Source organism: Felis catus, chromosome A3 (genome assembly GCF_018350175.1).
Source record: "Felis catus isolate Fca126 chromosome A3, F.catus_Fca126_mat1.0, whole genome shotgun sequence".
Lineage (NCBI taxonomy): Eukaryota > Metazoa > Chordata > Mammalia > Carnivora > Felidae > Felis > Felis catus.
Window position 1 is genome coordinate 27,637,443 of NC_058370.1, and position 142,713 is coordinate 27,780,155.

The 142,713-nt window shown below is 47.1% G+C and overlaps 3 protein-coding genes and 2 long non-coding RNA genes across 14 annotated transcripts; 2 read left to right on the forward strand and 3 right to left on the reverse strand.

Moving 5' to 3' along the window:
* Positions 1-936: 936 nt before the first annotated feature.
* RBCK1 (RANBP2-type and C3HC4-type zinc finger containing 1) lies at positions 937-17,981 on the forward strand. 8 transcript variants are annotated; one of them, XR_002741013.2, is made up of 14 exons: positions 937-990; positions 1,608-1,697; positions 2,781-2,925; positions 7,721-7,814; positions 7,960-8,158; positions 9,290-9,411; positions 9,534-9,707; positions 10,863-11,023; positions 12,168-12,279; positions 15,026-15,205; positions 15,701-15,799; positions 16,148-16,291; positions 16,469-16,686; positions 17,278-17,981. XR_002741013.2 is itself a non-coding variant. In XM_045053780.1 (13 exons), the coding sequence occupies exons 2-13, from the start codon at positions 1,676-1,678 to the stop codon at positions 17,356-17,358; spliced, it is 1,494 nt and encodes a 497-aa protein (XP_044909715.1). In that variant the 5' UTR covers positions 1,201-1,388; positions 1,608-1,675; the 3' UTR covers positions 17,359-17,981. The 8 variants fall into 8 exon arrangements, 3 of the variants coding, with proteins under 3 accessions (XP_044909715.1, XP_044909714.1, XP_019682263.1); XR_002741010.2 differs by having other exon boundaries at positions 968-1,105; XR_002741012.2 differs by having other exon boundaries at positions 973-1,109.
* A 3,022-nt stretch (positions 17,982-21,003) lies between these two features.
* Positions 21,004-39,941, reverse strand: TBC1D20 (TBC1 domain family member 20). 3 transcript variants are annotated; one of them, XM_006929875.5, is made up of 9 exons: positions 39,735-39,877; positions 39,270-39,493; positions 31,649-31,834; positions 29,902-29,982; positions 26,224-26,410; positions 25,929-26,030; positions 24,621-24,762; positions 23,622-23,809; positions 21,004-23,346 (listed from the first exon to the last, which is right to left on the reverse strand). In XM_006929875.5, exons 3-9 carry the CDS (start codon positions 31,746-31,748, stop codon positions 23,091-23,093), a joined length of 1,056 nt encoding a protein of 351 aa, XP_006929937.1. In that variant the 5' UTR covers positions 31,749-31,834; positions 39,270-39,493; positions 39,735-39,877; the 3' UTR covers positions 21,004-23,090. The 3 variants fall into 3 exon arrangements, with proteins under 3 accessions (XP_006929937.1, XP_003983722.1, XP_019682264.1); XM_003983673.6 differs by lacking the exon at positions 39,270-39,493 and having other exon boundaries at positions 39,735-39,941; XM_019826705.3 differs by lacking the exons at positions 39,270-39,493; positions 39,735-39,877 and adding an exon at positions 38,118-38,233.
* A 3,495-nt stretch (positions 39,942-43,436) lies between these two features.
* On the reverse strand, positions 43,437-45,658 carry LOC123384338. The gene is made up of 2 exons (XR_006595271.1): positions 45,004-45,658; positions 43,437-44,518 (listed from the first exon to the last, which is right to left on the reverse strand). It is a non-coding gene; the product is annotated as an uncharacterized LOC123384338 (long non-coding RNA).
* Positions 45,659-46,161: 503 nt separating this feature from the next.
* On the forward strand, positions 46,162-49,451 carry LOC123384337. Its single transcript, XR_006595270.1, has 2 exons — positions 46,162-47,702; positions 48,476-49,451. It is a non-coding gene; the product is annotated as an uncharacterized LOC123384337 (long non-coding RNA).
* A 1,267-nt stretch (positions 49,452-50,718) lies between these two features.
* CSNK2A1 (casein kinase 2 alpha 1) lies at positions 50,719-104,481 on the reverse strand. Its single transcript, XM_003983674.6, has 13 exons — positions 104,330-104,481; positions 75,070-75,279; positions 72,955-73,066; positions 66,837-66,938; positions 66,273-66,323; positions 64,861-64,920; positions 63,297-63,380; positions 58,962-59,072; positions 57,937-58,038; positions 56,204-56,304; positions 55,288-55,436; positions 54,112-54,198; positions 50,719-52,108 (listed from the first exon to the last, which is right to left on the reverse strand). Exons 2-13 carry the CDS (start codon positions 75,168-75,170, stop codon positions 51,993-51,995), a joined length of 1,176 nt encoding a protein of 391 aa, XP_003983723.1. The 5' UTR covers positions 75,171-75,279; positions 104,330-104,481; the 3' UTR covers positions 50,719-51,992.
* Between the last annotated feature and the right edge of the window lie 38,232 nt (positions 104,482-142,713).

The following is a 142,713-nucleotide window of genomic DNA, read 5'->3' on the forward strand; positions in this document are numbered from 1 at the left end:
TATGAAATTTCAGATAGAGTGAACAGGGAAGAGTTTTGGGTAACGACTAAACTAAAGGGAGAGAGCAAGCCATGACGATACTGGGGTTATGGCACATGCAAAGATCCCGAGGTGGAGTGTGACTGCCTTATTCCAGGACCTAGGAGGCCAGTGGGTTTGAGTGGAGTGAGCCATGCGTTGAACATTCCTCCCGGAAATGGAGTGGGGAATCCAGGAAGGGGAGCTCTGACAGGTACCACTGCGGAGGTCTATTACGGGAAGAATTGTCAATTACATACCCCAACAGAGTCCTCAACAGGAAAGACTCAACCACAAGCCCAACAGGGAAAAGATGTGCATTGGATCTCCCACAAGAAATTCACTACCTCTGTAACTCAGCCAATGAGAAAGTGTCATCACCCTGAACTCTTGCTTTTCTCCAATGGACTTTGGCTCAAAACATGCCTCCCAATTCCCTCCATCTCAGTAATGTTTCTATGCGTTGTTAGATTTGCCCATGGTTTTTCACAGCTTGAATGTCCCAAACTGCAACTCTTGGCTATTCCTGAATACCCCCCCCCCTTTTTTTTTTTTTTGGAAAATAACTGGCTGTTTTATTTTTTAGGCTTAAAGTAGTAAGAGGAGGGGAGGCAGTTTGCAGCTGTGGAGAGGATCTCGGTTTTTACTTTGCTATGAGAGTGTTGGGAAGAACCGGGAGTGTTTTGAGGAGTGACGCGGTTTGATTTACACTCTAGGGACTGTCTGGCAGCAGGCTGGGGCCCTGTTGGGGCCAAAAGGAGAAGCAAGGAGCCTAATGCGGATAGAGCCTCGGTTTGTGTTTCGCAAACGGAGCTGAGGATGGGGCTGACCCTCCTGGGTGCCGGTGAGTATACAGGGCTGAGCCCCGCCCCCATACCGTCCAATCCCCGCCCCCGGCGGCCACTGCCCCGCCCCTCCCCTCCAGACCCGCCCCCCGCCCCTTCCCGTGGCGGCGCGGGCGCGGCCTGCCGGGTGAGTGAAGGTCGGGGAGTCCCGGATCAGCCCAACAGGGGTCACCCCGGTCAAGGTCCTTGAGCACCACGGACCACCGCGACCCCGGCGCAGGACGGGCGCCGCCGGGGACTGCGTAGGTGCCAGTCGCCGCCGGGTGTGCCGGGCGGTTGAGGGGGAGGGTGTCCGGATGTCCCGACAGTCTGCTGCCCCACTTCCGGGGCCTCCACTTTCACTTTCCCTTTCGCTGTAGCTGCTCCCCTCCCCTCCCGACTGTCTGGGGCCGCCCCGCAGGGGAGGGAGTGTGGCTGCAATCCCCGGCGCCAGGGGTGTTCCCAGAAGCGAGAAGTTGGGGGGAGGGCCCTCCCCAGGGACTAACAGCGCCCGGCTGTGCGGCATCACCCTCATCCCTGCACCAGGTCTGTCCCGCTTCCTCTGTCGCCCATTGTGGGCTTGGCTCGGTGCCCTTTGCCCTTTCACCTCCCACGCAGGGTCCCAGCCCGTTCCCATACCCGGTCTCCGGTGCTTGTGATGTTACCCGATTCCATCCGGGGACACCAAGGCATAAAGAGGGTTCGGGCCGGGCCGGAGGCCAGCGGCCGGGACTGAGTTACTTGTGGTCATCCGCCCTCTCCCAGGTGACCCAGGGATAGCATTTCTCCGGAGCTGCTGCCCCCGCCTGGGGGCATGGGCGCAACCACGCCAGATGGACGAGAAGACCAAGAAAGGTGGGCACAGCCTGGAAGCGGCTGGGAAACTTCCTTTAGGCGGTGGGCCCCGGCAGGACCTGGCCTCCCCTGCCCTGAAGGGTGGGAGAGGTGGCTTTAACCGCACCCTCCCTCTATCCACCTGCCCCTCAGTTTCCTTCTTTGGCGCCTGGTTGCTTCTAGGGGCTGGTCCTTCAACTATGGCGTGTCCCTGAGGCCACCACGAGCCAGCACTGTGTTGTGATGGGGGTGGAGAGCTCCCAGAGAACACAGGAGATCTCTCAGGCTGGTGCAGGAGACAGATCTCAGTTGACCTAAATACCAGGGGTCCTTGCGCCCCCTCTTGCCCCCTCCCCCCAGCATTGTAGAACATGTCAGGTCATGTCATCACCCTGCTCAAAACCTACCCCGTGTCCCTCTGTGTTCTTAGGCCAGAGCCCTCGGTTAGCCCACAGTTCCCTTCTGGCTTCACTGACCTCACAGTCTTACCCCACTCACCCCCTTGGTCATTCTGATGGAGCCCCACTGGCTTCTTTCTGTTCCCATCCAATCATTTCTGGCTCAAGACCTTTGCCCTGACCTTTCTCTCCACCTGGAATACTCTTCCCTAACTGGGTTTGGACACAGCTAGCTTTTCCTGGTCTCAGCTTCAGTGTCCCCTCCTCCTAGAGGCCTTCCCTGATCTCCTTATGCTGTTTATTTCCTTGCCAGCGTGGATCACAACCTGAATTTTTTTCTGTTGTCTATCTCCTTGCTGGGCCGGGAGGTCCCGTCAGCACAGGGACCCATTTATCTTATTCACTGCCGAATCCCAGTTTCTGGGACAGCGGCTGGTACACAGTAGGAGCTCAGTAAATCCTTGCCACATAAATGAATGGAAGTTTGGGGGCCTGGGAGTCTGAAGGACAAATAGAACTAAATGAACAGGGAGGGGGAATGGGGAGTATCAGAGAAAGGGATTTTTAAGCTGGGTGCTGAAGGATATGTAGGAGTTCACCAGGGAGACAGAGGAAGCAGTAGGTGCAAGGGACCACCGCCTCCCTCTCCCCCAGCTCCTGGAAGATAAACCGTGTGCTAACCTGCTTCCATTGTACTGGATTTCAGCCGAGGAGATGGCCCTGAGACTCACCCGAGCAGTGGCAGGCGGAGATGAACACGTGGCAGTGCAGTGTGCCATCTGGCTGGCAGAGCAACGGGTGCCCCTGAGTGTGCAACTGAAGCCTGAGGTCTCCCCAACACAGGACATCAGGTGAGGAGGGCACGACTGGCCTAAGTCTTAGGGCTTCCTGAAACCCAGTGGGCCGCAGTATATTCTTGCCGGTTATTCTCCTTTTAAAAAATTTTTTAATGTTTATTCATCTTTGAGAGACAGAGCATGAGCGGGGGAGGGGCAGAGAGAGACGGAGACACGGTATCCGAAGCAGGCTCCAGGCTCCGAGCTGTCACCACAGAGCCCAGCGCGGGGCTTGAACTCACGGACCGCGAGATCATGACCTGAGCCGAAGTCGGAGGCTCAACCGACTGAGCCACCCAGGCGCCCCTCTCGCCAGTTATTCTTAATGGCAGGTTCTGGTGTCAGGAGACCTAGCTTCAAACCCGAGCTCTGTCTGTCATCCACTGTGAGATCTATAGCAAGTCACTTCACCTCTCAGAATTTTCAGAGGTTTTTTGATTTTAAAAATGAGGCAATAATAGTAAGCCATCTCATAGGATTGTTAGAAGGTGTATTAGAATGTTAGTCCTCGGGGCGCCCGGGTGGCTCAGTTGGTTAAGTGTCTGACTTCGGCTCAGGTCACGATCTCGTGGTTTGTGAGTTCAAGCCGCACATCGGGCTCTGTGCTGACAGCTCAGAGCCTGGAGCCTGCTGGGTATTCTGTGTCTCCCTCTCTCTCTGCCCTTCCCCTGCTTGTGCTCTGTCTCTCTCTCTTTTTCCAAAAATAAATAAACATTAAAAAAAAAACCCAACACATATAGAATGTTAGTCCTCATATAACAGAAAAAACATAGTAACGGTGGCATAAATAAATTTGATGGCAGGCAGTCTGTACGTGGGGGCTGTGCTTCCTGTAGGTCCCCGGAGACTCAGGCTTCTGTCTTGTTGCTCTGCCATTCATGGGCTCCATTCTGCGGTTCGCTTCATGGGCTCCATTCTGCGGTTCGCTTCATGGTCTAAAATGGCTGTTCCAGCTCCGGCCATCCCATCAGCATTCTTGCCGGTAGGGAGGAAGGTGTGGTGTCTCCCAGCCAGATGGGGGCCCCCAAATGTGGGGCGACCCAATTGGGTAGAAGCTGGCTGTGCAGGCGCAGAACAAAAGAGATAGAACTGTATTGAAGACACCACCAGGGAGCGGTGGGCAGGACAGCAAAGCAGGGACTGTCTGTGGGGGGCTAGAGCTACAGGGGAGAATGAGAGAATATGGGGACGTTTGGAGTTTCCCCTTTTTTGGCCACTGTGCCTGGTGTGAGTGGCCCCTTTGTCAGCGGGGGCTTAGGGATATTTCGAGGTGGGTCGCTTAATGAGCCTGTTTGCATTCAGTGCGGTGATGGTCGCTGTGGCCCCTTCTGTCTGTCTTAACTCAAGTTGCCGTTCAAGCCTGTTGGCCAAAAGCGGCCTCTGCAGAAGGGAAGAGGGACCCCCGCTCCCACCCTTGAGGGCACAGCTCAGAGAGTTGCACACACTTCTTCCACGCAGTTCCTGCGGACCGGAAGGTATTCTCACAGCCACGCTCGGCTTGAAGGGAGGCTGCGAAACACGACCAGGCATCCAACTAGAACTCAGGGTTTCTGTTAGCAAGTAGAGGCAAGGGAGAACGGAGGCTGGTCATCTTTCCCCAGGAGACCGAATTGCTCTCGGAATGCTTAGCACAATGCCTGGCACGTGTCACTCACTCAGTGAATCGTGGTGCTTATCTTCCCGCCGCCCCCCCCCCCCCCCCCCCCCCCCCCCCCCCCCGCTTTTTCATTGCTGCCTAGTAACTTTCTCTCGCCTTATAAAGGACCCCCCGGTCCGTGCTTTTATTTGTAGTCTCTGCTCATCTCCCTCCCTTTCCCCAACCCCAGCCTTATCTCCAGGGACTTGCCTCGTCTGGACATTTCGCAGAAATGGAATCATACCGCATGTGGCCTCTTGTGTCCGGCTCCTTTCTCTTAGCATCCTGTTTTCTCGATCCATCCGTGTGGTGGCGCGTATCAGAACTTTATTCCTTTCTGTTGCTCGATGATAATGTATGGTACGAATATACCACATTTTCTCTATTAATCATTTGCTGGACATTTGGGGTTTTCCCGCTTGGGGGCTAACGTGAATAATGATGCTGTGAACATTCGTGCCCAATCTTCTTTTTGAGTTTTACCGAGCTGTAATGGACACAGGACCTTGTATTAGTTTCAGGTGTTGTGATCTTGTGATTTAAAATAAGGAATATTTTCTTGGTCTTTGTCCTTTCCTGGCACAGAGCTCCTTGGAACTTCTCACGTTTTTTCGAGTGGTAAAGGTGCCTTTTGTTGTGCAAATGAGGTGACCTTTGGAACCTCCCTAGATCACCTAAGGATGGGGGCCGCTGCTCACCAGAGAAACCAGCCAGTGTGATTAGAGGGTTGGAGTGTTCAGTCCCATCCCCCTGACCTCCTGGGAGGGGACGGGGACTGGAGGTAGAATCGGTCCCCAGTGGCAGTGGTCTCATCAGTCACGCCTATGTAATGAGATTTTCATAAAAATTGAAAAGGGCGGGGTTCAGAGAGCTTCTGGGTTGGTGAACACGTGGAGATCTGGGGACGCTAGAGCACTCCAGAGGGCAGGGAAGCTACCACCGTTTCCCGGATGGTGTGCCTCGCACTGTGCATCTCTTCCAGATTCTTCCATCGGGCTGTCCCCGAATTATGTCCTTCCATAACAAACCAGTGGTCTCGTAAGCAAAATGTTTGGGTTCCGTGAACTGCTCTAGCAAATTAATGGAATCCCAGGAGTGGGCTGTTGGAACTCCCGATTCTGTATCCGATGACGCAGTACCGGCTTACGACTGCCATTTGAGAGGGGGCGGTCTCGTAGGACTGAGCCCTCAAGCTGCGGACACTGCTGCTGTTTCTGGGTAGATCGGGTCAGAATTGAGTTGAAATGGAGGACGCCCTGCTGGTGCCTGAGAATTGCAGGAGCCTCCCTCTTCCCATCCACACGTTGGAAATCGAGTCTCAGAACCAGTTTAGATGCACAACATAATGACTTGGTACATGTATGTAATTGTGCAGTGATGAACACAGCAATTTAACATCCATTGCCTCACATACTTACGTATTATTTTTTTAAGTATTCTCTATACCCCACATGGGGTTTGAACTCACCACCCTGGGATCGAGAGTCACATGCTCTACCAACTGAGCCAGCCAGCCGCCCTTATTATTATTATTTTTTTGCAATGAGAGCTTTTAGGATTTATTGCCTGCAGTATTCAGATACATGAGGCAGAAATGTTAACGATAGTCACCATGCCTGTACATTACCTCCCTATGACTTGCTTATTAACCTCAATACCATTATCACATCTAAAAAATTAAGAGTAATCCCTTAAACTCCCCTAATACAGTTTATAGTATAATTTCCCTGATTATCTCATTGACAGTTTTTATAGTTGGGTTATTCCAATTAGGAGCCAGAGAAGATCTACACGGATCCTTTCTTTCTTTCTTTCTTCTTTTTTTAAACATTTATTTATTTTTGAGAGACAGAGCATGAGCAGGGGAGGGGGAGAGAGAGAGGGAGACACAGAATCCGAAGCAGGCTCCAGGCTCTGAGCTGTTTGTTAGCACAGAGCCCGATGCGGGGCTTGAACTCATGAACTGCGAGACCATGACCTGAGCCGGAGTTGGACGCTCAACCGACTGAGCCACCCAGGAGCCCCGACATGTATCCTTTCTTAATCTTGTCTTTTTAATTCCTCCTCTTTATTTTTATGCCATTAATTTAAGAACCTTGGTCTTGGACCTCCAGAATTCCCCCACATGCTGGATTTATTAACTGCCACCTCGGGGTGTCATTTAAGTATCTCCAGTTTTTCTTGTGAACTTGTAGTTGGATCTAAAGGTTAGGTTAGTCCGGAGTCACTTTGTACATTTCCAGGAACTCGTCCTCATTTACTGATTATTTCTTGCTGTTCTTGTTCTGTGCTCTGATGTGTCTGTGTCCTTTGGGATCCAGTCCTGGTTTTTTTCATCGTAGCCCTTCCCTTTCATGCTTTTGATCTTCCAGAAATGTTGAAGGGTCCTTCCTTGAGAAAGCTGGTGTTTCTCTGGAATAACACTGGGTTGAAGTCCTGCCTCTCACAGTCTCAGCGTTACTTGGTAGCCTCAGCGTAACCTGTCCGTGACTCGTGTTTTTATCTGTAAAACAGCAGTGACAACAGTATCTGCCTCCTGGGTTTGTGGAGAGGATTAAACAGGCTAAAACATACTAAGTGCTGGGGCGCCTGGGTGGCTCAGTCGGTTAAGCGTCCGACTTCGACTCAGGTCACGATCTCGCGGTTTGTGCGTTCAAGCCCCGCATCGGGTTCTGTGCTGACAGCTCAGAGCCCGGAGCCTGCTTCGGATTCTGTGTCTCCCTCTCTCTCTGCCCCTCCCCTGCTCATGCTCTGTCTCTCAATAATAAATAAATGTTTAAAAAAATTTTTAAAAAGAAGCATATTTAGTGCTTTGAAGCATCGTGGCTTATAGTAAATAACAACGATTGGTGGTTTGGCTAAAGAGCAAAGGAGGGAATGACAGGAGGCTGGAGAGTAGGGAGGGGCCCGGATCACGGAGGCCCTCGTGTGCCGCAGTGAGTCCAGATTGGATTCTCAGAAGAGCGTGGAGCCACCGCAGGGGTTTAAGCAGCGGGTTCTGATTCAGGAGGAAGCACAGGGCTGCGGGAATCCAGGAAAGGCCCCCTAACCCAGACTGGGCGTCTGTGGGCGTGTGCGCGTGTATATGTACACGCGCAGCTGCGTGCACAAGCGTGCAGACAGGTACGTGCCAGCAGCTGGTGGCTGAGGTTCGACCTGTGACCTTCTCCGCAGGCTGTGGGTGAGTGTGGAGGATGCTCAGATGCACACAGTCACCATCTGGCTCACAGTGCGTCCGGACATGACAGTGGCTTCCCTCAAGGACATGGTGAGTTGGGAGGGGGGGGGGTGCAGGCGGAAGTGGAGGGGGTACACGAAAGGGAAACATCAGGGCAGACGCTTCCCATTTTACGTCCACTTCTCTTTACTCTGGTCCTCCCTTTCCCCTCTCCCTCTCTCCGTGTCCCCGCCAGGTATTCCTGGACTACGGCTTTCCACCCGTCCTACAGCAGTGGGTCATTGGGCAGCGGCTGGCCCGGGACCAGGAAACCCTGCACTCCCATGGGGTGCGGCGGAATGGGGACAGCGCCTACCTCTACCTGCTGTCAGCCTGCAACACCTCACTTAACCCCCAGGAGCTGCAGCGGGAGAGGCAGTTGCGGATGCTGGAAGGTGAGACTCTGCCTCTGAGTGGCACGGGACTCATCTGAGGTCACAGGGCAAGAGGGAGCAGAGTCCGTGGACTTTTGGTCAGGAACTCTCACCAGGAGGACCTTATCCATAGTGCACAAAGGACACCCCCTCGGAGGGAGCCATTTCTGGAGCCGGTGGTCTGGGGGAGAGGGGCTGAGTCCAACCCCCCGCCCCAGCATTTATCAGCTGTGTGACCTTGGGCCAGTCCCTTCCTGTCTCCACTCCTCAGTTTCTAAATCTGTAAATTGGATACCATGATAATAATAGCATTTATTCTCAATTTTTAAAATTTTTATCTGGAAATAGTTCAGACATACAGAAAAGGTGCAGAGTTGTACAAAGAATTGCATAACAAATTTCCAAGGACCTTTTGCGTGTATTCCCCCAAATATTAACATTTCACCACAACTGCTTTGCTTTATCATTCTCTATACACAACTGTTTTTATATGCATAAATACTTCTGTTTTCTGAACGGTTCTGAAGTGCAGACATGATGCATCCCTCTCCCCTAAAAATTTCAGTGTGCATTTTCTTTAAAATAGGGTCATTTTCTTACATTACCACATACAGCTACCAAATTTAGGAAACCAACAATGATAAAGTACTGTTATCTAATCCACACATGTTACCCAGATTTGACCAGTTGTCTCACTAATGTCCTTTATAGCAGGAGACCTGGCCATGGCGTCGTGTCTCCCAGGGTCTTTCAGTCTTTGGTGCCCTAGTCTTCCTGTGACTGTCCTGATACTTGAAGACTCCAGCCAGTTTTTTGGTGTTTTTGTTTTTTTTTTTCTTTTGGATTTGGCAGGAGCAGGACTGAAGTGTTTGTCCCTCTAGGTGCATAACTTGAGCATAGGAGGCCTGTCTTTAGGCGGCGGGGTTTTAAGCCGGGAGCACGCGGGAGCATTCACGGGTGGAGGAGGGACTCTGACTTTGTGGGAGCCCGACACTCAGCCAGGGCTGGGCTCACCTGACGAACCGAGCCGGAGACTCCCCCAGGGAGGAGGGAGAGGACCGAGGAGCGGAGCTGTGCGGGGCGCGCGGCCGCCACAGAATGTGCGCCAAGTGGGCTGCGTGGATCTGCCACGCCCTAAATCCTCCTCCCTAGATCTGGGCTTCAAGGACCTCACGCTTCAGCCCCGGGGCCCCCTGGAGCCAGCCCCCACCAAGTCCGGAGCCCCCCAGGAGCCGGGGCGGGGCCAGCCCGAAGCCGCTCCCGAACCCCCGCCGGTAAGCCGCCCCCCCCTCCGCGCGCGCCCTTGACCGCGCGCCCCGCCCCCGACTCCGCCTCCACGCTCCCGGACCCCTCCCCGCGCCGTGCTCAGCCCCACACCCTCCGACTCTGCCCCCAGGTGGGCTGGCAGTGCCCCGGCTGCACCTTCATTAACAAGCCCACGAGGCCTGGCTGCGAGATGTGCTGCCGGGCGCGGCCTGAGGCCTACCAGGTTCCCGCCTCGTACCAGCCGGACGAGGAGGAGAGAGCGCGCCTGGCGGGCGAGGAGGAGGCGCTGCGCCAGTACCAGCAGGTGGGCGCGGCGGCCTCGGACCAAACACCTGTGGACCGGGCGGGGAGGCGTACGGTGGGACGGGAGGCACCTCCGCATTGCCGCTCCAACCCCGTGGCTGCCTTGCCCCCTCCTGACCCCCCCGCTGCTGTTGACCCCGCACTTGACTGTGGCCCGCCCTCTCCTGGAGGTCTTAAGTGCTGAGACCCTGCTCCCAGGCTGTGATCACATGCCCCGCCCCCACTTCGGCTGTGGCTCCGCCCCTAGCTTTGACACACACCCACTGTGCACACGACTGCCCCAGGCTGTGACTCCCGCACCCTCTTTCCGACCACGCTCGTATCCACCTTCCCCTTATCCACCTGTGATAGTTACTGCTCCACTTAGACATGACCTCACCCTGGACCCTGCTACTCCCGACCCCCTCCCTCCCTGTTGGGGTTCACCCCTGACTTCCTAGGAGCCTGGACCGGGCCCTTCACTGCTCCCTGTAAGATTGGCCCCGCCCTCTGTCCTGCCCCTTCCGTAGTTATGCCCCCCGATCCTGACACAAGCCCTGATTACACAGATGCCAGACCCTGAGTGTCCCCCATTCTGATTGGATGCCCCCCACCTGCTTTCTCCTCGGACCCAGTGCTGCCCTTGCCCCACCCCAGCCATGACCTCATTCGTGGTCTTACCTACAGCCTTGGCCCAGACCCCGTCCTCTCTCCGGTCTTGCTTTGCTCTCTAGCTTTATCCCCACCCCCATACCCCTGACCCACTCTGTGACCTTGACGGGCTCCGACTCCACCACCCCCCGCCCTGCTTCTGGGCGGGGATGTGAACCCTCTTAAGACCCCCAGACTACCCCCTCAGACCCTAGCTCCTTCCCTTCACTATTGCCATCACTCCCTCGCGTGCCTTGACCCCTGGTTGCAGCTCCAACCTGCCTCTGCCTGGCCCGCCTCCTGTCATTGGCTTCCCCGCCTCCCCTCCTGCCCTGGCCCCATCCTTCCCATCATCTCGTCTCCCGCCCACTGCCAGGCCACCTCCACCCCCACCCAGGGATCCTGACTCTCCCCCAGCTTTGCCCCGCCTCCGGGGTCTGACCTGGCCCCCTGGTCCTGCCCCCTTCCTGGTCTGACCCTCCCCCGAGACCCTGACCCGCCCCGCGGCCCCGCCCCGTGTGCCCAGCGGAAGCAGCAGCAGCAGGAGGGAAACTACCTGCAACACGTCCAGCTGGATCAGAGGAGCCTGGTGCTGAACACCGAGCCCACCGAGTGCCCCGTGTGCTACTTGGTGCTGGCGCCCGGCGATGCCGTGGTGCTGCGTGAGTGTCTGCACGCCTTCTGCAGGTGCGGCCCCCAACCCCACCCCCAGCAACGCCGCGTTTGTTGCAGCCGCCGATTACCGGAGGGCTGAGAGTGGGTGGGGCCTGTGCGCTTACATCTCATTGGACGCTCACAAAAACCTGCGAGGTAGGCGCTGTCTCCCCATTTTGCAGAGGGGGAATGTGAGGTTCGGAGGCCAGCCGCTTGCTCAAGGCCACACTGCTCAGGCATTCTGGTTCCAGAGCCTGCGCCCTTTGCCGCTCTCTGCGGCAGGCCCAGCCAAGGGCCCTGAGGCCCTAGCGCCGGCAGACTGAGCCAGCCCCGCTCTCCGCCTGGCTGGTGGGCAGACCGTCCTTCTCTGAGGCTCCGCCAGGCCACCGGTCCTGGGCTGTGCAGACCATGTCCGCCTTCACCACAGCGGACATTCGCACGGCCCCTGGGTGCCAGGGACTGTGCCAGGCCTGGGGATCCAGGAGGGAACAAAGAAGCTCAGTTCCTGCCTCCTTGGAGCTTACCTTCCGGTGGAGAGAGTCTGATATTAATCGAATAATCGCTGATGGAATTGTAAATTGTGTCAAATGCTAAGCACCAGCGGATTGTGATTAGTGGATTCTGATCAAAGAACAGGGGCCCTGCTCCAGGAGCGGGTCAGGAGAGCCCCTAAGGGGATAGCATTTGAGCAGAGACCCGAGGGTCTGCTGCAGCGGTGTGCCTGGCCTGTCTGTGGCCAAGCAGGCGTCAGTGTGGCTGGAGCAGAGATGGACCGAGAGATTAGTTAGAGAGGGCAAGTCCTCAGGGCTCTTGTGAGCCATAGTGAGGCGAGCAGGTTTGTTCTGGGCGGATCCGGATGGGGGGCTGCTGGGGACTGTGAGGCCAGTGTGTTGGGAATGGTGTCGGAGGGCGAGGTGGGCCCAGGGATCCCGGGAAGGATGCTTCTGCTCTGCTCCAGGCAGGGAGTGATGGGGGCCTGGACCAGAACAGTGGGGGGTGGCTGTGGGGTGCACAGAAGTGGACGCTTTGGAGATGGGTTTATGGGAGGGATGTGAAGGAAGAGGGGAATTGAAGAGAAGCCCACCTGGGGTCAGGCCTCACTACGTGAGGGGTGGAATCCAGGTGGATGGGGTTCAGATGACCCTAACCTCCCCCTCCCGCCCTTCACCCCCTCCAGGGAGTGTCTGCAGGGCACCATCCGCAACAGCCAGGAGGCCGAGGTCTCCTGCCCCTTCATTGACAACACGTACTCGTGCTCGGGCAAGCTTCTGGAGAGGGAGATCCGGGCGGTAAGGCCAGGGGCGGAGGGCGCACCCTGAGCTGGCAGGTGGGGATGGGGTTGGGGGCACCGGTCTCAGCACACATTTACCCGGAGCCTTCTGTGTGGGCTGCCGAGGGCCAAGCAGTGAACAGGACGGGACTTGGGGGAAGTAGGCGGTAAAGAAAGCACTCTTGGGAAGGAAAGACAGCAGAGCCATTAAGAATGGGGAAATTCTGGGGCCATTGGCCTGGGTGACCTCCGGTCAGATCCTCACCCCGTGCCTTGGTTTTCTCATCTCAGCTAGGGTCGCAGTTAGCTTCTTCGAAGGTTGCGAAGAATAGAGTGTGTGTGTAAAAGACTTCAGAGTAATGGGTGAGCCCTCGCATCCGTTTGCTTTTGCCGCTTGACAAGTTATCCCAGACGTAGTGTCTTCAAACAACCACTGTTTATTTAGTTCACGAATCTGCAAGTGAGTCATCGCGGTTGGACTTAGCCAGATGATTCTTCTAGCTCCAGCTGGGCCTGGCTGGTCCCATGTGGGTTTAGCCGGTGGATCAGCTGTCACGGGCTGATTTATGATGGCCTTATTTGCAATGGCGGGGCGGCTGGGCCTGTTTCCGCTGTGCTCTGTCACCCACCGGCAGGCTGGCCAAGGCCTGCTCCCGGGCTGGTGGCCTCCAGGGTCCCGGAGCAGCCAGCAGGGAGCTCCAGTGCAAGAGTCCTTGCCACGCGTCTGCTCTTTTTACTTGCTGCCATCCCAGTGAGCATGCTCGAGCCCATAGTCCCCGCGAGGGCACCATCCAAGGGTGTGGAGTCAGGGAGACACGAATAAATCGGGGCCCTCTCTCCAGCAATCCATTCCGGTGTGGCACACGTCTGCACGAGTGTGTTCGCTGTTACTATTATGATTATCATCAAGATCCCACCCTTCTTGGAGTCTTCATTTCCCCACCTGGAAAATCGACTGCTGGGCCTGATTCGTGGTTTTTAAACTGCTCGGGACTGGCCTTCTCAGAATTGGGCATCTTGGGGTTCCCAGACCAAAACATGGAGGCAGGGTCAAAGTGGCTGAGGTCCAAATGGGAGACCCCCCCCCCCAAACAGGCCCATCCGCGAGACCTCTGTACCTCCTGGCTCTCCCTTAGGATCCTGCTTCCGAGAACGTCCCTGACTGCACCAAGTATTTCCTGGAGCCCAAGGGGTCTACCTCTGCTCCAAAAGGGGAGGCAGAAAGGGTAGAACTTGGGGAATTTCTCCCCACATCCAAGAACAGCCTCGTTTTTATCTGTTGTCTGTGGGGCACCGGGGAAGGGTGGCTCTGGGTGGTTGCTGAGGCCTTCTCGGGCCTGGAAAGGCCCCCAGACATAGAGTCCTTCCAGATGTCCCGGCACCCATCGTCGTCATCCAGGGGTTTTTCCCTTGAGGTCCACCCCTGCCAAGGGCATTGTGATGGGGCCAGAGCTCCTTCCAGGGGGCCGCAGGGCCCCGTGCTTCCCCAGAGGCCTTGGGAGTTGACCCAAGACTCAGAATGCTCAGGTGTGGCAAAGGGAGAAAGGGGCAGACATCAGCAGGGTGACGCAGTGGAGTTTATCTTTACAAAAAACATGCCTAAACCACGTAGAACCGGAACAGAAATCAAAGAGAAAAGTCACCCACAGCCCCCGCATCGCAGAAAATCCCCGGATACATTTTTTCCGTTTCCCTGGGTGTCTGTGGGCAGACATGATTTTATTCCTTTTCAAATCAGCTTTACTAAGGTGAACTTTGCAGGCAATAAAAAGCACCCATTGTAAGCACGCAGTTGGGTGAATTTTGACAGATGTAACTCTCGTAACCAGCCCGCAATCAACATGGGGAACGTAGGCATGATTTTTACTTGTGACCTGCATAGATACACCTTTTGCTATGTTGCTATAGAACTTTTCTGAGGATTATTATAAATCTCTATGGCATGTATCCTGCTTATATCTCTTCTCTTAATAATTCCAGTTTCTCAGTTTGTAATGAATGCTTCAAGAACTTTTTGAATGGTGTCTCTTCTTGTACATTATTTTCTTGGGATGAACCTGTAGATGGGGAGTGAGTCCTAAAGGGTCAGAGAAGTTTCGTTGAAACATAATTGCCACACGGCTGTCTCCCAGTGTCATATACCAGGATACTAGTTTAACCACATCTTCGCCAGCATTGCTGGTTATTATTTTTGTTCACTTTTCCTTTTTTTTTTTTAAATTGTAGAATATACATAACAGAATTTCCCATTTTTACCGTTTTTCTTTTCTTTTTTTCCCCCCATTTTTACCATGTTAAGTGTACAGGTCTGTGGCATTAAGTACACTCACATTGTGCACCTATCACCACTGTCCATCTCCAGAACTTCTAATCCACTTTTTGAGTGAGAGTTTTTATTTAAAAAAAAAATTTTTTTTTAATGCTTTTATTTTTGAGAGAGAGAAAGAGACAGAGTGCCAGCAGGGGAAGGGCAGAGAGAGAGAGAGGGAGACACAGAATCCGAAGCAGGCTCCAGGCTCTGAGCTGTTAGCACAGAGCCCGATGCAGGGCTCAAACCCACGAACCGTGAGATCATGACCCGAGCCAAAATTGGGTGTTTAACCAACTGAGCCACCCAGGTGCCCCTTGAATGGAGTTTTTAAACACTGAGCAGGGCTGGGTTGGACTTCATGGGTCGAGGGCTTCCTGGAGGATATTTGGTGGCTGGGAGGGCCCTCGTCAGCTGTTCTGAACCCCGAGCAAACAAGGTTGTGGCCTCTCGGCAGCTGCTGCCCCCCGAGGATTACCAGCGATTTCTGGACCTGGGCGTCTCCATCGCGGAAAACCGCAGTGCCTTCAGCTACCACTGCAAGACCCCGGACTGTAAGGGATGGTGCTTCTTTGAGGATGATGTCAACGAGTTTACCTGCCCAGTGTGCTTCCACGTCAACTGCCTGCTGTGTAAGGTGGGGACAGGGGCCCACGCTGTCCAGTCACCCTAGTCCTGCCAGGAGCTCACTGCACCTCGGTGCTTGTTCTCCTGGGAAGGGAGCTGTGACCCCAGCCTGGTCGTTTCACCACGGACAGCCGCATGTCGATGGCGGGGCCTGGTCCGGGCCCCAAACTGAGCCTAACCCTTGGACCGAGCCCTGGCTCTCGGTGGAACCTCCGCCTAGCCTGAGCCTCGGCCCGAAACTGAGCCCTGACCCTGGCCTCCTAGTCACACGCCAACCCGCCCCTGGCCCCAGACTGATGCTCAACCCCTGTCCTGAATTGAGCCCGGACCCCAAACCCAGACTGAGTCTTGCCGGACCCTGACCTCAGGCCGCTCCCCGCCCTCATCGTCTCAGTGGTTGACCCCTTAACGAGACTGGTCTCGAGACCAGACGAGACGATGCCCGTCTCTGGTCTCTCCAGACTGGTCTGGAGCCTTCTCACATCGAGCCCCTCGCCCGCCACAGGCCATCCACGAGCAGATGAACTGCAAGGAGTACCAGGACGACCTGGCCCTGCGGGCCCAGAACGATGTGGCCGCCAGGCAGACAACAGAGATGCTCAGGGTGAGGCAGGGTCAAGGCTGAGGCCTGGGGATTCGGGTTCTGGGAGGGTTCGGTCCGCGGGTTGGGGGCTTCTCAGTTCTCAGAAAGGGCTGTGGTTCATACAGCCCTGGACAGAGGCTCCGACCCCTTTCTGGCGTCACTGCCATCCAGAAGTGGGACTGGTTAGGACAAGCGGTCAGGGGGTGAGCAGCGGGGAGCACGTCTACAAAAGGCAGAAGAGCGTAGGAGAGTGACCCCACACCCCCAGAGGGCCAGCCGGTTTGTCCCTGCGGTGGGCCAGGGGTCAGGGAGGGCTCCGGCCGGCAGCCGCCCCAGCCCGGCTGAAGGCTGGCACCTGCCGTGCCCCAGTCCATGCTGCAGCAGGGCGAGGCCATGCACTGCCCACAGTGCCGCATCGTGGTGCAGAAGAAGGACGGCTGTGACTGGATCCGCTGCACCGTCTGCCACACCGAAATCTGCTGGGTCACCAAGGGCCCGCGCTGGGGGCCTGGGGTGAGTCTTGGGGGCGCGCAGGGGGGAAGCGGAGGCTGGGGAGCATGACGGGGAGGCGCCCGGGCGCCTCCCCCCCCAGAGTGGGGAACAGCCCCTGGGCCAAATCCAACTCCCTGCCTGGATCCGTCCAGTTTGTAAAGTGAGGACGGTTTTTACATTTTTTACACGGTTGAAAAGTATCGAGAAAAGAAGTTGTTTGGTGTGACACGTGAAAATGATGCGAGACGCGAGTTTCACGTCCACAAGCAGCGTGTTCTGGGAGCACAGCCACGTGCATTCGTTGTGTACCGTCCGTGGCCGCTTTTGCACTACAAAGGCCGAGACCCGATGGCCCCAGACACCTGATGGAAGCGGCACTTTGCAGAAAAAGTTTGCTGACCGCACCCTAGAGGGCAGTGAGTGAGGATTCAGTCTGGGCTCAGAGGCAGAGCGGGTCCCCGGCTCTGGTGCACGCCGGCTGTGTGGTTAGGCTGTTCTGAGCCTCGGTTTCTTCATCTGTGAAATGGAGATGATGGCAGGCGTCTTGCAGGCTTGTCCTCAAAACCAAGTGAAAGCATGCAAGGGAAGGGCTCCGCCAAAGGCAGCTGTGTTTATCAGGGCTGAGTTCCTGGGGTGGGGGGCTCGTAGTTGTATCCGGGTGGACCCCGGGACGGACGGAGGCAGAGGGAGCGTCTCTCAAGCTGCCAATGTGCCGACCCACCCAGGATTTGCAGACAGCCATCACGTCCCTTGCCTGCTCTGGGTCTAGGGGAGCACAGACTGGGACCCTGTAATTAGGGGTGCTGAGGGAGCCCAGAAAGATCTTAACTGACTGCCTCCGCCAGGTAGCTGAGGCCAAGAAAGCCATTGGTGGCAGGCGGCCCTGCCCGAGCGAAGGGCCGGAGTGGGGGTGTGCAGGGCTTTGAGGGTGTAATAGAGCAGCGGGGCGGGCCGGGGGCGGGGCACTGTTTTCACTGCCATGACCTTCTCTCCTCCCCATCCTCTAGGGCCCAGGAGACACCAGTGGGGGCTGCCGTTGCCGGGTGAATGGGATTCCTTGCCACCCCAGCTGTCAGAACTGCCACTAGCTGAGGATGGTCCGGTCCCCACGCTGACCCAGCCCCCCATCCATCCCCATGCTGCTGTGGGACAGGGCTGGTGCTTTGGCTCTCATTTGTGGCCTGGGAGATGCCCGTTGTGCTTGGCTGAGACGGAGGCCTTGTGGAGACCAAGGCCCCTGAGCTACGTGGATGGCTTTGTTTGCAAGGGATGTTGCAGCCTGACCTCCCAGTGCGTGTTGTCCCTGGCTGCATCTGCCCCAGTGCCTTTGCCCTCCCTCTGGGGCTTGCTGGCCAGACCTCTCAGCTCTTCTCTGTGGCTCTTCAGAACTCTGCCCGACCCAGACTTAAACACGGCCCTGGCCAGAGATCTTGCAGGATGGAATCTCTGAGAGCCTCGTGTGAGTCCACACTCGCTTCCACCACCCTCGTCTGCTGAACACGTGTAGCCCACTGCTTCGCCAGCGGCGTTGTGGGGCCGGCTTTTCCCTGCCTTTGCGGTCAGAGGCCTGGGGCCTCTTATAGAACTGCTGCTAGTCCTGTTCAGAGCCCAGAGAGAGACCTGGCGGTTTCTAAAGCACAGCCCATCGGGTTCATCGTCCACGGCTCCCTCTTTGCTGCTGTGTAAGCTAATTAAAATGGCTTTTCAGGAAGGGATGAGTATGATGTCGTGAGAGGGAGTGAAAGGGCGGTGGGCTGGGACCCTACACGCAGGCGGGATCCCCAGCCATCTGGGAATTGCAGCAGGAAATTGATAGGTTGGCCTCTGTCAGTGGTGGAGCGAAGGCGTGACGGAGCATTGGGGTCCTCGCTCCGTCCAGGCGCCCCTGTGCCCACCTTGAGGGGCAGGATGCTCTTGGGCCAATCGCAACTGGACAGGCAGTTTGCAGGGTGGCAAGGGTGCACAGAGCAGAGTCTGCAGCCAAGCAGAGAGGGTCAGGAGTACAAACGGAGGGGTGCGGGGCTGGCCCAGGTACCGGCCTCCAGCACCTTCCGTGCCAGCGGGTGAAGGATCCTAGACGGGCAGGCTGCAAGTGCTCCCTACTGTGGGTCAAGTGCAGATGCCTCTACTCCCAAGGGGACAGCCCATTTCCGGGGGCCCTGACCACAGACAGCCCCGTGCCAGCTCACCAGGGCGGACTTGCAACCAAACCCCATGGGCTTTGGACTCGAGCCACCTGCCCGAGGAAGCAGCAGGAGGCCCCGTGGACTTGTGGGACTTGCGGGACAGCCTGTCTCTCCCAGAGCAGGGGAAGACAAGAGGAAGCCCGCTGCTAAGAGCAGCTGCTGCTGGTATGGGCAGGAAGTGGAGGATGGGCTTCACAGCCCCTGCCGGAGGCGACACATCTTCCTTGAGGGTCTGGGGCGGGCATCAAAGCCACTTGCTTAAAAGGCAGGAAGCTGGAGGCAAGCCCACAGGCCTGCTGGCTCACAAAGGCTGCTTGCTGGGCAGATCCCAGCACGTGGAAGTGTGGAGAAAAGACTCTGAGCAACTGGAGGGCCTTTGTAAGGACAGGAATGAAGGCTGCAGGAGAAGGCGGGGCAGGGAAAGAAGATAAAGCCAGGCTGAGCCTCAGGCCCCATGGTCTCTTGGTCGGATTTGGCAAAAGCCTCCTCTGGCCTGTTCTTCCCTGCAGGCACCGCCCGCTCCCTGGGTGAACTTGGGGGTCCTAGCTCCGGGCTGGCTAAAGGCGTTTATGGATCAATAAACGTTCACCCCCACCGAATTAAAACCTTCCCAGCGCCTCACAGTTTGTACATTTCCACAAAGCTCGTCTCATTAAACCGCCCATGTGGGATGGGACTATCCCTATTTTACTGTTCTTGACATTGAGTCTCAGGGACGGTGCAACTCAGAGCAGCTCACACTGCCAGGAAGTGACACACCAGCCATCATGCCACCATTAGCTCTCTCCCACCCAGTCCCGGCTCCCTTCTCTAGGGCTCAGAGCTGTCCTTGGCCTGAACCCCAAGTCCCCTTCCACTGGCATGACCTACTTCATCTCTATAAAACCACCACACTTTTCCCCAGTAAGCTCCACACCCGATGTGGGGCTCCAACTCACGACCCCTGAGATCAAGAGACGCACGTCCTCCAGCGGAGTCAGCCAGGCACCCCCCACCCACACTTTAGTCGGCTGTTGTTTTTACGCTATTTCCCCCTCTACTCGCCTATCACGTGGCATTTTCTGACACCGCTTCTCCAGTTCCCCAACACCAACTGGCCCAACAATACAACTCAATTCTGACACTACCTGGAGACCTCACAGGTTAACTCGGTCCCACTTCAGATGCAGCCGCAAATGGGGTGCCCAGGCTGCCCACACTTCTCTCCGGTCAACCACAAATTCAAGGGTTTCTACAACACCCCCTCAGGTTCAATACTTTGCTAGAAGGGCTCACAGAACACTTTACTTACATTTACTGACTATAAAGGATACAACTCCCCAAACTAAAATGGAAGAGACGCAGGGGGCAAGGCTTAGGGGAGGGAGGTGCATCGCCTCCTGGCACTCTGAGGTGTTCATCCAGAAGTTTTCCGAATCTCTGAATCCGGAGCTGGTATAGCCATGGCTCCCCAGCTACCGCCCCCTCCTTCGCACCCCCCCCCCCCGGCCGCCAGTCCCCTCGCCTCCTTGGAAGTCAGTGGGAAGGGTAAAAGCCCCACCCTCCAAACCTGTCCATTCTGGAAACTCTAGTGATCCCACCTCATCACCTCATTAGCAGAAACTCGCAGGGAATCAAACGGAATCACTGTGAACAAAAGACGCTCCTATCGGGAAATTCCAAGGCTTTTAGGGGACAAAACGCAGTTATTTCTTCTTCCGCCACACATTCGCTTCCTTCAATGTTGGAAGGACCAAAATGAGAATTCTCCTCTTTATATTTAATCATCAACTCTGATGAAACGAACGCCAAATCTGCCTCTCAAAACAAGTTGCTTGTTCAATGTAGCGGTCTGGTGCATGAGCTCCCATGGGCGGGGCAGTTCCCAGCCAGCCCCATGCTCCGCATCGCGTCGGGTCAAGGGGCAGCTGGCCCGAGGTGGTGGGGCAAGGTCCAAGAGCTGAGCGGTGCCTGCTCCGTCTCGGGTGCCCTTCCCCTCTGGGCCAGGGAAACGCTAACGAGCATCCCAGACAACTCAGATGCTTCCTCCAGGATGGCCCCATCCTCAAGGTGGAGGCCACAGGCACCTGGCACTGCCCTGGGCCCCCACTACCCAACGGCTGGGAGTGTTGAGGATGTTGGAGGAGCTTGGCAAGAATAGCTCTCGATGGCTCCTCTGTGGCTGGAAATCACATGTGGAAATAAAGTTACATTCACATCAGACTCCGATGAAGGTCCCAAACCAAATGTCAGCCTTGCCTTTAGAGCCAAAGGCATCTCCAGAAACATGTGCAGAATAGGCAAGACGACCCCAGACTAATACCCCACGTGGCCTGCGCTGCTCAGCGGTGACCAGTGCCCCGAGGCAGCACCTGGTGTGCGGCTCAAAGAGAAACGGCTGCAGGTAATCCCCAAGCTCCCCAGGCAAGTCAAGGCCAACCAAGAGTCTGCAGACTACAGCGTAGTCCCAGGCCCGAGGTGGAAGAAGGGGGCGCCCCAAGGCCAGGTGCGTAAGGCCAGAGTCTACTCCCCACAAGTGGTATGCAGGACACCATGTCAGGAGACTGATTAGTAACCACGTATGGCTATTTATTTTATACAGGGCTCTGTACAAAATATTTACATGTATTCTTTACAGAACAGTAAACCATCTGAAGGTAAAGGATAATGCTTTCCTCTCATTGGCAGGGGGAACCCTGATGTCAGCAAAGCCACAAAACAAACGAACCCCCTCCTTAGGCCACGGCGGGAGCATATGACACTTGCTTCCTGGCATCTGAAGGCCGTGGCCCTGGGACCCTGATCACACGCCCTCCTTCCCTCTTCCCCATCAGTTCCTTCCAGGCCCCAGTGCCGGGGCAGGAGGCGCCCGTGCTGCCATCTGTCCGTAAAGATGACAGGGGACAAACTTGCTGGGGGGAGAAGACTGGGACTATCTGTCACATCACCACCTCAGGGTCCTGGAAGAATTTCCTTGGTCTTCACGAATCCCCCACTGTCTAGATTAACCCACCCACATTACACTCACCCCAAGTGGGGCTCCTGCTACAGAGAATGACCCATCACTTTGACCTTCTGTTTTAAAGTGCTTAGTCTCACTTCACGTGACTTGGCGTAGACACCACTCCCCACTGCTCTGGGCCCGCTGGCTGCCTGGCACACTAAATGCCCTCCACTCTGTGGTCTGGGTACGCCAAGGGAGAGGACTTCTGGCATGTTCACGCTAAGAAAACGCCTGCCAAGAGAACAGTGCCCCAGAGACCAGGGAAATGAAAGGACATTGCTGCTTCACACCATACGCCTCAACTCTTCGGAGCAGCAGAAGGCACTTTTGTTTTCAAGCCAGAGTTAATCTCAAAGAAACTTGGCTTCGCTTACGGGAAAAGCCGTCCAGGAAGGACCGAACGATCCATCTTGTCCCGTAAGTCCTGGAGGGTCCCCAAGAAGCTCAGGGCGGGAGCTGGCGGCTCTCGGGTTCCCCCAGCCTCTGCAGGCTGCAGTGTGTCCCTTTCTGGTTGCTGATGAGTTTCCAGTGACATCTCCAACCAGGAGGGAGAGACCAGCAGTCGAGGGCACAAACTGAACCCCCCCAAATGAAGCCAGCGTGGTGAGCGGGTGCCTACATGGGAGCCGGAAAGTGGTCTGAGGGAAACAGGAAGGAAGGAAAGCTGGGCACGTGGGCACTCCGGAGGAGCGGGGCTGTTAGCACACAGCAACTCGAGCTCAAGTGAGGTGTTAAATAACTGGGGAGAAAGGAAGTTCAGGGTCTTAGAAGCTCATCCTTCTGATGAGAACTATTTTTCCCATGAAGGAACTATCATTTTTAAAGTGAGGGCACTTTACACGTTGGGTATGTGTAATTCTAAAAACAGTAATAAAAATGTCCTTTAAAAGCAACATCATGTGGCGTGTGCAAGAGAACAGACAGGAAAAAAAGAAACAAGGCAGGCAAAACCAGTTTGTATCTGGGCCCTACAACTTGATGTCCCTTCCTGTTCCACTGGAGATGCCCAAGTGCCTTCTAGGTTGAAAACAGGCAGGATTTACCTAGGAACCTAGTTCACGCCTGTCTGATCTCTGACCAGCTCCGCCAGCTAGCAGAGCTGCTCTTGAGAGGGGCCGGTCTGGGTCCCGGCCGGCAGCCTCTGTCCTTGCCTTTGCTCCAAGGTCCGACTTCCTCAGCAGCGGCTCCCTCCGTGTCTGACCGGCCGCCGCAGACAGAACCGGAGGAGCCGCGAGGCGGGCGCTCGGTGGCCCAGCTTACTTACCACTGGGCAGCCGAGAGGGTCCCCAGGCACCAGGCCCAGCGGGTTCCCACAGCTGTGGGCAGCTCAAGAAACCCAGTTCCTCCCAACACGAGAGGTGGCAGCGGGGGGGGGGGGGGGCGGGGGGGGGGCGGACGCTGAGTAAGAGTAACCCCCCCCGGAAGGAGAGGAGTCTGCAGCCAGGCCTCCAAGTGCCGGCGCCAGATGCCAGGCGGGCCCCCCTCTCGGCCTCTGAAGCAAAGGCAAACCACAGGCAGGGAGGGAGGGCCGGCAGGAATAGAAAACCCTTGACAGAAACCCTTTTAATAAAGGAAATTCCACCCCCTCCCAATCCTTCCATGGAAGGGTGAGACCTTAATGTCACGGAAGAGGAAGCGTCCTCTCTGGCGTCTAGGGGAAGAGCTGCAGTTGAAACTTCGGGGCCCACTCCAGGGCGCTCTTCACCACGGCCAGGGCGGCCGCTCCGAGCGCCACCGTCAGCCCCATCACCGCCAGTTTCACAAAGTGGTTGGTCCTCGGTTTGGTCAGGACGTCTTTCGTTCGCTCCTCAGGCCGCAGAAGGCCCCGAAACCGCTGCCGCAGCACCGTGTCAGGCCTCTGCTGGGCCGACGCCAGCTCGAAGTCTTTGAAGGTAGAGGCTGCCGTCCTGCAGAGGGAAGGAGACGGAAAGAACGAGATGGCTCGAAAGAAGACAAGGAAAGAAAAACTGGATTATGAAAGAGGCTGAGGGCAGAGCCACCCACTGCTTCGAAGGCTCTTCTTGATAAATAAAGACTCACGAAGACCAAAGTGGGGGTCCTGCTGGCGTAAGCTTAGACCTCTAGAAACCCGGCTCAGCCCTGTCCCCGGCAGACATGGTCTTCACCGCTCCTGCTCACGTACGAACACCCCCGGTTCAACCGGAGCCTTGGCCTCACTCACTTCTCGGCCTGCTGCTGGGCAGCTGCATCCAGAGCCAGCTTGGACGGGGGAAACTGAACGAACAGGTCTCCGGCTCTACTGATCAGTGTCTCGTAGGGCAGGTCCTGAGGGATCTGGGACAACAGGTGGTGGACCGAGGCCATGTCGCAGTCGCAATCCAGGACCTCCTGCTCTCGATGCAACACGATCTGTGGGGAGCAAGGCCTTGCGTCAGAGACCAGAACATACGGGGCCTTCGCCACTGGCATGTCATTCTCCTTAGCGATGAATTTAAATTGGTGACAGACTGGGCTGGCCCTGCACCTTCAACAAAGTCTCGTGTCCATCTAGGAAGCAATAATGCACGTATCTGAGTGCTTTGCCCGGTGAGCTCGTCCTTCCTACAACCGGCAAACTCCCACCCCGGGATGTGGAAGGCTGACCAATAAAATGAGCGAGGTTCTTTCGGGGGGAAGAAGAGGAAAGGGGTATCGGGGAGATCCCTGGAGCTCCAACACGGAAGAAATGGATCAAAGCAGCAGAAAGAACAGGCTTGCTCCCCTCCCCAAAACAGCGAAGGGTTCCCGTGTGCTCCCACTTCCACTCTGACCTCCACGATCCAGGCCCTCCTAACTGGAGCCCCCACCAAGCCACGTCAGTGTCCTCTCGTCATACCACACCTCGCCTCTTCCCGAGTCGGGAGCTGCGGTCTATACCACTTCCGGAAGACGTCAACAGGAACACTGACCATCCCTAATGCACGCGAGCGTTTTAAAGGTTCAGAGGAGACATGCGGTCAACAGACTGGTTTCACTTGGTCCAACCAAGCATTTATCAAGCCAATTTTACACAGAACCTTCGTTTCCCATGACAGTCCCATTAACAATGCACGGAACGGTGTCCAGGGACGTCAGTCTGGGAAATGCTGTTTTTCCCATCTTTCCCTCGTCACCAGGTCTCCCTTGAGGGAAAATGATCATGGACGGTGAACCTAGTTGCCGGCTCACGGCCTGTACTTACCACGGCTGCAAAGTAAATGGGCATCAGCGGGTGGCAGGCGAGGAAGAAGTCGTATAACCGCACAACGTGCCTGAAGTCAGACAGGACATGCCCAAACCAGGTGATGAGCCAGCTGAGGGCAAAGATGGTTCCCACCTCGGCACTAGGGGCAAGGAAATCCAGATGTTAGGTTCCCTGCTGGGCTGTCCCTTCCCACTGTCGGGGGTGTCTTTGTCCTCCGCGCTTATGAGAAGAATTTGAGAAAGACACTCTCTGGAAAATTCAACCACCGAGGAATTCAGCGTCTTCTCACAAAATACAAAGTCCTTAAAACATACCCACCATCATGACGCTAATACTGATAGGGTCCTGGTTGCCTTATCTCACTGGCTGTTTTCTTAATGGCCAAAAAATGTCATATACAGGAAGAAGTAGCTGTTTTCACAATGTACCATCATTTTCCTTCTGAGAAAGTCATATATCCGTCTGGGGGCACAGGCAATATACATATTCTCAGGCTTAAAGACATAATTGTATTAACTGTTCAGTTAAGAGATCACTGAAACACCTTAAGACACAGATACTATTTAGGGCGCCTGGGTGGCGCAGTCGGTTAAGCGTCCGACTTCAGCCAGGTCACGATCTCGCGGTCCGTGAGTTCGAGCCCCGCGTCGGGCTCTGGGCTGATGGCTCAGAGCCTGGAGCCTGTTTCCGATTCTGTGTCTCCCTCTCTCTCTGCCCCCCCCCCCCCCCATTCATGCTCTGTCTCTCTCTGTCCCAAAAATAAATAAACGTTGAAAAAAAAAAAGACACAGATACTATTAAAAAAAAAAAAAAAAAAAAAAAAAAGGGTGAGGTGCCGGTCAAAGACACATTGCCAATTACACAGAAGAGAAAAAAGTCCCGTGAGATTTGCAAAGAAATATTTCTTCTCCTTGGTATCTGGTGAGTAAAACAACCCACAGCTGACTTTGTCTTTCACGCCTGGGCATCCCACAGTAGTTATGTACTTCTCTGGTGGCAGTAACCTCAGAGTCTACCTCAGCACGCGGACCTCACCGACCTCTCCTCACCAGATGTAAAGTCCTCAAGGGCCTGTGCTGTGACATCTCTTGTATCCCCACAGGAGCACGGTACCCCCCAAATGCTCCCAGAATGTACAGAACTGGATTATCCAGGTCGCTGGCAGACAGAAAGGACGACCTGGAAGAACTTAACGCTCATCAACATACGATGACGGGGACACCGAGCCAGACTCGCGGGGAAGACACACGGGCCAGGAGAAAGCCGAAGGGGTGCGTCTGTGCGTGCACAGAGGGGCGTATATACCTCTGCATGAAATCGTGGAGCTCTGGATTCACCTGGTCGATGATGGGCATCAGACAGTTTAATATGTGCTTGGTGTTGTCCATTGTGGGGTCCATGAAATCCCTAGAGGGAGACAACGCACTGAGCTCGGTCCGACCGGACACCCGGATCTGGGCTGAGGGGGCAGAACGGGGCTCCCACGCTGAAAACAATGAGCGGACACGGGGCCGAGGAGTTCTCCCGGGGGTGGGGCGGGGGGGGGGGGGGGGCGCTCGAGCAGCGATCGCCCTCCTCCTCTGTTCCTCTGCACCGGTACCTGAGGTGGTGGGTGGACAATTTTTCTACCAGAGATGTCGCCAGCCCCTCGCCGACCACCAGCAGAAACGTGACCACGATGTCATGGTAGCCCTGATAGTAGTGCAGCTGGGGGTTGCGCTCCAAGATGAGCAGGATGATGTCGATCAGCTCCTCCTGCAGCCCCTCCCTCTGTTCCTCTGGCATGCCTGCGGAGGGGGGAGGGGAGATGCACTTGAACACAGCAAGCAGCCTGGTAACCAGGAGGTTAGGACGGGCAGCAAAGGAGTTCCAAAGCGTTTAATTAAAAACAAAAACAAAAACAAAAAACCGAATTAGGAACAACTGGGCAACACTCTGGAATCCACACACCATCGATACCACCTGGCACACGGGAAAGAGCCAGAGCGGCCACCTCACGGCGGGCGAGCCCGCAGACGCCTTCCTAACCAGGTCCCCGCAGCGGACACTGCCAGGGGTGTGGCTACGTGACGGCATGAGCCCCCTGATGTGCGCGCTGAGAACACAGGATCGCTTCCGTGGAATTCCCATCGAGAGCGCATAAGCCTGGGGCGCCCGGGGGCTCAGTCGGCTGAGCGTCCGACCGGCTCGGGCCAGGATCTCAGGGCACGGGAGTTGGAGCCCCGCGTCGGGCTCTGCGCCGACAGCTCGGAGCCTGGAGCCGGCTTCGGATTCTGTGTCTCCCTCTCTGTCCACCCCTCCCTCGCTTGTGCTCTCTCTCAAAAATAAATAAACAACAACAAAAAAAGCACATAAACCTGAATCTAATCATAAGGAAATACTAGACAAGCCCAAACCAAGGGAAATTTTACAAAAACAACTGAGTCATAAAACACAAAGGAACTATTCCAGGTTAAAGAAGGCTAAAGAGAAACAATGACTAAATGGGAAATGAATGCATCTGTATCTCCTTTTCCTGTGAAGGACATTATTGCAGTAAACGGTGAGACCTGAATAAAAATACACGAGAAGCAGTATCTTTCAGTGTGTTACTGATTTTAATAAGTGCACTGTGATTATGTAAGGGCCTTGTTTTAGGAACCACACCTTGAAATATTTAGGGGTAAAGGGGCAGCAGGTCTGTAATTTATTCCTAAATAGTTCAGAAAAAAAAAGTGTGTGTGTGTGTGCGTGTGTGTGTGTGTGTAAGAAAGACACAAAGCAATATGAAAACAGATATAGTAAAATGCTAACATATAAGGAAATCTGGGTAAAAGTTATCTGAGGAATCATTTGTCTTATTTTTGCAACTTTTCTATAGATATGAAACTACATAAAAATAAAAAATTTAAGAATTGTGTGTTCCCCTTTAAGCCAACCTAAGCATCACAGGAATCTAACCTTTTTTCTTTAATTTTTTTTTAATGTTTATTTTTGAGACAGAGAGAGACAGAGCATGAATGGGGGAGGGGCAGAGAGAGAGAGGGAGACACAGAATCCCAAGCAGGCTCCAGGCTCCCAGCTGTCAGCACAGAGCCTGACACGGGGCTTGAACTCACAGACCATGAAATCATGACCTGAGCCGAAGTCAGACGCTCAACCGACTGAACCACCTAGGCGCCCCCCCCCCCACCTTTTTTTAAGTTTATTTTTGAGAGAGAGAGAGAGAGAGAGAGAGAGCGCGCGCAAACGCATGCATGTGAGGCAGGGAGAGTCAGAGAGAGAGGGAGAAAATCCCAAGCAGGCTCTGCACTGTCGGCACAGAGCCCGACACAGGGCTCGAACTCCTGAACCGTGAGATCATGACCTGAGCTGAAATCAAGAATCACGACACCTGACCAACTTAGCCACTCAGGCACTCCCCCAGGACTACATCTTGATCTAAGATATTCCAGAAACGGGGGCGCCTGCCTCAGGAGATGGTGCAGATAACACAGCTGGTTCTGGCAGTGGTCAGTATGGCTCCTCTGCCTCTGTGACTTTTATTTTTTTATTTTTTGGAAGTTTATTTATTTTGAGAGAGAGAGAGCTTGCATGAGTTGGGGAGGGGCAGAGAAGGAGGGGGGAGGAGAGAGAATCCCCAAGCAGGCTCCCTGCTGTTAGCTCAGAGTCTGAGTCGGGGCTCAAGAACCATGAGATTGTGACCACAGCCGAAACCAAGAGTCAGACCTTTAACCAACTGAGCCACCCAGGCGCCTCTCATGTGGCTTTTAGTATGAAAATGCCAAAAAAAAGCGTCTGGGTAGCAGGGTCGGTTAAGCCTCCAATTTCAGCTCAGGTCATGATCTCACGGTTCGTGATTTCGAGCCCTGCGTGGGGCTCTGTGCTAACAGCTCAGAGCCTGGAGCCTGCTTCTGGGTCTCCCTCTCTCTCTGCCCCTCCCCTGCTTGCTCTCTCTCTCTTGCTCTCTCTCTCAAAAATAAACATTAAAAAAAATTAAAAAAAATAAAAAAAAAGGAAAGAAAGAAAGAGAGAGAGAGAAAGGAAGAAAGAAGGAAACTGCCAAAACGTGGCCTTGTGAGCTGCTTCGGAGGAGTGGCCCCAGCACCGCTCTCCCACACCATTAGCCCTTCCAGTTATGACAGACATTGAGAGAAAACAGTTCATGGAAGCGCCCAAACGACCCCGAACAAAGGGTTTAAGGTAAAAGCAAATTCATCTGTTGCTCGTGTTTACACCACCTCTTCTCAAAAAGGCATACTGTAAAAGATAAGCCAAGAAGAAAATGGAGCAGACGAGCTACGATGGTTAGGGAAAGTAATCAAGGAGGAGAGACTAACCTAAACTCTGTGAAGTTTCAGAGTAAGAGAGGTCGGCTAAGCTCAGAACAACACGGACACGAGAAGAATATGAAAGCACGTGGAAAGGTCAGCCCATACAAAGAGCCTCACGCACCATCGGTCCATAAGCGGAAGAAGCAGAAAGGGTTCCAAGGAAAAGATTAGCTGGGGGGAAATGGGGCCTCGGCCCATGCGGTCTCACGTGGACCCGTAGCCCAGGGAAAGGGGACTGGGCCACGGGCACATGTTCTTAAAAGCTACCGGCCACGCAGGGATGGCGAGTGTCACCGCCTTGGAGCAAGGCTGCAAGCGGCGAAGGCGGTGCTTTAATGGGCAAAATCTGAGCCAGAGCACGGTTTTGGAAGAGGGGGGCAATGGGTCTAGAGGCTCTCGTCCCCTGCAGCAATTCTCCTTCCTCCCCGGACCTATGCAAAGGCGAGGCTGCCAGAGGGAGAGGACGGGATCAGAAGCACGAGGTCTGTCGCCCAGCTTCCTCTGTTGCGAAGACAGAGACCAGGGCCGGCCACTGTTCTCCTTCTCCCCAGCGTGGGAAGCAGTTTCTCAAACAGCCCCTTTAACCACGCAGGGAATGGCCTCCCTTCCAGTCCAGGGACCCAACAGAGGCATGTGGGAGAAATCCCTACTTAGGAATCCAATCGGATGAAGGTATGCCCGGCTCTTGTTAGCGCCCACTGGTCAGCCAAGCTGCTCTTTAAAGCCAGACAATGGCTACAGCGGTCCCTACGGAGTCTCTCCCGTGGCTCTGAAGGGGGAAAAACCCCTAGGGTTTTCATCCACCACCTCTAGGCCAAGAGAAAGGACTTCTGGCTCAGACTTTGGCAGTGCGGGGTCTGAAGGTGACCCAGTCGTGAGTACAAGGTCCCCGACCGGGTCCCGCTGGGTGCAGTTGGGGCGGGAGCTCCTGGGGCGGCAAGACCGAGGGAGCACTTGCTTCTCACCGGGCGGGAAGCGCCGTAAGGACCGGCGGACGTCCAGCAGCACTTGCTGGTAGTCCTTGCTCACCTGCCGCAGGTCCTTCCCTGTGGGAGGAAAAGGAACGCGTTACCGCAGCAAAGTCTGAGAAGCCGGAGCAGGGACAAGAACATTCTGCTATGGCACCAAAGGCCGGGAGGGCACACTTAAGCTTTTTCCTCAAGAGGACATATGACACAAGAGACAACATGGGGAGAGGAACCCCCAGGTTAGCTCCAAACCCGCCGTTTCATTCAAGCTAAAGTGACTGTAAGCGGAGGGACACGGACTGTCCAGGAGGCAACCCTGAGACAGAAGGAGCAGTGCACAAGGAGTCAGGAGGCCAGGGGCCTATTGGAGGCTGCTACCGTGTGTCACTGGGGGACGGCCCTGAACTTCAAGGTCCACGTCTGTAAAATGGGGATACTTCCTTCCATATGCACCTCTCAGGTCACTGCAAGGATCAGTTGAGGTCGTGGATGGGGAAACCACAGACTGCTGGAGAAACTCAAACATCTGTACAGCCTAGGGAGCACTGAGCTGCTCAGAAAGGAGTACTAAGATAAACGCGCACAAAGAAGTACCTCACCTCTCTTGACCCTGAAATTCTAGGACTGAGTGCAAACAGGAGCGGGTCCTTGTGTTCAGCTGCCAATCCAACACTGAAAATACCGCGGCAGCCTCTAGCTGCTGTATATACGCAGCAAGCGCACACTTTCCTCAACCGAACCGAGTGTTCTGTAACAAGTGCGCATTTCCATCACAACTACAACCGAAAGCTACCGAGGAGCAGGTGTAACACATCCCCACATACAGACTTCATCTTATAAAGATCTGGGAAGTTTGCGATCTGAGAGAAGGACATCATCTCAGGAGTTAAGAGTGTGAATACGGTGATGTCTCTTCCTTCCAACCCACAGCTGACTGCGCCGAGGCAGCCGGGTTCAAAGAGACTAACAAGAGGCGACTTAACACCCACTCGGCTGCAGTGTGCACCGTGACACTGCGAGCTTTTGATCAGCAGAGGCTGTTTTAATCATCTCTAGTACCTGGCGCACAACAGGGGCACAAGGACCACCTGCCAAATGAGTGGAAGAATCTCCAGCACCTGGACTTCTGCTCTACACGGCAGGAAAGCCACCAGTGTTGAGTGAATGAATGACAAAGCGGATTCTGTATTTCACAGTACTTTCTTCGTATGTTGTGCTATATTCCAAGAAACTCCTTCGACTGCATGGGCCTTGCAAACTAGTTAAGGAACAGCTTTTCACACAGTTACAGAATTTGAGCTTTCAAAAGAATCTTAGTATTTCCCAACAAAAAAGTTTCGTTTGGCCTTGTTTTTCTTAAGGACCGGAGAAATATTCTCTCTCCCCGTGGCCTAAAGTTTCTCAAAATGGAGTTCATTTGCACCAGAACCAGCTGGGGTGCTTGTTAAAATACAGATTCCTACAACCCACCTCTAAGTGAACACAGACCAGAATATAAACTCCCCCACTTAGCCGATAAAAGCTACCTATCGACCTCGTAAAAGCTCACTCCATTTTTGAAGAAAAGTCTTATCAGTTTGGCCTTATTTTCAGAGTGGGCCCAATTTTTAGAGTGGGCCCTAAAATGCTTCAGATTTACTCATCTACCACTGGTTTAAAATGAGCATTAAGAATGAAAGATCCTGAAATTCTTTTCTCCTCGCATCTTAGACAAGTTCCCCTCACAAACATTCCCCACCATTACCTGATATAGGAGGTGGGTCATTGGTATTGACATTGAGGAGCTTGGGCCACACTTTCTGCCTGATCTCGTCAGTCAGGAGCCCTCCTTCACTGATAGCCATGCGTCTAAGGGCGGCCACATCAGTGGGATCACTGTTCAGAGCCTGGTAAATCTCTGCCACTTTCTTTTTCCTTTTGGCGGTGAAGTCTGCAAAACAAAGGGGAAAAAGGCATTAGGCACGTATTCAGCATGTGTACATTTTCTGCGCAGGGCTCAATCTCCTTATTTGATTTGGGGTACAGGTAGATATTCTTAAAGTCCACCTACAAACATGTAATTAGCACATAATGTGCAAAACACTAAGGAGATATACCATGTAAGTAACAAGCAAGGAATTACAATTACAGTAAGTGCTCATTAAACTCAGGCACATCTAACATTTACTGTTAATGTTTTAGGATAAGATAGAATAGGATAGTATAGTATAAGATAGGATAGGATAGGACAGAATAGAATACAATGCTTGTTCTTTCTTAATCCCAAACTTCACAGAACATATATATCTCTTTATATAATAATTTTTCCTGTTTATATGCATATCGCCAAAATTCAATACTGCATTTTAAAATAAAACCACGAGACAAAAATTTTCCAGTTACATGCTAATACAACTGGTAACATTTCAGAATTACACAGAGACATTTTCTTTCTTTTTCTCCCCCAAGTTTATTTAAGAGACAGAGAGAGCGAGTAGGGAATGGGCAGAGACAGGGGAAAGAGAGTGCCCCCAAGCACGTTTCACCTGTCAGCACAGAGCCCGATGTAGGGCTCGAACTCACGAACCATGAGATCATGACCTGAGCTGAAACCAAGAGTCCAATGCTCAACCAATGGAGCCATGCAGGTACCCCTTTCTTTTTTTTTAAGCTCCACACTCAATATGGGGCTTGAACTCATGACCCCGAGATCAAGAGTTGCACAGTTTATTAACTGAGCCAGACAGGAGACCCTACATATTTTCAAAAACAGATCAAAGGGTATACTTGGGTCTCCAGCGTGGCTGGTGATAAGACAGGCATGATAGTTGCACACAAAGCAACTGTTTCCTGATGACCATATTAAGTAAGGGTGATGTTCTAAGCATCTTACATCCCTATGTGATAGTTTATTTATACACTGGCATTTTACTGTGTTTAAATTCCTTTTTAGGAAATTGGCTGAGATTTGTGGTCGATGTGTATCATATTATAATTTTTCTATTGAAAATTATGTGGAGGGACACCTGGGTGGCTTAGTGGAAGCATCCGACTTGGGCTCAGGTCATGATCTCATGGTTCAGGAGTTCAAGCCCCATGCTGGGCTCTCTGCTGTCAGCACAGAACCCACTTCATATCCTCTGTCTTTCTCTGCTCCTCCCCTGCTGGTATGTTCTATCTCAAAAATAAATACATCAACTTAAAAATAAATAAATAAATAAATAAATAAATAAATAAATAAGCCATCTCCTTAAAAGAAAAAAAAAAAAGGAAAAGAAAATAACGCAGAAAACATGCTTTCACAATTTAATGTGGAATGCCTAACTTTCGGAACTGCGAACTGCAAACGCAAGTTAAACAAGTCAATACCAAAGAGATGTTACAAAGCAGTGTACCATAATTGCCCCCAAAAAGGGATGTGCGGACACCAAGAGCTCAAAGAGACCGTTGTAGGTCAGGCTAACTTGAGAAGGCATTACCGGAGAGCGCAATTTCAAAAGGAAGGGGAGGATTTCAAGAGGCAGGGGGCAGGGTAGAGAGAAGAAAGGCCGAGAGATAAGAAACACAAGTCCCTTCCATCTAACGTAAATCGACTCCTTAAAAAATGTTTACGTAGCAAATACAAGGTGCAAGACACTACACTTAATGTAAGTGGAAGGTAACACTGGAAGGAAGTTTGGGCTTTAGAGAAGATGAACGCTGGAAGTCGGTTAGGCTTTAGAAGGGCCACAAAGCTGCTCTCTCTCAACTATAAACATTAAAATAAAAAAAAAAAGGGGGGGGGGATGCCTGGGTGGCTTAGTCGGTTAGGCATCCAACTTCGGCTCAGGTCATGATCTCACAGCTCATGAGTTCGAGCCCTGTGTCAGGCTCTGTGCTGACCGCAGGAGCCTGGAGTCTGCTTTGGATTCTGTCTCCCTTTCTCTCTAGCCCTCCTGGCTTGCGGCTTGCGTGCTCTCTCTAATATAAACATTTAAATAAAATAAAAATTAAAAACAAAAAAAGGAGAGCCACAAAGCAACTTTCCTGAGTAGTAGTTTATTCTGAGACAACAGTCCACAAACTGTTTCCAGGACAAAGACGCACATTATTAACACCAATGAAAGGCGGTCCCGGTTACCCACCTACCACAGTTGTGACACACTAACCACATAAACAGGTATCACTGCAGTGCGGTCACATGCAACCGGAGGTGCAGCTACAAATGCAACACAGGTGACTCTTCACCCGGGGAAACCTGTCCTCCTGGCTAGACTGTTATTTTCACCTAGTAGGATGACCATCTGCTCCTGTTTGTCTGAGACATTCCTGGTTTGCGCCTAGAGTCCCAGTATAATCATCCACGTAAATCCTTCCTGCCAGCTGCACTCTCAGAAACGTCCCAGTTTGGATGCTCAGTAAAATGGTTACTCTACCTAGAAATCATGAAAAAACAAGTCCCAATGCCCTCTGTTAGCAGAGCACCTAGCTAGTCAGACGTTTGTTTATAAGGTGCTTCAAGTTCTTGGCTTGAGTGTGTGTCCGTCTGTCCGTCGTCCTTCCCTCCTTCCTTCCTCCCTTCCGTCTCCCCAGCCACTCATTAGTCTATCCATCCATGTATCAGTCCATCACCTAATGAGCATCTACTGGTAGTTAAGCACCACACTGGGATAAAAAGATGAATATGACCCCTCAGCCTTTGAGAGGCTCACGTTGGGGAAGAACACAATTATTACTGAACAGAATCATGATGAATTATGAAAATCCAGAGGAAAGAATGCCTACTCCTGGGGCAATCAGGAAAGGCTTCAATGCAAATATATTCTGCCACCTTCTTAAAGCAAATTTTGCACATGGAAGACTGTGCTGGAGAGCATTCCAGGCAGAGGAAAGAGTACGTGCAAAGACCTTATCACATGAGAGAAACACCATGTCCAGAAAACACAGAGAGAGAGTCCGTGAGGCTCAAGTGTTAGGTAAAGAGAGAAAACAGAACCTGGGAGGACTGCAGGAAATGTGGGTCGTAAATTAGTCTGGGTTTTATCCTGCACTCAAGAGGAAGACAAGGAAGGAATTTTAAACTACGGGTCAAAGGGCCATCCTTTGGAGGAGAAGACATGTAGACATGTGGAAGAGAAGAAGACTTTTTTTTTTTTTTAAGTTTATGTATTTATTTTGAGAGAGAGAGGCTGAGCACACAAGCAGGGGAGGGGCAGAGAGAGGGGGAAGAGAGAGAATCCCAAGCAGGCTCTGCACCACCAGCACAGAGTCCAACTGGGGCTCAGACCCATGAACTGTGAGATCATGACCTGAGCCGAAGTCAAGAGCCAGACGCTTAACTGACTGAGCCACCCAGGAGCCCCAGGACTTTTTTTTTTAATGCTTATTTATTTAAAACATTGTTTTTAAATATTTATTTATTTATTTATTTATTTATTTATTTATTTTTAAATTTTTTTAACATTTATTTTTGAGACAGAGAGAGAGCATGAACAGGGGAGGGTCAGAGAAAGAGGGAGACACAGAATCTGAAACAGGCTCCAGGCTCTGAGCTGCCAGCACAGAGCCCGACGCGGGGCTCGAACCCACGGACCGTGAGATCATGACCTGAGCTGAAGTCAGCGCTTAACCGACTGAGCCACTCAGGCGCCCCTAAATATTTGTTTTTGAGAGAGAGACAGAGACAGAGTGTGAGCAGGAGAGGGGTAGAGGGAGAGAGAGAGACACACACACACAGAACTCTGAAGCAGGCTTCAGGTTCCCAGATGTCAGCACGGAGCCCGACATGGGGTTCGAACTCACGAACTGTGATCACGACCTGAGCCGAAACCAGATGCTTAACCGACTGAGACACCCAGGTGCCCCAAAAAGAAGACTTTTTATATAACAACATAGGCTGGGACGAAATATGGCAGGGATTGGATTAAGTTCTGGCAAAGAAAGAAAAAGCAGCAGATATTTTATATATATATACACACACACACACATATATTCCCCCCCACCCCAATTTAGAGTGCCCTTATACTTTCCACACATCACAAACTAAGAACACTTAGAATGGTAACACTGAATACTGCTTGAGGTAAGCTGACATTTAGAAATCTTGTTAACCTACTTGTTAAGAGTGTGGAAAGATTTCCTCAATTTGTTTAGATATCTATCCATATCACCCCTCTTCCCAAGTAAGCTGCTTGGCAATCTGAGGGAAAGGAAAACTGTTGCTAGTAACTTGGGGGAAATAACACTGTCTGCAATCAGCCAGGTTCCCATTATGCTTTGGCAAATAATCTGCCAGAACTTTAACTAATTCGGAACCACAGCTCCAACACTTATCCCTCCCAACACTCTACTCTGATTTTGTTTTTAATCCTGCATTTCAAAATGCACTCCTGTCTTCTTGGTTTTTGGCACTCTGTGGGAACCCAACAAATATGTGCAGAATAAAATAAATAATTTAGCTCAGCCACTGCTCCTCTGGAAAAACTGGCCTACAGCAAATGACATTCTTTTTCCCCATGCTCCTGTTAAGAACGGGCTCACTGCACAACTCTACATAGGTTTCTAGACTCTTTGGCCTTTTTCTAAAGTCACTGGTACTTCCCAGAGTAGGATACTGCTCCAATGTGGACTTTAGCTGCTGTCTGTTCAGGGTCCAATATCAAAGGCAAGCCTGTGTGTGCCACTCCCCTCCTTCAACAAATATTTACTGCACCTAATATATAGGCTCTCGTTGTGATGTAAAAAAGGAGAAAAGAGAAAACTCAAGTGAATCGCAGATGGAGAAAGCACAGAGTGATAAGGTCAACTGCTAAGCTACACAACAAGGAAGAAAAGGTTAGTGGTGTCAGCTAAACAGCTAATTTCACCTCAGAGAGAAAAATCATAGTCCTATTCTGGGGATGTGCAGGAAAACACCGAGGTTTGACATCTACGATCTACTTCAAGAGAAATTTTATGTATGGATTTTGGGGTGAGACACACATTGCTACACTTGAGACATCTGCATATAGGTCATCCAAAGTCCCTTGAATCCTTTCTTCTCCAGTTTCCTTTTGCCCCCCACTTAAGAGAGAGATGTATTATATATATATTCCGAAGCTGATACTTTCCAAATTCCTTTACAGTAGAGGTCTTGGCTATCATAACCATGACAGAATGAAGTAACTATCGTACAACTGGCTGCAAAATGTAAGACATGGCTATTAAAAAAAAAAAAAAAAAGCCTGATATCTGAAAAGTAATTCCCTCAACAAAGGGGGAACAATGATATAAGTACTATTTGACCTGTTCTCTGTGAAAATTATTTATTTATTTTTTATTTTTTTTTTAACGTTTATTTATTTTTGGGACAGAGAGAGACAGAGCATGAATGGGGGAGGGGCAGAGAGAGAGGGAGACACAGAATCGGAAACAGGCTCCAGGCTCTGAGCCATCAGCCCAGAGCCCAACGTGGGGCTCGAACTCACGGACCGTGAGATAGTGACCTGGCTGAAGTCGGCCGCCCAACCGACTGCGCCACCCAGGCGCCCCCGTGAAAATTATTTTAATAAGAGAATTGAAACAGTGGTTCTTAACAGTTCAGAGAAGGATGGCTGAACCCATTACTTTCTCACGCCTCTCTCAACTCTGGCTGCAGAACCCAGGTAAAGATCCTCTGAGCAAGAAGTATCTCCCAAAACCATCTGATGTATACAGATGGTATATTAAGATATATCTTAATATACAGGGAAAGGACAATGAGAAAAGATAAACAAACACTAGCTATGCTTCCTCTAAAAGTTTTTCCATATCAGCACAATTAGTGACTTAGCACATTTTAGTGACTTAGATGAGGTAAATGATACTAGACACTTAATAATGAAATCTGTGTGAGAGTACAAAATTCCATACCGATTATTCGGTTTAAGTTTGCATATCAAGACTGCTTTAGTCTTTTTTTTTTTTTCTAAGTAAACTCTACCTCCTCAAACTCACGACTTTGAGATCAAGAGTCTCATGCTCTACCGACTGAGCTAGCCAGGCACCCTGAGAAAGCTTGACAGTTTTTAAACAGAAGTCAAACTCAAATCAAGCAACGCTAGCCTTAATCAAAACAATGGAAGACCCGGCCAGAGGGGATAGAGAGTCCCCCTAAACAGACACGCCCCTGCCCCATCCCTTGAACTCCTAATGTTGACACTGGAAAATAACTTAAAGTTTTATGTTTGAACTTCATATCTGTACCAGATAAAGACAGTGGGAGAGGAACGCCTTACCTTACTTGGAGTAAGGTTCCTATTAAAAACAAAAGAAAACAAAGTAGCCTCTGTTTCTGGAAGTCCTAATTAGTTTCAACAAACAGTATCCAAATTAGCAGAGATCCATTAACTACCTGAAACATGAAGACAAGCATGTATTAAGAAAGACTGCTTTACCCTAACAATAAAGAAAAAATATTCTAGAGAGTAAACCACTCTGATCGTAAAGTCTACAAAGGGGGGCTTCCAGTATTAGTAACTTTGCCACCAAGTCTCCAATAGGATTAAAAACAGAACAAAAACATTTAACAAAAACAAAAACTCTCATCTCTAAATTCCTCCCATTCATCCAGAGAAGCAAAACATCAAGGAAACTAGGTCTCACAACCTAGGCACAGCCACACGATATAACAGGTCACAAAACCCATACGACTTGGGGCACTACTACGCCATGAGGACAGATGCCAGTCATACTAAAACACCAGCAAAGGGTTTACAAAGGCCAAAGAGCCCAAAGAAATAATACGAGTGAGCTCCACTTCCATCCAGGATTAGAACAGGAGAAAAAGAAAATAACAGAAAATGAGCCCAGAGAAACAAAGTGTGGACACCAGGTGCTTCACCAAAAATGTGGGTTGAATACGTGGTTGGTTCTATTCTGCGCAGCGCCCATCAGAGGACAGAAAGGTGGGAAAGTTACCTTAGTCTTAGGGAAAAGATTATTTTACTCGGTACAGAGTAAACGTGAATAATTTTAAGTGCCGTATTTTAACTGTCCGTAAAACATATTCAAAACCAGTGCACAATGAAACCATGGTTTCACAGAAATTACTGCTTGGTATGAAACTATGAAAACTTGGGAGAATCGCTTTCTCCTACAAAATTAAATAACATTCAAATAGGTGGCACAGGACTGAGGCAGAAAGTAGATTAGTGGTTGCCAGGAGCTGTGGAGACTGGGGAATGGGGAGTGATGGATTTCTTTTGGGAATTAGAAACGTCCTGGAATCAGACAGCGGCTATGATTGCACAACACTGTAAATGTGCTAAGAACCAGTGAACTGGACATTTTAAAAGGCTGGATTTTTATGGCAATTAAAACAAATAGGTGGTACACGTACACCGCGTAAATCAAGCGGGTGAGCGATGAATGAAGTTTGGGAAACTTGCCTTACAACTAGGGAGGAGGCACCAGGAGCGTGCGGACGTGGCCGGACAGCCTCGGGCCGGGGGTGGAGGCTTGGCCTCAGTTCTCCGGGAGACCCAATTCTCTCCAGACGTGACGAAGCCGGACCAGATTCCCCCGCCCTTCCTTCGCACAGGGGACGCGAGTCTGCCAGCAGGGTTCCTGTGGTCTCAGCATCCGCTGACTCCCCAGTTCCAGGATCGCTTCCCTTTCAGACGTGACCGGGCCCATCACCCTTTTCCTCTCCCGCCGTCCCGACCCCGACCCCGGCCCGCGGCGCTGGGCGCACCCCGCGCGGTCCCTCGGGCCCCTCCTGGACGCCGCCTGCGCCCGGGGCCGCTCCTCCGACAGCTGTTCCTTGCCTCCCCCCTTCTCCACCCGCAGGGCCGCCCCTGCCCCTCGCGCCGTCCCCGAAGGCCGCTCCTCGGCACCCCCGCCGGCTTCCGTACCTGTCTTCTCGGCGCCGCCGTCCCAGCGGCTGGAGGTGGGGCCGTCGCCTTGCGCACTCCGGAGGGCCATGTCCCGGGGGCCCGGGCCCGGGCCCGAGCCCCGGCTGGTGGCAGAGCCGAGAGAAGACGCGGCTATGGCCGCGGGACCCAGCGCCGGCTCCGCCGGACAGGGTAGGGATCGGTCAGCCCGCGGCGCGCAAGCGCGCAGGCGCGCAGGCGTCCGCGCGGGCCCCGCCCCCGCGCCTGCACGTGACCAGCCGCTACGCTAGGCCGACGGCGGTCGGGGGACACGCGCGCGCGCGCCCCGGAGTTCTAGCCGAGCTATAGCGCGCGGCACACGTGAGCAGGTGTGTACGGGACCAGATTTTGCCATTTCTTTTGCTTTTCCTATCTGTAAAATGATAATGATGATAAAAGTACTGTCTTAACCAGGTCTTTGAATATAGAAAATCCCAGAAACCGAGACTCGTGATTGAGTGTAGAGCACAGGGACACAGCTCAATTCTTGCCTGCGGGAGTGATGGGACCGAGACAGGCTCTCCTCCCCGTCACAGCTCTAGGGCTAAAGTGTGTGGTCCTAGCAAGGCTTGGGCCAACTTCGATGCTCTGTAAAACAGGGGAGTGGCTGGCTCTCGGGGAAAAGGGAAAGGGAAAAGCTACTGTCAAACGCTCAGCAACTGGAACAAGGTGTCCCAGAGGAGGTAATCAGTTCTTGTCTCAGGCTGGTTCCTCATCTCTGGGCAGCACGTTGTCTAACTACAGTTCATCACCGTGAAGCTCTAAGTGAGAGCAGGACCAGAAATACCAGCCTCATAATTCCCCATGCCTGTTCTTTTTGAAAGGAGCACTAGGTGGTGAACGAGAATGTTTAAAAAGCCTTCCCGGGCCAATAGAAACCAGCCTGTCGTTTGAACATTGTGATGGCCAATGCCCATTGCCCTGTGGCCTGGGCTTGGAACCTGTAGGTAAGCCAGGGCCTGCTAGGCTGGCGTGCCACGGGGCCCAGGACACCGGGAAGTGTGAATATCTTGAAAGATCCTAAATCACAAAATAGAGATGGAACGCATTTCTTTGTCCAACAGCTATTCGTGGTCCTTACCCAGACCAGGCCAGTGTTGGGACCCCAAATAACGAAGCTTTGTTCTCTGCTCTCCAGGACAGCTCAAGTTGGTAGGGGAGGTGGACTCAACTTACAAGAGATAACAAGTTCTAGGAAAGGGGGAAAGAAGCTTAGAGGGTTACAGAAGCCCAGGGAGGGGCATCAGCCACACACAGAGACAGGAGAGGGTGATGAAGAAAAATTTCCTGGGGTGGTGATTTCTGTTTATTTAGATGATGAACAGCAGGATTAAGTCAGTTGACGTAGGGAAGAGCGTTCTAGGCTAAGGAAACAACTAAGCAAACCATAGCCTAGAAATGAAGCGGTTTCATGTTCTTTCCTACAGCATAGTATGATAGGGAAGTGGACTTTGACCGTGGTGAGGGCAGAGAAGTGTGCATGGGGCAAGTCGGTAGGACCTCTTAAACCATACTTGAGTTTGGACTGGATGCAGTCAGCAGGGTGGGATTAAAGAATTTTCACAATCAATGTGGTCCTTAAAGCCATCTAGATTAATCCTCATCCCCAGCGTAAGAGTCACCTCCACTTATCCATACAACAAATGTTTATGGAGCCAGGTTGTGAGCTGGGATGTAGAATGACGAATATTCATTCGGTTTTTTAGCTTCTGATGGGGAAGAGAGACAAGTAACCAGGTAATTGTAAAGCCAAGTGAAAAGAGGTCAGACAGGAAACAACCTTGAAGTCTAGTAGAACATGGAAAATTCCAGAAACAGATTCATGACTGAGTGTAAGGCACAAGGGCATCAGGTGTCTGTGGTATGCAGAATTCTAAAGTGGTCCCCAAGATTCCCACTCCATGGTGTACGTGGCTGAATAATCCCTTCCCTTTGAGTGTGGGCAGGACTTGTGGATATGATGGGTTTTTCTCCCATGAATACATAATGTTACACGGCAAAGGTAAAGGGATTACGCAGACATGATGAAGGTTCCAAATCAGTTGACTCTGAAGTAGTCACAAGGGAAATTGGCCTGGGTGGACTTCATCAGAGAAGTCCTTCAAAAGAAGGTGCAGGCCTTCCTGCAGGAGAAAGTCAAAGCAGCAGAGACATTCTCTTGTTCACCTTGAAGACGTAAACTTCCATGCTGCGGAGAGGGACACATGGCAGGGAGGCGAGCAGCCTCTAGGTAGGGAGGGGCTCCATTCTACACCACAAGGAACTGAATTTGGCCAACAGTAAGCTTGAAGAGGACCCTGAACCTCATTTGAGATCAGAGACTTGGTGGACAGCTTGATTTTAGACTGGTGAGACCCAGGGCAAAGGACCCAGCTAACCCACACTCGGATGCCGGAGCCGTGGGAAAGAGAATACATTTGTGGTACTTTGTTACACAGCAAGCGACTGAAAATCGCAGCCCAAACAAACTCAGGCCAAAAGCCTTACTGGCTCACAGAACTGAAAGGTTCTTGCCCTTCTGTGTCCTCTCTCCATCTCTCAGCTGCTCGCGCCTTCCTGTTGACTGCACTCGCCTACAGGTCTTGGGTCACAACAGGGCTCTGGCAGTGCCTCTGGCAGGGTCTCACGTACTTCTACGTCTGACTCTGTGAAATAACAGTGGATTTGTCTTTGTCCCAGAATTCCCGAGAACAGCCAGAACATGTGTCATTGGTGCTGCCACCTGCCTGGGCCTGGACCAGTCACTGTGGCCTCTACGTGCTGATTGGTTAGGCCTGAGTCTCCTGCTCCACCACTAAGCCAGGGTGGAACCCTGTACCAAACTCTGGGGCTGAGAGTGGGAAAGAGATGGAGAGACCAATTTTAGTGATTGACCTCGGATTTACAACACACCTCTTTAACCAGTTTGCCTTCAAAGGATATCCTGCTTCGTGTACAGTATAAGGCCTTAAAAAAGTGGATTCCCATTTCTTCCCTTCTGTTCTTCATGCTGTGGTCATATACTTTATTCTTTATTACTAAAAAATTTTTTTCTAATGTTTATTTTTGAGAGAGAGAGAGAGAGAGAGCGTGCGACTGAGCACGAGTGGGGGAGGGGCAGAGAGAGAGAGAGGGAGACACAGAATCCGAAGCGGGCTCCAGGCTCTGACCTGTCAGCACAGAGCCCGACGTGGGGCCCAAACCCCACTTGGGGCCGTGAGATCATGACCTGAGCTGAAGTCGGCCGCTTAACCGACTGAGCCACCAGGCGCCCCTATTCCTTAAAAAAAAAAAAAAAAAAAAATTATGTTTATTTATTTTCGAAAGACAGAGACGGAGTGCAAGGAGGGGAGGGGCAGAGAGAGAGGGGGACACAGAATCCGAAGCAGGCTCCAGGCTCCCAGCTGTTAGCACAGAGCCCGACGCGGGGCTCGAACTCACCGCGAGATCATGACCGGAGCCGAAGTCGGACGCTCCACTGACTGAGCCACCCAGGTGCTCCTGTTCTTTACTACTTTAAATCCCTTCCTTCTCTTCCCCTTCTCCCACCCCTGGCCCCCCACCCTGCACTTGCAGAGAACTACTTAACTACATTCTGTCGCTAGAGATTAGTTTGCATTTTCTAGAATTTTACATGGATGAACTCAAACAGTACATACTTTTGTCTGGCTTTCACTCAGAGTATTTCAAAACCAACCCATGTTATTGGATGAGGTTATTCCTTTTATTGCTCAGTATTTCATTGTACAGATATACCACCATTCATGTATACATATTTTTTATTTTTACATATGCTATAAATACACATTCTAAAGGGTGGCTCATGAGCCAAGAATGGCTTTAAAACAATTTTAAATGATTTGGGGGGAAAAGTCAAAAGAATTAACTTGTAGCACATAAACATTACATGAAACTCAAATCTCAGAGTCCACAGTTTTATTGAAACACAGCCTTGCACATCTACCTATTGTCTAAGACTCATTTCATGCCACAGCGTTAGAGTGCTTGCAAGAGGACACGCAAAACCTAACATATTTACCTGCTCCTTTTTAGGCTTGCTGACCTCTTTAGACTTAAGGCAATTCAAAATTTTGAAATTTTGCTTTCATTTATTCCATTTCCGGCACTCTGTATTTCATGGGAGGCTCGCTCACATTTCTGTCTGGTTTCATATTCCTTCTGCCTGAAGAACTTCAATATTTCTTGTAGAAACAGATCTTCTGGCAATGTATTCCTCCAGTTCTTTTTTAGTTAGAAAAGGCTTTATTTGTCCTTTATTTTCAAGGATATTTTCACTGGGTGTGGGACTCTGGGCTGATAGGTTTTCTTCTTTCAGCACTGGTCACTCCATTGTCTTCTGTCTTGCATCATTTGGTAATTTTTGGCTTCCCCGGTATATCATAAGTTATTTTCCCTCTGGGCTGGCCTCTAAGATTCTTTGTTTTAGCATTTTTGAAATGCTTAGTGTGTGCATAGATTTGTTTGGTGTTCTCTGAACTTCTTGGATCTGTGGCTTGGCGTCTGTCCTTAGTACTGGAAAATTCCCAACCTTTATTTCTTCAAGTATTTCCTTGCTTGTATGAATTCATTTGGCCTCTTGTGCTCCAACAACCCACCGTGAGAAGAGCATACCCTGGGTAGCTTCGGCATGGGTCCCAAAAGGAACCACATGGAGCAAACCAGAGTCCAGAAACACAGGAGCCCGGCCCAGCCTTAACCTGAAGCAGAGCTGTTTGGCTGAATCCAGTTTAGATCAGCTGAACTATAGTTACAGTTGACCTAGAGATCTGTGTGAAGAGTTAGTGTTTTTGGCGAAAGGAACAGAGAGCAAAAGAGAGAAAGAAAAAGTTTATCATGACTGGTTAGAAACCTGGACAGACATTCTTGGCAGGGCAGCTATGGAAAGGCAGTCCGGGAAGAACTGGGCCGGGAGACATGGGGTCTGATCCCAGGTGCAGGCCGTGGTAGCTCAAACTTGCTCAGGCTGAGCCGCTTTCCTAACCAGCTCCAGCAGCCCTACCTCTGGGAAGGCCTCCTTTCTGCAGATTGAGTTTTTGTGACATTTATCTTAACCTCACCTCCCAGAGGCGACTCCAGCTAGTATTTTATTTTCTTCCAATCTTTTTCTTAGGGGCAGTCTGTTTCAGTTTCTACCTTGAAAGGCCCTGAGGCTGTCTCCTAGCTCCCTCGGGGCATTCAAACCCTACCCCCTAGCCATCTGTCTCCATGCCTGGGGTCTTGGGGGTCACTGTGACTTCCAATATCCACTTACCTTCAGAATGAATGGTCTTCCCTTCTGCCACCTGGGAATTTCCATTTCTTTCTTTGAAATTGGCTATGTACTTGAAAGTACAGTGTTATTTTAGTCAGCATCTTCATGTATTCAGAACAAGAGGCAGTTAGCTGGGTCTGCTGTGTTGATTGGCAATGTGATTTTTCCTGGAAACATTTTCTTTTGAGTACAGGTGCCCCATTTGCACAGTTTTGTTTCCCACTTTTCTGTTTGACAAGAACACATTTCCCCTTGGGCTTATGTCTCATCTCTTTCAATCTCCACTGTTTAGCACAGGGCCAGGTTCATGAACACCAACTAATGTTGGCTGAAGGGCCTCTCATACAAACACATGACGTCTGGAAAGACCAGTCAATCAGGTGAATGTATAAAGGACACTGGGCTGAGGGGGACGGAGCTGAGTGGGTGAGCAGGGAACAGAAGAAAGTATTTATCAGAGTGTGGAGAGCTGTGGGTATGTGAGCTTCTTCGTAGGAAATTCACCGTGGGGGTCCCAGAACTGTTCATACAGAGAGAAGCAAGGTCCTCCCTTTCTGGGGACGACTACAAATCTGTAGCTGAGACTGACTCACAGGGGGAGACCAGGAAATCATTTACCAGCTGCTGCTGCTTTTCCTTCTTCTCATTAGAGAAGGCAAGAAAACTCCGTCAAAGCGGGTGATGCAAGAATGAAGTTGACTCAGAAATACCCAATCCCCTCAGGAACTTCTCCAAGAAATGGATTGGCCATTTTATAAACTCCCATCTGGAGACAGTATAGCGAGACCACGAAGAATCCCTGGTGATCATCATGGCCACAGGGAGGCAAATCCACACTGAAATTTGCTATACTGCAAGATTATTTAGCTTTCAGAAGATTAATTAAAAATTCAAAGACGACAGAATGATAGTCTTAGAGGGAAATGAGTGAGATGGGGTGGGCGCAGACAAGGTAATGCTGGCCTACATGCTAATTAGAAACGACTTACATTGTTAAAAATCTGTCACATTTAATGCATGGATTTTTTTTTTAATGTTTATTTTATTTTGAGAGAGCGAGCGAGTGAGCATGAACAGGGGAGGGGTAGAGAGAGAGGGAGACACAGAATCCGAAGCAGGCTCCAGGCTCTGAGCTGTCAGCACAGAGCCCGACGTGGGGCCCGAACCCACAAGCCATGAGATCACGACCTGAGCTGAAGTCTGACACTTAACCGACTGAGCCACCCAGGCGCCCTGGATTTTTTTTTTTTTTTTTTTTCCTTAAAGAAGACACTTTACAATCATCTACTGTGAAACTGTAGGGATGAATGCACAAATCTATGGCCTCCCTATACATGTGACATTGTCTTTCTGCATATGAATCTGCACAACTGTACAATTCAGAGTGGAAAGGAGCATGGAGTCCGCCTGCAGCGTGTGCCAGGCACTTTCCAAGCACTGACTGTTGAGTCTGAACCACCACCCTATGAAGCAGGTATTTAGACCTCAATTTTACAGACGCAGAAAACGTTAGGACTTCTGGGGCAGAGGGGAAGAGAGGATACGATCAGGAAATAAAGGGCAAAGGGGGCTTCATCTGTATTGGTAATGCAGACCTAACCTGAACAGTAGGCTCACGGGTGTGTTATAGCTTCTTTGCAACTGGCACAGGTCCAAAGTGTTATACGGTAATTTAAATCACTTGTGAAGATGCAGCGAGATTAACTAACTGACCCCAAACCATACACCCAGACAGAACTCTGTTTAGAACCAGGACACTTAAGTTCTACTAGGTTATGTCTCTGACATTTAGCACAGCATCATAGTAAGGTATAAAATCTAGAAAGTACTTGAATACGTGAAGATTGATTCCAGAACCAGACTATCTTGTGACACCCTCTATACATCTATTTTACCCAGAGAACAGCCTGAATTTCCTATTACTATATACAATGGTGGAAAGCAGGACTCTCGTAGCACCCAAGTCTACTAAATTGGTAAGGATCACTGCTTAGTCTTCAGCCACTTACGACTTCACCAAGGCCTCATTAAATAAACATTTTCTTGTCACGTTAGTTCAGTCTGGCCTGTGGCTTATAATTACAGCTGCAAACTTAAGAGCCAGATTCTTCTGATCTGAGATGCCCTTTATGCAGCAGTACTTTCATTACTTACTGCGTGTGCGCGTGCACACACGTGTGGTGGAATGTGTGCGTGCGTGTGGGAAGGTGGAAGTGGGAGCCGAGGATGGAATTACCATTTACTGAGCATCTATTATGAGCCTGGTATGGCGCTAAGCATTTCCCTTGTGCTACTCTATTCAATCCTCTTCAATCCTCAGGGATATTGGCATACTTTCTGAAAAGTTTTTATGAGGATGCACAGGTTAGTAAGACCTACAAGGTCAGCGGGAGTTTACGTGTAGGCCGAGAGAGACAACAATACAATCAACGTTCAGGTGTAACCAGGCAGAAGGGCAAGGGGATAGTTACGGCAGTGGGGGAAGCAGGCTGAGGGCACTTGAGATAGGGTGGAACATCTGCTCAGATCAAGGTTTTTAGACACGTGTTTTTTGAGGAGGGAACCGGGGACTTCTTTACTTCAAAGTCTTCTGGTTACTAACTTTTTCCTTAAGCAGGAAAAGGCCCCGGGGAGACAGTCTCTCTAACAAGCATGTCACCGGGGACCATCAGCCACAGTCCCTATCGCTTCGGCACAAGGTAGGAGGGGATTACCAGCAGGGGGGTAGGCAAGGACTGGTGACTGCACAATCACCCAACCCAACCCTAATCTTGGGAGAGAATCTGCTGGTGGGAATCTGCAGGCAGTGGTGAACAGCCAGATTTTTCCAAGAGATGTCCAACGGTCAGTTCTAATTATAACCACACTTGACAACAGGTGAGGCGAGATGAAATTTAAAGACTGAGAGGAAATTAAAATCCCCCAGTCTGTCAACCAATCTCCAGTTTTCTCAACTATTTTAGGACTATGGTAATTAGCCATACTCTGAAGACAATTTTAAAAACTAGATTGCTCTGTCTCTAACGGGCCCACTCCAGCAATTTAGTCTTCCTGTCTCCTGTATAAAATGGAAATAAATTCATGAAATGAAGTTCAGGGAAATAAAATAAAGTTCATGAAAGTTAGACATTTCAGATACAAGGTATTACACAATAGTTCCTTTCACCTAAACCACACGTTTCAACGCCCAATATTAATGACATGTGGATGTCATAAAATAGTATGCAGTGAACATTTAAAGGAAACTAGAAGTTTGGGATAACAGCACCTCCTCTGATTTCAATTTTTTCAAGTTGTGGTTAAACGAGAAAGATCGAGTGGCAATTCAAATATGTAATCTTACAGAATTTACTCATTGGGCAGTGGTAAGCAAGTCAAGTAAATTTCACCTCTTTTACCAGCCCTTTGAGTAGTTTCTGCTTAAGCTGCCAAATATGTTCCTGTAAGCTCACCAGAAACATTTTCATTCCAGGCCCCAAGACTGCAAGTTGCCTCCAGGGCTAAGGTATCTCCAAGGCCGACCTTCCACAGGGCTTACTGCCATTCACTCAACACCGATCTTTTCTGCTAATGAACAAGCTGTCTCCATGGACCTTTTTATTTAAAACATCACTCAAACCTTCTAAAATCAGTGTTAGAGCTGAAAAGGAACTCTGAAGACACCTCACCCAACCTCACCCTGACTGAACACACCGAGGTCCCAGGAGGTCCCAAGGATGGACAGTACTGTGAATCACCTGCAAAGTCAGGACCAAGGACCAATCCTCCATACCAGGGGGCCAGGGAAACTAGGTTTATCAAGGGCGTAACAGGTGCCAGATACTTGACATTTACTCTCATTCAATCCCAAGGCAGCAGTGGCCCCATTTCATAGATGATGAAACAGATTCAGAAGTTAAGTAACTTGCCAAGTGGCCAAGTATGTGACAAGGGCAAGAATGAAACCAGTCCTGTTTAGCAACAACATCACGCCCTCTTTACTGAATCTTGATGTCAAAAACTTCCAGACTTCAGTGCTCCTCAACCAATCTTAATCCATCCCATTTCACATCTCCATCAACCCAGCATTAAATTCAAAACACACGAGACCTAAGCCATCTAACACAGACGGTGTCGGTTTTTGAGAAGCATATTGCTCAGGCTGCAGGGACATTTCATGTTTAAATGTTTTTATTTAAAAAAAAAATTAAAGACCTTCATGGCACAACTTCTTCCCAGCACAGTTATGTTTTAGTTATACCAATTACAATACAATTACAACCAATAAATCAAAGGGACGAGGGGGAGCTTCTGACTTCAAACTTAAAAAAAAAAAAAAAAAAAAGAGGGGGGCACTTCAAACAAAGTTAAAAATTACTTAAAAAACCTTTCAGAGTAATTGCCAACACAACTGTCTTATACTGGCATTGCGTTTCCTGCCATCTAGTCACTGCAGACACAGGCAGCGCTGAGAAATAAAGTGTCCCAGTACAAGGTATACAGATGAGGTAATTTACAACAACACAGAAGTTGTTACTCTGTAAACCCTTGCCCCCCACCCACCCGCCCAACTGGGTCTTCTTTTTTTTCATGCTTCTGCAGTGACTCCTTAAGTAGCATTTTAAAAACTTCTATTTATTTTAAAAGGCTCTTGGGTGGCATTTCAGAGTCCTCTGCATTCACCTTCCGTCTCTTGCGAGGCCTGATGCGTGTTAGGAGGTCCAGCTGTCTGCAGCTCCCCACATCAGCCTCAGCCACAACTAGATTCTCTGAGCTACAAGGGTGGGCTGTGAAGTCTCGATTTACAACCCTCCTCCCCACCTCAAAAGAAAGAATTCATTAGTCGTAAGTGTCCTGTTCAAATCACAATCCAGTGCAAACGTAATCACAAATTGCATCTCTGGCACATCCGGTGCTTTTAGCTTCTGCACAAATTCCACATGGTAACCCCCACAGCATTCTAGGGCATAAAAGGGTCAAGAACAATAAATATCCACTGTAAGTGGCCACAAGAAAGAAAATCACCCTGCCACACTGTCAGAATGTTTTCCCTATGGTCGAGAAGCATTATAAAAGGAGGCTTTAGCTTCCTCTAAAGTTTACCATTATATTCACGAAAGCCACCACCTTGATAAAGTTACTAGAGCCAAGATGGGTTATAAAGTTAGATAAGTTCATTAAATTCAACTCCTGAAACAATTATGTTTGTCTATGGCGCCCAGGCGAGAAAGGCTTATGATCTATAAAGGTAGGAGAAAGGGGAACTAAGACTTTAGGCCTTAAAATACGTTGGAAGAATTTTTCCTAGTTCCCACAAGCAGCTACTGTAATGAAAGAATAGGAGAAAATACAGAGCTGATGGTTTTGCTATTGTGCTTAAAAAACTAGGCTTCCTCAGTGAAGCACCTGATAAACTTAGGTGGTTGGATTACAGTGGAAAATCCACTTTACACACACACAAACACACAAAAACTGGCGACTTTTCCATCCCCAATCCCTGCACTGCTGAGACACAAAATGAGTTTTATGGCAAAGGATCCTTAATCCCCAGAGACGCTTTGGCTTGTGGTGCTTTTTTAAGGCCTCTCTGCCCTGCCCGGTACCATGGGTCCAATGAGGGGTGTATAAAAATGGGGGCCTTGGGAAGCCTCCACGGTACAGGGCTGCAGGCCCCTCAGATGTGAACGTGAGACACCCACCCAGCGAGACCTTTACACAGGGAACTTAAATCTAACCTTGATAAATAAAACCAAACGTTTATTTACACCAAAGAATTCCAACACTGGATCTTTCACATGTGAAGGACAAAGTATTATATATATACACACAGCAAGGGGTGGCAGGGCTGTAACAAGAGAGTTTATAGTTTTCCCACAATTACAGGTCTACCATTTCAGTTTCACTGGAGATAGTGGCTCTGCTCCTACCTCTCAGATACATTTACAAGACTGAGGGGCAGGTCTTCTCACTGGATGGCCATGTGAAGGAAGGGGAAGAAAGGAAGAAAAGAAGGCAGGAAGCTTAAAATGAAACTCCGTGTGGCCACATCTTCCATTAGCTCTGAAAGAGTTGCTAGCATGAAACCTATATAGACAATGTTTGTTTCTTTTGCAAAAAGCAATAAGTTAAGCCCAGTAACTAACTGAATTCAAAATGGCCAAGTCAAAGAAAACTGGAAAAGATTTTGCCTCCCCCTCCCACCAGCTACAGAGCATGTGGGGAGATGAAGGCGGAGAGGACCAAGGTAAGGAGACTGGGAGGGAAGGTATTAACATTTTAAACTAAACTGAAACTAGAAGTCTAAGTGAGTTGGATTTAGGGCTCGGTTAATAAGACATGATTCAGGTTGAAGTTTTCAGGACCTGTCTGCACTTTGGGTAGGTGATATTCAGCATCTCAGTGAAACTAAGACATATTTCCACTAGATTCACCATGACAACCCCACTGAAGCACTTGGAGTAAAGTGATAAAAGTGACCAGCAGCACAACGCTCTTGTAGGTTGGGTCCTCCCTTCCTTCTTCCTTCCCACCTCCCTTGAAGAAGCTACATTTTTATAATCTCTGGAGAAGAGCATGAGATATAAATCCCCCAAAGTGTGGGATGGTGGGGGAGCAATGATGGACATGGGAAGAGATCTCCACCCAAATGCAGCAGCCGGGATTGAGGCTGGTTCATCTTTGTTCTTTAGTGATGAGAAATTAAATTTAAAAGGGGGGAAAAATTTTGTCCGTGAAATATTCCACCTGCAGGTAATTTTTCAGGGAATCCCCTGAGTTATGAAAAGTTCGAGTTAAAAAAAAAAAGAAAAGGAAAAAAAAAAGGAAAAAAAAAGAAAATCAGCCTATTATAATTTTTTTTTTTTTATGACTGAACTACTATAAATCCACAAGCAACGGTTCAGACACGGTGCTTCTGAAGTATTTCACCCCTCCCCGCCAGGCGCAAGCTGCATCAAGGAGAGCGTCGACTCCCCCACCTCTGCTTAGGCATCAGGAGACAGAAGGGGCCGTTACTGCTGAGCGCCAGCGGCAGCTGGAACAGGCATCCCAAGGGGGTTGGCAGCAGCAATCACTGGTGAGCCTGCCAGAGGTCCAAGGGGTGAAGGGGTTGGCACTGAAGAAATCCCTAAAAGAAAACAGCTAACAATGAGCCAGACACCAACCATGGAAATCTTAGTCACCGGTTTTTCACAGTACCTGTTTCAAGAGTGACAACAGTTATTCTCTTTTTCCCTTTTTTAAGTAATCTCTACACCCAACATGAGGCTTGAACTTATGACCCGGAGATCAAGAGTCACATGTTCTTCTGACCGAGCCAGCCAAGCGCCCCAGTAATTCTTTTTTTTTCTGAAGGCCTCTACACAGCCAGATTTTTACAAACTAAATCTAATTTCAAGTTACAATTAATTTCTAAGTCAATTGAAGAGACAGGTAAAGAAATCTAAGCTGGGGGAGTTTAAGCAGTTTGTACAAAGTACACAGCTGGTAAGTAGCAACTATCCTTGAATTGAAAACTGAGGCCTGTCTCCAGGGCAGCACTTTCCAACCAAACTTTCTGCCCTGTAATATCCGTGAATATGGTAGTCGCTAGCCACAAGTGGCTAATGAGAACTTGCAATCTGGCTAGTGCAACTAAGGAGCTGTGTTTTAAACTGTATTCAATTTTAACTAATCTAAATAGCCACATGTGGCTAGTCTCGGCTCTACTGAACAGCGCGAGGCTAGAGCCAAAGCTCACGTGTTCTTACATCATGACGCCTAGTTAGCTGGCAGCTTTCCAAATTACCAAAAGTCATTTTCGGTGGGGAAATGCTAAAATGGTGTTTTAGAATTTATTTGGTTTCTTCTACTCATCTAATGACCAGAATTACCAGTTAGATTGCCTTCCTCAACCATCCAGTTAATTTTCAAATTGTTACATATACACTTCTAGAATGGGTAATAAATTCTCATGGTTCAAAATACCAAAAGTGCAGAAGAGTATGCAGTGAAAAATTTCTCTTACCCTTTTGCTTGGCCAACTTATGGTACCATTTTTGGGGTGTATCCTTCCAGAAATATTTTATGCATATATATGAATATAATTATGTAAGAATGTGCATATAAAAATCACATATAAAAATGTGATTATGTATTCTTGCCACTCCTGGCCTTGGACATGGTGCTGAATCTTGTTTTTATTCCACATGACTATTTTGGAATTAGAGGTAAAAAAGAACATGAAACATTTATTCTTTTCTCTGGCCATTTAGCTTTCCACTGAATGGATATCCCATAATTCATTTTATTCCCCTTATCCCCCCATTTCAGTTCCCTACTGAAAGCTGGAATGTTTTGCTCTTACAAATAAGGCTACAATCAGCAGCCTTGGATTTGGATATGTATCATTTTGCCCATAGGCAAGATACCTTGAGGATACCTCAAGATACCTTGAGTTCTAAAAGGTAGCTAGTTCTTTTAAAAAAGAATTGTGACAACAGTTCTTTGAGGGTGTCTGACTAAATGTCCTGACTACAAGTACACCCATATGGATGTTACCTACATGTCGAATTCTCAGGGGATAAGTCTATTGTTTCTTTTACAAAAGTGTGTATTCTACACACAAACTTGCTTTCAATCAAGAAGACTCAACAATAATGAAAAATCATTTCATACAAACCTTTACAATTTGCTAGGCACATGACAGATGCTCTGGGAGAAAACTGGAGAAGCATCCTTGTACACATACAGATCTATACACCTTTACCCCCACCCTCAGTTTCTTAATCTTGTTTCTGGGAATCATGCAACTACTGTCACTCTAAACTGTGAGACAAAGATCTCCTTTTACTTTTCATAGTTTACTGGGACTTTCAAGCCTCTCCGTGAGAAATTTTTGGGACTCTGGCCTAGAAGCGACTGTTGATACCCTACTCAAGGCAGTGTCACTAACATAACCAGGTGTCAAAAAAGCATTTGGAAGCCTGGTGAGGAGACCACACAGGTCAGTACTGTCAAGAAGAAGATAAACATTATAGAAAAGAGAAGGGCCATAAGAAATCAGGCCACAAAGAGGGAGCAAAACTAAAAATAACTGATTTCTACTCCCCCCCCCCCCCCCCCCACCAAGAAAGTTAGCAGAGAACTGACCTGACATCATATTGGCGCTGCTGACAGGCGTACTGCCCCCCGGCATGCTAGATGAGCCCATTCGAGCCTGGTCCTTCACAACAGTATCTAGAGAAAACAAAAAGGGTTAAGTTCTGTTACACTTGAAGGTAATGGTCTGGGGCCTTAAAGCAGCCATCCTCATTCTCTGTATGTATTTTATTTATAGTCTATGTTATTCCCAGAAGAACATAAAGTGGCAAGAACCTTCACCATGAATTAAACAACTAACATGAAATAGGATTATCTTTCCTATCAAACTGTGGTAAAGGCCAACTCTTAAACCAAATGGAAGGAAGATGTGGTCATTATCCATAGAAAAGCTAATTTAAAACAAAATGATCCTGTTAGTTTTGTTTTGTTTTGGTTTTTTTTTTGGATCTTGTTAGGTTTTAATGAGACAATACAATCTAACCTGGCCAAGACAGTAATATTTTATCAGAGTAAATTGCTTTTATTTCAGTCCGCAGCTCAGCTGGTCAAGCATGGTGCCAAATGGGCAAAAGCTACAGGTTTGTGCAGGTTGATGCTATTACCACAGACCTCACTCTCCACCTCAATCAGCCCGTCCATTTGCGTCAGGCACAGAAGAGTGGGCAAGATTATAATCAGTTCACTATAAAACCATCCCACCAATCCCCAAGGAGTGATCCAACGTTAAGGCTAATGTCACAGTGAGGATGGGGTGGGACTAAGTGGCATTTACATTCAGAACAGCACAGTTAGCTATGCTCACAAACCCAGGTCAAGATGTTCATACAATAAGATACTCAAACCTCCTTGACTCTCTCCAGTGAACGAGTGCCAGACAAGGCCAGATAAAAGGCTGCCGTTCTAATCCAACTACTCCAGACTAGCCACTGAGAAACATCTCCCACACAGGAAGTAAAGCAGTTTGTTTAGGAGTGATCACGGGTCAAGTAGCCTGTGAAACAACCACAGTCCTCCCAACAATTCTGCAAGACTGTTGCCATTACTGTCCCCCATCTGAAGAAACCAAGGTTCACCGTGAGTCAAGTAACTTGAAGGCAAGCTAAAGGCAGCTGGGATTTCAATTGTTGGGCCCAGAGCTTTCTTCACAACATGTATTCTCCCCTGCCTTGTACAGTCTCCTGGGTGGGCCTGCACAGGCTCTGTGGACTGGACAGTTAGACTCACAGAAATAGGGGTGCTCCATGGCCTCTCTTGCGGTAAGCCGTGACTGGTGGTCATATCGCAGCAGCTTGTCCAAGAAATCCAAGGCCTCGGGGCTGACAAGGTGCTGGTTTTCACTGTGGACAAAGCGTTCCCATCGCTTACGGGAGTGTCTGTAGAGCCAAAGTGGGAATGAGAAATAGACCGAGGGGCACAGAAGCCCAACATTTCACTCCTACATTTTCTTTAGTGGCTAGGAGCCCAGCCAATAGCAAAGAGAGATCAGAACTCAAGAGAGTAGGTCATGTACCCTCTGCCACTAGGGAGACAACAAAGCTAATTGGAGAGACTGGAAATAGCAGTGTTGTAGAAAAGAGAAATCTGGGTCCTCACGATTCTACAAAACATAATTCAGGTTACTTGATAGGATTAAGGGCTCCTGTCCTGTGTAGCAAAGAGGTCAGGTGGCTGGGTCACCAGGCCTCTTTCCCACCCCCACAGCAATTCCTGGCATCTCTGCCACTTGGCCAGCAGAAGCCTTTTTTCATCAGGCAAGTCCACCTCCTCCAGTTAAGTGGCTAATCGATTCGTATTGTGTCTAATTCCTATTGTCAGCGTTCACGGTTTGCAAATCAGTCTTGAAGTATGCATTTCCTTTTCCTATTTCTCCCTTAGAGAGGGTTTTTGTCATTTGGAGAAACAAGTTAAATCAAGAGATTTTGGTTTTTGACTCTAAACATTTCATTCACTTGACAGGAATCTGTAACCATAATCTCCACACTCAAACTCCTGGTAAGTTAATCTGGGAAATAGGCCATTTGGTGCAATCCTTTTACAACAGACCCGTTCATGCAGCACCCTGCATGGCCAGACCACCGACATACTTGCAGAGAAAACTGTGTTGGCAAAGAAAATGTAACTATTTTGTTTTAGGACTTACCTGCCCAAGATATCATTGAAACGTGGATCTAATTCAATGTTGTATTTGTCAATATAGTCATATAAATCTTCTGTCCCCAGAACCTTGGCTATCCTCACCAACTAGGATTGAAGAGACACAAAAACCCACACCACAAACACATTACATAATTAAATCAACCGGCTTTAACTGAATTAACAGAAAGGGGTCACCATGACTACAGGCATGAATGCTAACTTCTAACAATATATTTCAAATTTCTTTGCATGGCAGGAATGGATTTCCATATAAAATTCCCTAAATTATCACTCAATGTGAAGGTGTCAGGAAAAAAGCAAAAAAAAAAAAAAAAAAAAAATTTTTTTTTTAACGTTTATTCATTTTTGAGGGATAGAGAGACACAGAGCGTGAACGGGGTAGGAGCAGAGACAGAGGGAGACACAGAATCCGAAGCAGGCTCCAGACTCTGAGCTGTTAGCACAGAGCCCGATGTGGGGCTTGAACTCATGAACCATGAGACCACGGCCCGAGCTGAAGTCGGACACTTAACGACTCAGCCACCCAGGCACCCGAACAAATGGTCTTATAACCTGCTTCCTTCCCCTTGAAATGTCTCCTTGATCAAGCACTGTCCTGCCTCACAGCCCAACTGAAGATGTCCCTTCTTCTGGGAAGCTGCTCTTGTACATTCAGACCACTCTCCCACCACAACTGCCTTTTGTACCTGGTCTATGATTCTACTCTGACATTTATGACTAACTTATTTCCTTATATGTTCAGTTCCCTTACTGGATAGAGTATGAACTATTTGAGAGAAGTGACTATTCTTTTTTTCTGTATTGCTTGGACTGCATGGTCCTGAGAATAGGGTTACTGATTTTTAACTGAATTCAGGTGGTATTCTTTGACTCATTAAAAATGGTCATTGTGCTCAAATAAGGCAACAGTACCTTCCACAATGTCCTAGAATCATTCCAGGTTCTTTTGAAAGAAATGGCCCCTTGTTCTTTATGGGGAAGTGAAGCTAGTATAAAAAACATCATCTACAAACATCAACTTAATCCGTATAAAGAGACAAAAGGATCACAGAAACACTACATATAAACCCAACACGTTGGAGGAAATATTCCCAACATGTTGGGGGAAACAACTCTTTAATGAAAGCTTACACTAGGAGATTCTAAGGTAATGTTCTATTTCTTAAACCAGTATTCTTTTAATTGTATATGTTTTATAAAATAATTTTCAGGGGCACCTGGGTGGCTCATTTGGTTAAGCATCTGACTCTTGGTTTCAGCTTAGGTCACAATCTCATGGCTTATGAGTTCGAGTCCTGTGTCGGGCTCTGTGCTGATAGCCTGGAGGCCGCTTGGGATTTTCTCTCTCTCTCTCTGCCCCTCCCCTGCTCACACTCTCTCTCAAAATAAGTAAACTTACAAAAATAAAAAAATAAAAAATTTACACGTCTATTTTGCAATAAAGCAAGCACTGCAAATTAAGACGACTAAGAGAAAAACTCTGATTTCAAAAGGCTTCCAAAACACCAGTCTGAAAATCAATGTCAGTTTGGCTGAATAAGCAATGAATTGAAAATACTGTAGGGCCCTCCCTTGGAGATTCTGAATTAACAAGTCTCAAGTGGGGGCTGGTCATCTGTATTTTAGCAAGATCCGTAGTAGTTTCTAAATGGGTAGGCAGATCTAGCCATCATTAAGTTAGACCAGTAAGTTCCCTAATAGGAACAAAATTATCACCTGATCATAATTGTCATGTCCATGGAAAAATGGCTCCTTCCGGAAGATCATACTTGCCAGCATACAACCCAAGCTCCACATATCCAAACTATAATCATACATCTGCATTAAAGTAAAAAAAAAAAATTAGTTATCATACATGAAATATCTTGTAATTCAAAAGAAAATACTGCTCTTTACTATTAAAAATATATATCACTCCACTGACCCAAAGTCCAAAAGTCCAAAAACCAGTTAACACCTTCATGTATTTCTTTTCAGTCTTTTTTCTATATACCCTCCCCACCCCCGTTTCAAAACAATCTGTATACTATTTGGAATCTACTCTTTTCACTTACCTAAGAAGGTCCCAAACTGTTACAGGCCATGGAAACCTTTTAATGTGTAGCATTATTTTAGTGCATAAATGTTCCAGAATTTAATCTTTAATTTCTCCTATAATTAGATAGTGTTTTGTTTTTCATCACCATTATAAACAATGTTGTGAAGAATATTTTTATGCATAAAACGTGTTTTGGGCTCTGCATTATAGCTTCAAGATCCCAGAAAAGCCATTTCTAGGACAGAGTTTGAACCTCTCAATGTGTCTGATAAAAACACCTGCGAGGAGCGGGCATGAAAGGTACTCCCAAGGATTTTGTTCCTGTGAGGAGAAAGAGGGCTTTTGTTCTTTTTTGGTCAAGGGGAAGGTCTTTAAAATACAATTTAGGAAAATCACAAGAGAACATTTTTGAGTTTATTTTAAGGTTGGTTAAACCTTACAATTCTCAATTTGACTCCAAAAAGTATCTCTGGTGTACCTTCTCTTCAGTTAGGATCAAATGCAGATCTATTCATATTCTCCTGACGTTATGAAAATAAGAACAAGTTATGATGGATGAACTGAAGTGATTCATGTTTTACATTCACATAAAAGGGACAGCCATGTATGTGCATAAACGGCCTACTCAAATGCACAAAACGACATTCTTACAAATTATGTGCAAAACACAGGACCGAAATTTTATCCGCCCTTCTCTTCTCACCTGATAGTCTACAAGTAGCTCAGGACCTTTGAAGTATCGGGAAGCAACTCTGACATTGTATTCTTGGCCAGGATGGTAAAACTCAGCCAAACCCCAGTCTATTAGTCGTAGCTGAAATTTAAAAAAAGGGAAGAATAAATCATGAGCAATTTTATCTTTCATGCTACCCCACACACTGCCATCAGAATACTCTTAAAAGGGGCGCCTGCGTGGCTCAGTCGGTTAAGCGTCCGACTTGGCTCAGGTCATAATCTCGCAGTTGGTGGGTTTGAGCCCCATGTTGGGCTCTGTGCTGACGGCTCAGAGCCTGGAGCCAGCTTCGGATTCTATGTCTCCTCCTCTCTCTGGCCCTCCCATGCTCATGCTCTGTCTCTCTCTGTCTCTCAATAATAAATAAACGTTAAATAATAATAATAAATAAATAAATTGGGGGAAAAAAGAATACTCTTAAAAATACCAGCCATGTCACTACTGAAACCTTTCCAGTGACTACCTATTTACAGCATTTAGAATGAAAATCAAACTTCTTAGCTTGGCATACAGGGTTCTCCATGATCTAGTTCCTGTGCTCCAGTGAGACTTCTAGTTTCCAAAAAACACCATCTATTCTGCATTTCTGCACAATTTCTCAAACTGCTCTTCTGACTAGAATGTCTTCTGCTATCCAACCTAGACTCCTACTGAACATATCCCTATTTTTTGAGATATTTAAGTTAGCCCTTCAATGAAGTCTTTTCTAATTATCCAAGTAGAACTAACCCATGCCTTTAGTCCCCTGAACCCCAAATATATTTCTTTAATAGAACCTACAACTCTTTACTGTATATTCATTTTCTATCTTTCTTTTTCAATATGCACTGTAAGCTCCTTAAGGGAAGAGACTGTGTAATTCATTTCTGCAATTTTTAGAATGCAACATAATGCCCAGTACACAAAAGAAAAATAAAAAATATCTGCTGAGTGAACGAAGTAAGGGAAAAGCCACACAAACAATTCTGACCAAACTGTATCCTCAAAATGGAAAAAGCAGTACGCAAGCCCAAGAGGCAACCTTATTTGCTCACTGTGCAAAGCATGACCATGATCTCAAGTATAAGCAGTAGGGCCTGAGTAATGCCTGATCACTCTGGCCCTGTCCATGTAAGTTCACTGTTAACTAGGTACAGCGTTTACCTTGTATCAGCAATGAGTGGAAACGTAATAAAAAGTACAAAAGAAAGCATAACCTTTTTACGCTTTTTCTTTTTAACCCCTTAACATTAGTGCCTCAGAGCTCTCCTTGACTTTTTTTTTTTTTAAATCAACAAGTACTTCCAGATGACCATTTCTGGTCTATGGCTTCACACACAGCACCTCAGCCTTTCCCCCTAGACTCCCCAGCCTGTGCCTCCTGCCAACTGACTCTTTTAGCCACCCAACAGACATATCAAACAAAACCTCTTGAACACTCCCTGCAAAACCCGCTTCACCCACAGCCTCTCCCCTCTCAGTTAACAGTAATTCTATTCATCCTGTCGTCCAGGCCAAAAATTTTCACCCTGGGTTCTTGTTTCCCTCACACCTCACAGCAAATCTGACAAATGGCTCTACCATATTCTGACCGTGATCATCACATCCACTGCCACCACCATCTCTTGTTTGACTTCCTGGAACAGTCTCTTTTCCTAACTGGTCTCCTTGCTTTCACTCTTGCCCTGCGCCTCTGTTCTCTACTTTTGAAAGAGCAAAAGCTTTTCATTTAAAAATGATTATGATTCAGGAAGATCTTATTTTTCAGTTTGATATGCAAGCATTTGTGTGTAGCTCTTGCAATTTTATCACACGTAGGTTCATGTAACTTCCAGAAGACACTGACCTGTTTAATCACCACATACATCCCTTGTGCTATCCCTTCCCCTCACTTCCTAACCCCTGGTGCAACCCCTGTTTTCAAGCTCCAATTTTGTCATTTTGAAAATGGACCCATTAATGTAACTTTTTGTGACTGCTTTTTTTCACTCAGGATGAGATTCACCAAGTTGGTGCATTACCAGTAGTTCTTTCCTTTTTTTAAAAAAGATTTTATTTTTAAATAATCTCTACAACTAACACGGGGCTTGAACTTACAACCCTGAGCCCAAGAGTCACATGCTCCACCAACTAAGCCAGCCCCAGGAGCCCCTAGTTCTTTCCTTTTTAATGCTGAAGAATACTATTTAGTAATACTACCACATAATGCCACAGTTCAATTGCCCGTTCACCCACTGAAGGACATTTGGGTTTTTCTCCATTTTGAGCTATTACAAATAAAGCTAGGTTCATATATAGGTTTTTGGGTGGACCTAAGTTTTTTGTTTCTTTGGGATAAATGCCATACTCCCGGACTGTTTGGTAAGCATACGTTTAGCTTTTTAAGAAACCAACAAAGTAGGGGCATCTGGCTGGCTCAGTTGGTTGAGTGGCCGACTTTGGCTCAGGTCATGATCTCGCAGTTTGTGAGTTCAAGACCCACATCAGGCTTGTTGCTGTCAGTGCAGAGCCTGCTTCAGATCCTCTGTCCCCCTCTCTCTGCCCCTCCCCTGCTTGCACTCTTTCAAAAATAAATGTTAAAAAGAAAAAAAAAAAAAAAAAAAAGAAACCAACAAACTAAGAAACAATAGTCTGATATTTTCCAAAACGGCCGGGCCACTCCATGTTCCTGCTGGCAGTGCATTAGAGATGGAGTTTCTCTGCATCCTTGCCAGCATGTGGTATTGTCACTATTTTTAATTGTTCTAAAAGATGTGTAATGAATTTTTAAAAATTTAAGTGACAGCATGTCAACTCTCTGCTCAAACCCTGCAAAAAAAGCTCTGCATCTTCAGAGAAAAGGCCTGACAACAATCTTTAAGGTTTTACATGATGTGGTTCTCTATCTCTTTGATCTCATTTTGTTTCGCTCCCCCCTGTTCATTCTATCTAGCTCTACCTATCCAACATGCCAGGCACATTCTTGCCTCAGGGCCTTTGCACCTGCCATTTCCTCTATCTGGGACACATTTGTTTTTGAGATTACATGGCTGGTTCCCTCCAAATGTCATTCAAGTGTCACCTTCCCAATGAAACCTTCTCTTTTACAACCATATTTAAAACCCGAACACCCTTTACGATTCCCTATTTATGATTTCTCTTCCACATCACCACAGAGACCATCAGCAGGGGGGGGCAGAGAGAGGATCAGAGGGAACAGAGGATCCGAAGTGGTTTCTACGCCGACAAGTAGTGAGCCTGATGCAGGGCTCAAACTCATGAACTAAACTGTGAGATTATGACCTGAGCCAAAGTCAGCACCAGCTGGGCCACCCAGGTGCCCCTCTTCCAGGAACATCACTACTAACTTTCTATCCCACCAGCCTCCTGCAAATGCAAGCTCCCTACGGACAAGAATTTTTTTGTCCATTTGTCTCACACATATATCCCCAGCCTCTAAAACAATACTTATTAAACAGTGTGAGTCTAAATGAATATTAGTTGAATGAATAAATCAACTATGTCCCCAAAGTATACAACAGATAGCTATTACTGCCTATAAAAGGTGAGCTTGGTCACCTTAAGAAACTGATTATAAAGTCATGTGGTCAGTGCAGCTCTCATTAAAAGCATTTGTAAAGTTCGGGGGCCTCATGACACTTGCTAACAAGCAGCAGCATTTTCTGAATATTTTATCTATGTCACAGCCGTGTATACTTAACTCTCATAATAGTCTAGTGGCATGCAGAGCAATTATTATACCCATTATAAAAGAAAAAGGAGGTAAATGAGTTTCCCAAGAGATTAATTATTTAATAAATGAAACTAGAAGCCAGCTTCCCTGCCCAAAGTTAATGTTTTGCCCACTAATCTGTTGTTGTTGTTTTTCTAATGTTTATTTCTTTTTGAGACATAGAAAGACAGAGTGCAAGCTGGGGAGGGTCAGAGAGAGAGGGAGACACAGAATCCAAAGCAGGCTCCAGGCTCTGAGCTGTCAGCACACAGCCCCATGAGAGGACCAAAACCATGAACCATGAGATTACGACCTGAGCCAAAGTTGGACGCTTAACCGACTGAGCCACCCAGGTGTCCCCCTCCTTTTTTAAAAGTAATCTCTACACCCAACATGGGGTTTGAACTCACGACCCTGAGATCAAGAACTGCATGCTCCACCTACTGACTCAGCCAGGCGCCCCAAATCTATTTCCTTCTTGATAGTATTCTTAGGAATATGATAGTGGTTTCAACATTATGATTTGTTAATGAGTTCATTCATTTACCAAACATTTATCAAGTGCCTAAACTCTATCATATTGATAAATAAGACTTGTTGGTCTATCGCTTTACCTTTCTGTGCTCGTGATCAATCATGACATTATGGGGCTTCACATCTCTGTGCATAATTCCCATGCTGTGACAATAATCCAGGGCCTGTAGGAGGAACAGATAAGAAAGAAAGTTAGCCTGCTTAAGAGTGACTTTCTTAAAGTCTTCTACTTTTTTCACCAGAGGTTTCCTTGTAGCCTCACAAAACCCCTGTGAGTCAAGAACAGGACAATCACTCCCACAGCTCTTCTTCAGAGACTTCCTCAAGATCCCATAGTCAAGAAAACTCAGAGCCTCTGAACTTCAAGTTCTGTCCCTACACTGTTGTTTCAACATCCTTTCTGTTGAAAAACACCGAAAGTATATACCAATTGCAACACTTCCAGTATCTCCCCCTTACCCAAAGGCTGGATCATTTTCAGAAACACAGGCCCCTCAAAACAAGAAAACCGGTCTGTTCTACAAACATCTCATTCAAAGAACGATAATCTTCTGGCAGCTAAGAGCACACAACAGAGGCTGGCAAATCACAGCCCATGGACCAAATACGGCCTGCTGCCTCTTTTCGTGAATGTTTTATTGGAACACAGCCACACCAATTTGTTTACGTATCATCTCTAGCTGCTTTTGTGTTACCACAGGGATAGTGTGAGAAAGAACCTATGGCCCACAAAGCCAAAAATTTTATTGTTTGTCCTGTACCTGATTTATTACATCAAATCCGATTTGAAAACCATGTCCAATCTCAAACTAAGGTGAACTGAGTAGCATAACCTTTGGGGTTTGCTAATCCCAGCCTTTAAGCCAGCTGATGTCATTGGCTAAGTTCTTGTCCTTCCTGAAGGGCAACTTCGGTTCCTATGGTTTCCAGGGCTAGACAAGTATATCCTTTAACTTTGTGAAGTCACACTTGTCACAATACTGCAGGAGCCAATGGAGAGATCAAATATCTCTGTTGGGACAGCCTCTTTAGGGTACTACTAAAATTCAAATGCAGGCTTTATAGCAACCCTCATTTAGTAAGAATCTTTAGCCACCTCTTCACAATTTTCTCATCTATAGAGATGATCTTAATGCTTACTAGGAGCAAGACAATTGGTGATCTCATGTTAGAAATCAAAGTCCACTCTAAATCAGCAATCTTTGAGCAGAGATTTACATAATCCTTAGGACGATGACCCTTTGAGGGCTGAGTTGGAGTTTACTGTTTTACTTGTAGAATTTTAAGTAAAATAAAGTATACCACAAGCCAGCATATCAGAAGTTATTTTTGTTGAGTTTTGACAATCTAATTGTAACTTTCATAGGAGTACGATGGAGATTACAAGTATTTTTTAAAGGGGCCCCAGCTCACTTCCAAATACCATTTCCAAAGCATTCTAAATTACATTCCTACTAGACTCTTCCATAATGCTTACATTAGCACAGGGTTCTGATGCTATTAACTAACTAAACACTTACATGAAGAGGTCCCTTCTTTCAACATACTTTCCAAAGTTAATTCACTGGCTTCTTCACAGTTAACTGGACCATTTAACAAAAGGAAGAGCAAACTAAAGATATTTAGTATCCCAGGTTCCCTTACCTTCAGAATCTCATACATGTAAAATCGAATATCATAGTCTGTTAACGTCTGGTACAATTGCTGTTAAAGACAAATGCAACATATAAGCCGTGAAATAATGCTGATAGGAAGGCAATTTCTCATCTTTGTTTGTAGTCATTCAAACCAAGACTTGGCTCGTTTGCTACAGTTCCGGGATGTGTCTGTTCATCAGTCTCTACTTCTCCAACAGAAACTTACTTTTTAAAAGAGATACTTTGGGTATTTAACTCTATATGCAAAAGTGAAGACTTAGTTAAACTTGTATTGCTTAAGCTATAACCCACTGTTGGGAACGTACCAATTTACATATGCAACATGCACTGATACCATACATTTGAAGTTTAGTCTGCTTTGCATTTACCTCCAGACCTTCCAATATAAGGCATTTTGGCAAATACACACCTTCCTTAGTAGGGAACTAACCCACCTTTGATGTATAGAGTTATATAGGCACTATGGGTCACCAGCTGGTATGCAAGATGGCTTCCCGCCAAATCTGTCAATTTGACAGAACTATTCCCATCCCAAGTTGAAAGTAAACTCTGAACTGTTGTGTATCCTTTCCAGGTTCCAAGAAGCTGCAGATTTTTTTTTTAAATCTATGTATCATTCAGCTGTTAGTGATATCCTGACGGTTTTCCTTGAAGTTATCATTCTGCTTCTAAAATACTTACTTTCCTTTTTTTCATCCTCCCAGCAAAGGGTTCACAGGATTCACCCATTTACTGATACATAGCATTCTTACTACAGGACTGTGAAAAGGCAAGTCAAGTACCTTTACAGCTTGTAACCCAAGAGAGTGCCCACATTCCTCTGCTGTACTCGAATTGAGAACTGTTTGAAATAAGGAGGCTACCAGATGGGCTGGAAGTCAGAGATCTGTTGTAGAGGTCTGTATTATACCAGAGTTTGTACCACGCTTCTCTACCCACCCCCTTTTTAAGATCTATAGCCCAGAATTTCTGAGGGATCCCAAGGTATAAGCAGTCCTTGCTTGTACACACACAATGTATTCCTTCTTGAATACAGTTGTTTTAACGTGAAATGCCCTACAGCCAGATCCTGACTGAACACATGCTGTGGCTTTTATTAGGTTTGACATCTGTAGAAACTGTCAAATGAATGGTAAAGGTGGTGAGAAGTAAATGTATTGGTAATTAAAAAGAGCACAAAACAAACAAAAGAGTGAAATACCAAGATGTGAAAAGTAGACATTGCTTCTACGTGAGTTTCTCTATCTTAAAATAAGGATAAATTCTCTATCTTAAGTAAGGATGAAAAGCTCTTTTTAAGCATGTTAGAAGGAAGCTCTTCTAATAGTAACATTGCTAAAAGGCTTTCTATGTGGTCTAAAAACCCAACACCTTGAAATGGTTGGTTATATATTATACCTTGAAGTCTGTGTTGTTTACGTGTTCAAAAACCAAGGCAGGGGTTCGTGACTAGGGGAAAGAAAAAGAAAACACACATTAGCAATAGCCCTGGCAGCTTTAGCAGGCACAATGTTCGCAGATACTACGTGGTGAATTTGGTAGTCCTTGCCTCAGTAGTAGGAAACCCTCTATTGCTACAAGCCCTCCCCACTCTGATCACCACCACACTTAGGTCATTTTTGGGATGGATTTCAAACAGAAGACATGGAGCTGAAGTCTCACCAGGCTCTAGGCAGCCCGACAATGCGCCCATCGCCCATCGGCATCGGACCTGAGTTTGCAAAATGGATTAACACATTTCAGTTTCCAGTGCTATCAGTCTCTTAGCCTAGAAGAATAAGAAATAGTCTGTGGGTGGAGGTCTCTTTGAAAGAAAGACCCAAGCTAGTTAAATGGTATAACTGATTAAGCACTTTTAAAGCAGGACTTAACGGTAGAGGGGGAAAATAAAGAGGCCAGTTGTGCTCCAGGTCAAACACCACCTCAGCCCTGGTGGGCCTTGCCAGCGCCTACCATACTCACCACAGGGTCTTTTACAATGTCTGCCAGTGTGATGATATTGGGACCGCCTCGTAAATTCTCCAAAATCTTTATTTCACGCTTGATTTTCTTCTTCTTTACTGGCTGAAAGGGTAAAAGTACGTCAGTGAAATTATTTCAGAGTATTTCAACATGTAAATGTAATACATAAATGGCTATTTAGGAGCTCTTTGAAGGAAAGGATATGTGTCCATCTCCTCTCTGAATCCCCTTCTCCTAGCCCTGTGCCAGGGATTCTGCAGGGATTCAGCAAATGTTGAGTTGAAAGAAAAAAGAGTTCATCCCAGAGAGCAAACCTCTGCAGAACTAGCATTTAATTCGTCATCAATCATAGCATGTTAACTTTTTACTTTTTTTAATTTATTTAAAAAAAAAATTTTTTTTAATGTTTTTATTTTATTTTGAGAGAGAGACAGAGTGTGAGCGGGGAAGGGGCAGAGAGAGAGGGAGACACAGAATCTGAAGCAGGTTTCAGGCTCTGAGCTGTCAGCACAGAGTCCGATGTGGGGCTCAAACTCACAAACTGTGAAACCATGACCTGAGCCGAAGTCGGTCCCTCAACCAACTGAACCACCCAGGCGCCCCGCACGTTAACTTTTTAAAACTATACAAACTAGGACTGTAAGTTGTTAGTAATACTAAGACATAGCTTGTAAAAGTCTCTGACAATTAGGATGAAACATGGGCTCTTTCCATTCCTTCCTTTAAGTCTATCGACTTCCCCCACCCTACAGAGGGGAAGTCAGGACCAACAGCAAGGATGACCAAATCACCTTTGTGCAGCATAACTTTGTGGTTAAACGTGGGACTTGGAATTAGACTACGTAACGTGAATCTTACATTCATTGCTGGCTGTGTGACTAGGGGCAAATTACCTAAGTTGTGTAAGCCTTTCATTATGGGTAAAAATGATCGACAAGAGCACGTATCTCAGAATATGGCTGGGACACAACCCATAATATCTGCCTACCTTTATCACCAATATTCCTATAAATGAGCTGCTGCGTCCATTTTAAAAAGACCACTCTGCAGAGTCCCTTGAGTATATCTCCCATGTGCCTTTGTCCTCACCCATCATTTCTACATCGGTTCCCATACAGAAATCCTTTTCATTTTTCTGGGGAGGGCTTTGGTCCAACTGCACTTCCTCCACAAAGCCTTCCTTCTAAATAGTCTAAAACAGTGATAGTCCAAAAGGAATATAATACAAGCCACATGTGTATTTTAAATGTTCTAGTACCCACATTAAAAAAGTAAAAAGAAACAGACCACATTAATTTTAATATATTTAACAAAGTATATCTAAAATTTTATCATTTCAACCTGTAAATCAACATAAAAATTCTAATAAATAATTTATATTTTTTTTGTGCTAAGCCTCTGGAATCAATTATATTTTATCCTCACAGCATATCTCCATTCGTACTAGCCACATTTCAAATGCTCAAAAGCCACACGTGGCCTGTATCTGCTACACTGGACCACGAGGTTTTTCGCAGGGCATCAGTCACCTCAGACTACTGATATTCTGCATAGAATTCTCAGAAATTGTTTTAAGTATGTTTTGTCTCTTCATCAACAAGATCAGTGGTTACCAAACTTCATGATCAACAGTCACCTGGATTTTTTTTTTTTTTTTTTAAGTTTGAGAGAAAGAGAGCAAGAGGAGGGATGGAAAGAGAGGGAGAAAGAATCCCAAGGAGACCCCGCACTGCCAGCACAGAGCCCATTACGGGCCTCGAACTCACAAATGGGGAGATCGTGACCTGAGACGAAATCAAGAGTCAGACTTTTTTTTCTTTTTTAATTTTTTTTAACGTTTATTTATTTTTGAGACAGAGAGAGACAGAGCATGAACAGGGGAGGGGCAGAGAGAGAGGGAGACACAGAATCTGAAACAGGCTCCAGGCTCTGAGCTGTCAGCACACAGCCTGACGCGGGGCTCGAACCCACGGACCGTGAGATCATGACCTGAGCCGAAGTCAGACGCTTAACCGACCGAGCCACCCAGGCGCCCCAAGAGTCAGACGTTTAACTGACTGAGCCACCCAGGTGTCCCAAATAGTTACCTGCGTTCTTAAATATACAGATTCCCAGGTCCCACTTAGATCTGCTGAATCAGAATCTTGAGAATGGAGTTAGAGAGCTATTCTTAGACACTTCCTAGGTTGATAATCCAGGTCTAGGAACTACCAAACCATACTGTAAATTAACCTTGTCTTAAGTTCTAAGCAGGAGCTACAGAAACAAGCAAGTCTTGGAAACAGACCATCCTCAGAATCCAGCTTTGTAGTTATGCAGCTTTGGGAAAAGCACTTAAATGTATCTGAATTTTTTTTTTTTTTTAATGTTAATTTACTTCTTGAGAGAGAGAGACAGAGTGCAAGCAGGGGAGGGGCAGACACACACACACACACACACACACACACACACAGATCTGAAGCTGGTTCTAGGCTCCGAGTTGTCAGCACAGAGCCCCACATGGGGCTTGAACCCACGAACCTAGAGATCACGACCTAAGCCAAAGTAGGATGCTTAACCAACTGAGCCACCCAGGCACCCCAAATGTATCTGAATTTATAACTTGCCTTGTAGAACTGTTGTAATGTAAATATCACAGACAGAATAGGGCCGAATGTAAAGTAGACAATATATGGAAACTGTTACTAATAGAGACTCCCATGGTCTACATTTAATTCAATCCACAGCTTTTAGCCTTGCTTCTGTTAGAACTCAGTACACTGACTGGGATGCAAGCTGATCAGAAGTTTCCTCTTTCTGCTTCAACTACCAGATCTTTGTGATCTGCTAGAGTATCTGGGAGATCTACTTTCCAGGGACTAACCCATCAATCTATCACCTGTTTTCCACTAAATCACTATTTCCCAACTGCCAGCAATAGCTAAGGCTTGTAGCTAAACTTATAGCTAAGGCTACTGGTTAATGAATTTTTTTTCCTACAGAATCCTTAAAATCTGTGAACTTACAAAGCTGGTTTGTGATAGACCAGGCGGGTGACTTAAACTCTAATTTAATGTGATCAATGCAACTATTTTGTCTTAATAAATAGGTAGGAGAGATCAAAAATTTTAAATAGAGTTTATGAACAAACTTCATCTATATTTACAACCATCTTTCTATATAATTACAGTGAAATATACAGTACAGTTAGGAAAAGACTGGAGTACAAAAAAAAAAAAAAATCTTTCCAAACCCCCCTTCACTCAAAATCATCAATGACTCCCAACAACCTAGAAGAGAGAAAAATCACGTTACTTTTTTTTTTTTTTTTAAAGAAAGAGCGAGAGCATGCACAGGAGCAGAGGAGGAGGCAGAAGGAGAGGCAAAGGGAGAGAGAGAATCCCAAGCAGGCTCCACGGAGCCTCTGGCAGGGCTCAATCCCAAGACCATGAGATCATGGCCTTAGCGGAAATTAAGAGTCTGAAGCCCAACCTACTGAGCTACCTTTTAAGACTTGAAGGAAAGGCAGAGATTATCTTTTCCAGCTGACCACCAATTTAACTCTCCTTTCCAAGTCCACCTTCCATGCATGGTCACTCAACATCTTCCACAGGAAACATTTCTCTCACTTATTTCTTCCTCTTTTCTTATCTTGTGGATTCTTCCCTTCTCTACTCCCACCCATACCTATCCAAATCCTCCCCCCATTCAGAGCCTGAAAACAGCTCCTGGGAGCTTTCCCTAACCACCAGCTTCTTCTGAACTGTGAGACCAACTATTTGTGCCTTTTATGACACTAGATAACACCTCACTTTATTTTACCATATCCCTTTCCACATACATATCATCCTACAACTTACACAGAATTTCAACCTCTAAAGTATATTTCTATATACAAATTTTTTTTCAAGTTTACTTATTTATTTTTGAGACGGGGGGAGGGGCAGAGAGACAGGGGAAGAGAGAATCCCAAGCCGACTCCGCACTGTCAGCAGAGCTCAATGCGGGGCTCAAACGCACAAACCATGAGATCATGACCTGAGCCAAAACCAAGAGTTGGACACTTAACCTACTGAGCCACCCAAGTACCCTCTATATAATTTTTTATTTGATCCCCATAACTGAGAAAGACAGAGAAAGCAAGATTATCTCATTTGCACAGATGAACAAAACATCTTAGGTTAAAAGGATTACCAAGGTTAGTTACTGTTAGAGTTTGGGTTAGAATTCACATGTTCTAATTTCGGGCTTAGTTCTGTTCCTACATGTGACATAAGACAGATAAACTTTCCGGTTCCCAAAAGGTATGCCAAGGCATCCCCCACAAATTCATAGGGGTTCTGTGAGATTTTTAAGTTTTGAGGGAAATATCAATTAATATCCAAATCCGCCAGGGAAGGAGTATACTACCAACCTGAGGTTGTTCTTAGTTTCAACATCAGATTGCACTACATTCCTTTTGATGGTGTATTTTTGCAAAGCTGGGTTTTCAGCCCTTCCTGTGACAAAAAGTAAGTACTACACAAAAACCAATGTTGAAAAGGAAATGAGTCTATTAGTGTCCAAATGATTCCAACATTCGAGAAGCTGTGCAGTGATCAACAGATGTATATATCCCAAAGCTCATCAATTATGGTCATATAAGCATAAAATAAGTTATATTTTCTTTCAATTTCTGTGTATAACAGTTTAGTTTTTAAAATTTTTATAAAGTTCTTTATTTACTTACAGAGAGAGCGAGCGAGTGAGCCAGGGTGTGCCCATGTGCTCGAGTGAGAGAGAGGGAGAGAATCCCAAGCAGGCTCTGTGCTGTCAGTGCAGAGCCTAACTTGGGGCTTGATCTCATGAACTGTGAAACCATAACTTGAGCCGAAATCAAGAGTTGGACACTTAAATGACTGAACCACCCAGGTGCCCCAGTGTATAACATTTGAAATGGCACCCAAGTTAAACATTTTTTTGTTTTTTGGACTTAACTACTTAAAAGTTACTGACACAATATGGGTGGCTATAAATTGATGAAGTCTGGGAACCTTTGCTTCTCAGTATCAAATATGGGAAAGTTCCTATAGCAAGGAACTATATGCTAAGTTCCTGGCATATGACAGTGCACAGTACAGTCGTAAGTAACTTCCAAGTTGCATGTTGGTAGCCCACTGGCCAAACCTGGCCTACACAGTGTGTGTATGTATGTATTTGTTTATATATTTATTTTAGAATGGAAAAGAGCAAGTGGGGGAGGGGCAGAGAGAGAGGGAGAGAGAGAATAACGAGCAGGCTCAGTGCTGTCAGCTCGACCTCACGGACCAAGAGATCACGACCTGAGCCAATATCAAGAGTCAGATGCTTAACCGACTGAGCCACCCAGGCACTCCTGTAGTGTTTTTAAAAACTCTTGAGCCAACACTTAAAAATCAGGGGAATTCATATATAAATACAAATTCTTACTTTCTTTTTGGAGAAGAGTATCAAGCAACACTGGACCTGCACTACTGCGAAGTAATTACCAGCCGGAGCTGGAGCACACACAGCAGTACCCGTCACAGGCACTTACATCACACTAGCTGCACAGACGGCAACTGCCTGCCATTTAAAGGCCTGCGTTTGGACTCCTTATCCTCACACAGAAAAGGTAACAACTTATTGAAAACAAAAGGATAGAATATAACTGAAAATATAGGAAATCAGTATTAGGCAAGACCTAGGAGAGAGAAGATTGAACCTTTACTCCCTTCCTCTGACACAAACTCGCTGAGCTGTATGACTTGAGCCAAATTGCTTCTTCTGCTTTGATTTCCTGATCTGTCAAATAAAGACAACCTCTTCTGGGCGCCTGGGTGGCTCAGTTGGTTAAGCACCTGACTTCAGGTCAGGTCATGATCTCACAGTTAGTGAGTTCGAATCCGCTTCGGGAGAGCCCCACTTCTTTCTCTCCCTCTCTGCCTCTTGCTCACTTGAGCCCTCTTTCACAACAACAACAGATAACCTCGTCTATCAACTTCAGAGAATACAGTATAAAAGTGTTAAAGCATTACAAAAACCTTTTCAAACGCTACTTTAAACAAAAGGTATCACTATTACTTAAAAATCTAAATCCCAAATACTTCTGAAATTATAATCTCTTTCTTCTTATACTCACCTTGAGAATTTTAACAACAACTTTTTCATTATTTGTGATGTTGATGGCTTCAAATACTTCACTGTATTTACCCCGGCCTAATTTTCGAACGAGTTGGTAGTCATCTTGATTACTGTGAACAAAAAAAGTCAAAGTCACAATGATTTTAAAAGTTCAAACTATAAGGCACTAATTAACTTTAAAAACTCTACTACCAGTAGGAGTAAAAGAAATAAAAGGCATTTCAAATAATTCCCAAATTGGTTTCTCTGTATTTTAAGAATCGGGCCATTAATTAAAAATGTGTTTTCTAAATCCTAGAATTAGAAAAGTTTAAGCCTTTCAATTATTCTTTCAAATCCCACACTGTTTACATTTCTACTGGCATGCCACACATAGCTACCTTATATTAGGGTTTGTTATGTGTTTATATCCAACAACAGACAGCTTTCCCTTGGAGGATAATTTTTATATATCTCTGTCCTCTCGTGCCTGGCCCGGTGTTGGCACCTAGCAGGAAGTCAATTCATGTTGTAAGAATATTTCAATTCAGCCACACATTAGAAGCAGATTTTTCATGGACCTTTTTGCAGGTAAGTGGCTTTCAAACATATAGGCTTGACTTCCCACTTGCCCTCCAAGGCAAACTCTGAGGACAGTCCATGTAAAAAGTTTGCAAATCACACTACAGATCATGAATCATAGTTAGGGGCCCCTTCCTCTATTTTTACCCATATTCCATGACCACTAGCAACATCAGAGGTAAAAAATAAGGGAAATGCCAACATTTTATCCCTGCCTCTGATTACAATTTAGATGACTTTGCTTTAAAGAGTAAGTCAAAATTCTATTTACTCCTGCTGGGGGCACTGAAAATCCAACATGTAACAAATTAGCCATCCATTGTCCTCAAGCAGCCAAAAAGAAAGTGAAATGAACAGACAAGGCAGATGATACTAAGGACAAGGGACACTGTATTAAGGCAGGTCTGGGGGAGGAGGCTCTTAACTCTGGTGGAGTTCTCCTGTGGCAGACACAGAAAACAAATGCATGTGAGCCAAGAGTGCCATGCCAAACCTCGGAAGGGCCGTTTAGTGTTATTTAAGCAGAACTAAGTGCAAAGCACTCAATTCAAAGACAGTGGTTCAAATTTTGTTAGCAAAACACAAGTATTCCTAGAATTTGAAGCCTGTGACAAGTGAGGAATTGTTAGGTTATCAATAACAACATTTACTGATATTGTACCACTGGTTCTTGATGGTATCTATGAAGCACACTGTAACTCCTTGTGCAGAGGCAATGCATTTACCGTTAAGAATCATGGCCCAATCAGAATTACACACCCCCTTATGTCAATATTGGGAGACTATCTTTAACCACTTACAGGTTATATACATCACATGTGAATAGAAATAAAATGTAGCATGTGGGAGCTACTGCTTTATGCATTTCCAAATTGCTTTCTTTTGCACTGGATGTCAAAATGCTTTTATCACAGTTAGTATGACCTGATCAATTAAATACCTACATGTTGGGACAAGAGATACAAACATCCAAATGAGACTGCAGAGAGAATAGGGGCAAACACAACTACGGAGGTAGACTGCAACTGTTCAAAATGGAATTGGGGCTTAAATCCACGTTACACATGGCTTGCTTCATGGTAAGAGTAAACGCTGATAAGGGTTTAATTTTGTTTCTATCAGAAAGAGGACATCTTTCTGGAGAACTGTTTCATCCTTCAGTATCATCATGGGACAACATTCTCTGACCTCAAAAATACTTTACGTAAGAGTATGGTTTTTAAAATCTCTCAAGTATTAATTCTCACCTAACTACAAAGCCCTTAGGTGAGACAAGCTGACATGTAACTCTTTGTTACCAGCCTTTTATCCAGAATATGTAAGTCCAAGGAAAGAGTAAGAGACAGAAGTAATTTTTAAATGGTAAGCCCAACAAAACTGTTAATTTGCCAAAGCAATACGTTGCTTCTTCACTGCAGAAGAAAACACAAATCAGGTTTTAATCTTGAGGTTTATAAATGCAGTCAGGAAGGATTCCTAACACAAATTACTCAACAAGTACACAAGAATCAACCCTATGAGTGAGGACAGTGAAGTAAGAGGAAATAATTACCCCCACTCCACCACATGTGACTCATAATCCCAGTACTCTCGGGGTCTGTGCGTATTAACATCTGTGTAAACTCTGGCCCTGCTTGGCACGGGTCCCGACATGTCAGACAGGTTGGCGAATGAAGGTGGACTTGATGTTTGGAGATCTGGCAGTCAATGTGTTCAGAAGCAGCTGGGGGTATGACCTTGTTTCAGACCTGTTTTCTTCAAACTGCAAACACAAAATGCATAAAGTCCAAGGAATTATTTTTAAAAAGCATGTGTGAAGAAAAAAAAAAACATCTTATAATAATGGCCTCAAATATACCTCTGACTCTGGGAATGCAAGCTGGTGCAGCCACTCTGGAAAACAGTATGGTGGTTCCTCAAAACACTAAAAATAGAACTACCCTACGACCCAGCAATTGCACTACTAGGCATTTATCCACGGGATGTAGGTGTGCTGTTTTGAAGGGACACATGCACCCCCACGTTTATAGCAGCACTATCCACAATAGCCAAAGTATGGAAAGAGCCCAAATGTCCATCAATGGATGAACGGATAAAGAAGATGTGGTATATATGTGTATGTGTGTACACACACACACACACACACACACACACACACACACACACACACAATGGAGTATTACTCGGCCATCAAAAAGAATGAAACTTTGCCATTTGCAACTACATGGATGGAACTGGAGAATAGGTATTATGCTAAGTGAAATTGGTCAGAGAAAGACAAAAATCGTATGACTTCACTCATATAAGGACTTTAAGAGACAAAACAGATGAACATAAGGGGAGGGAAACAAAAATAATATAGAAAAAGAGAGGGGGACAAAACAGAAGAGACTCATAAATCTGGAGAACAAACTGAGGGTTACGGGAGGGGTTGTGGGAGGGGGGATGGGCTAAATGGTTAAGGGGCACTAAGGGAAACTACGCCTGAAATCACTGTGGCACTATACGCTAATTTGGATGTAAATTAAAAGAAAAATAAAAAATACAACAAGCTAAAATAAAAAAAATATATACCTCTGACTCTTCTACCTATTAACCAATGACTAGATCCCAACTGTGTCAACCACAGTGTTTCCTATTACCCAGAAAGTAAAAGAAAAAGAAAAAAAGAGAAAGAAAACAAAAACAAAAAAAACAAGAAACATACTTAAAACCATGCTGGCCCTAATTCTATTCTGCATCATCTAAAGTTTGGATGCTCGTTATAAGACAGCCTGGAAGGGAAAAATGGCATTGAGGACAGACCTATCAACATTACTACCATTTATACATTCCACAGAAATCATTGGCAAGAGTAGCTTTCCATAGCTCAAGTAGGAGTGCTAAAAGACTAGATAGAACAGTGGCAAAGCCAGGAGTACCAACTGTTAGCCTGACTCTAATGGTTATGAAACCAGGAAGGGAATAAAGACATACATCAAAGTTCAATGTCTTTTTGTAACAATCCAAATCATTCAGGAATCTTGCATAATAATCAGTAGATCCTTAATTATAGATCCTTAATCCTTCAAATTGTGCCATTTGAAAGTCATACTTGATTTCATTAAATTTAAAAACAAATAATTTCCTCCTGATTTATTTAATACAGGAGGAAACTTAATAGAAACTGGTAGAAGACAGTAATATATGTTACCTGAACTAATGCAAAATTTGACATAAAGGGAAAAGTGGTAAACTTTTAGAAACACGCTTTCCACCAAATCAGTAAACTAAGTCTACATAATAGGTAAACTGTGATGTCTTCCCCTGACCATTCCAATCTATCTTTTCAGAGAATCCTACAGCATTTGCTGATCCCCTTTACTCTGCATTTAATTAAAAATGTATTGAGTCTCCAGATTTTATAACCTGAGAACGTATCACTTATGTAAGTTTCTGGCTAAGGTTGTGTAACCTCAACTTAACTACAAGGAAACATTGGACAAACCGAAAACGAGGAAGCTTCTGTTAAAAAGGGGCAGTGAGGGAATGGGGCACCTGGATGGCTCAGTTGGTAAAGGGTCAGACTCTTGATTTCAGGGTCATGCGTTCAAGCCCCATGCTGGACGTGAAGCCTACTTTACAAAGGTGGGGGGAGGGACACTTGGGTGGCTCAGTGGGTTAAGCACCTTACTTCAGCTCAGCTCAGGTCATGATCTCACAGTTCATGAGATGGGTTCTTGAGTTTGAGTCCCATGTCAGGCTCTGTACTGACAGCTCAGAACCTGGAGCGTGCTTCGGATTCTGTGTCTCCCTCTCTCTCTGCCCCACCCCTGCTTGCACTCTGTCTCTTTCTCAAAAATAAATATTTAAAAAATTTAAAAAAAAGGGGTGATACACTATATCCTCAAAAATGTCAATACTATAAAAGAAAAAAAAGAAGGCTAAAGAGACATGACTATATACAATGTCCTACCCCTAGACTGTATCCTGTACTGGAGCGGGAGAAATGGTATAAAAAAAACAATACTATGAAATCAAATGATAAAAACATTTAGATGGTAGATTACGTGTGCACAAGAGTACAGTCACATAATAAAGCAAATGGGGTAAAAAAATATTACAATAGGTAAATCTGAGTAAAGGGGATACAGATGTTCTTTGTACCACTTTTGTTTTTCGTTGAAATAACGTGATTTATAAAAACTGGTAAAATACACATAACATAATATTGACCAATTTAACCATGTTTTCTTTAAAAAAAAAAAAAAATACAAGAATTGCAGGAGGTATAGTTAACTCCCAGCCTCAGAGGGCCAATCATGGGTGGACATGACATTACAAAACGAGACCTCATTTTTTTCTCTGGGAAATCACCTGAGTCACGTGGAAAACATTCCCCAGTTCCCATTTACTAGTCCATCTATCAGTCTTATCACCCAGTCTTCCTCTGCTTTCTTAAGGCCTTGGCATTCTCTGTGAAGAGGAGAGCAAGACTACTCACTAATGAAACTCCTGAGATTCTCAAGTACTTGTCTGACCCTTGCAGCGTTGTGCCTCATCAGTTGGGACCTAATTAATGAAACGGCGGACTTGATTCTCCAGTGGGAGGACTGCTTGCAGTTTTGCAACACCGGGAAGAGGTGCTTCACTCTACTATCATGCATACCAAATAATCTGTTTATAGTAAGACAGTCATTCACAGGAATTTCAAATGGTTGGCTTTCATGAACTATATAGGGAGAAGAAAAGAGAGAGTCCTTGAACTGTACCTCAGCAACCTCAGATAAATAAAATGGCACAAAGAGGGACAGAAGATCAGTGACAGGCTGGGGATAAAGAGGGGAAGTGAAAAGATAGGAAAGAGAGCTCATTAAAGATAAACATTTTAATTAGAAATAGTATTTCACTTGCAACCTCTGTAAATATGTATGTATGTTCATATACAGCCTAACAAGAAAGAAATAAAGGGACAGCCTAATTTTCTCAATTACTGATTGGTTCTTTCATACATTCCTTCCTTTGTCCATCCCTTAAGTATACGAGCATCAACTATGAAAAAACATCCTGCTAGTCCTTGGAAACAGAATAACAAGCAAGGAAGAACAAGGGTGAGACAAAAATGCCTTTAAGATTTTATCTGCAAACTAAGGATAATGGAAACTCATTGAGGAGTTGTTTTTTAAGTAGGTTACATTCATGCCCAATGCAGGGCCTGAACTCAGGACCCCAAGATCAAGACCCAAGCTGAGATCAAGAGACAGACATTTAACTGACCAAGCCACCCACACACCCCTCACTGTTGAGTTTTAAGCAGAAAAGTGACCCATGTGTACATTTTGAAGAGTTCACTCTGGCTGGATGTGGGACAAGCAGAGGAACAGATTTAGGGAGAAAGACTGTTAACATGACTTATGCAGGAGCAATGACGAAAGCTTGCCCAATTGTGGTAGCAATGGAGATAAGTGCACAAATTTGAGGAACAAAATTCGTGGTGTAAAATCAATAGTTCAGGGTCGTCTAGATAATGGGGTAAAAAGTGGGAGGTGACTTTTAGATTTCTGTTGATACCATTTATGGAGACAGAAAACATTCTGGAAGAGAGCTCATTCATCAGGTTTTGGACTTAAGGTTAAAATGGAGGAGACATTAAAAAGGATACTGAACAAGCAATTAGATATTCCAAGTCTGGAGCGAGCTAAAAGACCCTCTCAGCTTTAAATATCTAACCCTCCCAGCAATTCTATGAGGCAGGCATTTCTCTCCCTAATCTACAGATAGGAAAACAGCCTAAGTTTAGTAGCTTGGCCATAAATATCCAGGAGAGAGTTGGGATTCAAAGCGAAGGTGGCCGACCTACAAGGTTCAAGTGTTTTCATTCCCATAGAACTGGTCACTTTGTATCTTATATACAATAGTCTTCAAACCTTAACTTCCTTGGGGCACCTGGGTGGCTCAGTCGTTTAAGCATCTGATTTTGGCTCCGGTCATGATCTCAGAGTTTGTGGGTTTGAGCCCCATGTTGGGCTCTGTGCTGACAGCTCAGAGACTGAAGCCTGCTTCAGATTCTGTGTCTCCCTCGTTCTCTGCTCCTACCTCACTTGAGCTCTCTCTCTCTCAAAAATAAACAAACATTACAAACAAAAAAACCTTAACTTCCTTGTTAGACACTTAGCTCTCTGAAGTCAAGATGCATGTCTGATTTATCTTTTGAGTTTACAGTAGCCAGTTCAAGGCTCTGCATTTTGTAGGGTGTTCATGAAATATTATTTGTTGACCAAATCAAGGCTGTTTCTTTTCAAAAAATGAAATGTAATGAAAATGAAATTTGCCTCCAAAAGGTAGGGTAGCCCTATTCTGGCTATCTGGTACAAAGCTAGGAGAATCGGGAGACCAACTCAAGGGTTCCTGAGTTGCTGTTCCCTTTGCATGCACGTTCTCTCTCTCTCAGTATTATGGTTTCCTCTGTTCATAACAGGGCCACAGTTAAAATTAAGAGAATATTGGAGAAACTTGATGTTAGCCATTTTTACAACAGCTTGTTTAGAAGTTGGTGAAAGTACCTGAGTCCTAGATATCCTGATGATCAATCGTCCTACCTAGTGTTCATAATACAAGCATATCCTAAGAAAATCTGACTTGAAGAAAAAGTATTAACTTTCTTAATAATTCCATTTTAAATGACCTAACTTCATCCTTACTGTCTCATATGATTGCATAAAAGGAGGTATAATTTTAGCTGATAACAATTTCATAGGACTAAAAAGCCTTCAGAATGACTCTGAATACATGGCTATGTTTTGTTTGTTCATGCTTAGCCTAACAGAAGCCAATTAATCAACTGAAAAATTATCTTGTTGGTAAAATTTTCTCTATTAAAGTCAGACCACACCTACAACCAAAGCCAGTTAGATGGCTCTGTTTGACCTATTCTTTAATAAAATGCAAGTAAATGAAAACTCCATCTAACTATGAGGCTAAAACATGTACTGCCAAAATCATAGGCTTATCAACATAAATGGAATATAGAACTAATTAATTTCTATTAAAAACTCCTCTCGCCTTCCTCAATCTCTCCCTCTAATCTCTTCTACTCCATGTGATTTCTGTTTTTCAATCTGGCAACTAAAAAGAAAACTGGAGGCTTAGTAAATGATCCCAAACCAGAAAACTGCATGTCTGATTAATCATCGTACCAATGTATTTTTATAAATAAATTTCCCAGCAGAACTGGAAAAGATTATTCTGGAACCTTAAATTTAAAAAGTTAAGTCCATTTTCAAACTACAATACAGTTTTACCCTAATGTTTATGAGGGTCTCCATCTTAAAAACAAAACAAAATAAACCCTCCCAACCCTAGATAAGCCATAGTGAATGAGTAATATCTCATAATCATCTAGACGGCAAAGATTTCTATGGTAAAAAATGAGGAATGTGCTTATATTGCACTGACTGCATGATTTAAGAATGCTTGTTCAGAAGAAAAGCAGTTGTATAAGGAAAACAACACCTTTTCAGCACTGCTGCAGAGAATCAACTCTTCTTCCTAGCAATCAGGCAGCATACACTGCAAAGAGATGATCTGTGGAACAAACTCAGGAAGAACACAACTAGATACTTGTGACTTGCAGAAGCAAAGACAAACAGTCATAGAAACTTGCCTTTTCCCCTTTCAAAGTGGCTATGAAATGAACACAAAAAAAGCAGGAGTTAATACAATCGGAATTACTTGTTTCGTATGTCCATAGTTCCCCTTAATTTCCCATTCTCTCTTCCTTTCAAATCAAGAGCAGAATGTCCACTCAGCAAGCATTTATTAAACAATTATTATGTATCAGGAAATGTGTGCCTATTGCTAGGAAGGGATTATTTCTCTAGGCCTTGGAGAATAAAGAGAAACTATCTCTACCCTTGACAAAGAAAACAGACCATCACACTCTCAAGCGATTACTGCTTGAAAGAATGAAGTCTAAGATGCTCTGCAGGAATTGAAGGGAATTTAAGTCACCCACCAACCCAGTGTCATTCATTCAACAAATATTTATGGAGTACCTCAAAGTCTGGGGAAAGCTGCCAGGGAAAAATAACATCTAAGCTTAGTTTTGAAGGATGCACAGAAATTACTCAGATGAAAAACAGTAAAACAAGAAATTGAAAAGCACAAGACTTTAAACAAGTTAAGAATTTTAATGACCTGTAACGTTATACCCTAAAATTACCAAAGGCTGGCATACCTTGTCATTCCCTATAAGAAGCACACCACATCAGCATTCCTTTTTTTTTTTTTTTAATTTATTCTGGGGGTGGGGGTAGGGGCGGGAGGGCAAGCGGGGGAAGGGCAGAGAGAGAGAGAGAGAGAGAAAGAAAGAGAGAGAGAGAGAAAGAAAGAGAGAGAGAGAAAGAAAGAAAGAGAGAGAGAGAGAGAGAGAGAGAGAGAGAGAGAGAGAGAGAGAAAATGAATCTTAAACAAGCTCCACACTCAGCGCAGAGCCCAACACAGCCCAACGCAGGGCTGGATTCCATGACCCTGGGATAGTGATCTGAGCCAAAATCAAGAGTTGGATGCTCAACTGACTGAGCCACCCAGGCAACCCTCAGCAAGCCTTTTATATCTGGTTTGAAGAACACTAGAGAACACTCTACTCGACTATTACTATGTGTGCCTTAACAAAAAATTATTAACTCATAACCACTGCAGTTCAGATCTCATTCTCTTCCTTTCTCCACTCATACAAATAAGTTCTACTACAGAGGTCACAAAGCAAAATGCCTACAAAGGTCAAATAAAGAGTTAGCGGGTGTAGATCCACGAAAGTGTAATTGGAGCTTCTCAAAGTAAGAAACCCAGATTTTTGCAGGTAATTTCCCCGTCTTCAGTAATGGTGGGCTAGGTTATTTGAGTCAATCTTTCCACTGAGAACAGCTAAAGAGAACGGATTAAACACACACACAAAACACTCTCTCTCTCTCACACACACACACATATATACACATTCTTGTTTTCTCTCTCTTAAATAAAACAGATAAACAATTATAGCCTACAGTGAAGAGCAAATGAGAACCCAGAGAAGCAAGCAAGCCCAAAGGGTCTTTGTTGATCCCTGAAAATTAGAATTTTGTTCTGACAGGAACCAGAGCACAGGGCCCTCAAAGGGTGGAAGTCTAATAGGAGACCTTCATAATAAGCTGACTTCAGAGGATTAAAACTTTAGGGTGAGAGTGAATGAGAAGTGGAAGATCCAGGAAAGAAATAGAATTCTATGGAGGGAATATCAGATTAAAAAAAATTGTTTTCAGGTGGTTCCTGGACCTGTAATGTCCAGACACCTGACATGAACAAGCTCTCTGGGGGGGGGGGATGCACCTTGCTATTATAGGCCTCGAATGATTCCTACAAATAATTTTTCAAATAGAATACACAGCCTGTACTCAAAGATAACTAGGTATTGACGGAAAAGACTACAAGGGTAAGACCTGGCAGAAAAAAACCGAGAAAAGACGTACAGAGACTTCTGATCTTATCAAACTCAAACCAACCACGTTGATGATCTCACGGTTTGATGATGAGTTTGAGCCCCACATCAGGCTTTGCACTGAACACACAAAGCTTGCTTCAGATTCTCTGCCTCCATCTTGCTTGCGTGTTCTCTCTCTCAAAAATAAACATTAAAAAAAGTTTTTTAAAAATTAAAAAAAACATGTTGATTATGCTTATAGAAATATGAGATAAGCTTCAGAATACTAGCAGGGAACAGGATACTCTAGAAAGTAACAGATTTCAAAAAGTGAAAAGAACAAAATAGAATGTTTAGGAAGAAATAAAAAATAACAAGTGAATTGATTTAAGAGTAAATTCAACAAAGTTGAAGACAAAACTAAGAAATTGGAAAACAGGCCAGTAATTATCCAAAATATAGCAGAAAAGTCAAAACTATGGAAAAGCAAGAAAGGAATAATACTGTGAAATGGTTTAATATACTTTTGATCAGTACCAGAAGAAATTGAGAAAATGGGAGACAGCAAGGGCAATATATATTTGAAAGAGGTGTAACAGCTGAAAATTTCCCAGAAGCAATCAGACACAAACACATTCCAGAAGCCAACAAATTCCAGACAATAAATAAAAAGAAACCCACAACTAAACATACAATAATAAAACAGCAAAGACAAAGACAAATCTGAAAAGCAAACAGAGAAGTTAGATTACATTCAAAGAAGCAACAGCAGAACAGCTGATTTTCCAAAAGCAACAATGAAGCCTAAGACAGTTTAATACCTTCAGCGTGCTAAGGGAAAATATCTGCCAAATTAAAATTCTACATCCAGCAAAGATCTCTAAAGAAAGAAGATAAAAAATAATCCCGGGAAGTCCGCGTGGCTCAGTTGGTTGAGCATCCAACTTCGGCTCAGGTCATGATCTCACAGTTCCTGAGTTTGTGCCCTGCATCGGGCACTGTGTTTACAGCTTGGAGCCTGGAGCCTGCTTTGGATTCTGTGTCTCCCTCTCTCTCTGCCCCTCCCGACTCATGCTCTGTCTCTCTCTCTCAAAATTAAACATTAAAAAAAAAAAAATGGGTATATATAAGTATACACACACACACACACACACACACACACACACACACACACACACACATCCATCCCATTTGGAAGGTCTGTGTTGAAGGAGAAAGAGCAAAAAAAGAGAAAAACTATGGAAAAGTTCAAGCGACCTTTGACTATTAATATTAGACTTTGGTCAATTATGGCTCCAAGTTTAATACCCACAATGGTATCTACTTATATAACAAAAATACCATGTATTTCAAAACTAGAAAGGTGGGAAATAGAATGATAAAAAGAACCAAAAAAAAAAAAAAAAAAAAGGGGGGGAAGAAAAAAGAAGAAAAACCCCAGAACATAAACAGAGAAAAGTTAAACTGAAATATGACTAATTATATTCAATATAAACGAAATAAATTATCCAGAAAAAAATAAAGACTGTCAGACTAATAAAAAAAATACATCCAAATGAACTAGAATAACGAAAACAGTTCTGAGAAAGAAAAATAAAGCTGGAGGAATCACACTATTTAAGTTATTTACTACAAAGCTACAGTTATTAAAAGTGTGGTAATGACAAAAGGATAAAACAGTGGAGCAGAATGGAAGTGCAGAAATAAATCCCTACAAATATGGCCAATTGATTTTTGACAATGGTACAAAAGCAGGTCAATGGGAAAAGGGTAATCTTTTCTCTGAAAGGTTTTAGAACATTTTAACATCTATATGCAAAATCATGAACTTGACTCTAAACCTCACACACCTTATACAAAAAACAATTCATAATAGAGGCACCTGAGTGGCTCAGTCGGTTGAGCATCCGACTTGGGCTCAGGTGAGCTCCAGGTAGGGCTTCATGATGATAACGCAGAGCCTGCTTCAGATCCTCTGTCTCCCTCCCTCTCTGCCCCTCCCCGTTTGTGGGCACTTGCTTGCTCTCTCAAAAATAAACATTAAAAATAATTCATAATAGATGGTGGATCTAAATACAAAATGAAACATTTTCAAAACTTTAGAAGAAAATATTGTGATCCAGTGGCCAGGAATTAGGATTAGGCAGAGGTCTTAAAACGTAACAGCAAAACACAACCCATAAAAATAAAAATTGATAAACTGGACTTTATTAACATTAAAGTATTTCTCCTCTGTGAGAAGCACTGTTAATGGAAAAATAAGCCAGATGGGGAAAATACATTTGCAAATCACATATATGATAAAGGACTTATATGCATAATATATAAAGAATTCAACAATAAGAGAACAACCCAATTAACAAACAGGCAAAAGATCTGAACAGACATTTTGCAAAAGAAGATCTACGGATAAGCATATGAAAACATACACAATATTGTTAGCCATTAGGGAAAGTCAAATTAAAGTAAAAATTAAATACACTACAGACCTACTAAAATGGTTCAAATAAAAAACTGAGAATACCAAAAGCTGGTGAGGATGCAGAATAACAGAAACTAATTCATTCCTGATGGGAACACAACACACTATATAGCCATTTGGGAAAACAGTTTGGTTGTTTCTTACAAAATTAAACACTTACCATACATTCTCTTAGGTATTCCCACTCTTAGGTATTTTATTCAAGTGAAAACCAATGTTCACACAAAAACCTACAGGTGAAAGGCTGATAGCAGCTTTATTCATAATTGCGAAAAAATTGAAACAACCAAGATGTCTAACAGGCGAATGGATAAACGAATGGTGGTACAAGCACACAGTGGAAAACAAACTACGATTTAAGCAACATGGATGAATTTTAAATATATGTTTCTAAGTGAAGAAGCCATATCCAAAAAGCTACATAATATATATTTCCATTTGTAGGGCATTCTAGAAAAGGCAAGCCATAAAGACAGAGAACAGAGGAGTGATTGCCCCAAGCAACAAAATTATTCTTTGTAATACTGTAGAGGTAGATTTATTGCTCTAAGCATTGTCAAAACCCACTGAACTGCACACCACAAAAGAGTGAATATTACTGAATGCAAATTCCTAGCTCTGTCCACTGACAGCACCTAGAAGCAGTGTCAACAAGTAGCAATGACAATGACTACGCCCAATCTTGGGTTTCTCAATAATTTTCTCCAATAAAAGAAATGACAGCTCCTTGGAGAAATGGCTGATTCAAGAATGGGGCAGGAAAAATACAAGATAGCCTGGCAAATCATGTGGTCGAAGGGACATGAAAACCAATGTGAAAGAGCATCATTGCCAAAGCTTGAATGATAGAAAGATGGAATTCGATCATAACCCTAAAGAGTAAAATAAATATCCATGAGTCCGCCCTATATAAATAATTTAAAAAATTTTGAAAATCTTCCCTACATAAGAATTCCAACTTACATATACATTCAGGAAGAAATAGAAAATCACCATTAGGACCAGCAACGGTAATTACTGCGGCCAAGATCCACTGACAGATGCTTAACTTGGGGGAGCAAAACTTTTAGGAGAAACAGGATTATCTGCATAGCCTCTAAGTATCTCCTCATTAATCTCTCTGGTGGTTTTAACACAGTCCACAAATATTCCCTCAAAGAACTGGAACTTAATGTTTCTCCCCTTGAAGTTGGGTTGGACTTAGAAAAGACCTTCTAATGAAGAAGTATGTAGAAGGAGAAATAATAACTCTAGAGTAGAGAAACATGGCAGACACGACATAAACATCACTAAAGATAAGTTACGTTGGCATCATATAACTTTGATGCAATGTGATAAGAAAGACACGCCGTCTCTGTGGCATTCTTAAAAATTCATAACCATAATCTAATCATGAGAAAACATTAGTCAAACCTAGACTGAAGGACATTCTACAATTTTACCAGTCTTTTCCAAAAGTGTCAGTCTTGAAAATCAAGGAAAGACTGAAAAACTGTCACAGACTGGAGAAGACTAAGGAGACATGACAACTAAACGTAATGTGGTATTCTGGATTGGATCCTGGACAGAAAAAGCACATAGCTGGTAAAATCCAAATAAAGTCATTTAGTTAGTAGTATTGTACTGTAGTTAATTTTTTTAAGTTTATTTATTTGTTTTGAGTGTGCATACACCAGCAAGGGAGGGGCACAGGGAGAGGCAGAGAGAGAATCCCAAAGCACCATGGAAGCCTGACACAGGGCTCGATCTCACGAATCATGAGATCATGACCTTAGCCAAAAATCAAGAGTTGGGACACTTGCTCAACTGAACCACCCAAGTGCCCCTTGTTAACGTCTTAGTTTTAATAAAGTGTCACAGTTGTGTGAAATGTTAACACTAGGGGGAACTGGCAACTCTTCTGTAAATCTAAAATTATTTCAAAATCAAAAAAGTTAAATACTGGGGTGCCTGGGTGGCTCAGTCGGTTGGGCGTCTGACTCAGCTCAGGTCACGATCTCGCCTTTTGTGAGTTCGAGCCTCGCATCGGGCTCTGTGCTAACAGCTCAGAGCCTGGAGCCCCCTTCGGCTTCTGTGTCTCCCTCTCTCTCTGTCCCTCCCCTGCTCATACTCTGTGTGTGTGTGTCTCTCTCTCTCAAAAATAAACATTAAAAAAAATTTTTTTTTAAGTTAAATACTGACAATACTTGATGTTAGAAAGGATGTGAAACAACCACTCTCAGAAATGCTGATGGGAATGCAAAATGGTATAGTTGTTCTGGAAAACTATTTGGCAGTTTCTTATCAAGTTAAAATTACATTTTTCAGATGACTCACCAATCCCAATCATAGATATTTACCCTAGATAAATAAAAACTTATGGTCATAATAGCCCATACATGTACATTTACAGCAGCTCTATTCATAATCAGCAAAAAATGTTAACTAAATGGATAAACTGTGGTCCATCCATACCATGGAATACTACTACTCAGCAACGGAAAGGAACCATTGATCCAACTTCAATGAAACTCAAAAGCAACAATGTTGTGTAAAAAACAAACAAAAAAATCCAGTTTCAAAATATTATACATTATTTGATTCCATTTATGTAACATTCCTTTTCTAAATTTTTAAAATAATTTTTACAAATGTTTGTTTGTTTTTAAGAGAGAGACAGAGCATGAGTGGGGAGGGACAGAGGGAGAAGGAGACACAGAATCTGAAGTAGGCTCCAGGCTCTGAGCAGTTAATACAGAGCCCAACATGGGGCTTGAACTCATGAACCATGAGATCATGACCTGAGCCAAAGTCGGACGCTTAGCCACTGAGCCACACAGATACATTTATATAACATTCCTGAGAAGATAAAACTATAGTGACTGAGAACAGAATAGTGGCTGCCAGAGAATACAGGGGGGTGGCTGGGAGTGACTACTGAGGGTACATGACGAAAGTGATAGAACTGCTCTACGTCTTGGTTGTGATGGTGGTTACCTGAATCTCTGTGTGTGTTAAAATCCATTGAAACTGTATGCACAAAAAGGAATCAATTTTACTTATACTGATATTAAAAATAAAAATTTTTAATGGGTAAAATATCATATGCTGTATACTAAAACAAATTTAACATAGCATTAGTATGAACAACTTTATGCCAGTAAATTTGAAATTCTAGAGGAAAAAGAGTTACTAAAACTAATACAAGAAGAAACGAAAACTCCAAGTAGTTCCATAACCAGTTTAATCAGTTACTGTAACTGTAACTGGTATCAGTTTACAACCTCTGTTCCAACGTCTTTTTTACTATTGTTTAACATTTCTAACACTTTTAAAAAGTTAAAAAAACTTGAGCGCCGACTTCAGCTCAGGTCATGATCTCACGGTTTGTGAGTTCGAGCCCCGCGTCAGGCTCTGTGCTGACCGCTCAGAGCCTGGAGCCTGCTTCAGATTCTGTGTCTCCCTCTCCCTCTGCCCCTCCCCTGCTCACACTCTGACTCTGTCTTTCAATAATAAATAAACGTTAAAAAAATTTTTTTTAAGTTAAAAAACTTTTAAAATGTTAAGCAAATGCGTACTGAATATGCTTTTTCCTCCTTCTCTGTGCCTGTAATTTTATGACCTCCAATAATGCCGGCTAGGAGAAACTCTACTCACCCTTCAACAATCAGCCAAGTTTTATATCCACAATGAAGCCTTTCCATGCCTCTCCCAAACAAGCCAAATGTTCCTCTATTAGACCAAAGCACCCCCATATACTCATTACATTATCACGTTTTGTTTATGCAATTCCCTCTCCTCAACAAATTATAAAACCGAGAACCTACACCGTAATTTATTTCTCTTGGTATACGCCTTATATTTATCAAAATGCCTAGCATGGTAATGTATTCCATACATGTTTGGCAGACTGAATATTAGGGCAGTAACAAACAATATTTTGTCAAAAATCAACTTTGTTTGTGTATGGACCTGTTCATGCTCAAAATCGAGGAAAGAAGTTTGGCTCATCAAATATGATGAGTATTTGATCTACAGCTAATTTTATTTTTTAAATGTTTGCTTATTTATTTTGATAGAGAGGAAGAGAGAGCATGTGAGTGGGGGAGGGGCAGAGAAAGAGAGAAAGAGAGAGAGAGAGAGAAAGAGAGAGAGAGAGAATATATATATCCCAAGTAGGTCCAAAGCTGTCGGCACACAGCCTGCCATGGGGCTTGATCCCATGAACATCATGACTTGAGCCGAAGAAAAGAGCCGCATACTTAACCGACTGAGCAACCCAGGCACCGCTACAGCTAATTTTAAAGACGCTCTTTAGTCTTACAGAAATCACATCCATCACCAACACCAAAGGTAAAATAGTAATACTATTATTTCCCAATGAGATATGAAACCAGTCAACGTGTGTGAGAGATGTTTCTTTGGAACCACAAGCTTTTATGAGGCTGTGTGTTACCCATGTGATGAGCACAGTGCCTGACAATCTGTGATAGATGGAAAGTTATTACTGAAAGACCCGAACTTTGGATTTACAAGGCACCATGAGGTTACAGAAAGAGCAAGAACACTGGAACCACTAAGACTAAATATGACCTTGGATCTATCATTTAACTTACCTAATTTCAGGAAGGAAGGTGCAGAATGTAAGGAAGAACACTGGCTGGCTTCCAACTCTCAAGATATGTGAATGCTGTTTCTTAGAATTTATATTTGTCACTTTTAAACCTAACAAGTCCAAGACCTAGGTAATATCTTCCCCATTTTACAGAAGGCAAGTCAGAATAATCTCTATAAAGTCACAAAGAGATGGGGATTTATTGTCTAGATTCACAGCCTACTCATTCTGTTCTATAGCAAATGATGTCCCATTTGGTTCACACAGTATTTTTTTCCCCAATTTTAAAAACTGATATAAAATCCACATGACAAAGGTCACCATTTTAAAGTGCACAATTCGGGGCACCTGGGTGGCGCAGTCGGTTAAGCGTCCGACTTCAGCCAGGTCACGATCTCGCGGTCCGTGAGTTCGAGCCCCGCGTCGGGCTCTGAGCTGATGGCTCAGAACCTGGAGCCTGTTTCCGATTCTGTGTCTCCCTCTCTCTCTGCCCCTCCCCCATTCATGCTCTGTCTCTCTCTGTCCCAAAAATAAATAAACGTTGAAAAAAAAATTAAAAGAAAAATAAAGTGCACAATTCAGTGGTTTTTAGTAAATTCACAATGTGCAACTATCACTACTATCTGATTGCAGAACATTTCTATCACATCAAAAAGAAACCCAATACCCCATAGCAGTCATTCCTGATGCCCACCTCCCAACTAATCTGTTTTCTATCTCTATGGATTTGCCTATCCTGGACATTTCATATAAATGGAATCAATCCTATAATGGGATCTTATGTGTCTGGCTTCTTTCATTTAGTATGTTTCCAAGTTCATCCATGTTGTAGTTTCTGTCATAGTAATTTATTACTTTTTATGGCTAAATCCACCGTATGGAAGCACTACATTTTGTTTATCCATTTATCAGCTAATAGACATTTGGGTTGTTTCCTCTTTTTGGCCACTATGAACAATGCTGCTATGAACATTCATGTACAAGTTTTTCACACAGTGTTTTAAAAAAGCAATTAGCTATCGAGTTTAATTATGTGTTAAAATTTTTCATTATAAATACTTAAGTGTGACTTAGCTGCCAACACACACACACACACACACAAATTAACCTTCAATTTCTCAAAAGAAGGAAGATGAAAAGGTAGGTAGATCTGTCTGATAACAATAATCCTGTATTCTCGTGCTGATAAAATCACTTGGCTAGGGACGCTTGGGTGGCTCAGTCGGTTAAGCGGCTGACTTCGGCTTAGGTTGTGATCTCACGGTTAGTGGGTTCAAGTCCTGCGTCAGGCTCTGTGCTGACAATTCAGAGCCTGGAGCCTGCTTCGGTTTCTGTCTCTCTCTCAAAAAAATAAAAAATAAAAAATAAATAAATAAAATTAAAATTTTTTTTAATTTAAAAAATTTTTAAAAATTAAAAAAAAAAAATCACTTGCCTCAGCTATCTTATCCAACAATGGGATCTAAACCCAACCATTGGAGATGCCACAGGTAAACCTGGACAACTCTATTCATTTATCTTACTGGTCTGATTCCTGTAGGTATTTGAGTTAGCAATCCCTGCTCTATACTAAATACATATATAAGATTAGAAAATTAATCAATACTATGTATTTTACAAAGCTAACGGGGGGGGGGGATACAGACAAAGAAAATGTTCAGCATTATTACATGCAATGGCAAGCACATTTACGTTCTCAATTTCAGACCATTTAGAATTCCAATTCACGAGACGCTTTTTGCCAATTAAGAAATGAAGAACCAGGGCGCCTGGGTGGCTCGGTTGGTTAAGCACCCAACCTCTGTTCAGGTCATGATCTAACCCCATGTTGGGCTCTGTGCTGGCAGCTCAGAGCCTGGAGCCTGCTTCTAATTCTGCATCTCCCTCCTCTCTGCCCCCCACCTCAAAAATAAACATTAAAAAAAAAGAAAAAAAGAAATGCAGAACCCAACATGGATTTACAGAAAAATTCTAATGGTCGACGCCCTTCCTCCGCACTTCAACAGCACTCTTTGCTTACCCCTTCCATCTAGCATGGTCATCGTACACATCTTTTTAGCTAAACAAAACTCCAAGGGCAGAGAATAGTGCTTCTGTATCCTCAGGAATCTAACACTAAAGCTGACATATAGTCTAGAAATATTTGTTGAAAGACTAATAGTGTGACAAATGATAAATCAGGTAAATTGGTTACAGTACTAAAAATAATGAATGAAAAGGCAAAACTTATTTGGGCTACATAAATTATGGCATTGAAAATGGAGTCCATCAATGAGATCAGAGGTAAATGAAACCCCTAAAAGTATATACAAAATAGCATGTGCAGGTATATTTTTGTGAAGAAAAGGTCTGTAGTTTCTATTACAGGCCCAGAGGAATCTGTAAACCCCAGGAGAATTAATAATTTCTGAGTTAGGGGCCCTGGGTGGCTCAGTGGGCTGAGCATCCTGACTTCTGATTTCGGCTCAGGTCATGGTCTCATGGTTCATGACATCAAGCTCCATGTAGGGCTCTGTGCTATCAGCTTGGGATCCTCTCTCTCCCTCTTGCTCTGCCCCTCCCCTACTCACTGTCTCTCAAATAAATAAATAAAACTTAAAAAAAAAAAATCAGAGACAAAAGGTAATGTCCCCTTTAAACATTGTAAAATATACATTTAAAAAGGGTAACTTGATAATTTTCATAAGTATTAAACCATTAAATTTCTCAAACTAAGTACAATATATTATCCCACTCTTTCTTGAAGGGAGAGAGGAAGACAATGTATCCTAGGCTCCAATTTATGTTCTAGCAGGAGACCTATGCTTGATGAATGATTAACAAACTGTCAGTTTCAGAAAAGATAAGGTGGTATTCAGAGTCAGGTGAGGACAACAGTTCTAAGCAAGGACACTTTAGTTTTGCTTCACTGTATAAAAAAGAACCTGAATTTTTTTTTTTTTTTAACTCTTAATGTTTATTTATTTTTGAGAGACAGAGTGCAATCAGGGGAGGGGCAGAGAGGGAGACACAGAATTCCAAGTAGGCTCCAGGGTCTGAACTGTAAACACAGAGTCCAATATGGGGCTTGAACCCACGAATCGTGAGATCATGACCTGAGCTGAAGTCAGTCGGAAGCTTAACCCAGGTGCCCCAGAACCTGAATTTCTTTCAAATGTCTAAATTTGAGTCATTTATGGTTGTTCATTTGTTCATTCATTCAGAGAAAGAGAAAGAGAGAGAGAGAGAGAGAGAGAGAGAGAGAGAAGTATGCCAGCAGGAGAGGGAGAGAATCCCAAGCAGGCTATCAGTGCAGAGCCCAAGGTGGGGCCAGAACGCATGGGACACACGTACCATGAGCTCATGACCTGAGCCAAAACCAGTAGTCAAATGCTTAACAGACGGAGCCACCCAGGCACCCCTAATTTTTAAAAGTGTATCTCTTCAATTGTATGTGGAAAGAGAATTACTTTAGATCTGAGAGATACTTTAAAATAGTCTTTTCTAAATTTAAAGCCAAGATTATCTTAAGATTGGCGGCCTTTTGCATCTTAAAACTGTTAAAAACCTCAATTACCAAACTTCTAAATCAGTGCTTATTGCCTTTTTAAAATTCAAAACACCAAGAGAAAGTAGTATTTGTATGGCACACTGGGATGAGTGATCAAGACTTTTGGACCTAAAGACATTGGCTTGGATGCCCTGTATGTAGCCTGCACAAAAGGCCAGAGGGCTGAGGGGACCAGTACCTCAGCGCATCTGTTAACTCACGCTAATACAGGCTAATATAGCACATTGGCTGAAAAATCCAAGTTTAAATAACATACAGAGATCACAAGCTGAAACTGTCAGAATCCATGCAGTAAGTTGAAAAAACTATTTCATAACTCCCCTTGTTTCAAGGGATATACATATAATCATCTTTTCCAACCTCTTAATCCAGATATAACCATTAGTGAACAATGACTTCTTCTGAAAGACCACCTACTTGTATGTAGGTCATTGGCACAAAAACCAAAAACAAACACAAACTAAACCTCCTAATCTGAGTCACCTGGCTGGATCAGTCAGAAGAGCGTGCAACTCTTGAACTCAGAGTCGTGAGTTTGAGCCCCATTCTGGGTGCAGAGATTAATAAAATAAGATAAAATAAAATAACATAAGCTTCATAACCCTAACTTGGAAGAATAAGCCAAAATAAACAAACAAACAGGTTAATGGTAAACATGAGTGTAAGATTAAATGAAGTTACCTTTCCAGCTCCACTTTATAATGATTCTACTTTCTTATCTCAAGGTCATGGACAATATTCTCTCTCATCTATAAAGCTAATGCCATGTAAGTAGTGGTGTTTTGTTTCTTAAATTGGGGGAAATATAGACAAGGTTAACAATTAGCTCCTTGACAGTTCCCTTAACCCACTCTGACCTTCAAATCCTAAGACTCCAAGTACACACCGAATAAGCAAGAACTACCCATTCAAAGTCAAGGGCCTAAGTTTCTTCTGGCCCTGTTAAGGATCCAAATTTGAAATATAAATATTCACAATAATACTCGATAACTCACATAGTTATTGCTTACATAAACCTGCAGGATATTTAAGACATTACAATCCTAACACAGTATGGGGCCTCCTGTCTTTATTCCCATCTACAAAATTTACAACATTTCTGTTTTAAAAGGCAACACACTCAAGCTTTCCCATAAAGCAAACCAGCAAGTATGAAATAACAAAAAACATTAGCATTTGGGCTCTGTGTGAATTTCATTTCTCTACCTTTAAGCCAGAAAAAGAATCAAAGTGTCAATGTTACATAAATAACATAGCAACAGTGGGAGGTCTTCCAATGAAGGGAAGTATCATAAGAAAACCCAAGCAGTTTGACTTACTTGAATTAAGGCAGCTCTACCTCAAACATCTGACATAAATTTGAAGTCCAGTACTGTCTCCAATAATACAGAATAAATGATGGGCAAAGAAGTCTTCATCTGTATATCATTTTACTAGGCAACACAATCAAAATAAAGTCACAATCTGAAACTTTGTTCCACTGGCCACAACCCTCTGGAACCCAAAGACAGAAAACTTCATTTGAGATCTAAAGTATAATCCAGCATTTATGTATGTAATAATAACTACTGCTTTCCATTTGAATGCCTCTTATAAACCAAGCATGGGAGGAAATGTTAACTCCCATTTTAGAAATAAACAGGTTCAGGGGCGCCTGGGTGGCTCAGTCGGTCAAACATCTGACTTCGGCTCAGGTCACCAACTCACAGTTCATGAGTTTGAGCCCCACATCGGGCTCTCTGCTGTCAGCACGGAGCCTGCTTCATATCCTCTGCCCCCCTCCCCTGCCCCTCCCTGCTTGTGCTCTCTCAAAAATAATTAAACATTAAAAAAAAAGAAGAAGAGGGGCGCCTGGGTGGCGCAGTCGGTTAAGCGTCCGACTTCAGCCAGGTCGCGATCTCACGGTCCGTGAGTTCGAGCCCCGCGTCGGGCTCTGGGCTGATGGCTCGGAGCCTGGAGCCTGTTTCCGATTCTGTGTCTCCCTCTCTCTCTGCCCCTCCCCCGTTCATGCTCTGTCTCTCTCTGTCCCAAAAATAAATAAAAAACGTTGAAAAAAAAATTAAAAAAAAAAAAGAAGAAGAAGAAGAAGAAGAAGAAGAAGAAAGAAAAAAGAAACAGGTTCAGAGGTTATATGACCTGCCAAAGATCAAAGGATTACTAGGTGAAGGAGGCCAGATTTTAATCCTACTCTGTTTAGGATTCAAAGCGTAAATAGGTTATTTTCACTAAACACTACTTCCCTAATTCTGCACACTGATTTAATAACAGCCTATGATACATACTGCAACGAAATGGGTTGCTTTAAATTTGGAGGCAAGGTGAAGGGTGGAGGATGTGAGTTTTAACAATCAGGAGCCTTCATTAGTCTCTTATCTGAATGGGATGGTCACCAGGAGACAATGGTATAAAAATAGGGTTTTAAAAGATGGAAGAGGCACCTGGGTGGCTCGGTCAGGTGTCCAATTCTTGATTTTGGCTCAGGTCGTGAGATGGAACCTCGGGTCAGGCTCTCCACTGGGTGTGGAGCCCGCTTAAGATCTTAAGGTTCTTTCTCTCCCTCTCTCCGGCTCGAAGATACAAGACCAACTCCAAAGCAGATGGCTATATATATATTCAGTCTATATAGTCATAAATACGTAGAATGATTTATGTACTTTAAAGTACTGATAAAGATAGGTTCCTGCTTTGCCTACCGGGTGTCTGATTGCAAAATTCAGAGCAAACAAGAAAGTTAAGATCATACCTGAGAGAATAGGACATAGAGAAAATGTTAACACAGGAAAAAGTTCTCCTCCAAACATATTCCTAACACATAATACGCAAGTACAAGTAAACTGTGATCAAACCACTGGGGAATAAGACCTCTGATCCAGGTCCACAAGGCTACAGGTGAGCAAACCTTGAACTTTCCCTGAGTATGAGCTAGGCAGATTCACTTCTCTACCTAGAAGAGAACCCTAGATTCACCAAGACTAGATAACCACTCTGGCAGTGTATGCTGTACCCGAGCAACCGAGGCAATCTACACTGGGTGTAACTTACATACCCGACCCACCCCTAAATAGCAATTCAGTACCTCACTCACCCAGCAGGACACACCAGAAACAGGAAGTACGGGTCAAAGGGCCTCATTAAAAAATAAGAACTCCTGGCAGCAGAAAATGAAAATAAAGAGCAGTGGCACTGCAATGAACACATGGTCTTCACCGACAGCAGAGAGAAAGAACTCACATGAGTCAGGCATCCAGTATTTTATAAAATAACTCTTCATCCTCACAGTAACTCAGAGAAAACATTAGCTGGTACTTTAGTTATTAATCCTCACAAGAACATCTGAGGTAAGTACTACTAACCCCCATTTAAAGATGAAAAAACTGAAGGTTAATAAACGGCTCAAGGTAGCTGCTACCCTAATTGGATAGCAAAATCCAGGTTTGAGAGGTTAAGTAACCTCCAAATATGGTCATCTCACTCCAAAGATGGAGTTCTTTCCAGCTATCCTGTTGCGCCCCTGCCACCCCTTCCCGCAGTCTCAGTTAAAGAATTCCATTAAGAATGAGAAATTCTCAATCCCTCCCCCACCCAGATTTCTGCGTCTATACCTAAGACACAAAGCCAGTAGGAGTTTTCACAAGAAAACATTTCAGAAAGGTACTACATTGTGGAATGATATAGGATTACAAAATGTCATTCAACTGTAAGCTTGGGAACAGGGACAATCTAGAAATTCTTAGGGGCACGTGGGTGGCTCAGTCGGTTAAGCATCTGACTTTGGCTCAGGTCATGATCTCACTGTTTGTGGGTTCAAGCCCTACATGGGGCTCTGTGCTGACAGCTTGAAGCCTGGAGCCTACTTGGGATTGTGTCTCCCTCTCTCTCTGCCCCTCCCTTGCTCACACTCTTGTCTCTCTCTCAAAAATAAATAAAATACTCAAGTGTTTTTTTTTTAATTTTAGAAATCCTTATGATAGCACCTACCAGACATGTAGCAGGCATTCAGGATCTGCTGAACAAGTAACACCTTTTCACTGGTTATAAATTCAATAGCCTAAAATGGCTATTTTGTATTTTCTGATATGACATGATTCAATTTTTTAGGAAAATAATTTACCCACTCATTTTTCACAGGGTTGCTTTCTTAAAATTTATAGCACATTAATGAGATAGCTAAATTGAGAAATGCCCATTAGTGCATTAGTCATAACTTCAGAAAAATTCCAAGTGTTCACTTTTCCAAGCAGATTAAAATGTTTCAGCTAGTAAAAACCTGTCAGAATAATCCACAAGATCAGAAAGTATAAAAGGAAAAGAAAAAAGTAGCCAATACAAGGGCATTTAAGATGTGACACATATAAATTATAAAAGATTATTCTAAATGTATCTTGGTATTTAATGCTAAAACCCTCATTTCAGATAACCCGGTATCTTCTATGCAAGAAAACACTATTACCACTAATGTAAAAAAAAAAGCTTGCCCACCATAGCAACTGTTGCTAAGCAGGCTTCTCATGTCTAAGGCTGAATGACACAGAATTTGTAGAAACCAATGAAATACCGCTCCTAGCAGGGTTCTGTGAATGCTTTCACCTTAAACTTTTAAAAAGACTCAATCCTTGATTTCTACGTGGGAAAAGAAGGGTATCCGGTCAACAACTAGTCTGTTGAAATCTAGCCCAGAGCATATCAAATATTTAAGAAAAACTACCAATTGTCTATAACCCAATACTATACCAAATGTCTATAACCCTATACCCTTTGTTACAATGACAGCAATTCCTTTTCCTTAATCCTGAAGGAATTTCTTTGTTTGAAAAGCTAGCTGGCCCAGGTTTCTATTAAAAAATAGCTAAATGATATACCACTTTTGAAATCATCCATCTTAGGAGTTCAAAAAAATTTAGGTGTACAAACACACTAATACTCTTGGGAAACAAACTTGGCCCAGGTCACTCAATGAATTTAACAGACCAAGGATCAAATCCAGTTTCTCATTTCTTTTTTTAAGATTTTATTTATAAGTATGCTATACCCAATGTGGAGCTCCAACTCACAACCCTGAGATGAAGAGTTGCATGCTCTACCGGCTGAGCCAGCCAGGCACCCCAACCAGTTTCTCATTTTAAATCAAGTATCACAAACATTATCATTCCCTTAAAGTGCTAAGACCTTATACCTAATCCAGTGCTAAACTTCACCAGTTCTGTTTCTAAATTAATACAAACTAACGGGATTATGCAGAAGTTGTCACATAGTTGCCAAAACAACTATCATAAATGTTACAACAGTTAACATCCTTGGGGCACTTCATATGGTAGGTACTGTTAAATGTGTTACACTATCTCAATTCTCACAATCACTCCACAAGGAAGGTGAGGCAGAGAGAATCTGTCCAAGGTAAAACCTAGAAAAAGGGCAAGGCAGGGAGTGCACAAGGAATACAGTTCAAAAGCCATGTATCTCCACTGCCTGGACCAGGATTCTAGGCCAGCTCCAGGGCTGATACCAGGTTGAGCTACTTAACCTTCATGTGGCCCAATTTCCTTTACTCTAAACCCAAAAGTCAAATACATAATCTTAAAAAGGCCTTCATACCCTGAAATGTTCTAATTTTGTAATCATCTTTCTATTCAGGTAACTAAATTGAAAAGAAGTGGTCTCCTTTCCTCCATCCTCTGAAGTCCCCACTAAAGTTGAGAGTCTACATTTTATGAATCAAATCAGCAGGATACTGCGGCAGGACAGCCTTTCTTAAAAGTTAGAACTCCATACTGCAATTATAATTCCCAAATGTGACTCTTAACCTCAAATGACAAAGACAGGGAGAAAAGACGTTACAACAACTTCGGGTTGGGGTGGGAAGGGTAAAAAGAACAGACTACTGTGTATAGGTGGTTATCAATTCACAAAAAAAGATCACCCATTTCCATCTCCTCTAAAAAGTTAGAAGTCTTTAAAAGGCTGTCATATAAACTTATTGCTTTATTCAGCCAATAAAAATTAATGAAGAAATTATGTCATTTATTCAAGACATTTATTATAGGCAAGGAAAAGTCATCAATTTATAGAAATCCTACCAAAATGGCCTAGAGCTCCAGAATCCACATTTTTCAATGCTAGTCATCTAGCCAATTCCAATTGCATTTAAGGGCAGTAACAGGATATTTAAACACTAAGGAAAAGGCATAGGTTCCACTCAACACAATTACTCTGTGAAGTCTTCTAGAACCAAATCACTTTGCAGAATAATCTTTGCTACTTCTGTTCTTTAGAAGACAGTCCCCCTGAAATTTTCTTTTTTTATTTTTAATGTTTATTTATTTGTGAGAGAGAAACAGAGCATGAGTGGGGAGGGGCAGAAAGAAAGGGAGACACAGAATTGGAAGCAGGCTCCAGGCTCTGAGATGTCAGCACAGAGCCCAAAGTGGGGCTCGAACCACAACTGTGAGATCGTGACCTGCGTGGAAGTCAGACGCTCAACCAACTGAGCCACCCAGGTACCCCTATCCCCCCGAAAGTTTTAAATAAAATCAGCAAAAGGCCTCTATTCGTTTTCTACTGTTGCTGTACAAATGACCACAAACATAAAACAAGACAAATTTATTATCTCACAGTTTCTATAGGCCAGAAATCAGGTGCACTTGGCTGGATCTTCTGCTTAGGGTCTCCCAAGACCAAAAAAAAAAAAAAAAAAAAAAAAACCTCAAGATGCCCACCTTGCTCTGTTCCTTGCTGACACTTGGGGCAGGGACAGGAATCTGCTTCCAAGCTCATTTAGACTGCTGGCTGAGTTCAGTTTCTTGTGGTTGTTATGATGGATGCCCCCATTTCCTTGCTAGCGGTCAGCAAGGGGCTGTCCACATGCTTTCCATGAGGCCCCCTCCAGTAATGGTGGGTTGAGTTCCCCTCATGTTTCAAATCTCTAACTTCTGACCCATCTCTCTGACTCCAGCTGGAGAAAGTTCTTTGCCTTCATGTTAGATTGGCCCCACTCAGAAAATCCAGGATAATCTTCCTATCTTAAGATACTTAAACCATAATTACATTTGCAAAGTCCCTTTTGCCATATAATGTTAACATATTCAGATTCCAGGATTAGGGTACAGACACCTTTGGGGGGAGAGGGAAGGCAGGGTGTCATTTCATCTACCACAGCCCACCCTCTGACCTCCATTGATTCATATCTTTCCCAAATGCAAAATACATCCATCCCATCCTAAGGTCTCATTCCATTATAGCATCAACTCAAAATCCCAAAATCTCACCTAAAGGTCATCAATTAAAAAGTCCCAAATCTCATCATCTAAATCAGGTGTGGATGAGGCTTTGTGTATAATACAATAAGAACTCCTGGGGCACAATTTCTGAAAACAAAAACCAAGCTACCTGCTTCCAATACACAAGGGTGGGACAGGTATAGGGCAACAGTTATAGAATTCCCAGTCCAAAAAAGGAAAATGGAAGAGAAAACAGATCCATTGGTCCAAAGCAGTTTCAAAATCTGGGCAAACTCCATTCCATTTCAAAGGCAGGGAACAATCCTCTGCAGCTTTCAGCGCCACCTCTCTGGGCTCTTGGTTCCAGCTTCTGAGTCACCCACATTTTAACAAAAAGCAGCACACTCACACCTGAGTTTACCAGCCCGTTTCCTGCCTAGACTTTGGGGGGTTTTAACAGACCTCTTTAACTTTCATACTATGTCTTTCAATCCAAGCTGGCATCGTTTCTGTCAGTATAAAATCCTCAAGGACCTCATGGACTTTACGTAAATTTCATAGGGGTTCCCTGTTGTTAGTCAGACTCACAGGCACAAATACATCAGGCTCCACCTTCCACACTTTGCTTGGAAATCTCCACTGGATAGCCAGGTTTATGACTTACTAGTTCTCTTTTCCACATAACCACAGGATACAATTCTAAACTTACTTGCCACTAAGTAACAAGGATCCTCTTTCCTCCAGTTTCTAATACCTGCCTCATTTCCCCCTGAGCCCTCCCTAGGAGTCAACATCCATATTTCTACCATCTGTTGTAGGTCTTTTCTACCATGCTCCTCAAAAATTTTCTGGCCTTCATCCACTTCCACATTTTTAGGTAACAGTACCCCACTCCAGGTACCAAAAATCGATACAGTGTTCTACTGCCGCCGTAACAAACTGCCACAAACAGGAGTGGCTTCAAACAACAGAAATTTATTATCTCAGGTCACAGAAGTTTCTGTAGGTCAGAAGTTATGCGGGCTCTGGCTAAGTCTTCTGCTGAGGGCATGAGGCCAGAATCAAGGTATATTCCTTGCTGGAAACTCTGGGGGAAGAATCCACTTCCTAGCTCATTCTGGCCGTTGGTCACAATCAGTTTCTGGTGGTTGTAGGACTGAGGTCTCCATTTCCTAGTGCCGGCTGTCAGCTGGGGCTGGTCTCTGCCACTGGAGCCGACCATATTCCTTCTCATGCTTTCCCTGTGGCCCCCTCTAGCAACAGCAAACGGAGTCCTTCTCACGGTCGCAATCTCTGTGTTCACCCTTCTGCCCTCCCTTGACTCCCAGGTGGGGTCAAGTTCTCTGCTTTCAAGGTCTCGTGTCAGTAGACTGGGTCCATCCATGAAATGCAGAATCATCTTCCTATTTTCAGATTCTTGACTCTAAGGAGATCTGCAAAGTCCCTGTTACCATGTAACACATTCACAGATTCTGGGAATTAGAGTATGGACATCTTTGTTGGGGAGGGTATCATTCTGTCTACCCCACACCCAAACCCTAAGGGAAGGCTTTCAACTCAGTTCCTGGAGAAAATTTCCCCTTTCTCCAAAGGAGTATGTGAAGTAAAGGTATCTGTTCAGAGACAGAGACAACAGTAAAATCAAAGACTCAGCCTGTAGCAGTGGCTAGGCAACAGGAGAACTAAAAATACACTGTGGAAAAGAAGCTGCCACTTGTTTCATCCCCAAACAGCAAGGCAAGAAACCCATTACACAGAATCTAACCCAACTTTCCCCCCCTTCAACGTGTGCTTCTCTTCGCTACTGTATTCCATACAGGAGGACATAACCGGGCATGTCGGGGTTTAAAAAAAAAAAAAAAAGAAACAAAGTTGCCCCAGGGTGACCTAACTTTGTAATCAGTGGATAAATCAACCCAAGCAAACTTCAAATCTTTTCTTTCTTCAAGTTGTACACCCTCCCCCAATAGCAAATGAAAGTCAAGTATTTCAAAGTCACAGAGCGAGGAGGGTGCCCAGGTCAAACAGCAGTTGACTTTTTTGGCTTTTGGCTTTTTAAAGGACACGAGGGAGACCTGCTATTGGCCCTGGTCTTTCAAGGGCCCACCAAGCCAGTTGGGCCAAATCGACTCACAACGAAACAAAACACGGCAGCAATTTCCACAAGGGTAATATTCTGAAGTCTCGCCCACCGTTTGGTTCCTGACATTTTAGGTAGAACAGAGGACCCCTAAATACAGCAGCTGGTCCCTTTAACCTATCAAGCGCTTACTACCTGCCAGGTACTGCGGTAAGCACTCGACACAAAGTATCCTTTTTTTTTTTTACCGCTCACCGTAAACGTACGACCTAGGAACTACTACGGCCCCCACTTTACAGATAGGAAAACCAAGGCTTACAGAGATCGGGGCGCACAGCTAGGTAGCAAAGGCACTGACATTTGAGAACCCAGGCCCTCTGGTTCCTTAGCCCTGGCCGACACCGCCACTCCTTAGGTGTAATGCAGCCTCCTAACTCCTGCTGAAATCGTCCCCTTCCCGTTTTCTTTGCACGTCTTCTCCCCGTGCCCCCTTCCCACAGACCTCAGCAGCTTCAAGGCAACCGAGTCCTTCCCAAGTCAATGCACCACCTTCGTTTCGGAACTCTTCCCTCCCCACAATAGCCAAGAGTCAAGAAGCGACTTCTTCCCACCCGGACTTCGCTTTCCAAAAACAAACTACCGAAGCTCCACCCATCACCTGCTTAGACTAGAAACGTTCCGACGCTGCAAAACAACAAACAACAACAACAGCAGGAGCAAAAAAAAAAAAAAAAAAAAAAAAAACAACAAAAAACAAAATAGAAGTCCTACTCTTTCGAAAGGTCACCAACTAGGCTGGATACTGCTGGCCAACCTTCCATTCTACATACTTCTCTACCACCCAGGCTCCCAACTAACCCTGAACTCCCAACTCCACCCATTCTGCCCCACTTCGCGGTCCCTTCCCCCCTTTCTTCCCAGCGACCTCGCGCGGGGTTCCTTCCTCTTGGCACCCCAGTCTGCAGGTGGGAAGCCCGGCCCGGCCCACAGGGACCCTCGGAAGGCCCCCACCCCAGCTGCTCCGCTTCCCGGGAGGGTTCACCCCACCCTACCCATCAAGCACCACTCCCCTAGGCACCCTCCCCCAGCATCCCCCTGTGGCCCCACCCCTCAAGCTCCCTTCCCCCTCGGGCGACCCCCTCCTGCAAGTTGCCCCCTAGTCCCCGCCCCAGTCCAGCCCTCTCCCCCGCCATAAGCGGGACTCCAGAAAGCCAGCTCCCACCCTCACATCAGCCTCTGCCCCGCAAGCCTCGCCCGCGGTCCTGAAGGGTGGCCCCAGGCCTCCCCGATGGGCTGCAGGGGCCTCGGCTGGTGTGTGTAAGGGGGGGGGGGGGCAGGGGAAGGCGATGGGCCGTTTGGGAGTCCGCTGGGAGCGCGAGGGCCGACCGCGACCCGCTGTCCTATCCCGGGCCCACCTCCACACACCAACGACCTCGCCTGGCGGCTCCCACAGTACCTGTGGTGGAAGCGGCAGCGGCGGCGGCCGCTCTCCCCTCTCCTCACACAGACAATATGGCGGCGGCGGAGGAGGAGACACACGGCTCGGCCGCCAGCCGCAGGGACCAGAGCGAGGCTGCAGCCGCCGCTGCCGGAAGCGGAAACCCCCTTCCTACCAGGAGGCGGGGCGGGACCGCTTCCGACTCCGCCCCACGCAGAATCCGGCTGAGTGCGGCCATGCTGGGATGTGCTAAGGGGTCGCTGCAGGTGCCGTTCCGGACTGGGGGCGCAACATGGGAGGAACTGTCGCCAGAAAGCATACTAACGAGATTTTCAGCGATTAAGCGCGTTTTGTCTCAGCCCCTGTTAGGAACTGACGACAGAAAGAAGACGAAACTCCCGTACGTGTACAGTTGGTTTGCCCCAAGCTAAGATGGCGGTCCCTATGTTTCCCGCACTTCACCCCGCTGACGAGTCGCCCCAGTGGACGAGCCAGCCGGCCTTTCCTGAAGCATGCGCGACCTGCAGAGCTGTAAAGCAAAGCATTTTGGGAGTTGAAGTCGGCTGCTCGGACCCCTCGTCTAGGGTTAGGGTTCCAGCAGTACATGTTGTCTACTCAAACTTTGAGTTCGCGACAAACGAACGGAAGTTGGACCCTCGGGGGTGGTGTGATGCAGGAGTGGAGCGAGTGACGATCCAAGCCCTGTAGAGACTGAGACCTTATTCCTGCCTCCTGCAGGAGACCTATTTAGAACTACCTATCTAGAATGAAGTGTATTCTCTCCCTTCAGTCCGCCACCCGTCATCCTCCCCGCCCGCCTGGGCAACTTCCCCCAAAGCAGCTACAGGGCACTTTCTATCTTGCAAGCCTGATCACGGCGTCCTCGTGGATTAAAATCTTCCAGGTCTCTCCTTTGGTGCACCAAAGATAGCCCAAGTTCTCTTGACATCCGAATTCCCGCATAAATTGGACAGCCCCAATTCCCCACCTTTTTTGACACTGCACCCATTTCTAGCCTCCTATTCTGTGCCTCCACTCTCAGATTTCTGATGCTTCTACCCACGAAAGCTTGCAAACTATTCCTGCAGCTCATCTGTGTTGCCTCTCTCCCTTTGCACTGGCGGTTACTTCTGTTACTGTCACCTCCTGAACTGGCTAATCAAATTAATTCAGGGGTCTTTTTTTTCTGGGGATCATCCCTCCCTTGAACGTCCCCAGACGTAGGTGCGGTCACTCTGCAGCCTGACAGGTCCCTAGCCTGCCTCCTCCATCAGACTGTGAGCCCCCAGTGGACAGGGCTGGGTCTGATGATCACTGTCCTCTGCGCAGGCCCTGCTAAAACCTCGTGTGTTACTGAGAGGAATTCAAGTGTTAGCCTCACCTCTAGTGGGGCAGAGGTGTGAGGGCTGGAACAAGGGTGAGGAGACTGGGTTATTTTCGTACCAGCTATTATCCCTGAGCTGCCTCAGAACAGCTGCCTGGCCCAGGAATGGGCCTTCCCACCCTCTCCAGCCCTCCTTTCACAGTTTGTCAGCTTACTGGCACCTCTGTTCCCAAAGAGACGATCTCCTCCCCTATAGGATGGGGGTGGCCACAGCTTCAGATGTACAGCGATGGCCTCAAGGAGGTGGCTGTGACCTTCTCTGGGCCTCATTTGCCAGACAGGTCTGCAGCATTTGACCCCAGTGGGCTGGGCGTCTATGGTAATGGCTTTCTGGGTGCTCTCAAGTGGGCCGATCTGTTATCTGGGCCTGTTTCCCCACCTGTGGACTGAGAAGGTTGGAGAAGTTGATCCCAAGATTTTCATGAAGACCTTTTTCAGGAAATGACTGGCTTTCCACTTAGCTCTTGGACCATGGTTTTTGTTTTTTGTTTGTTTGTTGGCTCTCATGGCTCCTTTGTTCACATTTATTCGGTTCACAGCTAGCTATTCATCACTTGTTCTGAGCCAGACAGTGCTGGGGGTGGGGTACGAGCAAGACAGATACCAATTCCTTGTGGAGCCCACTTTCTAGAGTGAAAAACAATACGCGTGTAAGCAAATGAACAAATGTAGTTTCACGCAACAATAATTGCTATGAAGGAAAAAGATAAGTAGCTGTGAAAACGAATAGAAGTGGGAGAGCCATAGCATGAGTGGTTCAGAAATCCCCTCGGAGAAGAGAGCAGTGAGTACAAAGATCCGCGAGCGGGAAAGAGTTGGAGAAGTTTGAGGAAGGAGGCCAGGATGGCTGAAGTGCAGTGAGTGAGGGGGAGAAGGGGAGGGCATACGGCATGAGAGATGGGCGGGGCTTATGCCGTCCAGGGGGAGGAGTCTGAGATTTCACGTTGAGAAGAATGGGGGTATTTCCCAAGGCTTAGCCCTCACACCCTTCCTATGGTCTCAGGCCCTCCTACAGTGTCAGTTCTTGGTTCTTGCACCCAGTTCCAGCCTCCACCCATGACCTCACACAGAGGGCTCACCCAGGCACACACATACAATCCTTGGCACTAAGCAGGGCAGAGATGAGCGCCAACCGCTGCCATCTTCCTGGCCAGCCTGATATAGACCTCTTGTCCCAAGTCCCATTCTCCGGTGTTCATCTAGTTACGGAGCCTCCAAAGACCAGCTCAGTTATCTTCCTCACTTATTCTTCCTGGCACCCCACATTGTAACCATTCAGTGCAGACTCCCTTCAAACAACAAAAGCAATAATCACAGTTAGGAGTTGAAGTACTTGCCCCGAGCCTCACAGTGAATGTTCATCATCTCATTGAATCCTCACATCAGCCTGATGAGGTAGGAACTAAAGTATTCCATTCTCAGATGAGGAAACTGAAGTGAAGAGAGGTTACAAGACGTGACAAAAGTCACTTGCATTCCAACATGGGTCGTCCTCTCTGCACTAGACCTAACTGTATCAGCTTTCTGTTGCTGCTTCACAAAGCACCCCAAAACAGAATGGGTTAGACTAATATTTATTTGCTTGTTTATTATAAGAGCAGAGAGGGGGAGACACAATATCCGAAACAGGCTCCAGGCTCCGAGCTGTCAGCACAGAGCCTGACGCGGGGCTTGAACTCACAAACTGTGAGATCATGACCTGAGCCGAAGTCAGACGCTCAACCGACTGAGCCACCCAAGTGCCCCTTTACTGAGCGTATTGGCAAGCCGGCTGGCCCAATACAGGCTCATATACGTGTCTGACAGTTGACTGGGCCTGTTGGCTTAAGGGCCTTGGTTCTTCTTCATGTGGCTTCTTCAGCAGCTAGCTCAGCCTTCCTCACATGATGGCCTCCAAAAGGGAAAAGAACAAAAAGCAGCAAGGCCCCTTGAGGCCTAGGCTCAGAAGTGCTGGACCGTCACTTTTGCTGCATTTTATTGAGCAAAGCCCATCACGTGGCCAGCTCAGAATCAAGGAGAGTAGAAACAGACTCCATCTCTAGATGACAAATGCACCGAAGTCATATTGCAAAGAGTCATGCGTACCAGGATGGGAGGAATTGTGGCTGTCTCTGCAAACATACCACACTAAGTGACCGTATGGGTGGAACTGGTTAAATAAATTATCATGCAGCTAAACATGGAGTTATTAACAACAAGGGTTACTGTTTTTTTGAGTGCTTAGTATGTGTCCGGCACTATGCAAGATGCCTTGTATGTATGAACACATTTAATTCTCATAGTCACCCTGTGGGACCACTACATTTTATTTTATTTTATTTTATTTTATTTTACTTTACTTTATTTTACTTTACTTTACTTTATTTTATTTTATTTTACTTTATTTTATTTTACTTTACTTTATTTTATTTTATTTTACTTTACTTTACTTTATTTTATTTTACTTTCTTTTATTTTACTTTATTTTATTTTACTTTATTTTATTTTACTTTATTTTATTTTACTTTATTTTATTTTATTTTATTTTATTTTATTTTATTTCATTTCATTTCATTTTAATGCCACCACATTTTAACCCCCAGTTAGAGATTAAGCACACCAAGATTCAGAGAGGTTAAACAACCTGTGCAGGGTCACACAGCTAGTCTGTGACAAAACTGTTAAAAAGAATGACAGTGTAATGTCCTGATGTGGGAAACTGGCTCTGTCATACTGTTATGGGATGAAAAGCAAGAGATGAAACGAAGATTTAGGGAGAACACATTTTATTTTATTTTTTTTTAACTTAAAATTTTTTTTTAATGTTTATTTATTTTTGAGAGACAGGGAGAGCATGAGCAGGGGAGGGGCAGAGAGAGAGGGAGACAGAGGATCCAAAGCAGGCTCTGTGCTGACAGCAGAGAGCCCCATGTGGAGCTTGAACTCACAAACCATGAGATCATGACCTGAGCTGAAGCCGGACTCTTAACCGACTGAGCCACCCAGTTGCCCCTAGGCAGAACACATTTTAAAAGCACCTTTAAAAATGGATAGATGTAAGAGTGCCTGGGAGACCCCGTCGGTTGAGTATCTCGCTCTTGATTTCAGCCCAGGTCATGATCTCATGGTTATGAGATCGAGCCCCTCCTTGGGCTCTGGGCTGAGGGCAGAGCCTGCTTAAGATTTTCTCTCTCCCCCGCTCTCTCTGCCCTTCCCCCACTCACGCGCTCTCCCTCTCTCTGTCTCTCTCGAAAATTAAAAATAAAATAAAATTAAAAAATAAAAATGAGTAGATGTTTGTGTGTTGTATAGTTGCAGACAAAGTTCAGGAACGATTTACCACAAACTATTAATGGAGCTTATCTCAGAAGAGAGGAAGAGGAGGGAACTTTTACTTTGAACGCTTCCGTCTGCGCTGCACGAATTTTTTTGCTTGATTTTTTTTTTTTTTTGGTAACAAACACAAATGTTTATTTCGACACTCCGTAAAGAAAAAGTGTTTTTTTTTAAATGTCCTTCAACTTGTCTCTCACCTCTGTCTCCTCCTATTTGGTTTTGACGTTTACTGTTCCCCACCCCCCCTTTTTTGACACTGCTCCAGCCCAGTCCCTTATCAGTTCTGGCCTGAAGTTTTGTAACTACCTCCAGGAGCCCCTCCTCTCTCCCTCTCCCACACATCCTGCACACGCACTGCCACTGGAGGAAAGTTTATTAACCACTATGTTCCTTTCTTGCCCAAGAGTTTTCAGTGGTATTTCATTGCCTTCGGAGTAAGTCCAAACCGCTTGGCCTGGCGGCCATGACATTGATAAATTTGACTCCAACTTGGTTGGGTTCCAGCTCTGTCACTTACTAGCAGTGTAACCTCGGACAAGTTATTTGATCTCTCTGAGCCCTAGTTTCCTCATCTGTTTAGAAAGAAAGGAGGAAAGAAAGAAAGAAAGAAAGAAAGAAAGAAAGAAAGAAAGAAAGAAAGAAAGAAAGAAAGAAAGAAAGAAAAGGAGGAAGGAAGGAAAGAAAAAGAAGAGGAAGGAAAGAAAGAAAGAGAAGATATAGCATGAAATATGGCAAATTAGGTTACTGTTCAGTGACTGTCGTGCTCCCCCCCAGTGAGGATTGGTTACACTCCCTACTCCATTGATACTAAGCTTGACCATCTGATTTGCTTTGGCCAGTGCAACGTAGATGAAAGTGACCAAGTACAAGTTCCAGCCTGGGCCTTAACAGGTTTCACCTTTTCACTTGTCCCCCTGGGAATCTCCACCTCTATCACAAGGATGGGGCTATCAACAGTGCACTGTGTCTTTTGAAACAGCGTCCCAGTTGAAGGTTCTGTAGGAAAGTCTGGGTGAAGAAGGTTTTGTGTTTTGGTATTTAGTTGTATTAAACTTTGAATTGTTTTTCTTTTCCCCCCATCAACGCTATCACTTTTGAATGACAGAAAGCTAAACAGCCGGGAAGACAATGTTCTGTGTCTGTTTAAGGAACCTAGAGCTTCTATCCAAATCCCCAGCACCAAGCAGACTGGTGTAGAGGAGTGGAAGAAATATATAGCAGACGTGACATGGAACCAAACTCAGCAGAGCCCAGCCAAGGTCGGCCAAAGCCCAAATGACAGCAGGCAAGGGAGGGACAAATCAATATTTGCTGCTGTAAGCCCCAGACTTCGGGGGGGGGGGGGTGCTTTGCTATGCAACATTATTATAGTGATAGCTGACACACCCAGTTCATAGGGCTCATGTCAGAATTCAGTGACTAAATATAATAAAGCCCTTAAAAATATGCTCCTGGGTGGCTCAGTCGGTTAAGCGTCCAACTTCAGCTCAGGTCACGATCTCATGGTTTGTGGGTTCAAGCCCCGCATCGGGCTCTGTGCTGACAGCTCAGAGCCTGGAGCCTGCTTTGGATTCCGTGTCTCCCTCTGCCTCTGCCCTTCCCCTGCTCGCACTTTGTCTCTCTCGCTCTCTCTCTCTCTCAAATAAATAATAAAACATTTTTAAAAATTAAAAAAAAATACGCTGGACCACAGCAAGGATGAGCAAGGATGCAATTAACGTGAGCGGTCACGAGTGGGGTGTTACCGTGAACAAAACAAAGGCCCCGTTTTCACCATCTCACGTTCCTTGGAGAGGTGTGTGGCACATCAGATGGTGACGAGCTCCGTGGAAAGAAAGAAGGCACGGGAGGGACAGGGAAGGGCTGCGGTGCTGTTCAAACAGACAATCAATGGAAGCCTCGCCGGGAAGGTGGTTCTCGGGCAAAGAGCTGGAAGAGGTGAGGCAGGGAGGCTCGAGGGTGTGTGGGAGAAGACTGTTCCAAGCAGAGAGAACAGGGTGGGCCAAGACCTTGAAGGGGACTCGTGTCTGGAGGGTTTGAGGAACGGCCAGTAGAGAGGATGCTTGAGCTGAGCTGAGCAGGCAAGGGGGAGGTGACGTCGGGGAGACTCCCCTGGGGCTGGATCAGGCACAGCCTTGTGCCTGGTGATGGGGACTTTGGCTTCTGCTCTGCATGAGATGGGGGTTGTTGGAGGGTTTTGACCCGACGGAGGACAGGCCCAGCTCTGCCTTTCCACAGGGTCTTGCCAGCAGCTGGGTGCAGAATAAATGGAATGGGAGTGAGGGCCGAAGCAGGGAGACCAGGTAAGAGGCCACTGCCACAATCCAGACCAAAGATGGCGGCGCTCTGAATCCAACTTAGATTCCGGGGTTATTTCGAAATACGTTGGGGGTGGGGTTTTGAGAAAGAAAACTGATTGAGTTGATCCCAAGGTTTTAGGGCAGAGGAATCGAAAGAAGGAGTTTGCCATTAACTGAGATGAGGGAGGCTATGGGAGAACCTTCTCAGGTAGGGAAAGGAGGGAGGGATTAGCAGTTCTATTTGAGACTTGTTCGGTTTGAGGTACCCATCAGACTTCGGAGTGGACATGCTCCGTTAGAAGTTGCACGCGCGGTGGGGCGCCTGGGTGGCTCAGTCGGTGGAGCGGCCGACTTCGGCTCAGGTCATGATCTCACAGGCCATGAGTTCGAGCCCCGCGTCGGGCTCTGTGCTGACAGCTCGGAGCCCGGAGCCTGCTTCGGATTCTGTGTCTCCCCTTCTCCGTCCCTCCTCCACTCAGGCTCTCTCTCCATGTCTCAGAAATGAATAATTAAAAAAAAATTTTTTTAATGGAGACAGTGGAAGAAGATTTAAATGCATACATACAGGAAGATGGAAAGGAAGAAAGGAAGGAAGGAAGGAAGGAAGGAAGGAAGGAAGGAAGGAAGGAAGGAAGGAAGGGAAAGAAATTAAAAAAAAATTTTTTTAACATTTATTTATTTTTGGGACAGAGAGAGACAGAACATGAACGGGGGAGGGGCAGAGAGAGAGGGAGACACAGAATCGGAAGCAGGCACCAGGCTCTGAGCCATCAGCCCAGAGCCCAACGCGGGGCTCGAACTCACAGACCGTGAGATCGTGACCTGAGCCGAAGTCGGACGCTTAACCGACTGAGCCACCCAGGCGCCCCATAGCCCTTTTTAAGAGTAGAAAGTCGACCAGTAAATGGGGAAGAGTAGGAATTAGAAAATCACCATCTGGCAACTCCTATAGAATAATTATTTCAGGGGAAGAATCATCAAGAAATGCTACCATCACGGATCAATGTTTGACAAGAAACAGGGTATTTCCATAGCCTTAGTCTCCCCTCACAAGACACTTTGAGTTCCAAAGGGCGAGAGAGTAACTTTCCAGTGGAGAAACTCAGCAGATGCCCCATCAACCAAGTGGTCAAAATAAACATCCCTTGTATTGGGGCGAGCGCCTCCCCGTATGATGCACTGAGAGAGACACAGCATCGTATATCTGCCAGCGATGTTTGACTGAAGCATTTGACTCACGACTGAGCGCTAGACGAGCCCAAAGTGAGGGACATTTCTACCGAATGACTGGCCTGAGCTCTTGAAAAATGTTAAGCCAGACGGATGAGCCGTTCTGGACTAAGGCGTCCAAAGAGGCATAAGAACTAAATGCAGTGATGTGAGATTCTGGACCAGGAAAAAAAAAAAAAAAAAAGTTGTTTTCACTTTACTGTGAAGGGTATCAGTAGGACAATTTGGGGAAACTCGAATGACGTCTAGAAACTAGATGAGAGTATGATATCAGTGTAAAAATTCCCGACGTGGGGTATCGTAGCAGAGTGCCCTACCTTTAGGAAATACGCACTGATTTTTTTTAGGAATAAAAGGAATCCTGGGGCGCCTGGGTGGCACAGTCGGTTGAGCGTCCGACTTCAGCCAGGTCACGATCTCATGGTCCGTGAGTTCGAGCCCCGCGTCGCGCTCTGGGTTGATGGCTCAGAGCCTGGAGCCTGTTTCCGATTCTGTGTCTCCCTCTCTCTCTGCCCCTCCCCCATTCATGCTCTGTCTCTCTCTGTCCCAAAAATAAACAAACGTTGAAAAAAAAAAAAAAAAAAAAAAAAAAAAAGGAATCCTGTCTGCAACTTACTGTAAAAGAGTTCAGGAGGAAAGGAGAAGGGAGGGGGGATGATAAAGCAACAATGGCAAAATCTGGGTGATTGGCCTTTTAGCATTCTTGGTACTATTCTTTTTTTTTTTTTTTAATTTTTTTTTCAACGTTTATTTATTTTTGGGACAGAGAGAGACAGAGCATGAACGGGGGAGGGGCAGAGAGAGAGGGAGACACAGAATCAGAAACAGGCTCCAGGCTCTGAGCTATCAGCCCAGAGCCCGACGCGGGGCTCGAACTCACGGACCGCGAGATCGTGACCTGGCTGAAGTCGGACGCTTAACCGACTGCGCCACCCGGGCGCCCCTCTTGGTACTATTCTTATGCCTCTTCTGTAATAGAAGGAGAGTGAGAAGAGATACTGAGGCAGCGGGTACAGACGACTTTTTGAGGTGTTTTGCTGTGGGACTGAGGATAGGGTGGTAGGTGGAAAGCAAAGCCGGGATCGAGAGAAGTTATTTGAATGCAGAAATATCAGCATGTGTGCGCGTTGGTGAGAATGATTCAGTAGATCGGAAACAGTGATGACCCGAGAAAGAAGAGGCTGGGATACACAGGAGAGGGTGTGACCATGGCTTGGAGCACAGATGGCCCATTCATGGTCATAGAAGACAGAGCGGAGTGTTTGGGGACCATTGAGGGTAGTGGAAACTCCTGGAAGTATTTTCCGATGGCTAGAATTTCCCCTGTGAAATAGGAAGCAAGGTCCTCAGCTAAGAGTGAGGATAGGGGGGAAGGCGAGGGTCATTTGAGAAGATGGGGAGGAACCGTCTGGGGAGACAGCGGGCCAAGGGATTGTCAGGCAGCACTGAAGACCCCATTGAGGCTAGCCATCATATAAATACGGTGAGACCAGTGCTCATGGTGGCCGCCATGCTCCAGCCCCCTGCGTGGGAACAAGCCCAGAGGGACAGAGTTGGTGTGAACCAGTGAGTATTTAGCCAGACAGGGGCAGGGGCACCTCGGGGACGGGGTGCAGTGCATGGGAATAATGATGCCCATGGGCTTTAACTGGCAAGGTGGGGGGGGGTGGTGAGGACATGAGGGAAAATGTGGTAGGTTCCATGGATTAGAGGTCCCAGTGGGACTGAAGGACTGTAGGGGTTGGGGTACCAGAGAGAGTGAGCTAGAAAGATCGGAAGTGATGGTCACCTAGCTGGCTGCTTGAAACTGAGATCATGGAAGGGGTGAAGGTAATAAATGTAACAGGTGGACTGTCCGGGACCACCATGGTGGAGAACCCACATGTTGGTGTCCCTGGCCAACGGGCGGCCATTGAACCTTCAAATAACCACAAGCTTGGCCAACATCTGACTGCAACAAAGCCAGAACTGCTCAGCTGTTCCTTTCCCAAATTCCTGACTCGCAACGGTGAGGGGGAAAAGGGTTGTGTGAGGCCACCAAGTCCCTTGGTGGGACCAAGGCCACTGGTTCCCTTGGTGTTTCAATAGTAGGTTAAGTCTTAATGCCCTAAGGCTGGAGTTTTCTTTAGTGAAGTAACTTCTTCAATTCTCCCATTTGGTAGTTGGGGACATCAAGGTTCAGAGACGTTCAGTGACTTGCCTACACTTGCACAGCTGGGCAGGGTGGCCCAGACCTTGTTTTGTCACTAGCCTAGCATCCATATGCCGTCCCCTCCAAGGGGGTAGCACAGTGTCTGGGCATGTGTAGGCTCATGCTGAACAGTGAATTGAATTGTGCCTGGGATGCCCTCTGCCTTCCCCCTTTCCCCCCGGGGTTCCCCCTCAGGCTTGTCCTGGAGGTCTCGGTCCACTTGGTGGAGGGAATGGGCCCATCCCTCCCTTCTCTCAGGCTTCCCTGAGCACCTCTTCTGGGGCAGACACTTCTGGGTTCTCAGTACACGGCAGGAAACAAGTCAGTGTCTCTGGTCCCGGTGGGGCTCAGTCAAGCTGGGTAGAAGGTGATCAGACAAAATCTGTCGTTGCAAACTGGGATCATTGCCAGGGGAGATAAGAGGGCAAGGTATGAACGTGCGTGGCAGGAAAAGCTGTCTCGGTGGAGGGAAGGAGGGAAGGAGGAAGGAGGAGTTTGCTCAGGGAAAGCAAGGACAGGGCTGTGTATGGGCTGGCCAAGGAGGAGGGAGAGTGTTGGCACGGGTCCGAAGATAGGAACATGGCTGGTGCATTCAAGGCATGTGGTTATTTGAGAGAGAGAGAGAGAGAGAGAGAGAGAGCGCCAAAGTGGGGGAGGGGCAGAGAGAGAGATGGAGAATCCCAAGCAGGCTCCGTGCTCACTCATGAGCGAGTGGGGCTCGAACTCGCGAGGCCATGAGACCGTGACCTGAACTGAAACCAAGAGCCGGACGCGTAACCGACTGAGCCACCCAGGCGCCCCGTGGTTTTTTACATTCATAAAAGATCTCCCTGGCTGTTGGGTGGGGAGTGAGAAGTAGGGAGGCAAGAGGTGATTATGGCCGAAACTGGGGTGGCAGCGGTAGGAGAGATGGAGAGGAATGTATTGATCTGGGATCTGTTTCGGAGCTGGCGTCGAGTGCAGGGAAACTGAGGCCTGGTGCTTCCAAGGACAGCACTCCCCAGCCTTCCTGGCTCTCAGATACTTCGGCACTATAGGAGTCACGTGAGGGTGGATGGAAGGAGGAGTGGCAAAGTGACCCCTGACCTCTGCCTAGTGTCCTGTAAATCTGGAATTGGGCTTTGAAGGAGCCTCGGGGACCTAACTGGGTAATGGAGTGTGTCCTTTCCTTAGAGGACCATTCCACCCCCCACCCCACCCCCCATTTAACAGTGGGTACGTCATTTCTCCTCTATGAGCCACAGCTTCCATATTGGTGACATGGAAAGGGACAGTACCTACCACACTTTTGGTGACCCATTTTACAGATGAGACCACCGAGCCTCAGAGAGGGGGGAGTGTCTGTCTCAGGGTCACACATGACACAGCCAAGACTGGAACCGAGGCCAGAACCTCTGCCCTTGACTTCTCTGCCCTCCTATGTGGGTCTCCATACCTTCCGAGGGGTATTTACGCCTGGGGACGCTCAGCTCACCCGACATGGTCTTTCCAGGAGCCCTAGGAAGTCCAGGGCTGGATGCTGGGTGGTTAGGAGAGTGGGTTGGGATTCAATTTCCATGAGCGGGGGGGGGGGGGGGGGCAGAGAGAGACACACGCACAGAATCCGAAGCAGGCTCCAGGCTCCGAGGTGTCAGCACAGAGCCCGACCCGGGGCTCGAACCCACGAACCATGAGATCATGACCTGTGACGAAGTCGGACACTTAACTGACTGAGCCACCCAGGCGCCCCCCCCCCCCGCATAATTTTAAACAAATAATACCCTCACTGTAATATAAAAGAAAATAAATAAAATGAAAATGACTCAGAGTACAGGAATATGTAAATATTCGGGCCCAATCCGTAGAAAACATCACATGGCTGAGGGTGGGCTCACCTCGGATCTGGGGGCTGCATGAGCACCGCGACTGCGTGACGGTCCCAGACGCGAGCAGTTCTAGGTAAAGTGCAGAACCGAACACAACCTGGCCTGTTCCCAACTTAGGTAGAGGTCGCTCTCCTGCCAGATTCACTGTGTATTAGAACTGAGCAAATACACACTGTGCTGGAAGAGGCAAACTTCTAAAGACGATAAAAAGATCAGTGGTTGCCAAGGTTTTGGGGGGAGGAGACCGGGATGGGTAGATGGGGCGACAGGCATTTTTAGGACAGGGAAACACTTCCCTGTGATACTGTCGCGGTGGGTACAGGGCATTGTGCGTTTGACACAACTATAGACGTCAGGTAATAATGTATCGACGTTGGTTCATCGGTTGTAACAAATGTATCAGGCTAATGCAAAGTGTTCATCACAGAAGCTGTGGGCGCTGGGGAGAGGAAGAAGAAGGGTGCTGCTGTGTAATTGCACAATTTTTCTGCAAACTTAATACTGCTCTAAAAGATCCAGTCTATTAAAAATTAGTAAAAACAACCCCCCCCCACACACACACACACATCGTGTTTGCATGTGAAACAATTCGGTCACAGGCTCGGATCATTAAAAACAGGATTTAACACCTTTGCTTAATTACCAACGAGAGATCTGAACACCTCGTAGGACTCAGGATCCCTTGTAAGATGTCTGCATTTGTGCTCCCCTCCTGCTGTCTACCCGGGCACCCCCGTCATCACAGGGGACTGCCCGACGGATGCTCCTGGTGGTACCGCCCCATTTATTAGGATCACAGCACTGAATTCCTGCCCTCTGTTTCTTCACCTTGAAAAGCATCCTTCAGGGGCACCTGGGTGGCTCAGTCCCTTAAGCGTCCAACTTCAGCTCGGGTCATGATCTCACAGTCTGTGAGTTCGAGCCCCGTGTCGGGCTCTGTGCTGACCGCTCAGAGCCTGGAGCCTGCTCCGGATTCTGTGTCTCCCCCTCTCTCTGCCCCTCCCCTGCTCATGCTCTGTCTCTCTCTGGCTCAAAATGAAATAAAAACATTAAAAAAAATTAAAAGAGCATCCTTCAGGCCTCACAACACCCTGCTTGCTGATCTTGGGTGATGGAGACGTGGCAGCCTGATTGAAAAGTCTCCCCGGCCTCAGGGACCCCAAGCTGCCACCATGGACACAAGCCCACACCTCAGCTTCCAGAACTGCTATTTCAAATCTAGATCCCAGCCACTTACTCACTGTATGAACTTGAGTGAGTCGCATTGCTTTGCTGAGCCTCAGTTTCCCCATGGGCAGGAAAGAGGGTGATGATACCTGCCTCACAGAGTGTATTCATTCAGTATGTATCTATGGAGCACCTACTGTTTGTGCTGGGGATATAACGATGAACAGAACAGACTATCATCCCTGCCTCATTGGAACTTACAGTCTTATAAGGAAGATAGGCAAAAATCAAATACATATGAAATAATTGGGGATGAAGGCGATGAAGAAGAAGAAGAAGACAGGGCCATAGTCAGGGAGCGGGGCTGGTGCTCCTTGGTGAGTGTAGTCACGGAAGGCTTCCCGGAGGGGGTGGCATTTGAACAGCGTTCTGAATGAAGTGAAGGAGTTCGCCATACAAATTTTGGGGAAAGAGCATTCCAGGCAGAGGGAACAGCCAGGAAGCAGCAAGGAAGCCAGTGTGGCTGGCAGGGAGTGTGTGAATGAGAGGAGAGAGATAGAGAACAGGCTGTGTGAGAAATCTGGTGTTACCCCAAGTGTCGCGGGAAGAAAACTTGAAGCTAATCACTGGGGAACCCCTCCTATGTTGTGTGCCCTTGCTTGTGAGAAAAGCGGACAGGCACACTCTAAAGCCACCCTCCTGTCCACGAGCGTGCTCTGGGTCCTTTCGGTGGAAAGTGGCCTTGGGGGCATCAAAAAGGGCTGCTGGTTAGAGGCGCCCAAGCTGTATTCCCGAGAAGTAACACCAGGTGGCGACTCTGGGTCGCGTTCCTACCAGAGCCGTGGTTCTCAACCGTGTAGCATCCTCATCACCTGGAGGGCTTGGTAAAACACGGATTGCTGACCCAGACTCTCAGAGTGTCTGATCTGTTAGGTCTGGGGTGGGGCCCAAGAGTTCCAGGTGATGCCGGACCACACTGAAAACCTCTGCCCTGAGGCAGAAACCGGGACCTTCATTTCACAGGTTGGGATAATGGACGTGTCTGACCCAACCACCCCATGTCTTCCTATCATATTTAGAATTAAATCTAGGTCCCTTGCCAGATCACCCTCCACCCCTACTACCCTGACCACCATCCAGGTCCTGCTGACCTCCCTCACATCATCTCCTGCCACTCTCTCAACAATGGCCGCACTGTTTCTCCCTGTTCCTTGAAACCTGTTACTGCCCCCAGGGCCTTTGCACACGCTGTACCCCCTACCTGAGATGCCTTTCTCGCAGCTTTTTCCATTGGCTGGCATGCTCTCATTCCTTATGGCTGAGCTTGAACGTCCCCTCTTCAGGGAGGCTTTCCTCCGCTGGTGAGGAAGCCAGTGGCCCTGCCGGTGTTCATTCCTGTTCTTTGCCTTGTAGGTGCTTGTGGTGATTTGTAATTATTTAACCTCTGCATCGGCTAATTTTCTGTCTCCTGTCTAGATGCTAGGCCCTCCAAGGCAGGGACTGGTCTTGTTTGCTGCTTCACACCAAGAGCCCAGGACAGTGCATGGCAGCGATTAGGCCCCCAGGAAATCATTGTTGAGTAGATGAAACTACAAAGACTTGTCCAGGCTGTCCCAGAGAGTCGGCAGGTCAGGGGGGCACTCCAAGTAGAGGATACTTATGGATTATGTCACATTCAGCAGCACCTACCCTAGCGTCAGGCTTATTGATTAGAGTGCATTGGAAGGAAATAAAAATTCATAAGATCACGTCTACAGACAGTTTACAGTCTTGTGAGTGTCCCTAGCCCACTGTTCACGTCACTTGGTTAGTGTAGGGGCTCCTGGGAGGGACTCCCTCAGAGGGCTGGTTGTGGAGGGTGGAGACACGACTCCAATAAGCGATGAGGCATTCGGTACTTCAAAACTGATAAATTGCAGGGGGCGCCTGGGTGGCTCCGTGGGTTAAGCGTCCGACTTCTCGGGTCATGATCTCGCAGTTTGTGAGTTCAAGCCCCACAATCAGCTCTGGCTGACAGCTGGGAGCCTGGAGCCTGCTTCGGATTCTGGGTCTCCCTCTCCCTCTGTCCCTCCCCTGCTCGTGCTCTGTCTCTCTCTCTCTCAAAAATAGATGAAGATTAAACACATTTTTAAAAATTGATAAATTCCTCCCACCTCCATTATCTCATTACATCCTCGGATTTAAAAAAAAGTATCCAAAACTTGGACATCACGCAGGAGGAGGACTGTATATCCCATCGGGAACGTGCTGGAGCGCTGTCCCACAGGCCTGCCCCAGGGGGACCCAACTCTCTGGGGGGGAAGAGATCTTTGTTTCACAGGTCATACACTAATTTTTAGGGCCCAAGCATGGGGAAGTTGTATGTTCACTCGTAGATATAAGTTGCAAGTCATTTCTCTCCAGTAGAAAAGATCGCCCCAAAGGTTACAGCTCTTTTGTCCTGTAGGACATAACCAGTTCCATAGTCTTATCTCAGCATTTTGTCTTTTGTCGCCTATCAACATTTCAGCCTCTCTTAAATGCTTTGAACTGGCTTCACCGTTCTCTTGATGGGTTTGTGCTAATGAATTGCCCGTGATTTGGGCATGTGCTCACTTTTTATTCACTTTTTGTTGGGGGAGAGGGGCTGATCATCCCTGTTTTCTAGATGAGTTCAGTGAGGCTCAGAGAGATATGGAGTAATTGTCTCCATGAGCAAAAGTGGCAGAGCTGGGATGTGGCCCTAGGTCGGCCTGACCTCAGAGCTCCTAGTCCCTCAGCGATGCCTCACCCGTGTGCCCAGTGTTGTTCTGGGCACTTTATAAACTCGTGCAATATAATTCTCACGGCTCAGCAGATCTCATGAATTCAATGTTACTCTTCCCATTTCAGAGATGAGGAAACTGAGGAGTAGAGCTGGCAATGCAGTCGCCCAATGTCACCGAGTGCTTTGAAGGCATTTGGTTGTCAGACGGACCTGAATTTCACCTCTGGTTCACGCTCCCCCCCCAGCTATGTGACCTCGGGCGAGTTGCTCACTTAATTGCTCTGAGTCTCACTTTAAGGTGGGGATAAGAGCCCACCCTGTGTGGTAGCAGTTAATATTTATGAACTCATCTCGGCCTGGGGCCCCCAAGGCCCTCAATGACACCAGCCTCTGTTGTTCTGGAATCAGGAGGGAAAGTGAGGTTGACCCGGCATCGGCCGCTGCCAGCCTGAATGGAATCAGTAGGACCCTGGAAGGGCGGGCAAGTGCCTGGAGAGAACTAGGGAGAGGAGTTTCTGAGCAGAAGTCTTCAGGCCTCTCAGGTGGGCACAGTATGGAGGGCTGGACAGGAAGCCCTGTTCCAGGGACTTCAGACAGGGACTCCAGTCTGTCAACCGGGGATAGCAATGGAGCCTAGGCTTTGGGGTCAGGCAGCCTGAAGCTCTCTGGGTTCCAGCTTTTGAATCTGTAAACTGGAATTATAATGACTCTTCCCTGTTCTGAATTACTGTGAGGTCCGCTGGGGGCTGGTGGGCTTCGCCGGAGGGGTTCTATTCTAGAATGTTCCCTGGGACCTTCCCCTGGTCTTGAAGGAGATGGACCTTTGACGATGGCCTTTCTCAAACCTGAGGATGTTATTGATAATGTAATGATGTAGTGATAACATCTGGAATAGATTAGGGGCCACTGGGAGGTTCTCCCTCAGTGTTCTGGGTTTGTTAGGTCAGAAACGTGGTACAAATACACGGCCGAGGGTGGTTTAGGGCTTTGCAATTTGCAAAGCTGTTCCACCTCATTGTATTGCATCCTTGTATTAAGACCAATTCTGACACACAGAGAGGTTAAGTGACTTGCCTGAGGCGACACAGCCAGCAAGTGGCCCGGTGGAGACTGGAGCACAGCCTTCCTAGTTCCCCTGCAGGCCTCTGAGTGGAGAGATGGGTCACACAGCAAGTCAGAAGCTGAGAGGCCTGTCGAGGGAGCCAGGTCTCCTGCCTGGTCCCCGTTCCCGGGATCTGTCCCCTGGAGGTGGCTGGAGGGGTGGGGAGAGGCTGGGGGGAGGTGCTGAGCCTCAGGGGGAGGCTTTAGGGCCCAGGCCAGGAGGGTGGGGAAGGAGAGCATGGAGGGGGAGGTACTCGTACTCCCCAGAGCAGCTGAGGGGAAGATAAAGGCCAGAGGAGATGTGGCTCAGGCCAGAGGAAAAGGAAAGGAAGAGGTTAGAACAGCTGCAGGGGGAGGAAGAGGAGTCCAGAGTCCCACGGGAGAGGGCCAGGGATGGGGTGGGGGCCAGCCAGGCCTTTGGCCCGGGGTTCTTGTCCCAGACCCTCCAGCCGCTTCAGACTCCCCAGGAAGCGGGACCCTGAATGGGGCAGGGGCCTTCCCTCCACAGATGACCCCATCATTCCCGTGCTAGGTGATACTGGGGCAGCTAGGGTGAGCCCAGGGTCCCCGCCCCTGGTGACTCACACGTGCCGAGCCCAGCTGAATGACCAGATAAGCACTGCCCAGGGCATGCCTTCCTTCACTAAAGATCTATGGAGGGTTCACCCTGTGCCAGGCTGGGCTCCCAGGAGGAAACAAGGTCCCTTTGAAGAGACAGGAAGGCTCCCATCTCAGGGGGAGATGGATGAAACATGGAACACAAATCAGTGTGCGATATCACATCAAGGTTGTACAGCCAGCGAGGGCAAGGTGAGTGGCTGGAGCAGAGCAACTTTATGAGGGGAGTCAGGGAGGGCCTCCCCGAGGAGGTGACATCTGGGCAAAGACCTGAAGGAGGTGTAGCAGCATCTGCGTGAATCGGGGAGAAGAGCATTCTGGCAGAGGGAACAGCCAGTGCAAAGGCCCTGGGGCAGGAGCATGCCTGGCATGGTGGGGGGGGGGGAGGGCAAAAGGCAAGGAAGCTAGTGTGCCTGGAGACTGGCCAGTGATGGAAGGTGAGGGCAGACAGGGGGTGTCAAGGGACAGGTCATGCCGGGCCCCAGCTATCTCTCCCATGACATGGGGAAGCGTTGGAGAGTTTTGAGTAGAAGAGTCCCTGATGTGACCTGGGTTTCTAGGATACCCCATCATTCTGGCTGCCACTGGGAAAAAGATGGGGACGTGGGGCAGGCAAGAGCTGAAGCTGGGATCCCAGGAGGAGGCTGCTGCGGCTGGCTGGTCACGGAGGATGGCAGCTTGGCCAACAACCGGGGGCGCTAAATAACAACCGAAATAAAAACATGTCGCATGCTTCCCCGGGGTCAGGCACTATTCTAAGTGCTCGCCATTTATTGCTTTTTTCATCCTCGCTGCAAGGATTAGGTAGATAGCCTGTTCCTGGATGTGTATGTCCATTTATATCCACACAGATGATCTCTCTTTCCTCCTTTTTCTTTTTTTATTGAGGCGAAATTCACAGAACATAAACCTACCCACTTAAAAGTGTATCATTCAGTGGCATTTAGCACATTCACATTGTTGCATGACCCCCACCTCGTATCTGGCTCCAAAACATTTTAATCGCCGAAAGAAAACCCCCACGCAGTAAGGGGGACCAGTATTTTCAGTCCTCGCTTTACAGATGAGCACACAAGACACAGGCAGGTAGAGGCACTTACTTGCCTCGGGTCACACGGCCAGGAAGTGGAAGAAACCGGCTACAGGTGTTGGACGGAACACGTCCACAAACTCCCATAAACCTCTTCGGGCTCCCAAGATCACAGCAGCAAACTGCCTCTTAAGGAGGGTGGTGCCCACACCCCTGCTAGGCTTCTGTTTCATGGAAGGGGCGGGGGAATATTCGAGGCCAGAAAAAAGGGGACCCCTGGGAAGGCCGAACGGTGGCTCCAGCACCCTCTCTCCCAGAGCAGAGGGTGGGGAACCGGGGCTCTGGAGGCAGGCGGGGTTCAAATCCCCCTTCTCCCACTTGCCAGCGATGTGCTCTTGAGCCAGAGCCCTCCCCCCCACCGTCCCCTCTTCTGTGAAGTGGGGCTAAGAGCGCCTGTCTCACTGGGTGTTTGGGGGCAAGTGAGTTACCCACGCACAGAGCTCAGTGCCGTCCACACTACGTGTTCCATACACAGCAGGCTGCGTTGCCTCCACGGTGCCGTCTGCTCCCAGAAATAGCCAAGGCAGATACCTGTAATGCAGCCTGAGTGTTATGCCTTTGAACCTTCTGAGAGGAGGCACCCTCCGGTATCAGAAAGAATGCAGTCGGACTTGTAAGCGATCGTACATTCTCCAGGTTGACGGGAGGGTGCCAATTTTAAAAATCAAGGGTATCAGGATGTAATTAACACAAAATCGGAGGTACCCAAGGTTATCCACTTTAAGTGTATCTTTCCATGAGTGTTGACAAGCATACGCCCTGTGTGACCACCGCCCAGTTAGGATGCAGAATCTTTCCATCACCTGCCCCCGCCCCCCAAAGCTCTCTTGTGTCCTTCACCCATCAGTCCCACCTCCTGGCCCTAGGCCACCACTAATCAGGTTTCTGTCACTCTGGCTTAGTTTTGCCTCTTCTAGAATTTCTTGTAAGTGGACTCAGACAGCGGGTACTTGCGGGCCTGGTTTCTTTCACTCATCTTAATGTCTCTGGGATTCATCTGTATTTTTGCATGAATCTGCTGCCTGTTTCTTCTCATTTGCTGAGCCATCCAGTGCTTGAATATCTCCAGGGGGTCACTTTTCATTCTGTGCAGAGCCTGCCCCACCCCCCCCGCCCCCATGCACGTCTCCAGAAGCCCCCTGCTTTCCCTGATCGTTGGGTGTAGTTCCATCCCGCGTGAAGGAGAACCCATCCCTCCAACCCCACCACCCCCTTCGTCTTTCAGCTGGACTGCTACGGCACGCTCATAGATACCAGTTTCCAACTCGAGAGCTGGTGCCCGGGGGCAGGTGGGGGCCGGTGGGGACACAGCTGGGGACCCCTGGTCTAGACACGAGTGCTGCCTATGCTGCTGCTCACTGAGTGTGATCTTCAGTCAGTGATCTTCAGTCCTTCCCTAGTCAGCTTTCTTCTCCCTACAGTGGGGGTGAAGGCGTCTGCCTCACTGGGCAGGGAGGAGCTCCCAGAAGATAACTTCGTCCACGGTGAGGGGACGAGAGGCCTCCAGAAGGACGCGAGGGTTTTATTCCATCCATATTTATTGAGCACTTGCTATGTGCCAGGCACTGTGCTTGGTTCTGGGGATGTGATGGCCAGCAAGAATGTCACTGTGCTTACTGTCAGAGCTATAATGGTGGCAGGAGGATGGGGAGGCAGAGGAGGGCATCCCTGGGGGGGGGGGGGAGGCATGACATAACCATGGGCGCGGAGAGGAGGCATCTCCCAGAGCTGTCTGTGGCAGCTGGCAGCACAGGGATGGGGACCGGGAGGAGCAGTCTCCCACCTGAGCCACGGCACCACACATGAGAACCTCAGAGATCGAGTTTGGTTCATCTTGCCCAGAAAAGCAGGAGCCGCCCCCCCCCCCCGCTTTGTTTTTAATCGAGGCAAGGAAGAAGCCCTGCCTGCCAGGCTGTGGGGAACCACCTGCTCCTCCCCACCAGGGACCCACCTCCCCATCAGGCCAGGGCCCTGTAGCGTGACCGGGGTGCTCATGACCGCATTTCCCACCTGGCCCCCCAAATTGATTCCTGCTTGGCCTCTGGGGGAATTTATCTTGTTGAGTCCCTTGGGCCCAGTTCTCTGTCTCTGAGGCTGGAGATGAGGCCCTGCCCTGCTTAGAAGTTAACAAAAGACCCCTCTGTGTGTGTGTGTGTGTGTGTGTGTGTGTGTGTGTGTGTGTGAATATAGAGCATGAACGATCACTCCTGCCAGGGACCAGGCAGCTGGGCTAATGGTCCATTTCCCTCTGGTCTGGAGGCCTCCTCCAGGCCCCCAGCTGCCCTGATGGGCCAGGTTAGCCCCCCCCACGGGAGCCCCCAGCCACTCCCCACTAGGCTTTCCTTGTATTGTGCACGGCCTGGTTCCTCGAGGAAATGGGGCGGCTGCTGGGTGCGGGGGCGGCCGCCAGCAGCCCCACCCCCTTCCCCCCATTGTCACTCCTGGCTTCGGCCCCTAGCCCCTGCTGTGGACGCTAAAAATAGTCGTGTTCACATTGAGACAGGCCGCACCCCTGAGCGGGCCTCTAGACTCGGTGTGAGGTTGGGGTTGCCAGGACAGAGCTGTCCCCAGGGGGTAAGGTAGCCCCACCAAGTGACCCGGGTGAAAGCACATTAGAGCTGTGTGACCTCAGATGGCCTTCTTCCCCTCTCTGAGCCTCAGTTTCCTCATCTGTAAAACGGGGGGAAAGATACCTACCTTCTGGGGTGGCTGTTGAGAGTGAACAGAAGTGTGGCTGGGCCCTGATTTATCCTGCCTGGGCATCGGTTCTAAGTATCTGCAGAGCCAGAGGAAAGAGGGCATAACACACCCCTTCATCCTCACTCCTACCTTCAGTGGCTGCCGAGGGCTTCCCGTTTTCCCCAAACAGAGGGGCTTCGGGGCTGGAAACGCCCACCTGCGAATCCAGACGTGCCTGTAGGTCTAGGGCGTGAGACCTGGCGGGTGCCTCCTTCTCTCTGAGACGGTCGTGAGCTCACGCTGTGAATCGCGTGGCCGGGTTGGGACTTGAACCCGTATCTCCAGCCTCTGAAGGCTATGTTTTTTCCGCTTTAAGGGGCTGCCTCCATGCTGATGATTCCAAGGACTTCCTGGCTGGGATAACCCTGCCTTTCAGTCCACAAACACATGATTCATCCAGAAGGAAGATGCTGGGCAGTGGGTGTTGAGTGAGGCCTGAGCTGGGGGCTGGGTAGTTCCCCTTGACCCTGAGTGGGTGGACAGCTGCCCTCAGATGCACCCAGGGCCACTGAGCTGGGACTGCAAAGGAATATACCGGCGTCTGTCTACCGGGCTCTCTCTCTCTTTCTTTCTTCTTTTGTTCTTTTGTTCGTTCGTTCTTTCTTTCTTTCTTTTTTTTTTTAACCAGGAGATATTTCGAACATTCAAAAACTGTGTTTCCACTGGAGCCACAGACGTCTTTCCAGAATCCCAACTCTTTCTGAATGTACGTGTAGATGAAAAAAAAAAAATCAGTATTCAAGGTGTTGAGTGACAGGTCTCCCTCCGACGCTGTTACCTGTTGGGAGCCCCTTGTAGGTATTTTATGGGCATCAAGCAAATGTAGTTGCCCAGCCTGGTTCTCACACAGACACTGGTATATCCTGCTTTCATACGGCACTTAGCACTGTGTTTTGACACTTTTCCAAGTCAGTATCCAGAGGACTTCCCCATTTAAAAATAAAAATGGCTTCATATAAGGCAGGGATTTTTTGCTTTATGTACCACGGACCGCTTTGGGATCTGGTGATGCAATGGGCCCATTTCCATAATCATGCGTTGTTGTTTTTTTTAAGTGCAGAAAATAAAGTGCAGAGGATCACAAAGGAAACCAGTTATACTGAGATGATTATTACTGCCAGAGTGACCAGGCTTTGTGATATAGTGATACATGCGTTTCTTTATTAGCACATTAAATCGAAGATGTGGATACAGGTCTCAGGTCATGATGAGTGCTGACATTTTTTTTTTTTTTTTGAGAGAGACAGCGTGAGTGGGGGAGGGGCAGAGAGCCGGGGACAGAGCATCAGGGCAAAGTGGGCTTTGCCCTCACAGCAGCAAGCCCGACAAGGGGTTCAAACCCACAGACGGTGAGATCACGATCCGGGCCGAAGCCGGTCACTCAACCGACTGAGCCACCCAGGCGCCCCGAGCCTAAACAGTTCGTGAGGCTGTCTGCAACCACCGTTTTGTGGGACCCGAGCGTCTTCGGCTCCTAGTGTGACAAGGTCACTGCCAACCCTGCCAGAGCTTGCGGTCCACATCCATACTTGAAGGAAATGTTGCGTTTCAGTCGGACGCTAGTGGGTGTGAAGTTAGTTTTTCCCCCAACGTCACAGAATCCTTGAGTCCTGGACCCCAAATTAAGAACTAAATACTGGGACGGTCCCTCACTCCATGCAACCAGTCTCTTATTGAAAAGTCGCCATAGGGGCGCCTGGGTGGCTCAGTCGGTTAAGCGTCCGACTTCAGCTCAGGTCACGATCTCGCGGTCCCTGAGTTCGAGCCCCGCGTGGGGCTCTGGGCTGATGGCTCGGAGCCTGGAACCTGCTTCCGATTCTGTGTCTCCCTCGCTCTCTGCCCCTCCCCCGTTCATGCTCTGTCTCTCGCTGTCTCAAAAATAAATAAATGTTAAAAAAAAAAAAAGAAAAGTCGCCATAACCCAGCATTTCTTGAGATCTTGACATTACACAGTTGAGGAAACTGAGGCCCCGGCTGGAGAATGGGCCAAGGTGTCAGAGCCCCGTGTCCTGACTCCTGGCCCAGGCTCTTGCCCAGCTCCTCCCCAGACAGGCTGGTGGCGGGGAGCCCATCCGCCCGCCAGGAACAGGTTGGCAGCTGATGTCCTGTCCCGAGAGTGACCTGGCCCCGCCTGCACCCTGCCCTGGCCAGCACAGCTGTGGATGTGACAGGAGGCTTGGCTCCAATTCACCCAGGCACATTCCTGGCCCAGCCACTATTTTTTTTTTTTTTTTTTTTTGGTGACTCTTTCTCCCACACCCCGCACCCTCACCCCCCTTTTCCTCAAAAATGCTCCATCTCTCCCCAGAGGGTCCCTTTGGGCGGTGGCTCCTGGAGGGAAATGTGGCCTGGATTTCCTGGAACACTCGGAGCTGGAGTCCCAGCACTGGGAGGAGGGAAGCTGCCGGCAGCAGAACAAACCAGCCCCGCCCCCCCCTCGCCCCCCCCCCCCCGCCCCCAGCAGGGGCGGGTTGGGTTCTCCCCAGCAGGGGCGTGAGCTGCAGCCCCAGTAATCCCATCCCACTGGGCCCGCTGAGCAGTCCTGGGGCAGTGATGGGCTGTTACGTGCGGGGAGGGGGGACGCCCCCTCAGGAATCACAGCCCTATGACCCTTGCAGTTCTGTGACTTCCCTGAGCTCTGATTTCCTTGCCCCTTAGAGCGGGGTCTGTGGTGAGGACCTGCGAAGGCTGGTGGACAGACCAGTGAGGGGGATGGCTGGCTGGGGGCCCTTCCAAGCCTGACATCCCGGCACCAGCAGCTGAGGTGTTTGGGGGACGCGGTTGCGGGGGGCGGCGGTGGGGGGGGACTGGAGATCTTGCGTCCTTCCTTCATTCGTCATGTGACCAGTATTTGTTGAACCCTTCCCGTTGTGCCCGGCACTGGTGCTCAGTGGTGAACAGAAGGGACCAAGTGCAAGCTGCCCTCCCCGGGCTCACAGACAAACAGACAAATAGATGTCCCCTGTGTGCTCAGGTGGGGATGACGACCATGGGGAAAAGGAAAGCAGGTGCAGGTTTCTGGGGGGAGGGGGGGCTCTGCTGGGCCACAGGTAAGCAGAGGCAGGAGTGAAGCAGGAGATCGTGCCTCGTGGGTGCCCAAGCCTCCGACGTAGGAGCCGTGAGAGACGAGGACTAGGCTTCCAGTCGCAGAAAGGCACCGGGGCTCTGAGCGCACAGTGATACGGTCTGTGAAATGACCCGCCTGGGGGTCCTACAGGAGATGCATACCTGGAGCACGGGCCTTGAGGCCGACCAGCTCAGAATCTGGCCGCAACCCCCTCCTGGCCCTGCAGCAACGGGCAGGAATCTCCTCCTCAAGCCTCAGTTTCCTCCTCAGTAAAGAGGAGCTCTTAGCATCTGAATGATGAAGAGGAAGGAGCACGAAGGTCCACGACCACGACCACGCGTGCTGCTTTCTCTGTGGGTCTCCAAGGAGTGAAGCCATTAGCTTGGAGGCAGGTGCCGTGGCAGAGGCAGAAGGCTGGCTTTGAACCTGGGTGTGGGTGTGGCTTTAGAGGAGGCTGCCTAGCTCTAAGGGACATGTGGGGTATGACCTGGGATGGGGATATCTCGGAGTCATCTGTGGCTCTCTTTGTCTTCTGGGTACAGAGCTGGATTTAGGGGAGCCTCTGGGGTGAGAGGAGAGGGCAAGGAGCCACCCTGAGAGGCATGGGGGGGGGGTGGGGGTGGAGAGGAGGCCAGGTGTCCTTCTGGGTTTCTCTGCAGTCTCAGATGTCCTTCCAGCTACTACCCCTCTTTAGAAGGGACGAGGACCCATCCAGTGTGCTGGGTGTCCTTTCCTCTCTCCCCTGCCCCGAACCTCCATTTCCTCATCTGTGAGATGGGCACAGCAAGTCCTACCTTTGCCGACGAGGAGGTTTGGGAAAGCAGTGGTCTGTCACGCAGGAGGTGCTTGGACAGGACCCTGCCCTCGAGAAGGAGGGAAGCCACCTGCCGGGCCCAGTGCTAAGCAAGCCCACGGGATCATGTCACTCCGCGGACACCTGCAGTGGCTTCCCTCTGCTCTCCAGGTAACGAACAAACTCCCGTTCCAGGCTCACAGGCCTCCTGGCTCTTTTTAATGCCAGTTTGTTTTGGTATCCGGGCCTTTGCATTGTTCCCTGCACACCTTCCCCCTGGCCTAGTAAACTTCCTCTCCCTCCCCGTTCAGCTCCGTTTAACTGCCTCTTCCTAGAGGAAGCCCACCCCGACCTGCAGAACCAGGTTGGGCCCAGGGTTGCAGGTCTTAATGGTGCTGCCTCCCCTCCTGGTAACTAACACCCACCACTATTACAATTTCATGTCCTGGCGCAATCCCCTGATTATCGACTCTCTCCACGTCAAAACGCTGTGTTCCATGTGGGCAGGAACACGGTACGACTGGACCCCCGGCATCCAACACAGTGCCCGTGTGGAGCAGATGACCAGTAAATAAATGCCTGATGGATGAATGGAGGGATGGCATCCTCTTGACAACCAGGGGGGAGATGGTGGCATTATTCCCCTTTTGCAGATAAAGAATCAAAGGCACAGAGAGGTTAAGTAACATGCCCCGAGGTCACACAGCCAGAACACAGCCAGAATCGGACAGTGTCTGTCTGGGGGGATGTCTTCCTGCCAGCAGGGCCCAGAAGGTGGGCAGATGAGATTACGCAGACAGGAGCCGGGGACCATCCAGACGGAGCAGGGGGTGTTTGGGGGAGGAACCCCACCCATCCGTGTTTTCTCCTCGAGGATGGTGGTTTGTGGCTGTTTTCCTCAAGAACGACTCAGGTGACCTTCAGGTTGGGGCCTGCAGCAGTCCCAGGGGCCAGCTGGGTGGAGGGCCCAGTCTGGCCGGGTTGCTTTTCTCGCCCCTTTGCCCGCCCTCTGGCTTCACGCACAGATTACAACTTCCCCTTCTGCGGCTGTCTTACGCAGGCCACCTCCGGCTGGCCATTGTCTCATTGTTTGCCGAGGGAAGCTCCAGGAGGAAATTAACCTGCTGCTCACCCCAAGCAGGGAGTTGTTGCACCCCCGGTCCCCACTGGGAATGCCTGGGGGCCTGGCAGGAGGGGGTGGGGGAAGCTCGGAGACAATACAACAGGCAGCCTTGAAAGGGGTGAGCTCCCAGGCAGAGAAAAATGCAAGCAGAGGCTACATTTACCGGCAAAGTTGATTAGGCCCGGTCATGGGCCAGGCTGCGTGTCAGGGACCTCGAGATGCCGATGCCGATGTGAAACAAAGACCTTAAGGATCCCGTAGCTGATGCAGGGGACTCAAAGTCAAATGCCTCTGGGAACCAGGCAGGTGACGGAAATTTGAAGGCTTGTGAGCAATGGGGAGAGGTGGGGCGTGTGGCAAAATGAAGCCGGCATGAGTCTCCGAGATGCCTTTAGATTCCAACTTCATTTTAACCAAGTGCTGATGAAACAAAATAAGTCCCCCAGACTCAAGCAGCTTGTAGACTCCCAGTCGAGACCTTTGGAAGGGAATTCTTGTCCTGGGGTCCTGTTGGATCATTGTTATCGGTGTCCCACACCTTGTCCTCTTAGCCTACCAGCAGCGGGCCCTTCCCAGCACACTGACAGCATCCCTTTTCAAGTGCCTGTCATCGGGTTTCTCTGAAGCCTTGGAACCTGCCTCAACCAGGACCCGGGAAGCGTTCGGTGCTCCCCATGGCAACCATCAAGCACTGGGGTTGGGAGTTGGTGGATGAATGTCGCAGCCTCATATCCATTGGAGATGGTTCTCCTTGGTTTCTCAGAAGGTCTGCAGTGAGATTGGGTACTTATTGCCCGTATTGGAAACTGGCTCAATAGCTCACCTTCTATTGCCTTTCCTCTCTTCTCTGTCTCACTCTCTCAGAATCCCTCTGGCTTCCTGGACTAGCGGCACCCAAATCCTTGTCTCAGGCTCTGCTTTCAGAGGAATCCAAACTAAGACAATCTCTAATGGTTTTTCTGCATACAGTTTATGATTCTAATCTCATGTGATTCTTTTCTTTTGGGAGAGGTGGGAGAGTGCAAGTGGGGGAGGGGCAGAGGGAGGGAGACAGGATCTGAAGCAGCCTCTGCACGGATAGACTGAGAGCAGTGAACCTGATGGGGGGTTCAAACTCATGAACCGCGAGATCATGACCTGAGCTGAAGTCGGACGCTCAACTGACTGAGCCACCCAGGCGCCCCATAATCTTATGTGATTCTACGATTGACTAACTCTGTGATGTAAGTTTTCATACGTTAACCCATCTGTGATTCCAGAATGACATCATTCTAATGTGACTAAAACACATCAGCCAGGTACTCAGTTACGCAAGGAATGTAACACCCCTTTTTCTAAGTATGTATGTATGTGTGTATGTGTGTATTTAACTTACTTATTAAGTAATCTTTATACCCAACAGGGGGCTCCAATTCATGACCCTGAGATCAAGAGCGGGATGCTTTACTGACTGAGCCAGCCAGGTGCCCAAACACCCCATTTTCTGTAACTGACTTTTGCTTCACCCGAGGGCCTATCTTTCCTGATGCCAGAAAATGCAGATGTCAGTCAAGTCTAGACAAAAACGAGTCATTTCGGATTTGAACACAATTGAGTCAAGCCCTTTTCTCCTGGGTTGATTTAAGTCCTGGATGGGTGGGGGCAACTGGACACAGGTTGGGAGTCGAGGTGGGGGGTGCTTCTCAAGATGTAGTAGCCCATCTAGCCCCTCCGGCATGCCTCCCCCGTTGGTACACGCTGGGACAAGCCCCACCTGCATCGGTAACTTGACCCCTAGGCTCAAAGAACCACAGTTCCTCCTAGGCCACTGACCGTAAGTAGAGCCACATCCACTCTATTTTTAGCCACCTGGGAAAAAGATATGAACATTTTCTGCACCCCGTGGGACGCTGGTACGCAATGTCATCATTCAATCAGGTGAATTTGCCGAACATCTAGCACGTGTTGGGCATTGTGCTGGGCACCGGGGATGCCAAGATGGAAGGACAGAGGTGGTCCCTTCCTTTATGTCGTTCATAAGCGTATCGATGTATAGCTTACATATTGTGAGGTGCGTTATAAAGGAAACAAACAGGGTGGGCCCAACATGCTTCTTGGAAGAGTTGTCATTTGAGCCGCGACTAAGAGTCTAGGATCGGGGGAAGTCACCAAAATACTGAGCAGGAAAGAGAGATGCCGGAGTTGTATCCATAACTGTAAAACATTCTGTAACACTGACAGCATCTCTTGCATTTCTTTGCACGCGACCTTTTCCCTATTCGCTAACGGCCTCCATCACCTTAGAGAAGAGAGAATGAGGCAGAAATGGAAGACATTTTTGTCTGAGTCTCCAGAGGCCAAAGCCTTTGGTTTGCAAGTCATGGAAATTTCTTCAAGACCCTGAGCAATTTGAGGGTATACAGTTTCTGGCACAACTAAAAGAATGAGGAAAGGTGAGTCAAATTGCTTTTCTTGTTTAGAAAATGAGGTAAAGATTGTCTGGGGGGGGGGGGGGAAGGAAGTGTAGCAGGGATAGTTAGTTGTCATGCAATGATCAGACTTTTTCCCCTAGAGAGGCAGATGGCCACACAGCTGAAGACTACATTTCCCAGTCTCCCTTGCGGGGAGGGGCGGCCACACGACCCGGTTCCGACAGGGTCTGTGAACCCAGTGGTGTGTGCAACTTCTGAGTCGCGTGTTTAAAGAAAAAAAGGGACTTTCTCTCACCACTCCTCCTCTCCCGTTCCTGCCAGCTGGAATTTGACCCGGTGGTGGGAGCTGGAGCAGCCATCTTAGATCACAAGATGGAAGCCGCATGTGAAGGAGGCCAGAGCAACAAAATGGAAGGAGACAGGCTCCCTGACACCATGGGACTCCACATCAGCCTGGGCTGCTTCCCCTTTACTCGTTAATGATGGAGAAACCAACTTCAATCTTTGTTCGGACCCAGTTAGTTTGGCCTGTGTTACAACAGCTAAATTGGCATCCCAAGTAATACAGAGGGTCAGATTTAGGGAGCTATGATGAGTGGAGAAGCTGGTGAGTGACCCTGAAAAGAGAAGACAGAAACTTCAGGTAATCTTGAGGGATTGGAGAGAAAGACCCAGGACCTCACTCCTGAGTCGACCTAAAGAAATCGCAAACCTAGATGTCTGAGTAGATGTGTAGGCCCCCTGGACCAGGTCCCTTCCTGCACGCACAAGAAGTGGGACAATAGGTGAACTCAGGGGAGGAAAAAGTGAAAGAAGTCACCCAGAATTGACCAAGATTAAATTTCTACCACCCAGTAGAATGGAGGTTATGGACTGAGTTATATCCGTTTCTATTATTATTATTATTATTATTATTCCTAGAAACCAGCCCAGCAGTTCCAGAAGGCTGAGTTCTGAGTTTCACCAGTAAATGTTTGCTGAGGACCGAGGCCCAGGTCAGGTCCCAGACCAGCCACCAACTTGCTGGGTGGCCTTGAGCATGCCGCGTCTCTCCTCTGAGCCTGAGTGAGCTCATTGGGAACATAAAGGAGTCGAACTCCCCCATGTCCAAGATGGCTCTTCCTGCCATGATGGTCTGTGGTTCTTCTCTGTGTCTAACACCGAAAGAGTTCCAGATAATGTGTGATGAAGTGTCTCTGTTCCAGTCCATGGAGAGACACGGCACAAACACACGGGCTTACACATACATACCCAAAAACAGACACGGATAATGGAACGTGACGGTAGCCAAGAGGAAATATAGCATTAAGGTTGAAGACGCAGACTTTGGAATCGAACTGACCAGAGTTACACCTTTAAATAACGGTGTACCTCACTAGCTGGCGATCTTGGGCAAATCACTGTACTTCTCTGAGTCTTAGCTTTCTCACATTTATTTTTTTTTTAATTTTTTTTTTCAACGTTTATTTATTTTTGGGACAGAGAGAGACAGAGCATGAACGGGCGAGGGGCAGAGAGAGAGGGAGACACAGAAACAGAAACAGGCTCCAGGCTCTGAGCCATCAGCCCAGAGCCTGACGTGGGGCTCGAACTCACGGACCGCGAGATCGTGACCTGGCTGAAGTCGGACGCTTAACCGACTGCGCCACCCAGGCTCCCCGGCTTTCTCACATTTAAAATGAGATTAACAGTACCTACCTTCAGGGCCCTCACAGAAATAACATGAGGTAGTACATGTGGAGCTCCAAGATCAATGCCAAGCATGTGGTGGGTGATCAGTAAATGGTTGCATTGATGAAGACTGGGAATCACGGTCGGAATCAAATGAAAGGTAGAGAAGGGCAGAGGCAGGAGGTCTAGAGTGTGCAAAAGAGGGATCCCCGAGGGCCAGGATATGGGAAGGCTGCTGGAAGAGGCAAGCCATGAACAGTGCAGGGCTGTGTGAGATGGTTAGCAGAGGGGATGCAGTACCACTGGAAGGGAAAGGAGAAAACAGAACACGGAAGCAAGGCTTCCACCCCTGAGCCTTATTTTCCTCATTAGTAAAGCAAGCATAACAATACCCGCCTTGTCAAATTGTCACAATGATTACTTGAGATGACATAAGTCAAGCACCCATGAAGACACTTGGCTCATGGAAGCTTAATCAAGTATCAGTTTCATTGCTTTCCTGAGTGAGGACTCATGAAATATCAGGGCTCGATGAATGTCTGCGGTAATGCACACACCTATTCACGAACCGTTCACACATCATCCATCAATCTATCCCACTACCATTTATCGATTTTTCGTACATCCATTCAAATGCCAACAATCCATTCATCACCCACTGACCATCCATCTGGCCAAATATCCATTCACCCTTCACTCACCATCTATTTCTTATCCATCACCATGAATCCACCACCAACCCACTGTCTATCTACCTATCCTCAATTCTATACCCATCCCTCATCAGTCTATTTATCATCCATGCATCCATTCAGCCAGCCACCCAGCCGGCCATCGTTATTCCGTCTGTCTGCCCACCTACCATGCATCCATCATTCATCTGCCCACCGTTCACCAGCCACTAACAGCCATCACCGTCTCTCATGCATTCCTCAGTTCCTCATCCATCCATTATTTATGCATCTCTTCATCTCTTTATTCCTCATCCGTCCATCCATTATACCCTTCATCATTTATCCACCCACCGTTTCTCATGCATCAAGTATCCACCGGACATCGCTCATCCATTTCTTTGTATCTGTCTGTCATTCACAAGCCAATCACGAACTCACCAATTTATTCTTCATCCATTCACCATCCATCCTCCATTCACTCTTTCATTAAGTATCTACAATTCATTAGCCACATCTACCATCATCTACGCACCTGACGTCAATAGAACCACATATAATTTAGCTAATCACTTCATCATCCCTCTGTATCCACATATCCAATCCTCATCCATCCATTTACGTTTCATTTTGTCTATCACCTGCCCGGTAATCTGCATTAGGGATAGAGACCGTATAAGCTATACTCTGTCCTCAAGGGGCTCAATGTCTAGTAGAGACAGACAGGCTCCTCCTGGAAGGAGGGAACAGGAAGTTGTTGTACATAGCCTGATGGCTGCTATAATAGAGGAATGATCATACCATGGGACAGACACAGAGGAGAGAACCACAAACTCTGACTGAGGGGTTGGGGGGAGGGGGGGCTCACAGAGGGGTGGGGCAGTTGAACTGGGTCTTGAGCGATGAGTAGAAGTTTGGTAAGTTTTTGCGGGGGGGGGGGGCGGGGAATGGAGTCCTAAAGTGGGGAAGTGACTAGGCACAACCATACTGAGAGTTCACGATGGGCGGAGACTTACAGCCGGGGCCCAGCTTTCTAGACTCGTCACTTCCCACTCCCACAATGCGGGAGGACAAGTAGTGAGGAAAGCCCACCTCAGAACGGTGAGCGAAAGCTGCAGTCTCGGGATCTGGCTGTAGACTGGGTGGAGAAGAGAATTTCCTTAGACCATAGCTCCCCATTATTGAGTGCTATAAGCTGTCCATTCCTTAGCTCATTTTGTCTCCCACCCCCAGAAACCATCCAATCATCATCCACCCATTCAATCATAGTTGTTACTTTTTAAAAATATTTTTCTTTAATCTTTATTTATTTATTTTTTTTAATTTTTTTTTCAACGTTTATTTATTTTTCGGACAGAGAGAGACAGAGCATGAACGGGGGAGAGGCAGAGAGAGAGGGAGACACAGAATCGGAAACAGGCTCCAGGCTCTGAGCCGTCAGCCCAGAGCCTGACGCGGGGCTCGAACTCCCGGACCGCGAGATCGTGACCTGGCTGAAGTCGGACGCTTAACCGACTGCGCCACCCAGGCGCCCCTTTATTTTATTTTTTTTTTTGAGACAGAGAGAGACAGAGTGTGAGCAGGGGTGGGGCAGAGAGAGAGGGAGACCCAGAATCCGAAGCAGGCTCCAGGCTCTGAGATGTCAGCACAGAGCCCGACGTGGGGCTCGAACCCACAGACGGTGAGATCATGATCTGAGCCAAAGTCGGATGTTTAACCGACTGAGCCACCCGGGCGCCCCTTGTGTTTTTTTGTTAATTAATTAATTAAAAATATTTATTTTGAGAGAGCGAGAGAGAGAGTGTGCGCACACGCGAGAGCAGAGGAGGGGCAGAGAGAGGGAGGGAGAGAGCGAAAATCCCAAGCACCCTCTGTGCTGTCAGCGCAGAGTCCCAGTGTGGGGCTCAGTTCCACAAACTGTGAGATCACGACCTGAGCTGAAATGAAGAGGCGGACGCTTAACCAACTGAGCCACGCAGGCGCCCCTGTATACCCAGACTTTTAAACAGGGCCTGGCACATACTAGGCATTTAACCCATATTTGTTCTTGCTTGAATTCTATGGCAAAGAAAATGGATGCACAATTAGAATATAGAGTATATAGGTTCAACTGTTCTACCACAAACTCAAAGTAGTAATAGCATAAAGAAGATAGACGTTTATTTCTCTCAGGCTTGGGTATAAATAACCCAGGACTAGCTCAGTGGAGATGGGGTCCTAGGCTTCTTCTCTCTTGTGGCTCAGCCATCCTTAGGATATTGCCCTGATCCCACGGTCTCGGATGGCTCCCCCATATCTACACCACAGCCAGCGGGCACGGGGAGAGGCAAGGGGCAGCCATGACTTAGAAGAGGCACACATCACTTTTTTTTGTTTGTATATCATTGGTCGGGGTTTAGTCACGTGACTACCACAGCTGCAAGGGGAAGGCTGGGAAATGTAGTCTTTATTCTGTGTGGCTACAGGTCTAGCCAAAAGTCAGAAGAGGTCTTATTTCTACAGGAGAAGGGGAGAATGGACATGAGAGGCGACGGGTGGTCCCTGCCACAGGTGAGAAGAGGATGTGTGGGCACCGGCATCCTCCATTGTGTGAGGACTCCATAGGGACAGACATCATCTCTCCCACTGGCCCCTGAGGAGGGCTATTTTAATCACTCTGATGTTTCTGGCAGCTTCCAGCACACACTTAAGGAAGATGACCTCTCAGGTCCTGGACAGAGCTTCGATGATTCAATGGCATCAGAACAAGTGGGTTAGAAGGCGTTGGCCTGGTGATGATCAAGGTGGAGAGGGCTAAAGGTCAGGCCGGGCTCTGAGAGACAGCCAACAACGGTGGAGTGACACAGGAAGGTAACTTGCAAAAGGCCTGAATTGGGCAAAGGGGCAGAGAAGAGGCTGGAAAGGAGGAGGCAGTGGGAGGGGGGAGGAAGGGCTGGCTTAGTTATCACGACTCTTCCTCAGTAGAATGCTCAGCTGTCCACCCAGCATGTTGGCCTCTGGATGGTGCCCGAAGCAGGGGGTGGGTGTGGCTTCAAGGCCACTGGCACATTCCATCAGAGAGATCACCGGTTCCCTTCTTCTTTTCCTTCCTCCCTTCCTCCCTCCCTCCCTCCCTCGCCCTTTCTTTCTTTCCTCCTTTGTTTATTAAATTCATCCCAGAAATTTGAATCCTTCTTCCAGAAGGGATTCCATTGTATACTGGGAGCTTCCAAGAGGTGTCCAAGTCTGCTCTAAACCGAACAGCACGTAACCCGTACTGTGTGTGCGTATGCACATAAACATACATGCACATACACATGGGTATATATACACACACATGCATACACATACACGTATATATAACCACCTGCTATGCGTGAGGAGGTACCATGATAGTGTCAGTAGCAAGGAGATCCGACAAGGTCCTTGCCCTCATGGAGCTTATGGTGGGTCAGATAATACGCAAATGAATGCCCAGATAATTATGAAATTATTAAATTAGTGCTATGAAAGCACATTCACTAATAATTTCAGCATTCGTTGTACAAATATCTAACCAGACAGATTACGTATGTTAGAAGGCAGCGTTTACAAAACAATAAAACCATGCCTCTCATTCACATATAAAAAGATCATGTTTTTAAAGCTTTTATTTAAATCATTAATTTATGAGGCAACCAAGTCCCTCGCTTTTTTTAACTAGTGTTAAAAAGCCAGTTCAGGGGGCGCCTGGGTGGCGCAGTCGGTTAAGCGTCCGACTTCAGCCAGGTCACGATCTCGCGGTCCGTGAGTTCGAGCCCCGCGTCGGGCTCTGGGCTGATGGCTCAGAGCCTGGAGCCTGTTTCCGATTCTGTGTCTCCCTCTCTCTCTGCCCCTCCCCCGTCCATGCTCTGTCTCTCTCTGTCCCCCAAAAAATAAATAAAAAAAAAAAAAAAAAAAAAAAAAAAAAGCCAGTTCAGGGGCGCCTGGGTGGCTCAGTCGGTTGAGCGTCCGACTTCGGCTCAGGTCACGATCTCACGGTCCGTGGGTTCGAGCCCCGCGTCGGGCTCTGGGCTGACAGCTCAGAGCCTGGAGCCTGCTTCGGATTCTGTGTCTCCCTCTTTCTCTGACCCTCCCCTGTTCATGCTCTCTCTCTGTCTCAAAAATAAATAAATGTTAAAAAAAAAAATTAAAAGAAAAAAAAGTCAGGTCAAATGAGAACCCAAAGAGATAGATAGATAGATAGATAGATGTGCAAATGAGGGATGTTGAAGTTAATACGCTCAAGACGTAAAAATCTTTTCTTCCAGGAGAGCTGGGAGGGACACAGGTCAATTGCGCCTCGAGCAGATAAAATCTATCTGTTCCTCTTTGCACAAGAATCCTTTGTATTGCTGTCAGTCTTGTCACAACTTACGGAGACGCACAACAGCTCGAAGACAGTGACGGGCATGGATCACCGTGAAATCCGTTAACCGGAAATGAGGTGAAGATAATGCATAACGTGCCATAGGCTATCCAATAATATGCATATACATATACCTCTATATTTTTTCATTGTAATTTTAATTTTTTGCCATCTCAGAGCCTTTTAGAATCTTCCCTGATGTGAGTCAGACCTGGGCTGGGTACTGGTAACACAGAGGTAAACCATACATACCCAGTATCTCCCTCGGGGGAAGGTTATGCTATTTCCCTTCTGTTCTAATAGTCGGCTGGAGGGCTGGGGTACAGACAGCGGCTGGAAGCCAAACTAGGTCTTTCCCATTTTTGTCTAACAGTCAGACTATAGAAGCACTTTGTAGGCTGAGAACAAACAGGGCCCCTCTGTCTAGTTCTAAATCCCCAAATAACTGAAGCCTGAGCCTTTCCTGTAGGTTACTGACTCCTTAACAAAACAACGCTATTTCTTACTTCTGCAAAACGATGTCTGAAAATACGTGATTAGCTTTGCGGATATAATTATCAGAAGAGAAAATTGCTCCTTTGTCTACTTTGGACAGACTAATCCTTGGTAATTTGTTTTCCCTCAAAATATCTGTTGTATTTTTTTAATGTTTATTTATTTATGACAGAGAGAGACAGAGCATGAGCGGGGGGGGGGGGGGGCAGAGAGAGAGGGAGACACAGAATCCGAAGCAGGCTCCAGGCTCTGAGCTGTCAGCACAGAGCCCGACACGGGGTACGAACTCACGGACTGTGAGATCATGACCTGAGCTGAAGGAGATCGCTCAACCGACTGAACCACTCAGGCACCCCTGTTGTACTTTTTTTTTTAAGTTTATTTATTTATTTTGAGAGAGAGAGAGAGAGAGTGAGCCAGCACATGCGCACAAGGGAGGGGCAGAGAGAGGAGCAGTGAGAGACAGAGGAGAGAGAATCCCAAGCAGCCTCAAGCCCAATGCGGTCTCAAACTCATGAACTGTGAGATAAAGACCTGAGCTGAAACCAAGAGTTGGATGCTCAACTGACTGAGCCATCCAGACGCCCCGAAAATCTTTTGTATTTTTTATTCGGTGATTTTTGGTTCTAAAAACTTCATCGGGGCGCCTGGGTGGCGCAGTCGGTTAAGCGTCCGACTTCAGCCAGGTCACGATCTCGCGGTCCGTGAGTTCGAGCCCCGCGTCGGGCTCTGGGCTGATGGCTCGGAGCCTGGAGGCTGTTTCCGATTCTGTGTCTCCCTCTCTCTCTCTGCCCCTCCCCCGTTCATGCTCTGTCTCTCTCTGTCCCAAAAATAAATAAACGTTGAAAAAAAAAATAAATAAAAAATAAAAACTTCTTGTAAAACTTATTTTTGGGTAAACTTTTATTTGAGTTCTAAATGTTGTTGTCTCCGAATTTTCTTGAGCGAAAACGACTAAGCACAGGGGCGCCTGGGTGGCTCAGTCAGTTGAGGGTTCAACTTCAGCTCAGGTCATGATCTTACGGTTCGGTTCGTGAGATCGAGCCCCATGTTGGGCTCTGGGCTGACAGCTCAGAGCCTGGAGTCTGCTTTGGATTCTCCGCTCCCCCCACCCCCGCCCCTTTCTGCCCTCCCCCTGCTCGTGCTCTGTCTCTCTCACGCTCAAAAATAAACATTAAAAAAATTAACAAACAAACAAACAACTAAGCACACCCACAGCAGGTGAGGTAATTGCAGATTGGTGCCAGCAGTGTGAAGTTAAGTGGTGCAATACAACAGAGACGGACTTGGGAAGAGGGTAGGATTGCTTTAGGTCAGGGGTGAGCAAACTTTTTCCGTAAGGGACCAGATCGTAAATACTTTAGGCTTTGAGGGGCGTCCAGTCTGTTACAGCGCTCGACTCTGCCACTGTAGTGAGAAAGCAATCATAGACCACGTGTATGTGGATGCATACGGTTATGTTCCAATAAAACTTTATTTACAGCAGCAAGTGGTGGGCCAGATTTGGAATGCGGGCCATTGTTTGACGATCCCGGCATTAAACGACAAGGTTACGGTTACGCAAGGCTTTCCTGGGAAGGTGATGTTTAAGATGAAACCTGAAGCGTAAGAGGCTGGCATTCTTTTTTTTTATTTTTTATTTTTTTTAAATTTGTTTTTCAACGTTTATTTATTTTTGGAAACAGGCTCCAGGCTCTGAGCCATCAGCCCAGAGCCCGACATGGGGCTCGAACTCACGGACCGCGAGATCGTGACCTGGCTGAAGTCGGACGCTTAACTGACTGCGCCACCCAGGCGCCCCGAGGCTGGCATTCTAAGTAGAGAGGACAGGATACACAAAGGCCCTGAGGTAGAAAAGACTTGGGTATACCTGAGGAACAGTAAAGGGGCTGGTGGCCAGAGTGGAGTGACTGAGGGAGAGTGTGGTAAAAGAGGAGGCCGGTGATGTTGGCAGAGGCCGGGGCGCACGACACTCTGTGGGCCACAGCAAGGAGTTTTGATTTAGCCTGATGGCATCTTCCATTCTAGCCAATGGAAGCTACTGAAAGGTTTGAAGCTG

Excerpts from the sequence above, each read along its gene's own strand:
- TBC1D20 (XM_003983673.6), bottom strand. The coding sequence starts at position 39,804 with ATGGCCCTCCGGAGTGCGCAAGGCGACGGCCCCACCTCCAGCCGCTGG. Across the intron at positions 31,835-39,734 it reads CGGCGGCGCCGAGAAGACAG|ACTTCACCGCCAAAAGGAAA; the intron begins GTACGGAAGCCG and ends TTTGTTTTGCAG. Across the intron at positions 23,810-24,620 it reads CCATTTACTTTGCAGCCGTG|ATCGTGTTGCATCGAGAGCA; the intron begins GTAAGTACAGGC and ends TGCTCCCCACAG.
- RBCK1 (XM_045053779.1), top strand. The coding sequence starts at position 1,676 with ATGGACGAGAAGACCAAGAAAG. Across the intron at positions 2,926-7,720 it reads TCCCCAACACAGGACATCAG|GCTGTGGGTGAGTGTGGAGG; the intron begins GTGAGGAGGGCA and ends CCTTCTCCGCAG. Across the intron at positions 15,800-16,147 it reads AGACAACAGAGATGCTCAGG|TCCATGCTGCAGCAGGGCGA; the intron begins GTGAGGCAGGGT and ends GCCGTGCCCCAG.
- CSNK2A1 (XM_003983674.6), bottom strand. The coding sequence starts at position 75,170 with ATGTCGGGACCCGTGCCAAGCAGGGCCAGAGTTTACACAGATGTTAAT. Across the intron at positions 64,921-66,272 it reads TAAACAACACAGACTTCAAG|CAATTGTACCAGACGTTAAC; the intron begins GTATAATATATA and ends TGTCTTTAACAG. Across the intron at positions 58,039-58,961 it reads AGCTACTTGTAGACTATCAG|ATGTATGATTATAGTTTGGA; the intron begins GTGAGAAGAGAA and ends ACTTTAATGCAG.